Source organism: Anguilla rostrata, chromosome 2 (genome assembly GCF_018555375.3).
Source record: "Anguilla rostrata isolate EN2019 chromosome 2, ASM1855537v3, whole genome shotgun sequence".
In the NCBI taxonomy this organism is placed as follows: Eukaryota; Metazoa; Chordata; class Actinopteri; order Anguilliformes; family Anguillidae; genus Anguilla; species Anguilla rostrata.
The window spans coordinates 15866079-16010257 of NC_057934.1; the positions used below are offsets into that span (position 1 = coordinate 15866079).

The 144179-nt window shown below is 38.4% G+C and overlaps 1 protein-coding gene across 1 annotated transcript; it reads right to left on the reverse strand.

Moving 5' to 3' along the window:
• Nucleotides 1-19792: 19792 nt before the first annotated feature.
• Nucleotides 19793-101560, reverse strand: tcerg1l (transcription elongation regulator 1 like). The gene is made up of 14 exons (XM_064320769.1): nucleotides 100832-101560; nucleotides 99616-99923; nucleotides 97064-97210; nucleotides 96609-96789; nucleotides 86995-87174; nucleotides 45685-45807; nucleotides 43682-43764; nucleotides 41457-41545; nucleotides 37054-37208; nucleotides 35404-35479; nucleotides 26752-26887; nucleotides 24993-25082; nucleotides 23389-23507; nucleotides 19793-21286 (listed from the first exon to the last, which is right to left on the reverse strand). Exons 2-14 carry the CDS (start codon nucleotides 99886-99888, stop codon nucleotides 21130-21132), a joined length of 1809 nt encoding a protein of 602 aa, XP_064176839.1. The 5' UTR covers nucleotides 99889-99923; nucleotides 100832-101560; the 3' UTR covers nucleotides 19793-21129.
• Nucleotides 101561-144179: the final 42619 nt, after the last annotated feature.

Genomic DNA, 144179 nt, shown 5'->3' on the forward strand with positions numbered 1-144179 from the left:
TCAAATGTGCCAATTCCAACAGAGGCCCCACTGGCACACTTTGACATGCCTCATTACCGAGTTTGTGGCTATATCATTAGCTCATCAAAGATGTTTTCTAAAAATGGTAATTCAGCCATCTGGTTGTCGGGGTGACAGCGGCACAACAGCATCATTTCCCAAACGCTAATGATGGAAAACAAAGAGAAAATTTAAATCACCTCCCGTGCGTGACTCCCAGCTTGTTTTATACAAATGACGGTGACTCCATTTTATGAGATAAGCAAATAAAAAATATGAAAACAATTCCTCGGAATCATAAACTGCTAGTCAGAAATTATTCCTTGCAGAAGCTATGTTTAAAATGCCCTAAGAGACATTAAAGCAGAACTAATTTCATTCAATTTCATTCCACACAGCCACAGCATGTTTTTTTGAACTACCTGTATGTACTGTAGAATGGGTGGCAATGAAAAAAATTAATCTTTATTCAATATCGAGCTGCATAAATGGATACTATGCAAAGGTTGTGAAAGTCACAATCGTGGCTGAATGCCAGTAATGTAATGCAGTGACTATACTTATATAACCCATAATGCTTTTTAAAAGTACTGCACAATATGTTCTTCACTTCAGGCAAAATAGCATCGTCACTTCCCAGTTCAGTGAAGTGGACTGTTGTTCTTAAACAGATTGATTTTATTTTATTTTTGTTTTTGTAATAGTTAGCTCTTTATTACATTAAGACCATGCATGCAGTATTACACCTCCTCACTTCTTCCTCCAGGCACAACTAAAATGTACTTAAAATCATTATTCTTTTCTGATTGTGAACTGGGCCATCTGTTGCACAAAAATTCTGAGACTACATTATTGACACAGCAATTAATTTGTTTTCCCTCTTGTGTTTGGACTTGCAATATTAACCTCAAAAACACTGGTCTAAAAACTTCAAGGCAGTGGCTATTCATTGTACATGTTCTGTGAAAATAGAATACTTTTGATCCAAGTTTCATTGTAGCTGTTTCCTTTCAATCAGAGTCAACAACAGCATCAGCAGTACAAAGATATTTCATACAAAAGTCTCTGGCACACTTATTTTGCATATGATAGGCATCTGATTAATTTTATGGGAAAAATGGTCCATTTAAAGGCAAGAAAGCCATTGTTAAAGGAAAGGTTCCAGTGAATGAGTGATGCACTGTCAGCTGGAATAATAAACTTAGTCGGCTGTATGAAGCGTCTTCATTTTAAGGAACATTAAGCGCTGGGGCTTTCATTTATCTTTGTGAAGTGCAACTTTAAGTGCAGTGTTTCCCTTCTTTTCAAGATGGTTTTATTTTTGGGGTTCGACATTCTGCAGTAGCAGGAGATTATTCAAATTGTCATGCCATCATAAAGCAATTCCTTCTCATAAAATATTACGCTGCCATTTTGAATCACGTGGTTTATAGATTCTAGTGGAACTACAGGTTTGCAGACTATTGCAATATCTTGAAAGCTGAAGTTCCTCTAGAATCCATGGACCACATGATTCAATATAGCTAATCACAGTCCACTGTGGCTTAATGACATTCATAATGTGTACCTGTAATAGGAACATGTAATTATGTGTTATTTTAATAGTTAACCATAACTAAGAGTCCGATCCTCACCCCAAAATCCAAACCCAATTCTTATGCTATAAACAAACAACATATACTGGTGAGTTTAGAAAACAGTTAATGATTAATATACTACTACATTGCTACATAATTGTTGTCTATGCCACAAAAACAAACAAAAACTGATAAAATAAATTGCATTGGCCGACAAATTCCATTCTGTGAATACAACTGGCGAAAAAGAAAAAAAAAACTCACAAAAATGAACACAGCACATGGATGAACTGTTTCTTTTCTGAATCCAATCAGATTAACAATTAGCACCTCTCATGTTATTCACCAGAAACATCCCAGTCTACTAATAATAGTATACATTGCAACAGGGCAGGGGCAAAGAAAGGATGTTGATCCTATGTGAACAGTTGAAGCAGGAGAAATCAGAGATCCATCATTAGTCCTAATTATGTCCTAGTGGCTAAATCTTGCCATATAATTTGGGCTCAAATAGATTATAATCTGCATTAATGCACCATTGCTGCTTGTGAAGAAAGGGGCATGTAATTACCATCATTAATAAGTTTAATGACACAGTGCCTTGGATAAAATGTGTTCTATTCAAGTAAATCTGAAACATTTGAATTATTCAATAGGGTAGCACCATAAAGCACATTAAAGTATGTGGTTTTTCATAACATGTTATGCTTGTGGTCCCTGCAATTTGTCGCAATTGCAAATCATTGTGTCAAGCGAGAAAGCAAAACATGTCCATGTTCTGAATGTTCGTAATGTATTATAAATAACACTCTGTACTCTTGTGGTCTGCAGTGATATATTATCGTGCAATGTTGATGTTGTTTGTGACAATAAATCCAATTTGCAACAGGTGGAACGAACATTTTTGCTTTTCTTCATTCAGACATGCATGACAAATGCACTCACTGGAGTGAGTCACTCAGAGGGAGACGATGTCAATTTGTTCAAGAAAAAAAAATCGTCTAAAAAGACACATAAACAGCTCCTGTGGGAATTGATTCAACAGTGACATGAATAATGAGACCTCAGATGCCTGTGTCATTCATATCTAATTAAATTTTAGAATTAAAAAAAAAATTTAAGTAGAGAATAAGTTAGAACAAGCCAAATTCAACTTCTAATTGAATGGGGATAAATCAAAATTCTAATACTATGCATACAAGCACAGTGAGCAGTATAAAGTAACACTTCCTCTGGAGCTTGATACGATATGATAGACATTATTATTATTATTATTATTATTATTATATGGCTTCTGTACTGTGATATTAATGCACACAGTGAGACAGTTTCGTTTGAAATATACAGTAGGCCTACATGAACGCCGCACATTTCCTCTCATTTTCTGGACCACAGGTGGACATAACGTGAGAACATAATTTAACATCACACTGGAGGTTCCCACTTATTTGCATACAACAGTGTCACCTCACCTGTAGATTACATTTAGCCTACTTGATCAAAGCTGGAGTATTTGCAGGCCCACATTGGTTGATAACATTAAGAAAACACTAGGGGCCCATCCTTGAATGAGGAAAATATATAGTGCATGTAACAGCTAAGCTACTGTAAACTATTCTGTATGCTCAATTAATTGGTAGGCTAAGAATCAGCATTATTATTTACAATTATTACCATCTACAAGAACTCTCTCTGCTAAAGTACATTAAGAACAATTGGGATAACAGGTATGCCATCTGCCAAGTTACGGCTTGGTGGGGCATGACCCATACCTATACAGCATAGAGCATAGTTTGACTCTTTTCAGGGTTTCCCACATGAATTACTACACAGATCACAGACTTTCAGCCCTAAAGAACATTTACTTTCTGTACCTTCTGACATTATGTGAACACGCAGAATTCAGATACTGCACACGTCCACACAATAAAGCCCAAAACTTGAGCTATTTTCCATTTTTCTTGCAAACTACTTTTTCTTGACAACTGTTTCTTATTGATTTTCTTAAAGTGACAATCGTAAGATTGACCACTGTGGAATTTATAGTGTTAATTACTTTTAAGTAGGCTACTGCAGGCTATCTTGCAAATGCCACATTTTAAAAGTAATGTTAGCTAGGCATATAGATCGTGTACCGACATACAAACAAGTAGTAGGTTTATCGTGCATACAATAACCCATTTTTAAACACTTACCTTAATCCATTTAAAAATACTGTATGTCAAAGACTTTCATTTATTCATGGTGAAGGAATCTACACTTATGGATTTCTTTGAGGTACAATATATGTGTGTTTGAATGTATGTATGTGTATGCAGGGCTCTATCCAGATTTAATTATCTTATGGTCCATACATTTATATGCATGGTCAGTTACTCATAACAAATACTGTTCAAAAAGAAATGATGTATCAACAAAAAAACATTTTCAAAATACAAAAAATGGCAAGTTACTCACGCATTCAAAGCATTGTCCATAAGTAATTAATTAAAACTGGAAAAATTGTGTTAAAATTATTAAAAGTATTGATATGAACTTTGATATGAGGCCAGGTTACAACAAACAATATTGGCTTAGCTCACACAAATTAAATGAGCTTTATTCCAAAGCAATGCTCCCCGATGTTTCAGAAATTATTTAATGTGACTTTGCCTTGAGTTTTAAATTTTTTATTTATTTTTATTTTACCATCGGAAAACAAATGTGATCATTCAAACTTTGTGTCACATCCATCTGGAATTAATCATGAACAGACAACTATGAACAGATATGGATGTTTTCTGTATAGAAGACCTACAGTATGTGTGAATGGGGAAAACCACTTCCTAACACAAATAATTGAAATTGGCAATTTTGTGGGTTCTATGCGCGAAAGAGTGTTTGGTTTGCAAATTGAATGCTATACTTACAGTAGTTTCTTTATAAAGGTGTTGTGAATGTGTGTTTTGTATAACATTCTGTTAATCAGTATAATTTGCAATACAATGTCTGAATTACAGTATAGCACAGTAAGAAACAGTGCGCAACTATTCTGCCCGAGGAAACCAAAAATAGAATAACCATCCTCAACCCAAACTCCAATTTTTTTCATCTAACTCATTGATTCTGATTCTTGAAAATGGGAAGAAAAAAGGTTTAAACACCCCTTTTTTACCTGCCTGAACTTACACATAGTTCATGTTTTATAATGTGGGGTCTATACTTAAGCAAGGTGTTGTGTAGAAGTTTTTAAAAGCAGTGTTCAGTATTGTTATGATAGCTGAACATTGCTATATAAATATATAAAACTATATAGAGCATTACGGAATTAGACCTATGAGTGCTTGATACGTCCTGCATAACACATATTTCATGCATTTAAAAACTTACATCAGTACTCATATGTGTTCTACGTTACCCTATATGTCATGCACGTAAACATATAACGGCTTCATAAAATGCTGCAGTACCCTAACCAATAATTTAAAGCGTTACCAGCGTTTCAAATCGGGGCATACATAACCTGTGTCTACTGGGAATGTTTGATCTCCAGAGAAGCCCTCCTTAAATACAAAGTACCATTATCTAAAGCACTGGTCAGCAAGTATATGATATGTGTGCTCTTTGTACGTACTGTAGCTGTATCAGGCAGAGGTGGTGCAAGGCGTTCATTGCTCAGACAAAATACAAATCATTGAAGTATCTTTATCTTTGTCACCAGGAAAAGCAAGCATATATAAGGCTTTTCGTAAAATGATTTAACACAGGCCTAAGACTTAGAGCCTGGAGGATGCCCTCCCCCATCCAGGCTTTTGCAAGGTGATCCCCGGGGGGAACATGGTCAATGACCAAGCCATGCCAGACAGAAAAAACTGTGGTTGTCAGCAGTTAAATCTCTGTTTTGGCTCACGTTAGGAATCACGTGGCTGGTACAGTGTGTATATATATATATATATATATAGAGAGAGAGAGAGAGAGAGAGAGAATAATACATATTTGTTGTTTTGGCTCCGCTCCAGCACATTTGAGTTCAAGTGAAACAACAAATACCTGGCCAGGTTAAAGAGCAGACTGTCAGCTTTATGTTCAGAGTATTTATAGCCATACTGGGTGATCTGTGTGGGAATTACAGCCCATTTTATCTATAGTTCCCCATGTCAGTGAACCAAAGTAATTGGACAAATTAGCATAATCTTAAGTAAAGTTTTTTTTTTTTGTTGTTGTTGTTTTATTTTTTGATCCCCAATTTATCACAAACCAAACTGAACTGAAATTGTTGAGGGCAGACATGTGACTCCTTTTGCTCACATAACACCAATTCCTGCCATTTTCCAAACCGCAGATGGTGGTGGTTTAGAATACCGCCCATGTTGTCGAAGGATAACAAGGTCAGCATATTCATGGGTCTTGTGTTCGCAGGTGCCTGGTCCAAATTAACCGCTCGAGAGCGATGAGATCAACGGAACTAGCTGGCCTAATCCTTATCATTCCGCGGAGAGCCTGGGCCAATTGTGGCCTCCCCAACGTGGACCTCCGGACATACCTGGCAATGGTTTGAATGAGACTTGAATACCCTGTCACATGGCTCATACTTTGCTTTAGGAATGTGCATATTTGATCCCTAAACTCTGTACATGCATTTTCATTGTAAGCCACTCTGGATAACAGAATCTGCTTAGTGACATCAATGTAAATGAAAGTGCCAAATGGATATTAGAGACAGCTGTCAGCTGCTATACCTATCAACGACTTGTAATGATTAACACGGGTTACACACCCCTTTATAAATACGTTTGTTTTTCATTTGTCACATTTGTTTTACATTGCATTACAGTGACATTATCTGTGACTTATTTCTATGACTGAACATCAGTGATAGTTTCAGGAAACGAAAAGTGCAATATCTCCTAGAAGGCAAAGAAGGAACATCTACAATGAGCTTCATAATGCTTGGGACATGTTTTTTTCTTGATTTGGTACTGTACTCCACAAATTTTTGATTTTTAATCAAACAATATGCATGTGGTTACAGTGCACATTATCCGCTTTTATTTAAGAGGATTTTTATACACGTTGTGCATACACATGGTTTCAACATGTAGAAACCAACACATAGCATTTTTTTAAATTACTTTAAAAAAATAAAATTTACTTTTTATACATAGCCACCATTTCAGGGGTCCATAATTTTGGAGACATATTCATGTCATGCAAATGAAAGTAGTTATGTTTAGTACTTTGTCACATATTCTTTACATGCAACTACTGCTTGAAGTCTGTGACCCATTGACATCTCCAGGTGCTGAGCATTTTCTCTGGTGATGTTCTGCCAGGCCTGTACTGCAGCCATCTTCTGCTCCGGCTTGTTTTGGAGCCAGTTGCCGTAAGCTTTCTCTACAGCATATGAAATGCATGTTCAATTGAATTCAGATCAGGTGGCTGACTTGGCCAGTTTTTTGGTTTTACATTGTTTGGCTTTGAAAAACTCCTTTGTTGCTTTAGCAGTATGTTGGGATCTTGCCGTTCAATGAGTCTGAAAGCATTTTATTAAGCATGAGTCGATACAAACCTTCCATACTCTTTGTCCCAAACATAATGGAGCTCACTGTATAATCAATAAATGTAAAGTTAACCAAATAAGCCAAAGATTAATGCTGTAAACAAAGTACAATTCATTACACAGCTGTGATTGCAGCAATACTACACCAAAGCAAATCCAAAATAGGATACCTAAAAAGGGTAAGGAAAGCAGTCTGAAGAAGGTCTTCAGTCTGCATTGGATGATGGGTAGAATTTCTGCTGTCCTGACCCCAGTTGGCAGCTCATTCCACCACCGGGGGGCCAGAACAGGTAGACATCATGACAGAAAAGTGTAGGCATACGTTGGGGGACGCCCAGTATTTGCAGAAAGAAGACATCTGACTGGTATGTCTGATGATCTTTAAATGATGTGATGACCTATAACAGAGAAGTCCCTTTTGCTGCCTGATAGATGAGGACCAAGGATTTTAATTTTATCCAAGCCTATATCGGTGGGCAGTAGATGCAGGCGAGAAGTGGAGTGACTTGGATGAGTCTGTAGAGGCTCTAGATCTGGCAAGCAGCTGCATGCTGAATCAGCTGCAGAGGTCTGATGGCGGAGCCGGGGACAGCAGCAAGGAGGGAGTTGTAGTTCAATGAAAAGACCAGGACGAAAACTGGTTGGATTACCTGGTGAGGAAGCAGCAGATTCTTCCCCTTCTGATTCAACACACACACTCGCACACACATACACACACGTACGCACACACATGCATGCAGACACAGATGCCTCAGTTGGCATGATCATATTTAGCATTATGCATTTCTAAAAATATATTATTTAGTAATTGATGCCCTGCGATAGATTGGCGACCTGTCTAGACTGTATTCCTGCCTCTTGCACAATGCCCGCTGGGATAGGCATCAGCACACCCTGCGACCCTGCCTAGGATAAGAGGGCATAGATAATGGATGGAAGGACTTGATTGAATCAGTATACTGTGACTACCCTGTGTCTACTGATGCCCCTCTATTTCCCTGTTGATGAGGTTTTCTGTTCTGTTCGGTGTCCTTTGCAAATGCAGTAGTGGCCGTGGTTAGGAGGAGTGACATTTCAGTAATTACCAGTTTTCTAACACCTGGCTAATTGAAAATAAGAAGACCTCATTTGCCACTAAAATGTGTCGCCACCATGCAAACGGTCATATTTTTATTTTTATTTATTTTTTTGGTGGCATTACTTTTATATATATTTTTTGTAATAAATTGCTGTTAGTGCCTCATACTCATATTGTGGCCAATATGACAGTAGCAATCATTTACAGTAGTCTACATCAAATTAATTCACCGTGATTGTCTCTTGTCTTTTTTTAGATATTTCCTCCATTTCTTATTACCGACTTGACTGGATGTCAATGGCAGACAACAAAAATCAATCTATTATCATTAAGGTAGAACTAAACAAAAGATAGAGGTAAGGTATCACTAAATAAAGTTAATTAAATAAAAGTGTTTAGTGGGTTTTACTTCAAAAGCTGTGTGTATGGTCTCTTCAAATAGTGCACTTTACAGGCATTTAAGGATATGGCCATACCTTGTGTACTGATTACATTATACTGAATTGTTAATTTGAACAGCAGACATAGTTCATACTCTTAAATGACATGCGTTTATACAGCTGATTTTTTCATGTAGTGATACGGGATAGGTACCTTGATGAAGGTTACATCAGCAGTGTCCAAACACAGGAGTGAAACCTGCAATCACTTATTTATGAGTCATGTTTCTTCATCGCTAGTCTAGGTTTAATCACCATCTGTATTTCATTTGAATTACAAATGACTGAATGTGCTATTTTTTCCTTCATGGACACAATTTAGCAAGATAACTTTGGTCATTGATGAACTTGTGTATTATGAAAGAAAAAATTAGAAATTGCAATAAATTTGAGTAAATCCAGGCCTGTCCCACACCACTGTAGAGTAGATTCAAGGGGTCCGAAAATGAAGCATAAACCTGAGTAACATGGGTGTGGCTGGAGGGGGGGCGGGGGGCGGGGGGGGGTTGCTGCTGGCCTCCATGCCTATCCATGTATGTTTGGGCAGGAGGGCTTCCAGAGCAGGGCCAAAGCACCTTGCCTTTTAAGATGAATATAGATTGTAACTTGTAACAGTGTAACAGTGGTCCTGACTGAAACTGTTTTGTGTTGGTAAAATGTGATCTTTTTTCAGTTCCCTCTGGTCTAAACTACCAATGAAAGAAAGACCATTAAAAATCCAATATAAGGAAATGAACCTCTGAATACACTTGCCAGAAGCTCAGTAGCAATTGTTCATGACGTGGCCTGTAATGAAAGCCGTTCGTATTAATTCAGCTAAAATGAACCTGAATCCTAAGTATCCTAATTCATAGTGTGATCACAAATTCCCACTATAAATTAAACATTGGTTTCATCAGTACACAATGATCCAGGCTTTTTGTAACTGATGTGATTTAACTATTCATTCAAGTCAGAAAGATCTCTTCTTCATCAGCAACTTCCTTTTGTGTCTCTTGTCTATGAGGCAGTTTAATTGCAAGATATGCAGAACATTAATCAAACTAAAAACATTGTAATGTGGCCTGTCTTTGGGGCAACCTCCTCCAGATGAATATTCAAGCATTATGTATGCATAATTACTATGCATTTCTACCCCTGCATTGCTAAGACAAGCATTGCATGGATGCATGGCCATTAAGTCCGACAATAGCAGTTAAAGAGGAAGAAAATCCCTTGCAATGGATGTTTCAGTAAATAGTTTATAACAAAGGGTTATATGAAAAATATCACATGTACACAGTGAAATGTCCAGTGTTCATTAAACTCTGACAGTTTTTATACAACTGAACAGATAATATTTGGTCCCACTCTGGGGGGGGGGGGGGGGAGTGGTTAATTAACAATGGATATTTTACTGTGCATGGACTCGATTAATAGTACTTTTTTGTCATGTGCTTCTCAGTAATTCCCCCCACTCATAAAAAAATAAATAAAAAAAAAAAAAACTGAAAACATTTTTGCAAGATAACCTGTTACTCTGAGCAAACATACATACTGTAGGAAAATGAGTTGATTTTCACAATAATTACGACTTGAAGAATTCTAAATCAGATGATCAACAAAACTATCTTAGTTTCAACTGAGTGCAAAACCATTAATAAAAAGAAGAAGGAAGAAGAAAGAAGAAAGACATTAATAGTAGATTGTAACCTCTGGTCAAAATTTTTAAAAAAAGAAAACATTGGTTTTTAATTAATTAGTCATTAATTAGTCTTAGATTTGGATCATTGTATTAGTTCTCTTAGATGCTGCTGATTCCTCACCACAATAATGATCAGATTTTGGAAACATCGAATGGGAAAAAAATAAAATAAATAAAGGAACAATCACTTCACTCCTTTCTGATGTCACAGTAGAAGCCAGGCTGTCACTTTGAAATATCTGAAAGAGGGGACACAACCAGCCCGAATTTCCCAAATCAAATCAGTCTGCTGCAGGCTGGCTAAACCACACGATGTCTGAGTTTGATGGGGAATAATGAGCCACTCTTTTATATTTTGTAGTTGCCTTGGAAACATGTTTGAAGTTGAACTGAGACACCCCACTGCCTGCTATCAAGTCCTGGGGAAAACACCTAATGATTACATTAACAGGACCAGTTCCCACCACACAGCGGTTGTCCATGAATTCAAGCAAGACTGAAGTGTGGGAAGGGGGGGCCTTCATTCATTACTTTGATTGTTTCTTTCATATTCATTCTTTCAATTATATGATGCAATGCTTTTGGTAAGTGCTAAAATGAATAACAGCAACAGCACCAGCAGCAGCAATGACAACAACAATGCTGCAAAAATTGCCTATTACTAAAAATTCTATGAATTCATAACAGTATGCAAAGAGTGCAGACAGGGCTGTAGGGACAGACCTTTCTGGCTATGGAGGAGAAGCACTAGGCCCTGTTTCACATAAGAAGCTAACTGAGTTCCCCTTATTGTAGAGTGGGTGCACACAGTTATCTTAAATGATTCACTGCTAACTAATGAAATTGTAATTCACGTTCATGAAATGGAGTAAGCCCGGATTTAATTAACGGGATACACATCAAACAATACATATCAAATAATCTTGGATTGTTTAAGCAATTTATATGAAACAGGGCCCTGGACAGATATTTGGAACTTTAAGTAGGGTCAGATGTTTACATGTAAGCATCACCAGTGGTAGGGCAATCATTTTGTGGTATATGAACAGCAACATTTGGGTGTAAATAGGAGCAGTGATTGATTGTGATTGAGGCCAAAGTACTGCACCAGCAGTTTGAAACAGCTGTAAGTTATGTCCAGTAGTGAAGGGTAAGGGAGTGAAGGCTACTGAAGAAAGCTGAAGCTCAATAGTGCAGTAAGACAGGATGGAGAGAAAAAAAAATCATGACTGTGTCATGGTTGAGTTCAAAGGGCCGGATTGTACTGGAACATAAACTAGACAGGAAGGAGTCCAAGTAGGAGAGCACCAGGGCCTGGAGCCTTATCTAGGTACAGTAGCTGCTGTGTATGAGGCTGCTTCTTCAGACGGACAGTATGCATGGTGAGTGCAGATAACAGTCACTTAGCAGATTTCTGAGTGGGCTTGGGAGCTCCGTTGAGAAGTCAGGAGTGTTTTTCTTTGGTTTTTGGGAATGTGGTTTGTTTTTTGGTTACCAAGGAGACAGAGAGGCATTGGACCACCGAAGGCCTTTATCAGGAAATAGCAGAGAGTTAAACCATGGACTTTGTTGTGGGATTTGGCAAATTCGACAAAGTGAAAGCGTGGAAAATGTGTCACTTTTGGACACAATTTTGTGCAGCACCCAGATTTTCTGCTTCCCCTGCCACCAGCTATCCAATAATAGAAAATAAATGGACATTGCAATAAGACCATAGTAAAATATCATACCAGAGAGGAGCGTGGTTCTCTTCCAGTCAAACAACAGCAGAGCCTCGCTCAACCTTTATTTAAGAAGAAAAACGAAATGACTCGTTTCAGGTTTACAGTGAAAGGGGCAAACAACACGACACAATGGAATGCTGGGAATGTTATAGCTGTTCACAGATGATTAGGTTTGTATACTGAAAAAGCCTGATAAAGGACTTTGGGTGGGACAGAGGGTCATATCCTCATCCCTTTAGGTTGAGCGTCCTGTTGCCACAGAGAGTTAAGGCCTCAGTGCAATTTTTCATCTGTCTGTTGACACCTCCCAATGGCGCATTGCAGAGCAGGAGCGTTGCTTTCTCCTTGATCCCGTTGTAAGAGTAGCCCCAGTGGCATCCCGGCAAGTTCAACTCGGGGCCTGCGTATCTTGAGTCTTCTGGGTAGATACTTCTACTGAGTAGTAATATGTCTGGCCTGGCTCATTACCGTGATGTCTTCTAATGTTTATGTCTTGAGCTTGCTTATGAAAGGAGAAAAAAACATGATTCTTTGTCCACGCTCTCTCTCCTCTGACGTGATTTTCCACAGTGCCGATGTGTGATAAGAATACTGCTGGTTCTCAGTTCTTCCCTTGCAGGTTCAGGCAATTTGTCCCAGTTCCCTTGTCATGGATTTACAGTTGACACAAGTCCCTAATAGACGGTAAAATGGTGTTGGGAGCCTGGTGGCTGCATAATAGGGCTGAGGCTGGACAATTTTATCCTGAAAAATGAACTTTAGCACCACTGGGAGCAGAATCTATTTAAATACAATTTATTGGGACATTTTGCAAAGAGTAAGTGGGTCACAGGGTGATACCATCACCATTTTCCTCCCAAGATTTCCCTTAGATTGCTTTGCTTCACTTAAAAATATCCAAACAACAACATATAAATGAACCATATTAAGAGAATGATGGATGAACTATAAAAACTGGAATTTTTATATAAAAACAGAATTTCAATGAGACTACATCCATTAATGCCTACAGCCACAGATGTATGGCTGTTCTTTCCTGGTTTATTAATTAACTTTTAAACTTTTGCGGATAATTGATCTTATAACAAGAGAAGTAATTGAGAAAATGAACAAAATGGTAATAAAAACTCTCACCTCCACTGACTCTCAAAGCTGTCCATCAAAAGTTGTCGCATATAGAGGGGCTGGTTCGGTATTACATTACATTGCATTACAGGCATTTGGCAGACAAACTTATCCAGAGCGCCTTACAACAAGAAGACAAGTGCATAAATTGGGGTTAAGAACAACAGTGACCCTAGATGGGAGGTGGGAGGTAAACACTCAGAAACCACAAATGTTGAAAAACCCAGGATTGCCTTAAGCCAGTTCGGGAGAACTCATACACTGTAAATACAATTTAGCAAAATAAGCTTACTATGCAAAATTCTCATTAGCAAGCAATCTAACAACAAAATAAAAGTGCAATCAAAAGTATTTAATCATGGCTGTAGTAGTAAAGCCATTGGCAGAAGTTTGCGGGGGGGGGGGGGGAATCTTGTTGTTTGCTGTCGCTTCAGCCCCTAAACCCCCCGCTCCCTGGTTTTTTGCATATAAGACCACGGACAGTGTCTGCCCCACTCACAGGGGTATGGTAACAGCTGTGGCTCATTGCCTAAATGATGGGCTAAAAAAAGGCCTTATAATTCAGTATTAGGAGAGTCCATTTGTAACACAGCCACTGTGTATTCTCTTTCCCTGTCCTTATGGACCCCTTTTTTGTGTTTATATTGAGGTGCAGCATTTTCTCTTAGAAATCTGGAATTGCAATTTTGTGACATTGCCTTTGTGCTCTTAGCACACAGAGTAAAGAAAAGGCTCAAAGGAGCCACTGTTACCCTCAGTGTGTCTGCTCTGTTCACCACCCCCCCCCCCTCAAAAAAAAGAAAAAAAAGAAGAAAAGACACAATTACTAAAAGAAAACATGGTGTCAATAAGTATGTACCATAGGCACAGGTGCATTCCTAATATGTGGAGATGAAGTTAGATTACATCCTGCTATGTTGACTTCGCTCCTGCTCTGAATGCACTCTGCTATCTTTCCTTCCCTGGGGCCCTGCTGTTTTGCTGCTTTCTGTATTTATTCCTGTGAAGCTTTATTAATCATGTTTTTCATATCCCAGTAAAAAGAACCAGCCTTCATTTTTGTCTCATCAACACTTTCCCTGCTCAGCCCATTCAAATGAAATCGCTTTAATTTCCCCCTTGGTTCACCTTCGAATCGTCTCCAGAATTGGAGCATGACTCATTCTTTGCCCTGTAGACAGCCATGCATTTTTTTACTGTCCTTCCAAACTTACCTAAATTGTGTAGAGATTATAAGTATGATTGGGAGGAATTTGTTTAAATATGATAGATATAATGTAATATCACGTACACATTTGAATGTTCAAAGTACATCCTTATGTGGAATGCTTACATACAGGTTCTGAACGAAGAATTTGAGACACCTTTATAGTAAGTCACTTAATGGGGTTCTGGCCTACCACATATGTCCAGTACAGCCTATACACACCATGACATAGAACCCACAAATGTTTGGAATTTTGCAGAAGGAAAACAACATCACTGTTCTAGAAGAGTCAAAATCAATCATGGTATGAACTCTCAAAAGACATGTTCACCCAAATGATTTCATCCAAACCATCCCGGAACAAGCAGTCCACATTATTACGGAACCACCAGAATTATTTTCTGTTATTTTACATAAGTAATTAAATTAAATTAAAATTAATTATGAAGTAATTATGTACAAATATTTATAAACAAAGACGATAAAATTGTATAAATATACAGACCACTCCACTCCACTCCATCTTCATAATAGCTTTTGTTCATTGGCTGTTGGATATAGTGGTCAGTATATCAACCATAGTCATACTGTTCAGTGAATTCAAGTATCAAAAAATTGTGGTTTTTGATCAATAAGTAAATAAATAAATAAATAAATAAGTAAATATTTATATGAGCTCTGTGTCACCAGTTTTAGCCCAGGACAGCCATAGGTTCTACTGGTTTCACTGGTGTCTAGCATTTAACTGCTGAATTAAAGCAGCTGATCACACGGTTAACTCACTTCACTGGGGACCTAATTTATAAATGAGGCATTTATAAATGATGCTATTGTGATATTGGAATAATGCAGAATAAATCATAAAATTTGCTTGCACGTAGAACTTGATGTGAAAAGGTTCACAGCTCTTGGCAAGCTCAGACTATGCATAAAAACTATTAGTTGTGGCTATGCGTCTGCATTGCAGGCATGAGACAAATGTTGTCCTGACCTCCTCAGAGCTGTGCTATTAGAAGATAATAAGGTGTGTACAAACTGGAAAGTGTAAATGAATCAGTGTGATTGTTTACACAAATAATGTAAAATATGAACACAATAAAGTAAGAAACTATTTTTGAAATCCATGACATGATGGCATTATTACATTAATATGCTAATTGTCTTGCAGGTGTGAGATACAAAATCATTACAACCATTTAAAAAAATGAAAGAAAGCTGTTGTGCATGCAAGGTATTCACATTTGAGGGAACATGGCTCCACTTGTACTGTTGAAAGACCATGTGAACAAAGCATTACACCGTGTTATGAGAGACTGGGCAAACCAAGCATAAAGCTTCTTATTCATTTGCAGACAAATTTTAAAGTCAATTATTTATATGCACAATATATGCGTCTTGACTACTAGAAAAATTTTATACAGTACATGAGACCCTGGCGACTATATAGGACCATGATTGGTGACCTGTTATAAACGCTTGTATGCATTGTACCTAATGGCTTGATAGATGTCCACAGTGTAAACCTTTCTATGCAGTCTGCGTACACTTCTGTCGCAGCTGTGTCGGTGCGGCCCACAAATCGAATGATCGGAGATGCGTGGTGAGAAACAAAATGGATTTATGTTCCGGAGGCCTACAGTAAGGCACACAAACTCTTAATGCACCACGTGTGTGTAAATGCTCCAGCTGGTTCCGTTTATTCATGGACGTGTTTGTGCAACATGGCAGTGATGGAAAAGCCTTGTTTCCTTTTCTTCTTTGAAACAATAGCCATGGCCGACTGCTCACCACCGACAGGCTGCGGGGTACGACGCGAAGATTGCATCGCGCGTTACAATGCCGTCCTTCCTCAGTCTCTCCACACCAGTTATGCACTTATTGTACTTTTCACCAGTACTTTTAATTTGGCTTTTTGTAAAGTGCAGCGTTACATTGCATCAACATCGTGGGCTGAATTCAATCAACGTTTGTCTTTAACGTTCATTTACAAATAAATGCAAGTGTACTTTTTTTCTCTTCTCTTGGGGGTTCATTCAGGTAATTGCTGAACTCGCCAAACTGTGTTTGTGAAGTTACAAACCAGCGTGAAATGAAGTGAGAGAAAACAAATGTTGATTGAATCCTGGCCCATATCAGATTATACAAGATTGCACTGTGTTGTGACTGTAGCAGAACTTGATGGAGCAGCAGAAAAGTCATTGCACCCATTTCCATGCTGTTGATATTGATTGTTCAAAGTATACATTACTTTATTCTCATAGTTATATGTAGCTATAATCCAAATTTAGGTTGTTCTCTTGGAATTCCTGGCCTGCCTACATGCACTACATTCGGAGAACAATGCTGGTGTCCTTTATTGGCCTGAAGGACAATAAAAAGTTATAAAGAGGAGTCCTTTTGTGTTTATTAACTTTATTCAAGCTGAGCTATAAAGTCATTGAAAGGATGTCATTTCTTGTCACCAGAAGCCTAGAGTGGTGGGTCAGAGTGTCATTCTGCTTGGGTTTGTTGGGTTGAAATAGGCACAGGTTCATTGTGTTCTTGTTGTCACCTATCAGTAAGGGATGTGCCTATCCTGTCAGTGATATCGCTGTAGTAGCAGAAGTAGGCTCTGTAATTTGTAGCATGTACTACACAAAATAACAATAAATGTTTTCAATGTAAAATGCAAGCTCGCATACAAAGCATGATATCTTTCAAAAGATATATCTTGTAAAAAAAAAATAATAATGTCTGCATACCAAATCACTGATATTAATATGAAGCCAAGTTACAACTTCCAACAATGTATCATAGACACAAAACAAGCCATAATCCAAAGCAATGTTATGCATGTTTTCTAACATGGCTTTTTTCATTGAATACATTTTTGTCAATATTTTTTTTATTGTGTAGTGTTCATAAGGGGCATAATGTATCACACATGGTATGTGTATCAATTTCAATAATCTATAGACAATTGGGTCACAACAATACTTTATACTATCGTTTATGTGTTCAGGGCATCACACATAACTGTATGTTTCAACAAATGAATAAAGTGCACATCCCAAAGATACAATTCCATGAATAAGTGAGGTTACATGGTTATTTTAAAACCGGTAAGCACATTGAGGCAAGACCAAAAGCAATTATGTTATGAAATCACGTAGCACATTCCTGAGCAAGGACAAGGAGCATTTTCTGTGCACTGCCAGAGCTAACTATCTGAACACATCTGATAAGAGTTACACAGTCATACACTGGTCCAGATCACCGAGCTTAACCGTATTGATTGTGGTATTATTACATAAGGTGACCTTTGCTGATAATGCAGCTGGCGATTCTATCTACATTATCAGATTTGTATTTGTATTCTGTCCTCTTCAAGTAAACATTCAACTTTCAGAGGAGCTGTTTTTTTTTAGGAACAGGATGCTATTCTTCCCATCTGCACATACAATTGTCTGTCACTATCAAACTATTTTGATAGGGCAACTGCTTAGCTAGCTGCACTTAGGTTAACTGACAGAAGATTGCAAGCTAGCTGACTGGTTGTGTGAAAGGCTGTGTAGCATGGTAGTAGCCAGCAATATGAAACAAAATTCAACTAAATCTCAATTAAGTTATCAATGAAATTGTGACTTTTAAAAGATGCTTTTACAATGCTTTAAAGAAAGGATGCTTTTATGATGCTTTCAAAAAAGTATTGTCCAGGTGATGATTTGATGAAGAACACTGGCTAGTGCATGTGTCAATAAACACTTTGGAAGGTCAACATCTGATACGAAATACTGTATCTGAATTGTGCGTGTGTGGGTGTGTGTCTCTGCGCCTACAATATATGCATGTGCAAAATGAGATAAGCAAGACAATAGATAATTCCCAATGTGGACTTTAACAGGAAATATTTTAGCCCCTTTTGTAGTGGCTGGTTTAAGGATAAACTGATTTATTCCCTTTTTTCCATCTTCAGAAACCTCAGTCGTGTGGAAAAATAACCTTTTTTTTTTTTTTTACAGCTAAGCACTTAAATCCTACCTTCTCCTCACTAATTTAAAGTACATGTCCACATGTCTGCAAATTGTTTTTATTTTTTTTTCTTCTCACCCGTTTCAATTTTCTCAGTCCTTCACTTGGCCATTTAGAGACTAAATAAAACCCTTTGCTTTGCTCAGTACTTCAGAAGAATTAAACTGAAGTAAACTCCAGCTTCCTTACTGTATTTTCATAAGAGGTATAGCATTTTGGAATCTGGACTAGTTATGGCCAACGCAGGAAGCATTTGGACAATTAGGAGAGGCCTTTTCTGCAGAAGCAATCATAATTGTGTTTTTTGTTACATTTTCAAAGGCAATACAATTTAATGTGCAAATAAGCGCCACAAATAAATAAATATATCAAAAGGCTAGATATCTGCATTAGTGACAACCCACCTTTTAATAGTCTTTTTTTACACAATGGTATTTTATTGTAATTATTTCACCTTCCCTTCTCTACCAGAAAATCCTTCCTTTGATTTAATTGGATTTAATCTGGATTAATGATGCCTAACATGCTTTTAGATATTTTAAAATGTAGGCAGTTATAGATATAGACTTCCACGAGTTAAACGTTTTGCTGTAGGTCATTGTCTGCAGTTTGAATAAAGCAGATTCAGGCCTTCAATAATGAATGTATTAACTGGTTTACTTATTTTTGTAAATGTAAGGAGTTGGCCATGTAACCTAAATCTTGTAGGTTCAAGTCCCTGCCAGGACAGTGCCGTTGTACCCTTGAGCAATGGATACATTGTAAATGCTATGTAAAAAAAAAAAAAAAAAAAAAATATATTGTGTAAGTCGCTCTGGATAAGAGCGTCTGCTAAATGCCTGTAATGTAATGTATACATCTTATACATGACGGGGTGACAATAGACAGTATCGGTTGTATGAGTATTCATAAATCGCAATGCAATACCATCACATCCTGTTACCTGGTATTGCCTAGAGTACAGAAGGAGAGAGGATAGAGAAAATTTAGGAAACGACCACCTGGTTCCCAAAGAAAATTGAGCATGACATGGCAGAATGATAGAGCTGAAGACTTAAACCATTGAGTTTATCATTGGAAACACTTCCACATGCTCTATGGTTTTTAGAAGATGTTCTGTAGATACAGTAGTTTGGAATCACTGCTGTGAAATTATTAAAGGTCTTGTAATCATTCCACTCAGAGTAGCACATAAGTAAAATCTGGCCACACCTTGATTGACCACCAGTGGATGATCATACTGTACATCCCAAGGTCTGTGTGATGAAACTTCCTTTTTTTTTCTTTGTTGCCACCCATGTTAAGACCAGAGAACTTGGACCTCATTTGTTTGGCTCTGGAGAAAAGGGAGTACTTTACAATTGAATTTTCCTTGATTTAAATATTGATTAAAGCAGGAGGTTAATGTATCAACACAGAATCCACAAAACCTTTAATTGAAAAATAAATGAGAAAACATTACTTAGTAAAAGAATCAATTAGTACCTATCTAGCATTTTAACAAACAAAGCACTGCAAATCCAAAACGAATACTACAGTCCTTAGGATATGTTTTAGAATGTCTTCCTACACAGAATGCACATTTATTATTAGCAATTATCTATTTTTTACATTAATGAAGACTTATGACAGTGTCTGTACTCTCTTAAATAATGTCAAAGGATATCCTTTCTATGAAATACCATTGTCTGGCTTTAACCACAATGCACTTTTAGACAACATCAGAAAATCCATCAATACACAATACCATCAATAAATATTTTTGTTCCTCAATATTTCAAAATGTTAAATGTTTTCCATAGTTTCAGTGCATCATAAATCCAGAATCCCTTGTACATTTACATATGCATGTCAGCATGTGTACTGTGTGCATACACATATCTCAACCTGGTCTCACAACCCATTCGCATCAATTCAACAGATTTCCAGAACCCTAAAATTCGTACCTATCCACCAAATGAGGGACCCTTCACATTGCATGACTTGACGACTTACTTCGAAACAATATGAACCGGAACAAAAATCCGCTATTTTTCTTTCACCAGTGAAACAATTAAGGTGAGTCACCAATGATGGCTTGGCATGTAGCTCACTAAGAGATTGGTAATACAAAACAGGACATGGTACATGGGATATAGATAGCTGCCCACACACATAAAGGAAACAAGAAAAAGCTGCATAATTATACATCATATTACATTAAAATCCATTTATGGAATAATAATGGTCGTCTACAAATGTTGGAAATATTCATGTTGGAATATAATATTGTTGCCGTACCTTTCCTTGTGTCCCTCATTCATCAAAAAAGTATGAATTTTAGGGTTCTAGAAATTCATTGAATAGATACAAATGGGTCGTGAGACCAGGTGGCATATATATGAGACACACACATGCATACTGTATCAAAGATAGTTATACATGTAATTATGCATTGTACTTAACACCATTAATGCTAAATTCACGCTTTTCACTGAGATCTGAGCACGTGAAACACTGAATTTTAAAACAAAGCTTCAATATGAAACATTTAATCTCTGAGCATTGACTTCATATTCCACACAGTCAAGTCAGGCATCACCAGTTTACAGATCTGGGTTCTGGGTGGATGTTTGGCTGCTTTGTCCTTGTGAAGTACTGATTCAGGGATATTGACAGATACTTTACAAAACTGACTATTTCATTTAGTGGTCAGAAATCCCTTCACAGTTTAAAGAATAGTTTATAGCAAAGCTCATGACTTTTCATCTCATCTTCCTCAGTCTTAGTCTGTTTTCTTTGTCTCGTTTCTTGAGTGCATTGACAAACTGATTGAAGAAGTGCTCCTGGTCTTTCTTTTTCTGAACTTGTTTGAATCGCTGGTCTCTGCCATATTTTTCAGAGAATTCCTTGAACGTTGACCTGCACGGCATAAGACAGCCAGACACAGAGAACATTTTTGTTTTATATTCATGAAGTGAAGATCACCACACCTACAATAGGCTCCTATCCAATGTCAGCTCTTCTGCTGACTACGCAGAGGCAATATTAAGAATTGGAAAAGCAGGAACTCTCCATTACCAAACCTTGTCATAAATAACTCATGTCATTTGAAGCACATCGTACTTCTAATGAGTTGCAAGTTGCATGTTTCACAAAACCATTCTTTCAGAAATGAGTATATCCCAATATAGAAATAGTCTAATAGTCTACGAGTCCTTGTGTAGTCTAATGAGTACTGGATCAGCTTTAACATGTTGTTTAATTAAATAATCACTGATGTCACACATACACAAAACGGGGACTCTCAGGAACAATAAAAACTGTTTACCAAAACAAGTAATGCAATGATATCAAGCATTTCCCTGTTTTCAAAAGGGTGCTTTCACTGGTTTCTGACAGTGAAGAAACCTGGCACCATCTAAAAATAAGTCCTTTCTTTGTACCATTTATGTTTGTTTTCATCAGTTCTCAACTCTTTATGTTACTCATGGGGAAATCAAAGTAAACCCCACGCATGCCTGACAAAAATTCATTCTGTTTTTATTTTATTTACAATTCCCATGATGTGTCTTTTTCAATTTAGCTGTTTAATGATTGGATGAAGTGCCTGGGAAGAGCTGCTCAGACAACTCATCCTTGTTCACTTGAACAGAAGATACACGATCAATGAGATACAGAGCCAATGCTTCTGTAAAAAAGACAAAGCAAATCAATGCTCATATTTTCCAACTGTCTCTGAAACCTGGTGCTTAATTCAATTTCCAAACAGATCTCTCGACACAATGGTTTATGCAATAGGAGGTATGTTCTTTGGAACTTCTGCTTAGAAATCTCCTTTTATACTACACCCTCACTTAACCACTGCTGTGTACAGTGGCGTCCTTTCAGCAAAACCCTATTTATGGCACAGTGACATCATATACCGTTGCATTTTTTGAGCAAAAAACTGTTCTGCCTTCTGAAAAGTCAGGTGTACACTATTTATTGAGTACTATTCAATTCACTTTTCAGTTGAGTTGTCTACTGATTTGCAAAACCTGCACATAAATGTAATATACTGCTGGCAAACAAATGTGACTTGCATAACCTTGTCCTAAATGCAAAATATATAAAATAAAATAGATTTTGGTATCTATCTTTTTGGTTTTGACTGCAAGCAGCATGTACACAAAACATGCAGACCGATCAGGTGAAACCTGGAGTGATATTGCCCATTGATTAGTTAGATAACTGGCCAGTACAGTCTTATATTTTTAAAGCACCTCTTGTGAAAACAATAAGGTATAATACAGCTGTGTTCTGTAGCTAGCTAGCTAGCTGCTTAAGTAATGGAGCTGCCCATTAGCAAACTAGCAACGATCTAGCAGCAAGCAGCCAGGACACTTAAGCACTTAAAAGACTATTTTAAAGACACAATATGAATTTTGATTGGGGGAGTAGGTAGACATTGATATCAGCATAATCACAAGTGAATATGGTTTTGTGGTCAATTGCAATGATTTTGTTAAAGTAATTGACCCCAATAAAAGTGCGTAAAAGAAAGTTACATATCTTGACCATGAAGCAAAGCAACTGCGTTTCTATACCCAATGGCTGCATAAAGTTTAAACAGAAAAGGCTATTCATATAAAAGAATACATCACATGCCTGGAGTATTAAGTCTGGCCTCCCTCAATTCACAGTCACAAAGTGCTGCATATCATTATTTACCAAATGCAGTAGCAGTGATTAGATTATATGGCTTGTGCCACTGAAAAATATTAAATACATGCATTGCATTCAAAATAAAAGATAAAACATTTCAGTTGATTTAAAGAGCATATAATTAAAATCACGATGGACATATTTGCCACTCAAACTTATTTTCAGAACAGTGGCTAGCCCCTTATGGAAAAACCACATGTTCATAAACTACGTGTCCAAAAAACCCATGTGAACACCCAAAATGTGAAGAGTAACCATGTGAACTATAATCCCACTTGAAAAGAACGGAATACTTTAAATAACAAAGTAGAAATTACCTGGATGTAATTTTTGACTCCTCAAGAAGCTTTCTAAATTCCTCTTTAGCCTGTTGTAGTTTGCCCTTTTTTTCCTTGTACTCCTCTTTCATTCGAGCCTTTACAAACTGATCAAATATCTGAAAATGAGGAGAGAAAATATCAGAAATGAACTCTTAAGAGGCAATGCAAGACACTCAAAGCTTTGGTCTAAGGTTAAGATTTCATCAGTCCCGGTTACCAACCTGATTCTATTTATCGAATCCAGTTCTTTTCAAATCCTGTTTCTGATTTTTGTCATATTGAGTACGAAAAGAAACCAAAATGTGTTGTATGCAGATTTTATTTTCAGCAGATTTAGGCTGCCGAAAAGAGTTATTTTGGTAAAAAAAAAAAAAAAAGTAAAACTAGGTAAATAAACAACAAGTTCAGTTTCAGCCCCATAGTTCATAGAAACATAGGCTACTCTTTTCTAGCCCATAACAAAGTTCTCAAACTTTGTAGCCTAAACCAAAGACAGAGCAGTGAGCAACACCTAGGCTTCTCCATCTCTTCCGTGCTCAGTAGGCTGCCACGGTCTATATGAATAAACTTTAGAGATAGCCACCAATGTGATGACAAACATAGCCACTTTTCTTACTTTTATTTTTCTTATTGCTTCACCACCAGCTAGCTACCTTTGCATAATCAACACAACAATGCTTGCGGGCTAATGTTGCCAGCTAGCAACTGCCTGTAGCTGTATTGCCAATGGCGCATTTTACAAATAAACCTTGGTTTGATTTAATCACAAGGCTAACTCCAGTTAATAGACTAGACATGTTAGCTATCTAATGTTAATGATAGGCAGAATATAGCTGACCTTTGAGCAAATGTAGCTAGTTGTGTCTGTCTGTGGAATTGACTGCAAGTGTCACAAAGTTTTATTCACAACAGACATTTTTTGTTGTTTGTCTTCCACTTGGGGAATGGATAAAAATAACCCCCAAATGTTCAAGATAATGCACATAGATTTTGCAAGTTCCCCAACAGTAGCTTTTAACCACCTACAGAAGCTTTGTAACTTGTAGTTAGCGAGTCAAAGTTTTTTTTTCTCTTCCCACTATCAGAAGAGACTATACTGTTGCAGATAGTGTTGGACCTGTATGTCAGAGGAAGTAGTACATAGCAACCATTTCTAAGCAGGGATTTGTGGACGGCAGTGTTATTCATTCATTGACAAGGGTCAATTGACTGGCTTCAGGTAGAATACCAAGCGAGGAATAGGCAGAGGAGGCAACAAATGTAAATGATAAGCTGAAAGAGGAAGATAAAAAAACCCACCCGATAGAACAAAAAATCGTACGTATGTAAGTCCCTACATACGTACGTAACCTGGTAGCTGAGCAAAATTCTTTGCATTTCTCTCATTAATAATTCCATTAAAAATACATTTTCAGGATTCGATAAGCGGATTTGCACATTTCTTAACAAATTACCAGTTCTTGGAAATTTGGAACCGGTTCCAATTTGGAATCGGCTCTCAATACCCAACCGCACTTTTGTCTGATTTTCAGTTTTTCAGTGACACCTCCCCATTCATGTTTTTCTGCTACAAGACAAAAAAAGCATGTTTGTTCACATACCTGTTTTCTTTCTTCTGATGTCAGTAAGAGATATCGTGGATCAAACACTATTTTATGCAACTCTTTTTCCCATGTAGAGAATGCTGACACCTATGACAAGAGAAACAACATAATGCAATTAATTTGTATATAGAATAGAATTTTATATCAGTGTGACAACAGGCCTGAACCTTTTATGCTACAAAAAAACAGCTGATCAGTACACTGCTTTTATGCTCTCCATATTATCGGTTCTTTTAAAACTGAACATTCTATGTTGTGTCATTGTTCTTGATTAGAGCTGCTCTCTGGTTTCTATACAAAAGGTGAAATGCCAATGTCTTACCCCTATTTTATTATGTCCGTATTATCAACCATCAACATCCAGAGGCTGGTTTCAAAAAAGTAATAAGCATTTTCATTCTCAGATCTTGACGTGTTGTTAAAATGTCCATCCATTATCTATACCCGCTTATCAAAGGGGTGGGGGGGGGGGCTGGAGATTATCCGAGCGTGCACTGGGCGAGAGGCAGGACAGGTTGCCAGTCTGGTGCACACACACCATTCGCTTACACACTCATAGCTAGAGTCTGCAGTTAGCCAAATTGCATGGCTTTGGACTGCAGACTGCAAAATGTGCCTTCATTTGTGGCATCCAGCAATATGTGCATTATGGCACAGTAGTAAAGGTTGCAGTAAGCTTATGCTTTAGCATGTGCTGCATTTGTCTTCAGTGTTAAAGCCAATTTAAGTTGATTTCAAGAATTCATCACTTGCATCTTTTTTCCAGTACATTTCCCCTTTTAATATTAAATTCTGTGACCAGGATTTGTGTCATGCCAAATGGAAAAAAAAGATATGATGGTAATTTCTTATACACATATATATATATATATATATATATATATTCATCGACATTGTTCTGTTTTCACTGTAAAACTGGCAATTTTCACCTACTGGGACCTCTTCTGTGCAAATGGAATTTATTGCATGTGTAAATGTACTCAAGGCCATGCATTGCCACTGAAGCAAGGGGATGACAATGATTGCTGAGCAGCTGGTCTCCCAGACAGGCTCCGTGTAAGCACTTTGCGAAATGTGTTAGAGGAGCAAAATTATGGTTTGCACATTTCTTTTAAAAAAGAGAGTCAAAATTATATCTCACAGATATTAGCTTGCACATGACTTGTTTGTGAAACAAGCCCCCAGCTATCATCAACACAATCACACTGTGTTTAAGAAGTGTAACAAGTGTAAGTGTAAGGCAGCTATTTTATTTGCAAAAACACAGTTTAGCAAGTTGTTAATGATTGTTAAACTGTATTTGTTCAGAAAAACGCTACACTGCATCAAAATACGAATCAACATTTTGGACAAATCTAAGCCAGAAAAAAATCATTATACCACTGTGTGTTTTGCCTCATATGCAGATACCAATGTTAAGTGTATTTATTTCCAACTATGTGTTGTTCTGAGTAAATGAAAGAAGGGAAATTCCAGGAAAAAATGAATACATTTTCATTCTCATGTTAAGAATAATTTACCTCATTTCTAATGTCATAATGAAGAAATTGTCAAGACTACAAACCTTCAGTCTTGTCTTAAATATTGTGATTGTGACATATGAAGACATAGAAAACTATAGATTTGTTACCATAACACACTATTTCATACACTAATTAAACAGAGGCCTTTGTAAATAATATACAAGGATGTCACCATGCTTAATTTCATTCAGAACCTTCCTTGCAGACTATTACGCAACCAAAATCGATGTTACCCCTCTTTCAAGAAGCATGTCCCTGAAGTGGGCGATCCTCAGTTCCAAGGGCAGAATTGTCCGATGAGGAAACGTCTTGGCACATTTTTCTCCCTCTCCCATGTTCTCTTCATCTGCTTCAATGGGATCCTCCATTCTTTTAAACAAGGTAAACAATAATAAAAAATAAAATAAAAACAATTGCTGTCATGACATTCAGTCAAATCACATTCAAATGTTTATGTTGCTGTTCAAGGTTAAGATGTTTTTTTTCTCAAATGCACAACGTTTTCCCCATTTTCTCTCTAATTGTGGAATCATCAATTCAAATGTATATATTTTATTTATTTATTTTTGTATATTGCATCTGTATGCATCAAACCTTGTATACCCTTGGGGAATAAATGTGTGTGTTGTCGCAGCAACCAGATGTTTTTTGTTATTAATTAGCATAGCTCTGTTCATAAATCTTGTTTTTAGGAAGTGGTTGGGTTGGGGGGGGGAGCATCAAATCAAGCTGAGGTTACAGATGGTTAGTAATACTGTAACTGAGAGTTCCTGAGTGCTGGAGGATCACATGCCAATTACGCATGTTTATGAGAGTGTTAAAGGTGGATTAAACAGATATGGATTAAGTGGCTAAGATTCATACCATGACAAACCACACGGCTTCACAGATGTTTATCAGGCCTTTTGCTGACAATCGTGTATAAACATGGTTTTGAATTGTTCTTCCAGTATCTCTTATGCTATCGTCACCGCTATGGAGTCAAGATTAGACATGAATGAAATCGAGATTCAATATTGAGGAGAGGAAATGAAGTAGTCAAGCTTAAAAATCACAAGCACTTTAACAATTACAATGGTTATCAACCTAACAGGGGTTATTCAACAGATAATGGCCTGATAGTCCAACATGTCATTTACACTGCGGGGGGAAATCAGTATTGTTAAAATGATGATACGACCCAAAAATAAATTACACTCTGAACATGCTGCTAGCAATAATAGCAAAACAAAGGTTGGACACCCTTCACCAACACCTGTCCAAGTTCATCTAGGGGAATAACAAGGCACACAGCACATTAAGCAGGCTAAGCAGTTCAACCAAAAAGTGAGGGTTACATTTCCCAAATTTCCACCATTACTATTTGGAAATGGGATTACTACAGATATGAAAATGAATTACTTCATCATCAATCAAAGATGGGACTCAAATTGAAGAAAAAGTGTTGCAGACATTGCAGGTATTAATCTAAGGAGCATCTACCACAGTAATGCATTTCCACACAGCTACAAGAAACTCTTGTTGTAACAACAGAAATATCGCTGAAAATAATTAAATACTTAATTTGATTCAACCGTATTATCAATCAATCAAAATGGAGAAATCCCAATTTTACAATAAAATAAATCACTCAGTAAGCCCATGGGAGGCTCATAGCATCTACAATGTACTACAGTAACTAAATGAGTAACTGATTATTTGAAAGCCCTTCACAACCCGTGTCTTAGTGCGCAGTGCTAGTACATAGTGATGGGTGGCTGGCTGTTGTAGCAGCCAAAATTTCAAGCGATGAGTCTTACATTGCACAGGTAATGCAATTATATACAGCACATTTGCATTCGGGGCTAACTAATATATTACAAGCTTTTTTTTAATAGGCATAGCTGTCAGTACAGGGGCATTGTTAGCATACCCTGGGCAGTGTTACAGTAGCATAGTGGTTCACAGTGGCCTGCTATGTTAAAATTGATTTTAATCACAATGAAATTAAGTGTCTTTCAAGGGGCAAGCGCTATTCCCTAAAGTGGGCATTTCACCTACAATAGTGTAAACATTCATAGGTGACTCAGTCATGTGTTATGCCTAATGTACCGGTTTACCATAAAGCTAGAACATCACCAATGTTTTTCTGATGGTGGAATATTATTTTATTGTAATTATTGTATTTTAACTGTGCATAATGTAGGGAATTGGCTCTACTTGTCCCTTAGGGCGTGGAAAATACTCATTCAAAATTACTGTGTGCTGATATGTGACTGTAAAAGTTTCCTTGGATTGAAGAAAAAAAAAAAAACATTTGTAAAATGGCATCCCATCCGCAGGCAACAAAATATTACATATTGTAGAATACAGAAAAACATGCACGTGTGAATGATTACATATTTAGGTATATTTGTCACAATGTTTTTGCATTATCTTTCAATGTGATATGTTAGGATTTACAGCAATGCTCAATTTAGACATGTTGGATAGATTTGGAGACACCAAGGGACACTTTTTGAACAACATTTTTGCTTTTTTTGCCAACATAATTGAATTTGTGGCAATTTATTTCTACATAAATTATGAATATAAACTAATATATGTTAGAAGACATCTAGTTGGACTCAACTGTTCAATAAATAACTAAATAAATAAATTAATAAATAAATAGAGCTTTGGGCCAATGTAGTAATGACTAGCAATGAATAAGAATCCTCACTAGTAGAATGTGCAGTTTTTTAAGAGTAATTTTAATCTTTTTTTTATATGCATATGTTGCGTATAATTTTCTTTTATTGTCTGGGTACTGAAATTGATCTTTATTTACAAGTGATATAATTCAATTCCATTACTTTCTGAAAATGGATTTTCCGATAATATACTTCTGTACTTTTCAGCCACTCAGAATCCAATATTAAGCAAACTAGTAAATTGTATGGTTAATTAAATAACCATTGGTATATTTCATCTGACCAATAATGAAGATTAATTCAGAAAGAAGAGCACATAATACAGAACTCTAATCTCTTCACCATTCTGCTTTCTCATTATAAAAGACTCTGTCTTCCACTACAATGTCATTGAAATGGATATTTTACTAAGAATGGCTTTGTAAAATGTCAGGGATGCACATGGAATATGAAAAAGCACACAACAATGCACGCCAGATTTTTTCAGGCATGAGTTCACCATTTCAGAAGCCATGCGTGTTATCACAATTAGTTTTGCAGGACCTTCTGCATGAGGAAACTGGCTGCAAGGGCCTGTGCCTACCCCTTTGATCCATACTTGGGCTATACTTTAATTATTCTTCATGTCTTTTGCTATTTTTTTAATTTTTATGTTTTTATTAGAAAGTGTACAGAATACTCCAAATATGGCCCCATTGCTGTATTATAGGTGGATCTGAGAGGCGGCCACCCCCGCCATTCTCCTAAGGGAACTGATTTGATGGTATATGTTCACAGATGGGGTCTGGAGGCATGCGTGTATGTGTATTTAAATTGTATTTACTGTGTCCTTGTTTCGCGAAAAAATTGAAAATGGAAGAAAAAAGAGCCATATGAGAAATGACATCATCATGTCCATGAAAGAGGATGCCCATCTCTGTTTCACTCTCTTCTTTTCTTTTCTTTACCAACAGGAGAGATGTGTGCAAGGCACTGTCTCTAAGGGCACAGGCCTAAAGAAAGCAAAGGGCAGCCTATAAAGGAACACACATAGAGCCACACTGCTTCTATCTCGGGTTATAGCCATAGCCAGTGGTTTATAACTCCAAGTAAACATGTTTGCTATACTGCAAGTAAGCTAAAGGAACTGCACCCACATGGGATCAGTTTAGTTACTAACTTTACATGTTGCTGCAACACAGCAACAAGTAAAGGCATACAGCTTCCGTACGGTATTGTCCTGTAACAGCGTACCAGCACAGCTCCCAGCTCCAGCAACAATGAAAGGATGGAATAATCAGAAAGAAAAACCAGGATGACTGACAAACATCCAGGCATTAACTAGTAGTTTGTTCTTTGTTTTCAAAGTGTTATCGACTGTATGTAATGTTGTTAACAGTATATCACATTGCTTGTTAGTTAGCTACAGCCGCCTAGCCCATGTAGCGAACATATATACTCTATTACTAACATTAGCTTACAACGGAGATCTGTGTATGCAATTTCTCCTGCACTAATATATACTCATTCAATATGTGGCCTTGCATATTTAGAATGCCAAGGTGCACTGAGATTAGTTAGACGTAGCTAACTTCAGAAGCCCTTTGTACATGCCATTCCAGGCCATATTCAGCACCACACACGGAAAGCTGATTCATAATTCATAATCCAACAAAGGAGCTTTTGTCCTGTCCTGCACCATAGGCGCTGGTGAACACATGTGACTAGACACACACACGCAACACTCTAGTCCCCTTTCCATATGCTCTCTTATTTAGCCTTTTAGGATTTTTGTTTAGTTTAGATGTTTTCAATTAATTCTGTTTTATTAAACCTAGTCATTGGATTGATTGTTATTAGCCTATTAACTCAAAGACCATACGTATGTTGTAACATCATTGTTTATTATTTCAATATTTAATATTGAAATTTGTAATCATGATTTAATAATTAATTTCATGAGACTGATTAATTATGAGACTGATTATAATTTTGCACCATTTAATCACCACACAAGGTAATATATATTTATATCCCCTCCATTCCTTGGTCCTTGGTGCCTACGTGTGAGGATTGTTAAGACTGATACATTTTAATTATTCATCCTCATTATTCTATAATTGGTAGAGGCATTTTCCCCATACTACCTTTGTTGTATTGTTGATAAAAATCGGTCTGAAGAAAGTATGGCACAGAAAGTGTGCATCAAAATTAACAACAGGATTCGCTTCTTGTGTAGGCTTCTAGGTTTTTGGACACAGAGACCTTACAAACACTGACTTGAGCTCTATGCATCAGTTACTTTGATTATGCATGTTGTTCATGGTTTACCAGTGCCCCAAGGTCCTTAAAAGATAGACTTCAAACTTCCAAAAATAAGTTGGTCAGAATTGTTTTAAAACTTTCTGCCTGCTCTCACTCAGATTCCTCTCAGTTTGAGAAGGAAAATTGGCTAAGGGTTCAGAAAAGAGTAAGCCAGACAAAAATGTGTCTTGTGCACAAGATCATCTATGGTGCTGTTCCCATGGATTTCTCTATTTTGAGCTTGTCAGAGATGACCATGCTCATAACACAAAAGGGAGCACAACTGATATTGTCCCTTTCAGATGTAAGTCCTGTACGGGCAAGGAGACCTTTGTCTACTCTGCTGCTTTTCTGTGGAATAAACCTCCAAAGAACTTAAAATAACTGTGTTAGTTCAAGTTCTTTTTTTTTTTTAATGGCTCAGTAGAGGTATGTTTCACTGAAAGCAATTGCTGATTTATTTTATGCTACTGCTGAATTTCTGTATAGTCTTTTAGTTTCTTACTGAGTTGTATTCTGTTGATTTATATTATATAGTGATGTTGTGGTTGGTTCCACTGAATTATGGCAATGAGCATATTGAGATTATTAATGATGTAGGATACTGATATTATTGTTGAACTATGGATTCAGCTTTCTTGTGTTATCCTTGATAGTCTTTAAGATTATCCAATTAATTCAATCAATCAATTAATACTTTTCTCCAAATGTACAGTCCTGACTGGGTTAATACACAACATCAACAAAAAAAAAAAAGTTTACAATAGGTTATGCCTGATGAGATGTGTGATGGAGTCCATAAGGTAGCTGACTCTCAAACAATATATGAATAGCCTTACATGACGAGGGGTTCAATCCCTGGACATAGCACTTTCTGCACTTCAATCTCTTTTAGTTACCCTCTGTCCTTTCCCAGCCATAATAACTAAATACATAAGTAAGTATATAAATAAATAAATAAATACATAAATAGTATACTTATATACTTATGCCATTATGCTTTATTTAGTCAGCTATGTAGAGCATTCTTGGCCCTGAAAAACTCTTTAATTGCTTTAACAGTATGTTCAGGGTCATTGTTGCATTGTTGCTGCTGCAAGGTGAAGCACCCTCTATTGAGTTCTGAGTCATTTGCTTGGATATCAGCAGATGCAATGTTTCTGTCCACTTCAGAATGAATCTTGTTGCTTCTGTCAACAGTCACATCATCAATACAGACAAGGGAGCTAGTTCCAGTCGCAGCCATACATGGTTAAGCCATAACCATACCTCCACCATGATTCAAATATGGGGGTGGGGGGGTGTCCTTGTGAATGGATTGTGAGTATACTTTTATTTCTCCATACTATTCTCTTTCCATGCATTTGGTACAGGTTGTCCACAAGATTTCCAGAGTTTTTTTGCAAACTCTAACCTGGCCGTTCTGTTCGTGAGGCTCACTAGTGGTTTGTACCTTGCAGTGAGGCCCCTGAGTTTCAGCAGGTGCAGTCTTCTCTTTATTTCAGCCTTTTACACATCTATGTTATCTATCCTGGAGAATGTTCTTGATCTGATTGACAGCTAAAAAAATCTTTACAATTAAAACTATTGTACGGTCCTCCACTACAGTGGTATTCTTTGGTTTACCATGTTGTTGCTATTGCTGAGCTTAACAGTGTGTTCTTGATTTTTAACAATGTACCGAGTAGTTGATTTTGACACATCCACTGTTTTGGCTTTGAATAATTTTTGCTGATTTTTTCCAGTCCACAACTGCCTGCTTTACTGGCATTGACACTTCAGGTTCGGAGACAACCGCAGCAGACTCTAAATGAAAATTCCACACCTAGAATCAACTCTAGACATTTTGTTAGCTTTCTTGTGCATAAACTAATGATGCAAGAACTGGGCAAGAAAGAGCCGCGCAGTCAATTGTCCATTCACGTTTGGTCCTCCACAGAGGAAATACGTTTAAAAAGGCATGCAATTTATACATGGTTCACCCAGTATGCATATAAATACACACAAATTGAAGATGACAGTCATTGTTTCCTTTCAAACCCTATATGCTAGAGTGCAAAGCCAGTGTAATGTTGTCCTCTGTCATTACAGCTGGCAAACACTGTAGGAATTTATACTGAGCATTCTGCTATGAAACCCATTGCATGGAGTACATTGTGCATTTTTGTGTTAACCTTCTACTGAAATCTAAATCGCTCCACCGTACCGGTGTGAAGAGGTTTGTGGCACCATTGCAGAACCTGCTGTGATTCATACAGTGCCTAAAATCACAATGTACTCTGTAAGCACTGTTCTATTTTATGTGCAACAATTTTAGACAGAACCCATACCATGCATTTTAATGCCTCGTTTTATGTTTTGAAACAAAAACACAGAGAGAGGGCTGTATAACAACCTTACCACGAAGGAGAACATTATTGAAGACACGGGCTATGAGAAAAGCATTTAAAAAAGGAAAAAATAAATAATCTGATTTGCTCTAACTCGCAGCCAAAAAGGCAATCAAGATGTCTTTCCTTCGAGTGCCACCCGCACACACTCCCACATATATTTTTCTCTATTGCACCGAGCCTCAATAACATATGAGCTAAAAGTGAATTCCGTTTGAGAAAATAACTACAATGTTGCCAAATTCTTGTAGTCTGAATTCCCCCTTCTCTCTTGGCAAAAGAAATTGTGAAATGGTTGGAAAAGATCTAAAGCTGTGTTTTATCCGTACAAGTCACAAGCTCCCTTGGGAGACCATTCAATCTAACTGCTACGTCCATTGCTTTGAGTCACCGTGTAAGTGGGAATTATTCTCACAGCATTTTTTTTTTTCCTAAACGCAATTTATTCCCAGATTGAGTTCTGCCCAATTTACAACAGCCAATTTAATGTGCTTCCTTAGTCACCAGTCTGCCATCCAGTAACTCAAGGAGCACTGCATCTGAAGTGTGGGTCAAACACAAGGCCACACAGTACTGCTGGGTCAAGGAGAGAAAGGTGTTCACTCACTGACAGCAACCGGTACCTTCTAGAAAATTTAATGTGAGGAACTAATGCCGCAATAACCCCACGAACACTGGTAATAGACCATCCCTCCTTCCGGGGGAACAAAGCCAATTGTGTTCTGCTGCTCCGTGGACTCTTGGTCTGGTCAGCTAATGACATAGCGGAGGCTAATACTCAGACCTGTAGCTACTGTGCCTAGCCTACAGCTCTGGAGAGCACCTTTATGGACTGATTCATTTGCGAACACTTCAACGGTCCGTGACTCAAAGCTAAGGACAAATTATCACAGCAGTTTGACTGCATGTATTCCCTGATTTGATTAAACCTTCTATAATACACAAAAGTACACTATCTGACCAAAGGTACCTGGACAACCCTTGGTCTGGGGCTGTTTTTCGTGGTTTGGGCTAAGCCCTTTACTGTAGTTCCAGCGAAGGCATATCTTAATACTACAGCATACAATGACGCTCTAGACAATTCTGTGCTTCCTCAACAGTTTGGGGCAGGCCCTTTCCTGTTTCAGCATGACAATACCCCCAGGCACACAGTGAGGTCCATATAGATATGGTTTTGTCAAGAATGGTGTGGAAGAACGTGACATGCCCTGACCTCATTACCACCCAACACCTCTGGGATTAATTGGAAAGCCATCTGCGAGTCAGGCCTAATTGCCCAATCAGTGCCCTCACTGACTGACGCTCCTCTGGCTGAATGGAAGCAAATCCCTGCAGCAATGCTCCAACATCTAGTATAAAACCTTCCCAGAAGAGTAGAGGTTGTTATATCAGCAAAGGGTGGACCAACTCCATACCAATGTCCATAATTTTGGATGTGATGTTGAATGGCACATACTTTTGGACATGTAGTGTACAAAGCTCTGTTCAACAGCAAACAGATTATCCAGGCACAGGAGACCATCAAAAGGTGTGCACGTACTTGTTCCTTTTAGTTTTTGCAGTATGCTCTTCGCCATCCTCATCATTGCCAGAGGAGGAGTTGGACCCTTCTTCAGCTGAAAGAATGAAACATGCTAATATCATTACTGTTCTATCACTCATCTTTGCTCAGCAGAATTTTTATGTGCCAACAGACTGCCATGAGCTTTCTGCAGTGCAGAATTTGACGATGCATTTTTGTGACTAATGTATTGTAAAGTAGGTTACAACACTTAAATGAACTTATGATGTGCAATACTACTTTAGAGTCTTTTACTTTCCATTTTTTTAAATCTTCGGTTTATTTTTATTCTTTTCTTTTTTATTATTTTGGGTGATTATAGCATAACCTCACCAGAACACAGTAGGTATACAAAAATAAATAAATACAAAATACAAAAAAAACATATTACTAAAATAAACGGCCATAGCCTTTGCAAAATGGTGAAGAATGATATCTGCCTCAACCATGCTTCAATAGGCACTAATGCTAAAAGTGTTATTGCATTATATATCACTGATTTTGTATTCATTTTCAGTTCCCTGTGTAGTCCTGGTGCACACATACGTATAAATTTCACTTGGTCCCTTCAACAATGAAACCTAGTTTATTTAGCTTAAACATCAATGATTTTGTGGAGCTCAAGGCACTTTTCTGCTCAATTGAATAGTGGGTTTTTTTTTTTTTTTGTAACTTTTTTATTGTGCCTTTTCGTTGCAGAAATAAATAAATAAATAATGATAATTAGCAAATAAGGCCTTTTTTCCAGGTTACAAATAATATTGTTGATGCATGCAGCTCTAAATAATTGTGCTTTCCAATAATGCCTACTGATTTATTTTTAGAACATTTATCAAAACTAATATACCTATTTTATCCAATAAATTCAATACAAAAGACCTCTTGATATTACAAAATGACTCTCTCTCTCTCTCTTTTGTTCTCTCTCTCTTTTGTTCTCTCTCTCTCTCTCTCACTCTCTTTTGTTCTCTCTCTCTCTCTCCCTCTTAACTTGCTATTGTGTGTATATTATTTTTTATTGCTATCCTGCTGTCACTTATCAAGCCAGACATCAGCAATATTAAACTATTAAATCATGAAGCTTCAAAATAGACTATGCTATCAAGAAGAAAAAAAACAATGTTGTCTGAACAGTGGTGTTGAAATGGTTTAGGTCATCTGTATATTTTTCCAGACAGGGATTGTTAATAAAGGGCACATTTGGCAAAGAATCTTTGGGGAAATCTATCAAAGCAGAGAACTTGCCAACAAGATCAAGAGTAATTTGGTATTTACACAGTTGGTCACTCATGATAAGGCTTTATGATCTCATCTGTCCAGACACATATTAAGTAGCTTAAATGGTGTTTCATTTAGAGCAGTAGCCTTGCTATCCTTTTAATGCATGCAGGTCATCAAATAATCACAATTTTAAGTAAACATTCTATGAACAATCAATTGACGATGGACATAATTAACTGGTGTGTGTGTGTGTGCATGTATGTGTGTGTGTCTTCATAGATAACTGCATAAATCAGCACTGTGCACAGACTCTTCAATTACGAACAAATTTAAACATTCCACTGGAGAGGCAGTGGCTGCACTACATGGTAAACAGCAGGCCTGAGAATAAGAGTGCAGGTCACATACTGGATAATGAGTCCTTTTTGCGTTTGTGTGGAGGATCTTCGAGAATCCTGTTCAGATCCCCCCGGCCTTTTAAATCTACAGGTTTTTCCCAAACCGACAGCTGCATCGTGGGATTGAAGAAGAACACCCGGTCATCCCCTGTCCACACCACACACCTGTCAACACAGGGTAAATTAACTTAAAAATGTAAAGCATCAAAGATATTTAGGTTAAATTATCTGTCAACAGAATATGTCAACACACACAAAACACGTGTGCAAGCACGCACGCACGCACACACACACACACACACACACACACACACCAGTGTTTTATGAATTAGTATAAACCACAAGGGTATATGTTGACATGCCCAATGAATTCTTCTGATATGTAAAGTGCATTTTGCATGTCCCATTCAGTGACTAATGTCATACTTTCATTGCCTGGGAATATTTCACAGCTTGAATACCTTCCAGATGGACATTTTATTGAAGTCATTTCAGCCGAGGAGCACGTTGTTCAAGGGTAGAGCAGCAGCACCGTACTCAAGACTCAGATCTCCCAGCCATCACACCCACATCAGCCCCACATTGGCTAATAACAGGCTGGCACCTGGGACCCATTTGGATGATCCCAGCAGGCTCCACCTGAGCCCCATGTGTGGCTGGCCATGTGGCCTGCTGATGGTCGGTTGCAAAAGGGGGTCCTTGTCCTCTTAGGATAGCTCAAATGGTAGATCTGTTTGAACTAACCTACTTTAAGTCCAGACATCCTGTCCTGGGTAGCCCAAACTGAGGCCCAATGACAACCCATCATAGCCCATTCGGAGCTCATGCTCAGATGAAAACCCAGATGTGGCCATGTTTGCTGGGCTGTAACCTCTGTTTGCTGTGTTCCACCACAGTACCCCACTGCTTTCACTACCAACACAATATAAAAAAGCCAGGCATCTATAAAAGAGCATACTTGTGTCCCTGCAATATTCTTATATAACTGAGGGTATAATTGCATTTTAAGTCTGGCAAAAGTGTCAGTGGGACACATTGCTTTCATGTCTCAGGTTTATCATTGTGTCTTTGTTGACACATATCTCATCTTCTTTCCTCAATACGGTATTGATCTCCTTTTGAATGCTAATAATTTGGTTTTATCCTCTGGAAAAAAAAGCTTTTCTTTTTCTTGTCTAAACTTATTGATTCAATGCCAGCCATAATGGAAAACAAAGCACCCTGGAAATGGCTGCCTCTCGGAAGCACACCCTCTGTGCCTTCACGGGTTTTGTAACCGAGCTAATAGAAAATGTCAGACTCATTTGCTCAGGTTTCTGGGTGACAGGAAGGCAAGGTTTCTGTGTGGCATCTGTACCAAGGCAAAAGATTAAAAAGGAGAATTCGCCAAATAAACGGTTAAATTATATAAAGGTTTTGTAGGAACAAAGTTGGCTTATCTGTGAGATGCTACACAGTGCTAAGAAGCAAGGAACAAGCTGGTAGGCATAAATGTGCAATGAGTAGTATACATCATCGGATGTGAACATGAAATCAGATATAGGTTACCTGTGACTCAAATCATAAACCAAGCTCATTGTAAATGCAAATAATGCTTATGGCAATAATAGACTATATGTGTCACTGTGACAAGTTTTAAAGTGTCATTTGATATTTGATAGATTAATAATTACAACATGTCAAGACAGTAAACTATACAGAGGGCTATATAATGTTTGGGACAAAGACATTTTTTTTAATGAAACTATGTAGTTTGTGCACATTCTCAGCTTTCATTTAAGGGTATTTTTTATACATATTGGTTTCACCATGTAGAAATGACACCACTTTTTTATACACCCCCCCCATTTCACGGCTTCATAATGTTGGGGACATTAATAATATGTAAATGAAAGTAGTCATGTTTACCTTTGGTATGCACTTATTGTACATCACTTTGGATACAAGTGTCTGCCAAATAAATGTAATGTTAAGTACTTTGTCACCTATCCTTCGTATGATTGCTTGAAGTGACCCATAGACATCACCAGGTGCTGAGTATCTTCTTTATAGATCCTCTGCTTGCCATCTTCAGTTCATACTTGTTCTGGGGGCTAGTTTGCTTAAGTTTTCGCTTCAGCATATGAACCGCATTTTCAATTGAATTCAGATCAGTTGAATAACTTTTTAAAAATTTCTTTTTTTATTTTTATTTTTTTTAAACTTGTTGCTTCGGGTAATTGTCTTGCTGTAGGATGAAGCACTATCCAAACAGTTAGGAGTACCCGGGAAGTTACTTTTGGCCTCTACACTTTGCTCTTGCCATCACTCTGATACAAGTGAAGCTTAGTATCATCTGTCCACAAGATCTTTTTCCAGAACTCTGCTGGCAGCTAATTAGACCTATATTGTAAAGTCTTCACATCCATGACTCCCTCCTGAAGAGTGTTCCTGATCTGTTGGACAGGTGTTTGGGGTTTTTTCTTCATTATGGAGAGATTTTTTTCTGTTGTAAAATGTAGAGGTCTTCTTTAGCCTACCAGGCCCTTTGCAATTACTCAGCTGAGTGCTCTCTTTCTACTTAATGATATTATAAAGTTTGATTTTGGTAAGCCAAAATGGATTAAAAGTACCCTTAAATAAAAGCTGAGAATCACTTTTAGTGTCCTCCTGGTGGAGGTAGAGATATAGCTAGAGAGAGTGCTTCTGATCAGCAATCATAGCTGATTGGCCACACCCACATGGGCACACCTGAAACCTAAAACTAAGCAGATGGAGTAAACCTGTCAAGGACATAACAGTTTAAAGTATACAGTCACATTTATTTCTGTTTTGGCTTCTAATCTACCTTTAAATATTTTGAAACGCTCAATTGTATTTGTAAGCCTGTTCCATCTTTGCAAACTGCCTCTGTCAATTCAGTAGGGCACGGACAATCACATGCATCCTCTAGAGTATTTTTACTCTGCATTCAACCAGTTAAGCTGTGCAGTCATTGTGCCAGAAGAGTGCATTATTTGCACGGCTGGTGCAGACAGACTTTAAGTTCTTTGCCGACCAAAGGGGTCACTCTTGTGTATTCAGGCTGCAAGTACACTACTGAATGAAAGAATCCGGATAAATACCAATACATTGCCATCCTTTGGCATTGTTTTATCAAGATTCATATTATTTTTCCAGGCATCACTGCAGAGAGATTGTTCCCTGAATGGTGAGGTTGCTGCATCAACAAAAGTTTGCAACTAGCTAACATTTAAATGACAGTGTGGTCAAATGGCTGCATCACTAAGACTTACACTACCCAAAAGAGCAAAAATACAATATTTTTTATTAGGAGGATGGCATGGAACAACCAACCATCTGTTTTGTTCCTCTGAACATGAGGCAAGAATGAAAGTCAGGCATTAATTATAACAAGACATTACACTTTTATTTTGGGTAATGCTAGCTTTTCAATTTGAATGCCTCATTTATCACTTCACTGGGAACAAGCCAATGTAATTTTAAAAATTGTAATATATACCACAATTTAAAATGTAATCAAACAATTTGCAATTAGTACATTTTGCAATTCAATGACACAGATTGTGTCATGTCGTGGTGACTTGCAAACAGCTTCAAAATGACCCTGAAACAGCAGGATAAGAACAACAATTTGTGGCTTTTCAGAAAGGCTAATTTATTTTAGGTTTTCCTCTGAAGTATTATTTTTACCCAATCTATCACAAAGCAGCTTCCACACCTGCCACACGAAAGTCACTAATTGTTCACTGTGACTTCTCTCCATGCCAAATCAATTTTGACATTCCATTTAGAATTAGTTACTCCAAATAAATCATTTCCAGACTGGCTTGGTGTTGGATACCATATGTTTCTGAGGGAAAAAAAGTGTTTCAGATAATTTTGTATGCACAACAAGATGAGGAGTCAATGGAAAAGTTTTTCAAATTGAAATGAATGTACAACTCTTCCAGCTCTCTTCTTTCCTAATGTCTTGCACAAAATTGTGGGCACTATCAAGTATCAAAAGGGTAACTGCAAGTTACTGTAACCTATAGAACATGGTCACAGATGGAGAGCGAGAAAGTTGGCTATACAAGGTTTTGCTTAGTGTCTGTCTTTCAAAAAGTCTCCTAGATTTGAAAAATAGCCAAGAAGTAATGGCTGTAATTTGTGCGGCAGAACAAAGGAAGTCCAAGGTAAAAAAAAAAAAAAAACAGATTACGCTACCCTGCTAGCAAGTATGGGAAGCTCATAAAAAAAAAAAATAGATTCTCCTAGCAGAGCGGTTTGATTCTGAGCAATAAAATGCTTGTTACTTCAAGATGGGTTTTGCTGTGTGTGTGTATTTCACAGTCATTCATTTTCTGGCAGCGGAACCAGACCTGATCATCTGGACAACCTGTATGGGACGGCAACGTAATAGACTTTTACCAGGGTGATCCAGGGACAGGCGTGGAGGCCACCGGCCGCTTGTCTTTAGGGGCATTGTCTTCTTCAATGGAGATCTTGAGTGGTTCAATCTTCAAGCATGCAGGGGAAGGCACAATGCAGACAAGTGAACACCACAGTGAGCATCATCCATGGAATGTGAACATTATGAGTCGACGCTTAGCGCCTGAGCAGAACATAATGTCACAGCACACGTGAACCAATCACCACCATACGCAGAAGAACAAGAATAACAGCTCTGGAAAACAAACAAGGGTCAGACTAAGAAGTCATGCTTCCGTTTCAGTTAACGGTGCGTGCTAATGCTGGCTCACTGACGAGAGTGCAAAAAAAACTAGAGTGAATTAAATATTCGTCACGGGATAAAGCACAATAACAGAGTGCTCTCAAGAGTCATGTCATATGAATTGCATATGGATGGCAATTCGGAGTGTGGCGCAGTGGGTAAGGAACTGCGCTTGTAACCGAAAGGTCGCAGGTTCGAATCCCGGGTAAGGACACTGCCGTTGTACCCTTGAGCAAGGTACTTAACCTGCATTGCTTCAGTATATATCCAGCTGTATAAATGGATACAATGTAAAGTGCTAACTAAAAGTTGTGTAAGTCGCTCTGGATAAGAGCGTCTGCTAAATGCCTATAATGTAATGTAATGTAATGGCATTTTTATTTATTCATGTCACCTGTGGCTGTAACTGCATCTGCAAGTTTGTCGGCCTAAAAATATTTTCAGCCATCAAGTAAATAATAATGTAAACATGCCGTGTGCTATGCCTTGGTTGTACTGAGCTATGAGATACATTTTAGTGCTCATGCTTTCCATATAAACTACTGAAGTGTGCTGAAAATTTAATTAAAAAGAAAAGATTACAAGCTTCTGTGAGAAGGTGATGCCTAAAATTGTATAAAGGGGACAAAAATTAAAAAGTGAAACACAGCTGGGAAATTAATTTTTGTTAGATGACTTCAGTACAAATAAAACTAGGTGATGAATAACAGTACTACGAGTTAATTTCTATTGATATCTGTTTTATTTTTAGCATGTTTATGGTTTTATTTTTTCTACTGATCTATTGGAGGAATACAAAATTCCAATTAATTTCACTTTTTACATGGCGTCCAAGGGTAATGAGGAAAAAAGTACAGGAGATAATTGTGCAATAAACAGTTTGCCCCTGCAAAGCACATGGCAAACTCCTAAAGAACAGTCAATTATGCGAGCGATGCATGGCCAGCCATGCAGATTACTGATTGGTCATTTCTACAGAAAACCTGATGGGAAAACAGCTACAGAGGGCACTCAGCTGTTATCTCCTAATGAATTAAAATACCTGGGAGTTTCTTGCTAATTAAACTTCTTGGACGGGGGGGTTTCAAATAATCACTGGAACGGGGGCCACATCACATCAGAAGGCAGACAAAGCACCCGGTACATGACCTCAAGTCGAACGTTCTTTTCTCCTCTGTACTTTCAGTCTGGGCATCGTTACACAAAAATAGATTTTACATAATAAATATTGCATAAAATAGACGAAAATCCAGTCCAATGCACAAAAAAATACTTTACGGTTAATTAATTATAGAGCAATGTGATATTTACATCAATCACGTTTGGATAACATTATGCACCACCAGTCTGTGTCAGATGGGTTGTTTGGAAGTTTGCCATTTCATTTAGCTGGAAGGATGGAAATTATTTCATGTAGCTACTGAAGGATACTTTGCATTCAGGTAATGCTGTAAACTAGTCACACTACCCTTAAACAGAAAGCTCTATTTAATGCAGACTGTTATGTTGTAGTCAGGTGTCCCTGAATGCAACAATCTGTATGTTTCAGATGATGACCCAAGATTATTAATTTCTTAAAATGAGTACTGTCATTGTTACTTCCTGAATATTAGACAAAAACTAAAATTTGAAAAGAAAGGGCTGTGAAGCAACACTTCTGGTCTTATGTTCCCTTTTCCTGCGGGATGAAGGAATTAAAAAAAAAAAAAAAAGATTTAGCGGAGCAGCACGTGGTCTTCTCTGTTTAGTTTGGGTGAGGCTAGTTGTGTACAAATGTGCATTATGCAAAAATGATTTCCCATTAATAATGTGTGCATGATGAGCCTCCAAACATTTAGATAGATAGATAGATAGTTACACACAAACATACACATGCATTTTACATAGCAGTAAATAAAAGCATATGTAAGATCATACCAACCTCATTTTTGTCTTCAGGCTTCTGATCATCGTGCAGCACCAAGGTCCCAGCACATGCTGCTTTCTTCATATCTAAGCTTTTATCTGCCAGACGACAGACAGTTTAATGCATTTAGCACCGATCCTGTGCTTCAGTTTCTATTGAACCTAGGGCAATTTTTTCTAATCAATCTCTCTGAACACAAAAGAATTCTACAATTTCAGAACTCCAACTGTGCATGTTTTATATGGACAGGGATTTGGAACATGTATTTTTTTTTTTTTAAATAAAGAAATGAATAATAAAAAATATAAAAAATCTGCTGTATTTCAGGTTATAATTACAAATAACAGGTAGAGAACTGCTAAAACATGCTTGTTAAGCAACTTTTCCCAACATTACCTTATTTTCCAAGGTCCAATATATGCTCAGCTAATCTAAAACTAAAAATAAACCGAAAATATTTTCCGAAATGCTCAGGTAGTGACGTACATTAATAACCCTGAATTGTGTTGAAGCTGATAACACACATTCCCACAATCATTTGCACAATCATTTTCATTATCATCTCATTCTCAGTAAAAGTTAAAAAGTAAAATCTTCCTGCAACTGCTTGTTTACAGTGACAAAGACATATAATATGACAGATGAAAAACAGCAAGGTAACTTGATGTACCAAAGAAACAGGTTTTGTTTGTGTCTGTTTTGCATTTTGCTTGCACAAGAGTTCAAAAGTTGCTCCACGAATCACTAGACGCGAAGAGAACTTGATCTGTGCCAAGGTGGTGAGCAGACAATGTGCATGCCCTGCATATCAAATCAGTCTGATTCCTACTGCCTGAGAAACAAAGGATGAGACCAAGCTGTGTTCTATTTTAAGACCCTGAGAAACCCAAGAGTATTTAACTGATCTCAACAGGGTGGTTGTGGAGCTTAAGCAATGAGGAAGAAACCTGCCTAGTAAAAGAATGGACTGAATCAGAAACTACTGAGATATTGGTAGAGGGACACTGAAGTTTGTACAGTACATCATCTTCATTTTACTGGATGAAATATCAAAGACTGAAAGGAAATTGGAAATAAATGGCTCTATGAGTGTGCACTAAAAATCCAGTTTTATTCTTAAAAGACAGTGGAGCAACTAGTAGAGCATTCTGTAAACTGTCCTCTTTCCATTCAGGCTAGGACTGCTATAGTTATAGCTCATTAAAATAGAGGCACTCAAACTTAGACAACCTGTATCCATAGTTCTGTGGAATCAAAAAGATATAATCATACCAGATCATATCTAGGTTACAGTCCGCCCCAGAAAACTTAATACTAAAAGGACACCTGCACTTCTGGGTTTCTGGGTACACCAAAATACCTCATTGCAAAAATACCTCACCTGTATTTTCTGTTCTCATGCTCCAAAGGAGGACACCAATTTTGTACAACAGGAGGGAGAATATATAATATAATTCAACAAATTGCTGTTGGCAATATTCCGTCTGGCTGGGCAAATACTAAAACCTCATGATTAACTAATTACTTTTTTATGGAGTTCTGCATGTTTATAGCCATTATAAAACGAAATTGGGGTAACTCAACTTGAATTCACCGCACACCATTCACACTTAATCAAAATGACCTATACGGTGACACCGTATGCCAGTTTTAACACACTCTTTTTAATAATATATTTATTTTTTGCAGTGCCATGAGCCAGTGAGCATGCTGCATACTTCAGCAAGCCAACAAGACGATATTTACCATCTCTGGGCTGAAACGTCTGCCATCACTGCACACAATAGCTTCTCATCTTGCATGTCTTAAGCAATGTGAATTTCTAGTTTCTTATTGTGTTTGCCTGGTTTTCAGTATAGTTGTTTTTGTCTACAAATAGTGTTATTGACTAATAACTGGGTAGTATACCAATTTTCCTTCAAACTCCTGATTTAAAAAAAAAAAGTACATTATTATGTGTGTGTGTGCTCGTGTGTATGATTTCAACATGATTCTGAGGCAGGAGCCATTAGTCTCACCTGTCACTGGCTGCTCTGTCCAGTCGCCAGCTACAAAAGTCACCCCCGGCGCGGACAGTGACGCCACCCTGGTGATCTGCGCTGGCAGCACTGGGCCAAGCCGTCCATCACGGAAACTGACACCTGCAGGTGGAAGAGCACAGTACCCTGGGTAAGAGAATGAAAATGATGCTGCTACAGTAAGTGAAACACAGCATGTAAAACATTCTATGTGAGACAAGGGCCTAGGCTCTAACTCTTTATTTACAGTTACATTACAGTTAGTGTTACATTACAGAAGTGCGTTTCTTTCACAAGAATGTTTATTAATTCAAGGCCAGGATATTGAAGTTTTTTTTTGTAACTTTGGTCTGAAATATTGTTGTCTAAGGTGATTTATGTGGACATTGTCTATTGTTTTTGTTTTCAAATGTTGGCACCTCTGCCAAAGCCAACTAAACAGACTCCACCAGAAAACAGCTCATACAAACTAGTGCCAATGGTATATCAATTTTAAAGGGGCAGTTCACCCAAAAATGAAATTAACATATGTTTCCACATACTCAGAAATTATTTTATTAAAGCACATAATTTCAAAATTCATAATTGTGTTATTAAGGGTGTAATTTACATTGTAGAACACAACGAGAAACTCACTTAGGCTTATGTTAACTACATACCTTATTTTCTGCATACATCGAAAACTCTACGGACAGAAAACATCTGTGGGAATCTAGGAAATATGTGGAGTGAATCCATGGCACAAAAAATGCCTCACTTCCAAAAATAACTCAATTCCAGGTTTTAGGACAACAAACTGTAACACTCAATGACCTGCTCTGGTTGAGTATGCACATAAATACACAGCTGGCATACTTTGGGTGAAGTAGTTCTTGATGAAACAATGCACAAAGCTCTATGGACATATGTGAGCAACTGACATTTTACAAAGGAACATTGCACTTGAGTTTTTTTAATGTACATTTTTGGTGCATTGAGCACCACAAAATATGGGTCTGTTGAGGTCTGTTGTATTAAGATGAGCTGCAGCAGACATCTAGAAAATTTGTCAAATCTCAGCAAAATTACCTGGATGATTGATAGCAGTGGAAAGATACCTTTTATTTTTGGGTATAATATATATTAAATATTGATGGTGACTAATTTAGTAGTCATTGGACATACAGCTACCATACCGAGATGACGCTGGATTTTTTCCAGTAATCGTCCATTACACAGTTAATGTCAAGTGTAATGCCTGTGATTACAGTAAATATGAATGATCATCACATGATTGATTAAAAGAGTATATATAGGCTTGAATAATCATTAATTTATCAAATGACCTGTGCAAAGCACCTTTATGACATAAGCACATTATACTGGGACGCCATCAGTTAAGTGACAGACTAGTGCTGGGCGATATGGCCTAAACTTGATATCACAATGTTTTAGTAAGGTGTTGAGCCATCAGAACAGCTTCAATGCGCCTTGGCATACTGTAAGTTGTACAAGTCTCTGGACCTCTACTGGAGCGATGGAACCCCATTCTTTTAAAAGATACTCTCTCATTTGGTGTTTTGATGATGGTGGTAGAGAGCACTGTCTAAGACAACCTCCCATAGGTGTCCAATTGGGTTGAGATGTGGTAACTGCAAAGGCCTTAGCATAATCACATGATTTTTATACTCATCCCTTTGTATTGATTTGGAGTGACCCTTCCCTCTAAGGCAGTGGTGTCAAACTCGTGCCATGGAGGGCCGTGTGTATGAAGGTTTTCATTCCAGCCTCAGATCTTGATTATATAATTAGTTAAATTATTTGCTGAATTAGGGATGCAGGTTTGTGCACAATGGTGACCCGACGTCTATGGTGACCCGCATTGTCTAAATAAAAATGTTCTTATATTCTGTGCTTCAATGCAGTTAAACGCATATGGCTGAATGAGTAATTGGACTCAATTAAGGCAGCATTAATTGGTTGGAATGAAAACCTGCATACACACGGCCCTCCATGGCACGAGTTTGACACCACTGCTCTAAGGGGACAAGTGGACCCAAACCACACCAGGCAAATTCCCCCCACAGCATATCAAAGCAACCAGACCCCTCACTGTAAGCATTCAGGCCTGTACCATTCTCTTGGTGTACATCACACATGCACGCGCCCACTTGTCAAGAATATGGGGAAGGCTAACTGATCTGACCATATCACTTTTTCCACATCTCTGTAGACCAGTGCCTATGGTTTTTGCACTACTAAAGTCTATTGTGCATTTGTCTTTGTAATTATGGATTTATGCACTACAACCCTACTACAATATCCCTCTCTGTGTAGTTGTCAATAGACCGTTCTTGTGGACACTGTCTGATCACATCCTGCATTGACATTCTCAGTCACCTGAAGAGTTGCTCTTCAGTTTCTTATGCATTGCACTGATGCACGAGCATCATGGTCATCCAACATAAGCTTTCGACCACAATTTCTGACCCTATTTATTGTGTCTTTTCCCATGGATCTGAATGCCTATGTCACTTTAGTCACTGTTCCTATTGAAACACTAGCCAGTTGAGCGAGCGAGCGAGCGAGCCAGCCGCACTCTTTTCCTCTTTCCATCTTGATCCAAAATCATGGTCAGCTGGGCCTGCTCAGCATTTTAATACCTGTCACAGTGCAAGATTGGATGCCAATTGCTTAATTGTATCATGCAGTACACCTGTATGGAAGCATCTGCATTCGTTATGTCTCTCCACTCATTTATTCTGGTTTTTCCTTTAATTTGTCACCCGTCTATGTGTGTGTGTATGCAGCACCAAATAATAATAATAATAATAATAATAATAATAATAACAATAATAATAACAATAATAATAATATAGAACTAATTTCAGAAGAGCTGCCAGCGTAAGCAGCAGGCAGCAGCCCTTCATGAATTTGAATCTGCCGTTAATGAAGCGGCACACTGAAAAGGGCACGGCTCTTCAGCGCAGATGCACATTCCACTTTTCAGGAGTGTCGTCAGAGCTAATTAATAAATGGCCGTAATTAATTGGTAATGATCATTCGCAAGTTAACGCTTCAAACTGTCAAGTCAATCGTGCTGGATGAGGTGATTTCATTAACAGGCGCGGCCACTTCATCTTCATCACCCACCTCCACACGTCCGTGAAGGCATTTCTTTTTTCAAACGCATTATTCAAAAAAAGAGAAATGTCAACACAGCTAAGCTCATTTCGTTCAACATGACACTGAGCAGCAATCATTTTCATATAGCCTGTCTGAATCCTTTTAGATAAGTGCAGTCTGTTTGGAAAGGTTAATTATGTTTGAAATTAGCAGAGGGTGAGAGAGGACTACTCCAGTTATCCTTCAAAAAGGAAAACATTTGTTCTACTTTGCCACTCTGTTGGGAAGGAAATCCAAAATTTCTTATACAGACTGATATATTAGGAAGTGTGCATTGTTTAGAATATTATAGCAATTAGGTTCATCATGTAAAATGTGTTATTATTTACTATTTATTGTGCAAATTCTAATACAAATAACATTAAGGTTGACCACATTAAGGCTCTCCCAGATTTTGCAGGATATGCAGTGGTATGCACTGCCACTATCCGTGTGGGGGATCCTTACTTCAACGCACATACCATCCATAGATTTAAAAAGAGAATTGTAGTAAATAAATAAAGTCAAATATGCCTTTGTACAATACGAAAATTTTTCCCAATGATAAATCTAATCAGTGGTGTCCAGTTGCTTGCTAAGAGAAAGCAATTGATTATTGCTATTATGTTACTTTATTAGCAGTTGAACTCATAATGATGGACACTTTGTAGACTGAACAATTTAATGCTTTTAACCCAGCCCATACAAGATTGATATATTAACAGGCTGAATTTCTTTAATAATAACACAACTGTTAAAATACACTGCAGATGTTTTTTAAGGAGAATCATGAGTGACAAGAGTGCTGTGGATGGATTTGAATCTGATTAACCCAATTTTACAGGAGAGCTACCACATCTGGCAATGTAATATAAAATTGTGTGCAGGACTGCTACTGAAATAAATAAATAGAATAGAACAAGCACTCCCTCAGAACCAGAGAGATCATTTTCAGAAAGACAAAGACAATAATAATAAAAAATGGCTGGACCTTTTAGAGAAAAGGGTCTGAAATCCAGGGGGCCACAGCACAGTAAATTATATCACAAATCTAGCAGTTGGTGGACAAAAATAAACCAGACACAGATGGAATGAACACAAATGAGCAGAGAAGGTAAGTAGAAAATGGCAGTCAGAGAAGGGTAAGCTGGGCTCTTCCGTATTGCCTTCAATTTATTTAGTTATTTGCACCTGTATTATTAATTATGTAACTTATGGCTTCTGAATGTTGCTACTTTTCAATAATTCTGATTATATTGCATGTTAAAAGGCAATATTCTCTCTCTCTCTCTCTCTCCCTCACTCACATATACGTGCACACACACACACACACACATACACACACACACATTCTATTTTAATGACATTTCAGCTTAAAGTTTGTGATGGTTTTGTTTTTGAAAAGGACATATGCTATTTTTATATAGCAGAACAGTCACCTGCAGTCAGGTTATTACACAAATTATATCATTAAAATAGATGGATTTTGTTTGGACTTCAATATACAATATATATTAAAACTATACAATATATATTAAAACTATTTCCCCATCAATTTAACCCATAGTCCTGTGCTGACTGTGCATTGTTCTAAAACAGTGTTTCTCAACCCTGGTCCTGGGGACCCACTGCCCTGCATGTTTTAGACGTCTCCCTCCTCCAGCACACCTGATTCAAATGAATGGGTTGTTATCAGGCTTCTGCAAAGTTTGATGACGACCCATTCATTTGAATCAGGTGTGTTGGAGCAGGGAAACGTCTAAAACAGTGGGTCCCCAGGACCAGGGTTGAGAAGCACTGTTCTAAAAGCCTGCCACACCATTCACCACAGCAATACTTAGCATGACAACATTATACAAAACTTATTGTATTATTCCCTTTGTGCTTCATGTTTTCACAAGGTTAGTCAAGGTTAGCCAAACACCAACTGTATTGTCTAAATGTTATTATCATAATTTTCAACATCTCATTGATGTTAAGAAGAAGAATCATTGACAAAAAATGTGCTTTCACTTGGTTTCTGATATTCCACATTTGATATTCAACATAAAACATGTATCAAATGTACATTTTTAGAAATCTAATTTTGGCCAAATCAGCTTCTGGTGGTTGTAGCTCAGATTAAATACATGACATTAATTTAGTCAAAACTGATCATGCTCTCTGAAGTATTTTTGTGTGACAATGATGTGTGATCCAGAATGAAATATCCAGTTATTAATTTAGATGACTACATTTGTTGTAGTAGATTCAGATTAGGCTGCATCTCAGGCTAATTAAACAAACTGAAACATTTCCTTTCCTGTGATACTTTACACCTCACTTTTTGCCAGGCTAAAATGCTATTTTAATCTGCATTTAATCAAGGTCTCATTTAAGTTCAGGTTTCATGGAAAAATTTACTTCACACATCCCTTTTGGAAGTAAACTCAGATCGATAGAATTTCAAGTGTGCAAATCACATACTGTAACAACTACATCTGTCTACTTCAGAGAAAGGATATACAAACAGTTCCATTAAAGGGTTTCTGGAAGTGCAAATATTTGTGTATGGCTTAAGAACATTTCCAATACATTACATGTTTTACACTATAGAATCCTCACAAGAGTCATCCTCGTAAGAGTAGTCTACTTGGTTCATACGTGCTCCATCCACACAGTTTCCCTGAGATTGTGTTTATTGTATTTTTCATTATTATCCCCCGCACCCCCCCCCCCCCAATAAGCATCGCAAATTGATGTTTTTTCTCACCAAATGCGATGGGGCAAATACACACACAACGATTATAGCGTTTAATGGGGCAGTGCTGAGTGGTTAATGCACTGGGCATGTGCAAAGTTGTTGGGAATCATGAGGAGTGTTTAAAAGACAAGGCACTTATGTAAAACAGCCTTTTCCTCTCTCGCCGCTCTCATATTGAGATTCATTTGATCACATGAGTGAAGGACCTGATGGCTGCCTGCACTTCACCGATGCACAATCTGCGAGATGGAATGGGAGTTCTCTCTTGATGCAAATACAGCACGGTATGCTAAACAAGCACAAATTACAGGCAGCTCATTTGGGTGTTCAAGAGTGACAGCGTGTGTTTTCCGTTCAGTCTAGAACATACTGTATGCACAACAAAGCAATTTGAGGTAAAGACAAGGTGATGGCCCCTACTAACAGAGGTGCAAGGTAAAGACAAAGAAAATGACTGGGAATAATACACCTGCATAGTGATGTTCTTCACATATCTTAAATGTTATTATGAAATAACAAGTTTTGACCACATAGGTCTTCATACGTAGCAACAGGGGAGGAGTCTGAGCTGACCATGAAAACAGCCACTTGGAGGGTAACAATAAGAGTACAGTGCAATGGACCCATGCGAACGCCTAACTTTTGTAACTTTAATATTTACATTACATTACATTTATTTAGCAGACGCTTTTATCCAAAGTGACATACAAAAGTGCATATCAAGGGTGGGTACGGTGGCATAGTGGTTAGCACTGTTGCCTCGCAAGAAGGAGGTTCCGGGTTCGAATCCGGGTCTGACCGGATCCTCTCTGCGTGGAGTTTGCATGTTCTCCCCGTGTTCGCGTGGGTTTACTCCGGGTCCCCCGGTTTCCTCCCACACTCAAAGACATGCATGTTAGGTGCGCTCCTGCATTTGCCCTTGACCAAGGCACTGACCAAGGCACTGGCCTCAGAACTGGAGTTGGTCCTTGGGCACTGCACTGTGGCTGCCCACTGCTCCGAAGTAACTAGGATCGGTCAAATGCAGAGGACAAATTACCCCACGGGGTTCAATAAAAGTATATCTATATATATGGAGGTACATGTACCATGAGTGCCATGAAAGAGGGGAATTTAAGTGAAATGATTCGCAGAGTGGTGGCAGTTAGTCCATATATAGTCTGAAGAGATGGGTAGTGAGGAAGAGGTTATAATAACATTATAATATTTTATTTTATTTTTTTAATTTTTTTTAAAAAAGCTTGTTTTACACATTTTAGAGTTTGAGGAAGCCTAAGACCAAATCAATGATATAATATCAATAGCAGCAGAGCAGTAATAGTAGAAAATACATTAGTGGGAATAAATTCACAAGTGATCTGATAATGGCAGGCACATTTTAGTCAATATCCAGTCACAGGATGTAATTATTAAAATTGAGGCAAAAAACAGGATATCATAAAGTCTGACTGTGAGTTGATGAATTTGCACAGTACTGACAAACCAATAAAGACAAAGGAGAAAGAATAGATCAGAATCAGGAAGGAAATTGGCTCTGAGTGCAGATCTTAGCTGCTTTCTTCCCAAGTTCGTTTTCCAAGTCGACAGAACTCCTACTCACCTCCTCCTGCTTAAATGTGGTGCGGTAGTTTCTCCTTAAATTGATTGAGCGGAAAAAGAAAAGAAAAAAAAAAGTTCCATTACTGGTTCCGGGCTATAATTTTCAACCTGTCTCAGCCCATGAGGCCAGAACCCTGTGGCCAGACGGAGAGAAGGTAGGACGGTCGATAAACAGCAGATATTACTTAGGGAAAGGGTTTAAGGGGCATTTGATGTTTGAAGTGACTTGATGGAAGATGACAAGAGAACATTATCTGTAATCTATTGTTATAGAGGCATCAAAAGAGACAGAGAGCCACTTAGAGTGTCTTTTGACCACAGTAATTCAAGTAGCGTAAACCAGGGCAGGGGAAGAAATGCACCTGTAAGAGCCGCTTAAGATGATACAAAGACGCAGGCATGATGACCGTGATAACACGAATGCATTCCATTTATCGACGTAGATTGCCTGTCAAGAACTTGAATATGGTCTTTCTTAATTACAGTACAAAGGATCCACCTTTTACACTTGAGTGCATATTTAACACAACAACAAACAACGTAATGATTTCTCATTTGTTGCACTTCAGACATATTTGACATGTTTGGCTAAGTCCTTCATCAGACATTTTCCTACCCTGGCAGCAGTCGACCCCCATGTGCCGACAGTGCGTTACCCTACGAACTGCGGCATACATCTTGACTAGTACCAACACTTTTGAGCCTAACTGAGGCTTATGTGAATTATTTTGTCTGTGTGGCAAGATGGACTTTCTGGCCCTTAGGGTTAGGAGGATCAGGCTGGGTTGGGATGGATGGGGTGGACCCTACCCTCTAATTACTTTCCAAATTTCATCTTCAAGTCTAAGTTACAAACCAAAGACATGCAGAGATTGATAGCTGAGAGCACAACATACAGTACCACAAGGCTCCCGAGTAGTTCAGTCAGCCGTGCAACTTTGCCCTCGCAACTAGCATGGCTAGGCCCTAATCATCACAATCATTGGGGTACGAAAGCATAAAAGCAAAGCTGCAGGCATGGAAACACAAGAAACAAAAGCGCAGACATGCTATATGAAAAGAATGCAGACACATCAGTCTAAAATAGCCTGTGCATAATTGCTTGGACTGGGTTGAGTCACGTTGACAAGTTCACAAAAAAAAAGCACTTAATTACATTCCTTATTATGCGCCGGGAGACAATGGTCATAGCTGTAGGTCTTTATGACTACATATTAATTTGAGTCAGGGCTTTCAATTCCTTGTCCAAGTTCTCGGTGCTGAAGTATTAAATCAAATTTAATGTGGGCTGGGATGCAACATTAGCGCTACTTAGCAGAGGAGTTGTATCTTTTTCTATGCATCACTGCCTTCAAGTTAATTTCTTGTCCTCAGATGGTCCATCACAAATAAAAAAATACATGGATTAAAAAATACATTTAAAAAGCACATCGTATTTTGAAATGAATTCTGTCACTTTCTAATCAGAAGCATTAACATTTAAAATTGTTTTAGGAAACAACTGAGTCTGGTAGCCTAAGGAAAGTTTCAATTTATCATAAATGACTAAAGAAAATGAGGGTAATGTCGTAAAATAAATCTCAATCATACTTAGCAAGAAAATGCATTCCAGCAGGATCCAGTTGTAATTATTATTTTTTGACATAGCATGCTTGCAGACATTATATTTTCATCAATGCATCACAGGTTTCTCAGTTTTTAAATACTGCAAGCAGCATGCTTGTGTTTCATTACTCACAGCTCATATTTCAGATGTCGGTTTCTTGGAATGAGAGATTGCGTTTGTGAGCCCAGAAGAGCACAGATCAGCGCGCGCGCGCGTTCCTCCCAAACACGTGAAGCCACCTGCTGCTTTGTTTAGACCGCGGCCCACCTGTTGAGTCGTATAGTCGTGCCATCTGAGGATGCGGCTAAGCAGCTTGCGCAGACACACTTCAGGGGATAGAAATCAATCAGCGGAGTCCCTCTCGCAGAGTGAGGGAGGACGTACCCTGCTGACTGAAGCCCTTTCTCCCTGGGTGATGCCATGGCAAATTATGAACCTTCCCTGCATGGCTGCCCGCCACAGTCAGTAACCGTGCAGTCAGGATTCAATTCAAGACATTAAGGTGCACCACTGGACCGGGAAAAAAGGGTCTTAGCTTGTTGCACCAATTGGAAGTGCCCGTTTACCAATAGGAAGTGTCCGTTTATTCTATCACGTTTTTGCTATAGATACATTGTGTTTTACATTTCAAATTTTAGGAAAGAGGAAAACATTCGGAGAACTCGTTGCACACTGATTGCGCTTGGAAGAAGGAACTCATACAAAATTTACAGTGATTTTGAACGAACCTAACACACTCAATACCCCCAAATATTCAGCTCAGGAATTTCAAACTCCTGTTAAAAGGGTGCTGTAGACACAGGATGTAATTACTGTGTTTCCAGTTTAGTAACTTCATCAGAGGTACAAAAGCCAGTGTTCGCCCCTGTATCGATAGCAATTTTCCACATGAAAAACATGCCAGTTACAGGCAACTGCACTTGCCTTTCTTATCATAGCATCTATTTTGCAGGCATTGCATGTACTCGTACAGGTGGATGTGTTTGGAAAGCCAGTATGTGTATAAGAGTGTATACCATGATTCTACACCATAAACAGAGGGATGCTTATAATTTATTTACGGATTTCCTTTCTAAAATACATAAATACATACATAAACAAGCTTATAAAATTCACAGTTTAATATTTGGAAAGATCCAGGGAAATTCCAATGCAGCATAATGCTGTCCTCTTGATATAAAAAGCCAGTTAGTATAACTGATGTTTAACCAATTCACTTAGCATCCTTAACAAGTCAGAATGCATTACCATGCAACACCATCCTGCTACAGAGTATAGAAACAAAGAGTAAGCAATCCATCTATACATTTATTCATAATAAAATGCATATAAATTCATGTTTCAGTTTTTTCGGTATGAATAATTGATGGTAGATATAATATTTTATTGCACTTGAATACTGCAGAATTCCTTCTGATTCAAATTAAGCTGTAACAAAATTTCAAGTCTCATTTTACACAATTGGTTGTTTTCATAAATTTTGAACGATGGCATCATTTCAGCAAAATGTATGCCTATCACAATGTCCGAACAAAGAAAAGTCAAGAAATTATGTGGATTGTTAATTATAGATTTCCATTATGATCCACATAAATAAATAACATTTTTTTTAACTTAGATTTTTCATATCTCTTCTTTTCTAAAGAATAAAATGCAGGCCCTTGCTCACCTAGCTCAAAGAACCATGACACAAATATCACTTTACCCTGTGCTTTCCCCTGGCTTCAGTGTGAGATGTCATGTGACCCTACATGGTTCTTCTTCATTACTAGACCAGAAAAGCGCCTGAGACATACTGTACAACCATGCCTGCTAAACCCACTGTGCATTCATGAAGTGTGAGGCTTGTTATGCTGACGGCTCTTCGTGATTTCTGAGCTCACCAAGGCTCTCTTTCTTTTTACTAATGCTTTTTACTAAAAAGTATATTTTGGTTAGCCCAAGGTTTGGCCTATATCTCTGTTTATGTCTTATTTCTCAGCCTCATAATGGTTTCATTGACTTCCACTGACACAACTGTGGTCCTCATGTTGACAAATGCCAATAGCAGACTTCAAAGGCAATCAAAAGGCTCAAATCAATACTAGATACTGAAAGCTATTTATATCTTCTCAAAGGAAGGAATTGAGCACACTTGACTCATCAGAAATGCCTGCGATGGCCTTTTCAAGGCACCATAATGTTTGGGACAATGACTTCACACATGCTTCTGATAAGTCAAGTGTGTCCAATTGCTTCCTTAGTGCACGCATGAGAGAGCTTTCACTCGGCATCTAGTCTTCAGTCCAGGCTTTTTATTGCCTTTGGAGTTTGTTATTGGTGTTTGTCAACATGAGGACCAGAGCTGTACGAATGAAAGTCAAGGAAGCCATTATGAGTCTGAGAAATAAGAAATAATTTAAATGAAAAATAAACAATCAGAGACATATGTTGGCCAGAAACACCTGCAAAGTCAGTTGTTGCAAACATTATGGTGTCCTGAAATAGAGGGACCCTGTATAAAAAGTGCATTTTGTATGCGGTGAAACCAACATATATAAAATAGCTTTTAATAAATGCTGTGAATGTGTATCTCTGTTCAGGCTTCCCATGTGAAACATGCCAAACCTACAGGTAAGAAAGAGCATTATGGAAAATGAATATAATGTCTGCATTGATACCTGCAAAAGGCTGATCTTTTATTCAAGACTTGTTTAAAATTCTACACTATAAATAATGTTTCACAAAAGTGACGTTAAAAGTGTGGGTAGAACTGAACTAGAAATATAATTAATCTATAGGTAGGACATAATAAGTGCTCTCACTGCCAAAGAAAGGTTCTTCTTTCTGGTTACTAATCAAGCGTCTATTCTGGATCTTTGCAATACAGTACTCTTGAATAATCAGAGTTCTTTTTTCGCTTGGCAAGCTAAGCACAGATCCGCATGCCATTCCCACCATCTTTTTTTGAGTAAAAGTTGTTCTCCCAAAACTCTGTATATGAAAGGAACAAAGGAGCAAAGTGTGACTTATTTTAGTCTCGAGGTGGAACGGATTTACGACGCGCTGCTTGTCAGACCCAATCGGGTCGTGATGGCGACGGCGCTGCCAGACGTTCAGCTCCACGTGCGGGTTCCAGGTTCGGGAGGGATGGGGAAATCGCATCTTCCTGCTTCAGAGCAAAGAAAACTATTTCTCTGTTTTGCAAAAGTGACATTAACTCTCTTGTGAAAATCTATCTGTGTGGCCTAGGGGCAGGAGCTGCTTTTTTATTGCTTTTGCTTTTCTTCAGAGTGAAATTGAATGTTTGTAGGAATTATTGGAATCATAATACCATTCGGATGGCTAGCCTAATTAACATGAAAGCCTCATGTGGTATGGCATTTAACTGTCAAACATCTGTTTAAATCTCTGTGCAACTCATCCACTGAAAGTTCAAATTCCTTGTGAGGTCCTATCCACGCAGGTGCATGTCATTACCTCCAGGGGTCTTTATTCTCTGTCTGATATATCCTCTCTGCATGTACACGTTGCATCAAATACATTGTACATGTTCAACAAATACATTGAAAAAATCAATAATCAAGTCTAAAGTAACAAATTACATTTACTCAAGTTGTAGTACTTAATTCTTTTCAGTGACTTTTTTGAGTATATTTTAATGCTTCTACTTTCACTTTTACTTGAGAACATTTTTGATAAAGTATCCAACTTCACTACTTTTATTTTGGGAAATAACTTTTGGGTAAGAAGCCTGGAAAAAAAAAAAAAACTGAGGAAAAATGGTGGCAGGACAGAGCAACGTTAAGACGGAGCCACTGGCAAATTCTGCTGCCCTTAGCAGGACAAGTGTTGCGTATGCGTTAATAAAAACCTTAAAGGTAGACCCTGAGATATGACATAAAAGCAAGTCAAGCGTGGTGACACCAGCGATTATTAAAAACTCAGGGGCTGCATCAGAGTTGCCAAGTCTGCTTATAATACACGACTTTGGGATTTGTTTTTTTCCCAAAGCAGCTTCAAAAAAATAAAAAGGGAAGTCTTGGTGCACGGTTTTCTGGGCTTGTTTTAAAACATCTGGGTGCCTTTTTTGAAATGTAACAATCTGTGTGTATTTTCACATGTATGATTAATGTCCTTCACATTCATGCCCTTGAACATTACCATTGTTCATTACCATTGTTCAAGGACACCTACAAGCGCCCACCCCACCCACCCACCCACCCACGACATTCACTGTACTTCCTGCTTGTTTGGTCTTGTTTTTTATGGTGAGGTTGCTTATTTGTCCCCTGAGAGTTCACACTGAGAACACTGAGCTGCGCTGACAGGAAACTGATTTTGACACATTCTTGTCAGTACAGACTCACGATTTTTAACAATCTCTGCCACTGCCTGTCTCATTTTGCTTCTACGTCATATCCCAGTGTCTGTCTTTAACCCTATGTGCACCCGATTTTCACATTTAAACAAGACAAAGGGTAAGAGCAAATAAGCTTTTCATTTAAAAGTTACTTAAGCAAGTTACTTTCATGGTGCATTGGAAAATACAAAAAAGAGAACGATCTAATGGAACAGTTCAATTTACAATCAAATGTCTGTCACTTTCTACTCACCCCCACATCAGCTGAATATCAATGAATTGTGATTTGTGTGGCAGTATCTTCCTCAGAGTTTGCTACCTCTGAGGAATCTCCCAATAATAGTGGATGGGATCCAGTATAATGCTGGACCCCATCTACTGTTATTGTTCCAGGATTTTGCTGTGGTATGTATAAATCAGTGGGTGTGAGATACTGCTACAAAAACCACAGCAGATATTCAACTGGCATAAGGATGAGTAAAACATGACAGGGAATTAATTTTAAAAATAAATTTCTCTAAATTTTTCTCTTTTCTTTTATCTTCCTTCGTAGCATGAAAGTAGCTTTTACTAAAATATTTAAGTAACTTTTAAATGAACAACTTATTTAGTATTATCCGTAAGGTATCTCTAAAGTAGCAGGACTTTTACTTAAATATTTTCAGTACTCTTTCCACCCCTGAAACAGAATGAATGTACATGCACCAAAATATTCTTCTGAAGATATTAATGCAAGCAACGTATGTAAAGACATTTTATGGTGATGACTAAGCCTATTTTCCCATGAGGAAAAAGCAAGGCTGACAGGGTCATTACGCACAAGCATCACTTCAAAGAGAGAGGACGCAGACACTGGCAGGGGCAGAAACACTGGTGGAAACACTGACAGTCATGGTACCAAAATGGCTGCCATTTTCTGTCGTTAACATCTTGACAGGTGGTGATGGCACTCTGCAGGCGCAAGATATGGATTGCTGGTTAGCAATTTGGTGGCATCACAAGAACATGACAGGGCGCAAGCAATTTTGTTATAGTTACCATCAATCCTTTTTCTTTACTCAGATGGCACTTAGATGGAAGAGGTGACACACATCATTGACACAGGACAGTCTGCTGAAAGGTTTCAAAATAATTGCATGCTACCTTGGCGAAGACAAGATGCTTTTATTAAAATACCATTCAAATTGGTTGCTGTTTAAAACACACACACACAGTGAGTAATAGAGTGAGAGGGGGGGGGGAGGGGGCAGATACTCACTAGTTTTGCCCCTTAAAACCACTGTGTGCAAATCCAATGACTGACATACCAACGCCTGACTGCTGACATATCCAATTTCAGTCCCCACCCCTCCTCCCCGCCATCTAATATGGCCATGAGAAAAAGATAACACAGATACCCAGCTGAGCAATCACAGACAATTACCAATGAAATGAATTGGTTTATGGGCCCTATACGTTGACCTGTCTTATGTAAATGGAATATCAATTGGGAGGAAGCTTTTTGCTAGGTTTCAATGAGGGAGCTTAAAGGCGTCTCCCTTATTTGGAGAGGGAACCCACTTTCTGAACAATTTATTTTATACAAGCTTAGTTATTCTGACTATTTATGCATGAACTGTGAAGAACACCACACGATAAAATCAATAGTAGGAATGTAATGAAATGTATGCTCAATGCAGCATGTGAAAAACAGGAAAGAGAAGCACAGAAAGGGGAAACAGTGTGATCGGGTTTTGAGTCACAGGCGTATCGGGAGCTGGAGTGAGTCGGCAAACTACCGCTAAACGCCTGGGGCGTTCAGAGCTGACGGTTTTAAGCGAGGGGGACATTATGTCCAAATGCAGTCTGGCAGCGATGAGGTCATGATCTGTGAGCCCTGCAGTCGCAACACACCGCCTGGATTGAGACGGCATCGGGCTCCATCTTTGCCCTGCTGGCCTGACTGCATCAGAAGAACGGGTCACTGTGACCCCTCGCATCAGCAGCACTGCCGTTAAAAGGCCACTGCGCCACCACAGCTGGTATAGATGGTATGATTATCAAGCAAGGGACGGACACACATCCAATGCCAGTCAATAAGTCATTAACACCCAAAACAATAAGTAATCCTCATAATGCTCAATTTCATCTCTATCTTGCCAGCCAAATAAAAGGATTGCATGCACACCTAAAGGTATTTACAACAAACCTTTCATCTGTTGGATTCAAATAATTATCTTAACCTAAAAGTACAGTGAAATGTTATTTATTTATTTATTTATTTATTTATTTATTTATTTATTTATTTATTTATTTATTTACTTATTTACTTAATTATTTATGTATTTAATGTATGTAAATATATTCGATTTGCACAGTTGAGGCTGGGACGATTCAAAAGTAGTTCTATGCAACAGATGACCATGCATTCTGGTCTGTGTTAACGCTATGCTACACAACAGTGCCTCCACATCACATTTATGAGTGGATTTGGACTTCATTCAGAAATACATAGAGCGGGATAATGCCAAATGTCCCAAGTAAACCAGTAAATGCACTTCCAATACATTACTACAGATTTGAGCAAGTAAGTGGGAAAACAAAAAAGGCTCTGTAACGGCTTTTGGTTATGACGGTTTTTGTGAGGGCACAGAAAACAGTTGATGAAGCATAATTCAAATACACACAGTTTAATTTTTCAATGTTGGGGCAAAAATCACAATCCAGTAATGATTATATCTGACTTTTGTAACTGAGGTTAATTGAAACAGTTTTTCTTTCTTAGAGTTAATGGCACATGCAAATCCTTGATCCTTAACATCAACTTGGAAAAATGCCTTAACTTGGAAAAGCGCCAATATATCTTAATTAGTATTTTAACAGATAATTTGGATCAACATTTGGAACTGCATTGAAAAGACTTACTAGCAAATATAATTTATTTATATTACAGTTTAGGTTCTATTTAGGTTTTACTTTCAGTCTGTAAATAAATAAATAAATAAATAAATAAATAAATAAATAAATAAATAAAAGTTTCCAAGGCATGCACTTTTGATTCATTCAGAGGGGAAGTGGGTCCAAATGAAGGAAGACTTTGAACTAATGCTTAATGCTAACTTCATTTATATATATAAATGAAGTTAAAACAAAACATTAATTGCATCCCCATGTAGATGAAGCGAGGGTTGTTTTTTTTTTTTTTACAAACACATTGTTTTTTGCTCACATTTGTTTTCAATTATCCAATTTGTTATCCCAAAGCCCTGTGGTAAGCTGCAGAGCTGTAAGCTCATTACTGTAACATCCTCCATAAATTTGGGAGAGCACAGGCGAGCACATTCCCCCTAAGAAATAGCATACAGCAGTCGATAATGCTCAGTGCTAAATCTGAATGATTACATTGTACCCTGCTGGAATACATTTGATCTCTCTTTACAGCAGATCGGCACTTTCAGAGTTCAGTTAATACTGAGCATTTTGTTGTTTGCCAACCCATTACTTCTTTTCATCCAGGAATACAGGATAAGTAGCCTTACACTTATATGCAGCTACTCAACAGGTGCTCGATCATCTTCCATTCTCAATGAGCTGAGGACAGTCCCACCAACAAAAACCCTCTTCACCCTTCCTGCAACATTAGGGCCAATTATGCATTGCTCTGCGTGGTTGCCAGCCACAGCTGATAATGGCACAGCCAGGATAGGATACCAGACACACATCACACACTGAAAGCCATTACTTAAAAAGCAGCAACCTGGCAGCCCCAGGACAATTTTTCTTTGAACATTCTAATTCAAAAGCAGAATGCTCTACTGTCAGTTTGTCCAGAAAACAATCCATCAGGCCATATTTCATGCAAGAAAACATATTGTGTGTTTATATGATTTATATTTATCGATGTATATAAAATAAAGGGCATGTTGGCAGCATGGAGCTCATGTCCGCTGTGATTTGCTATCATAAAATGCTATCCATAAGCTGAGACCTTAGATATAACTGGATTACAAATTAAATGCAAAACTCAGTTTGACTTGCTGGAAGGCAGTTCATTTAGATTCGATTATTGTGGCATGCCTGCAGATAATTATGCAGAGGCGTTACCTCTGAGGAATCAATTAAAGCAGTAACATTCCTAACATCAAAAAGGCTAATTGTTATGTAAACAGCAAACCACATTTTTTTTAATGTTTTATTTTATGACATAAAGTATGAGTTTGTCCCCTGAAAAGAACCTTGTGATCTACAGGCTCTGTAGCTTCGGGGGGCACGTCAGATCGGTGTCAGTTTGATCTGAACTCGAAGGAAGGGCTTGAAATAATTTAGTACCGCTTTTCACCTCATGGGCGGCCCTCCTTGACACTAAAATTTAATAAGTAATTTACTCTGAGGGTATTAACGTCAATGACCTGGTCAAATCTGAATGTTACACAGTAAATTTCCTTCGCGCTCCTTAATTACCTTAAGTCGCCCTCCCGGCTCTCCTCGTGGAGTTCACATGCACGCGTGCGCACACACACACACACACACCCGGGTAACAGGCTGCAAACATAAAACGGACCGACCTGTCGGACATCGGCCAGCGTACTCCTTCCAATCAAAACGCTCAGTGACAGCGACCAGTTCGTACAGTCATAGCTCTATCGACAGTCTAGCTGGTGCCACAGATTATTCCTCTCGTAGTTGCATTTCCACTCCCTGAAATGAATGAGAGCTAGACACATGACATGAAACACAGTGATGAAATATAAAATATTGCCCTAAAGAAATAGAAAATGATACTTAATTAATACAGGCAATTCAGTAACGAAAAAAAAAAAAAAAGCTTATTTAGATGCAAACATTATGGGTAAATTTCATTTGCATACATGCCAGTGTTTCAAAAATGTGCATCAACAGATAAATCAAATCAAACCAATTAGGTGTTTGAAATATTTTTCCTTCTGTAAACGATTTATATGTATGCCAGCATGAAAAGGTTCAAAGAGCGAGCAAGTCACTATTAAACCTTTGGGTTAATTCAAAACGACCATATAAATAAGTCTATAATAGTTGCAGTCAGTGAAGTGGAAATTGTCTCAGGCACATCCATGAAACCAGCAATATCATTGTTTATATCAAATTCCTCACTGGCAAATTGCTAATTGAATATTGTTTATTGCTGGCAAATGTCACCGATCCCATCTGCCGCGACTGTAAAGCAGTGAGCGCCGCTGAACACGTCATGAATCAAATCCCTCAGGATGCATATCTTTCTGAGCAAGGAAGAAATTGGCCTGGTTTAAATCAATATTTTTTCCTTTATTTAACCATAAAAAATACAAACGTGTTTTTTTTTTTTTTCTTTTTTTCCCCCATGAATACATTATACATACTATCCCAGTTTGTGTGGCAACACACAGTATGGGCATTCCCTGTTTGCAATGGCCTGAAGTCTAGTGATCAGGATGGCTTTTCATAAGATGCAGTATGTCCATTAATTGTGCCCTAGTTAATCAAATGCTCAGACATGGAATATGTGAGGAGAACAATTCCCTTGATGGATTACAAAACTTTAAAACATTAAACTTGAATATCTTCCTGGTGGCAAAGTAAACAGAACATTTTGAACCTACTGAAGTGCAGTGGAGCATTCACTATGGAAACAAACTTAAATATCTGGATGTCAAAGCTGTGACCCTGCAGCCTTTCCCTCCAATATAACGCATGGGTTTTACTACAGATAAAACAGCTTTGTTCTGGCTGTGACGTTACTTTGGGATTTTAACGGCAGATCGCAGCCAAGGGCAAGTGAGTTGCAAGTTCTTTATTATTTTTAATATAGCCGTGCGAGCGCAGGCATAGTTTATAGGGTGGTGGGGAGGAGTTATATGCCCTCCTCACCTTTTGTGAGGCCATTACTCATTCTTTCCACAAAACCAGCAAATGTTAGACCTTGCACAACCACCCATAAACAAAGCCGTTCTTAAAAGCGATGTGCACCGCTCTGCGTGGTGAACTTTAATATCAGGCCCGCCGCTAGAGGGGTCGGGGGTGGAGGGGGGAAGTGGTGAAATGGTGCAGTCTCACAGGGCCTTGTGCCTGGAAGGGCCTCTTGCCAGTCAGGGATTTTTTTTTTTTTTTTTTGCCTTTAATGCATTTTTAATGTTCACTCATAAAATCATATTTATTGTTAGTCAATCCTACGGGCTTAGAAAATCCTGCATATTGGACAGTGACAATGAATGCTAAGCTGAAAATGTATGGGGAGAACGAGAGAACGAGTTCCCCTTTAACTGATTACTGGTCACTATAACTTTTTAAATCATTATCTCAACAATTATGCTATTAGACAAGTACAATCATTTTCATTTGCATCACAAAATTGTGCACATGTACTTTTCATTCTCCGCACTCACACTTGGAGAATATTCATGGCCAGGGTCTGCATATTTTCTGGTGTGCAGATTTTGTCATTTAAACAATCTTGAAGTGCATGCTTTGTTAGCTAGCATTTAATGCAGGCTGTGCTGAAAGCTAACTGTCAGAATGATGGTGCATCTTTTTTTGTGAAGCATACATACAGTACTGATTAAAACTGACATGACTAAATTGAATTAATTATTTACTCTCCCTAACATGAAGTGAGGAAGCAGCCATGGTTTTCCTGCCAATTGAGCATTCAGATCATTGGCACACTTGTTAATCAAGGGAAACGAATCAAAACCGGTTGAGACCAATGATCAGTTTGATCAGTTTAAAGAGAAACTTTTTGCCCCATCTATTTTCAGCTCACCACCTGCCAATTATGTTAATAGCAGTGTGCTTATTCTATGTGCGGTATGACTGCTTGATAAATCCTAAATCCTAGTAAATATAGCTAATCTAAATGCTAGGAACTATTAGTATTATATTATTGTGTGTTATCTACCAGCAGTGCAGCATAGGGTGGGCCATGTTGTTGGAGGGCGCATGACAAGTGCATTTGTTACAATGTATCACGCCTGAGAAAAACAGACCTGCATGAAGGCCTCACACTAACGATTTTCTCAGGGCCTCACATACCTCCCAGATGTCCCTGTTTAACATCATCTGTTTTCTAATGGTTCATCGGTGCTCTAACAATTTTTACAGATTTAAAATGAGGTTTTAGGTTGTTTTTAAAAGTAAATACAAACTATATGTGTGAATTCATGTGAATAAGTTTGCATCTATTGCCCTGAAGGTGCTTAAACTCATCGTCATCACCAGCTGTTCCAAACATCTATGAGCCAGTTACGCACGCAGTGGAAGCAATGACAAAAGGGGAAATGTTGCTTTGGAATAGACAAAAATAGATGGTGAGGCTTCTGTATCTTCCAGAATACTTGTCAGACTCGTGAGAGGGAAAACTCAAACTCAAACTCCGCCAAAAGACCTCACTTGCCATCATTTCTCTCATCTCTGTGTATACCGTTTCAGCTCCGAATGCAATTGTGTAGAGCAGCAAAGACTTTCACCTCATCACCACAAAATCTAGACAGACGGTTTTACAAAAAGGAGGCCTCCCACCTGCACCCACCAACTCCCTCTTGAGTCTGGCGCTGAGATCTCCCTAAATCTTGACGTGTGGGAACACAAGATAGACTTCCTAAAAGAGGTTCCCTTGATGTCAGCTAACGGAAGCTCTTCATATGTCTCCCATCAAGGAAATGCATAGCTACATAATATGACTATTGTGCTGTGTGTCAAAACATAAAGGCAAAGTAAAAAAATCAGCATTACGGTACCCCCGTACAGATGTGCATTTGAAAACAGAGTGATCACAAGGTAGCCAGGGCTTTTTGAAAGCTTTACCCGGGCACAGACTGGCCTTGCAATCAATGAGCTGGCACTGAAATCAGAACAGAGATTCATTAAATAGTAAAGAGGCGCTGCTTTCTGGTGTTCACCTCGGGGGGAAAAGAGCGAGACACGTTCAAGTCAAATGTAATGGAGGGATGGTGAGAACAAGCGAGCCAATCTGTGCCGGCCTGACAGCTGGCCTGTCCCACGACGACACAATCAATGTCGGCAACCACCCCGGAAGCCTTAGTGAGATCACAGTATAAATTCCCCGCTCTAAACATCAAGGACATTATTGCTGTAATATTTCACATTGCTCTGTGTGTAGTAATACTGACCCAGGAAAGTATGTTATATATCCCTTATCTGTCTGAAAGATACCACAAATCCAATTGGCACTGAGCATTAAATATATGGATTTAATATTAGCGGCAGGTGATGCTTCAGTGGAACTAATCCTTTAACAGCAGAGATTTTCCAAAAACTTCACTTGGACTGCTGCTGCTGTAATAGAGTTTACACAGTGAGAACTGTTTTGAAGCATGTGACTGTAGGCAGTCCTCTTTCATTCCCCAGTGGTCGATTTCTTTTCTCATTCTTCTAAGTATAATGATTGATTTGAGGAGGAGACACGATTATCCAGGGAGACTAACATGGCGTCAGATTATTATTCTTTTTTTTCACATTATTTTACAGCTGAATATTTATCTCAGCAACTCAGTGGTAGCCGAGCAGTTCTTCAAAGGTGGCTAAGTGGCTTCCCTTTATCCACGAACTGAACTCACAGCCATGCCTGTGGGAAGTGGGGGTGCTGGCAGTGGAGCTTAATGATTGAATTTCTTTGGGGGGAAATGAATGGTAGGAGAGGGATAACAGACCTTTGGCATTTAGGCGGTAGGAAAGCGATAGCAGACTGAGTATGGGTCGGGGGGCACACTCCTCACCCGACTGATGCTGCCCATCCAGATGGAATCACCCTAAGTGACCACCCTTGTCACCTATGCCTAATTCCATCCATCAATCATTTTACAGAACTCCTGAAAGTGTGTGAGCAGTAATTAAAAACGTTTTCATACTGTAGCTTCCCTCCGGTTATCATGTACATTATTTTCACATGCTATCCACTTATAAAACCAGATACAGAACAGTAGTTATTCAGATAGGTACAGTTACTGGTTCACAGACTCTGTAGCATCCCCCTCCCCCATTTGGTATTCAATCCCATAGTTGCAAGCCTGTTTCCCTAACTGAAACACCATGCTGCCTCAGTTTATTATGCCTCAGTGAACTGTGACAGTCAAGTAAACAAGACACCTTGTCATATTCATCATGTTTAGCCCAGTACACCTTTTTTAGATTCTGCAGAACTGTTTCTTCTCAAAACTCTCAAAGCAATTTCTTCTCTCAGAATAAAAAACTTACATAAACACATCCTCACTTGACCTACACAAACGCTTAACTTTGAAATGGCTGTATTGCATAAGTTGTATTGAATATAATTAAATTAGTTCATCCCAACCTTTGCCTACAGTTATAAAAACATGTGAATTTGCCTGGAGTGCCCAGTCTATTGCCAGTACCTTTTTAAAAACCAATTATTCAATGCTACAAGGCATAGGCAACTTTAATTATAAAAATAGATGGCAGTATATACATTTAAAGGGATTTCATTTTCGTATCTTAATTGCCCAAATCCCTAAATGAAAATGTGGCTTGCATGAAACAACAGACCTAGGCACACACTTAAATATATTCACACTTGCACTGCATTTCCATTTCAGAATTTAAAATATGGAAACAAAACCATCATAAATTGGAATATTTTAACGATTGCATTTATTTTATTCCATTCAGGCAGTTAAATTGTTGACTTGAACAAAGAGAATATTATTGCGTTGACAAAAATGAACTACAGGGTGGCACACAGCACCTCATGGCCTCAAAGCATTAAGGCCCAGGTTTGAATCCTGGCCAGAGCCTTTTGTTTGCATGTTCTCCCAAGTTCACTTGGGTTTCCTTCCAGAGTTTAAAGACTTGCAGGTTAGGGTAATTGAACAGTCTCTAAATTGCCCTATGTGTGACTGGATGAGTGTGCCCTGTGATGGATTGGCGACCTGTCCAGGGTGTATTCCTGTCTCATGCCTGCGATGACTTGGCAACCTGTCTAGGGTATATTCCTGCCTCTCGCTCAAAGATTGCAGGAATAAGCGAAATAGACAATAAATGGATGGATGGATAAATTAATGGAAAAATGATTTATGTCCTAATAGCCACTGATCAGATACTTTAAAAGCTTTGGGCTAAGCAGCATGCACATTTGACACTGATATAATCAAATGATAAGCCCTGCCCTTCTTCAGTTGGTATATGTCCATATAAAAACTTCAAGTGCAGTTAATTCTGTTTTAAAGCAAAGTGATGGTGACAAAGAGGAAGGTGATGCAAGTGGCAGTGAAGAGCTGTAAGTTCTAACGGCACTTTACACTGCACTCTTTTGTGGCTAGCTTTTGTGGTTTATGTCTAAAAAAGGGAAAGTATATTTTGATTGGATTCTATTTTAATGACAGAGGTACAAAAGTATTTACAATTCATTTGCAATATGCTACCAGATGTGATTTAAATATATTTATTTAAACATGTTTGTCAGTTAATCTTGTCTTCATATTTTTCATTTGAACATAAATAAAGCTCTGCATTACCATAAAATGAAATTGATGGAGTACGTTATGTCAGTCTCGCATGCAAAACCATTATTATCCACTTGGAAAAATTGAATGAGCTGTAATTCAACATGCTGGACTAAAGGTTTGCCCAATCTATTCCACCTTTTTGTGGAAGCAAAGGCTGCGTAGATAAAACTAGGTAAAGAGTGCATAAGTCTCAGACCGGATTCACATAATTCAGAATTTAATGGAGCACACCTTCTCAGTAAGACTACATCCCAAGCATGCATCTATCCCATCCATAATTAGGTCACTCATACCAGGATGAGCGTAGGGAAAAAAACACTCAACTTGCACAGAAATTCAAGTTAAGAACGCATATCTCAAATCAGCATAAGGCCCTGTAAGAATGACAGTTTATTTATTTATGGATTATTTTATTTAATTTTATTTGTTTTTCAAAACCAAGTGTCAGAGACCTGAGCTGAGCTTTGTTCCATAACTCCAAGAGTAAAGATGAGTTAGCCTTTTTAATGTAGACCAGTACTTATGATCAATAGCACTTTATTAAAACCTCCAAATGTTTGCATTGTATGTTTACATTCATTCTGCAAGGTATCGTCAAGAACCAACAATAAAGTAACTTCATGGACTGCTCAGTTATGCAAATGATTAAAAATGGACGAGGAAACACAAGTGGGCTGTTATAGAAAGCAGTGATCCTCATCACAATCAAAAACAGGACAAAAAAAGAAAAGATAGCGTATTATTCTGGTACCGATTGCCAAAAAAAAAAGTCTAACTGTGGTTCACCACATTGCAAAACATTTTTACATTATGGTAAATTATTGAACAATGCCAGTCTCTCTTGGCCCAAAATAAACAGTGCAGTTTCCTTGTTTATAAACTTAGAAATATACAGCCAATATCATTTGCGTTATTAAAAAAGCTATGGAAATATATTCATGGAAATTAATAAATTATGCATTTGGATCTTTGCATGTATATGTATAATTGTCCATTGCAAGAACAACATGCCTCCCATCCCTGATTTGCGTTTAGAGATGATTAAAGCACTACATCTCAGTTCATAAATATGATCTGATGGTAGGAATTCTATCAAATCAAAAATATGAAATAGTGGGCACAGCAGTCTGTGAGGAGTAATTAAATTCCAAAGTGTATGTTAAAATATTATGGCAAGCGTGCATATGCATGCAAATGTATATTTCATTATCTGTAGGCTGACCAAATATGTCAGTTACTTTGACTTTTGGGCTCCTGAGCAGCATATCTACATAGCTGAGGCACATGGACAGATGGTTAAAGCTGATTTAATTTCCTGCAAATCCTGGCTGTGGAGGAGGGGTATTGTTCATTTTTATCATGGGGTTGAATATTTTTGGAGGGAATTGTACATACATAAAGCTACATGCAAGAATTGTAATAACTGAGACATGTCTTAATGTGCATGGCCATAGTTGAATGTAAATAAACAAAAAGAGGGATGTGCATCTGCCTTTTCCCAATCTTTTTGGTCCCATGTTGATGGTGCTTGACCCACTGGAGTCATTTTCCTTGTTAATAGCACATAGCAAGGGCCTGTTCACAGATACACATCCTTTTAGACCAGCAGATCATAACTGCTGTTTTACTATAGTCAGGGGAACTGGTTTCTCTCTAGTTGCATTGAGCTCTTCCTGTAGTTGTGGCGGAGTTTTATGATTGTTTCTCTTGCTAGACAACACAAGATATTTTGCCTTCTGAGTGTGTACTGAATACTGCGCCTGGAAATCTTAAGCTTCTTTGCAATTTCTCACTGGGAATAACGTTCTTGCCACAATGTTTACCTGGACCTGCACATCAAAGCCTATCTCCTTCTTATTTGCCATATTCCTTGCAACGTTTGTGCCTATATTACTTGCACTACAGTCTAAACATATTAGGCTACCTAGGGTTTAAAAAAAATCTTAAGGTAGAAAATATTCCAATCAAATGAATTATATTAAAGTTTTATTTGATTTGCTCTCTCCTGAGAAATGTCCTATTCCACTGAAAGAGGCTATTAACATTTTTTATTATTTGCTTTGTCTTCTCTACCCTAGCTACCCAGTGGTGGAACAAACTCCCTGTCCCTCGTCGAACCTCTCCCTCACTACCCATCTTCTGCCGTGGTCTGAAGATGCATCTCTTCAGACTATACCTGGAATAACTGCCACCACTCTGTGAATCATTTCACTTTAAATCCCCCCTTGCATGGCACTCATATTACATGTACCCCCATTCCAGAACTTTTTGTAAGATATATTTGTCCTAATATTGTAGCTTGTTTTTCTCCCTAGTTTAGCTTGGCATAAGTCAGACCAATGTTCACTGCATGAACTGAACTGTGTTATTGGCTATGAAAAGCTGTACAAACTGAGTATTGTACCTTATTGAACCTGTGTTTTGTAGTTGTCCAATGACCATGGTATGCACTTTTGTACGTTGCTTTGGATTAAAGCGTCTGCTAAATAAATGTAATGTAATGTCTAGTTTCATCCAAGCATTTTCATAGCATTTGGATGTAGTTACTGCATGTGATTTGTAAACAAAGGAAACCATATTTTCTCACTGCAGAATTACATTTGGATACAAAACAATTGTAAACAGAACAGTTAATCCACCACACAAGACTTTTTATATATCTGTTAATATGGTTTACATTGTGCCTGTTGGTATTGTGCTTTGCTTTTTTATAATGTCTCCATGTGTTCTTTGCTGGCTTCAAGTTAATTTGTTCTAAATATCAAATGAATCAGAGATTGTCTAAAATAAATGTTGCTTTCAGCATCAATTTCTGCTTAATCTCTTTTTTTCCAACATCTCCCGCGCCCCATCCACTGGTTTGCACTTTTTGATTACAATGATTCTGAACAAACACAGATGTTTGGATGTAATGCACTATTACTTTGATGATTCTGGTTACTGGGAATCAACCTGTTACTCAGATGTCCATTGTACAACGTCCCACAACATTAACATGAATCACAAGCTTGTGCATTGTGATTATACAATGAATAAATTCCAATTAATTAGAAAAAACAGGATTGTTATCCTACATTTGGATAAATATCCATGCAGCCCTGAGGCCAGAGTACACTGCATCTGCATTCATGCATCTCTTTTCATAATTATGTAACATCTGAAAAGGTATATGAAAATGAATGCATTGCTTTGAACATTCAACATTTAAGTATGAAATAATAACACATTCAAAATAACACATTTTGAAGTTAATATTAAAACAGGCAAACTGTTGGCAATAAAACAAAGGTATAATCTCTGTTAGCTCCATCAACACAAAAGAGATAAACGGCAGGCACTGACACACGATTTGTCAAAGGCCAGTGCCAAAGAGGCACAGTCTGCAAGTTGTGTTTTTTACAGTAAAGCAATACTGCGTTTTAATCACATCCCTTGATAATCCTGAACAATTTGCCTAAATTATGCATTAAACATTAAATGGTCTCAGTAAAAGCACCAGTACAAGGAAAATAAATACTATTAGTTTTTAACGCAAAAAGCAATTGGAGAACACTGGACAGAACATCCCAAATGGTGTGTTTTACTCCCGTTTTAAATAATTCATAGTCAATTATCTCCAGTGAAAGGCAAACGGGATGATTTAAGAAATTTCCCCGAACCCAAACAATTACACAAAGCAGATACACACACAGGCCTGTTTCATGGTAGCCCTTCTCATTCAACAGCATGAACACACATGCTTTGTGCAAGTTCCTCCACCCAAAGACCTACCATTGGAATTCAGCGTGCATTGAGCCCTCAAAGTAGACCAAAGATTGAGCCCAAATGAACTCACTCTCTGCAAAATTGTAAGACATAGACCTAAATTTACATGCATCTCTGGATGCCTTGAATTAGTCTCTTGAACAAAAAATAATGGTAATATAATTTTAAAAAGTGATGCCGACTATAAACACAACAGCGAGTGTAAGCAGTGAGCAAATTTATTTATATGCAAACGTTCAGGTTTCTTCCTGAACTGCTCTGTGCCGGGCTGAGATGCAATGTGTGCTGATGTGTTGAATAATAGCCATAATGAGATATCTGGAACACGTTTTGTGCCTAAATGCAATTTGTGAAGGTCTGCATTGGAGTGAAACGCACTATATATCATTGAAAGGTATTTTCTGGCTCATGAATTGCAAAATCAATACAACATATGAGTTTGGGTCTCCCCTGAATCTGTCTCCTGAGCAGATGTAATCTCTGCCACCATTTTCTTCTCTCTCATACCACAATACGTTCCTCCAGAAGACAATATATAAACTTTCTAGGCATTTATACCAGAATAACTCAAATATGCAGATATATCAAGCTCATTTTTAGGTCTATTTGACTTCATCAAATTTTGACAAGGTAAAAATGGCCTGTTTACAGCAGGCAAAAAATAACACTAGAGCAATATCCTTTCATTTGCAACATTGAGTCATGGAAGCGGAAGTGGGCAGCTGCCTTGAAATTGAATGTCTTGTAAGCTTTAGAGCATCTTGTGAGTCGCATTAGGCATGTAAATTCCTCCTGGACAAGGTTTCTTGGTGCAGAGATTTCCGATTATGATCCCATTGAAATTGTTGCTTCAAATTGCAGGGAGATGTGGGGCAATAACAATGATATTATTATATATTGCTGTGCTTTTGGGATAAAAGTGTAAATGCATGTTTTAAACTGTCTAGCAATTATTTATTTATTTATTTATTTATTTCATTATGCTGGCCAGAATTACTGGACGAGTTTAAATTCCCAAGAGTTTGATAATTGTTACTGGCCAAAAGCAGTCGATTTACCAGAATAGAATTTGTACTAACACACTCTTTCTTTAACCAATGGGTCTCATTCACAAAACGTCTGTGAAATGATTTTTACTTTTGTTCTTAAAAAAATGTTCCTACAATAAAAAAACAATATGGAATTCATGACACATGTGCAGACCTTTGTGTTTGTATATATCCCAGTTGTATGAAATAATGCATCCTGACTGTCTGTCAATCCCATTCATGTGATTAGCATAAGGAAATGGCCATGAACAAATACAAATAAGAAAAAAAATGTTGAAATGTTCTTGCGCACAGTTTTATGGTCAAATGTGATCATACTCATGTTTCGTGAATGAGGCTCAAAGCTGAAAAGCAAAATGGTGAAAGGAAAGATTTGATTTTATGTTGACCATTTTCCAACACATACCAAGGGCCGGTGAAAACCCAATCATAATCTGCAGCTGTGGCATGTGGAAAAATTTCACACTTGAAACACTGTCTGTGACACACGGCACCATTTTAATTCACATGGAGTGTGACAGCAGTGGTTTGTGTCTTTCATTTCGTTGAAGCAAGCAGAGTTGTTCGGCCGCAGTTATTTTTGACCGATCAAGGTGCAGGAGTTATGAAAGTGCCACACACAAAGTACCTGGCCCCTAGGAATGCTGGGATGGCTCCGCAGTGTGCCCGGGGGACACTGTAACAAAGCCAGCAGAGCCATTCAGAACCAACGACTTGAGAAGGCAGACCGGCCTTTCTTTCAGCTCAGCAACTGTGGGGAAAATTACACTGCGTTGATAAAGAAAAGCCCCTCAGTCCTTTTTAAACCCGTGAATGGCTGTGAAAGGTCAAGGGTAAGTAAGCGCCCCCCGTAATAAACCTTATTGTGCTGCGTGTTACAACAGCAGAATTATAACCAAAGGCTGTCGATCAATATCTTCAAATATCAGCCCTGACTGATATCCATGACACTGAAAAGGCTAAAGGAAATTCCTATCATCACTGCAATGTCTATCATTACTGAAACGGAATAGCCGTTATTAATAAATAAATTATGTATGATTTGTGCCAAATACTTGCAGTCAAAACATTGCGAATGAAATAAATGACAATCCAATGAAATCAATGTACTAGGCAGTTTCATGAGACATTTCTATTAAGTTAACCACATACCAGCTTACAACTGCTGTAATGATTTTAGGCGTGAGTTGTAAACAACACTTTTATAACGACCACATACTGACTAAAGAGTACATTGATGTGCAATTATCCAAACTAGCAATACTGCTATTTTTACGTGTGTACCAACAGATTGCTACTGAAGTACTTACAGTATAGTAAAACTTGCTATAATAAAAATTCATATAAAGTGCTAAGAGTAAATTCTTTAGTTGGGAACTAACTGCAACTGAAAAATAGGCCTAGGTACTATTCCAGATCCAATTATGCAAAAACAAACAAGTTTTATCTTTAAAAACAATTTGAAATTGAAATGTATTGTTTGAAATAAAACATGAGCACATTCTGTGAGCATACTATGCGATAATTGGGAGATTTGCTTTCTATTAAAGCAAAAAATCATTTGGGCCTTTACCTTTCTTTAGTCTGGAGAAAAAACACTGAAAGATAGAATTAGCTTTTTTTGGAATCCAACGTAATTTATACAATTCCCAAAGCTCATTGAGCATTGGTAGCTCCCCTCCTTCAACATGAACACACTTTTGCTCATTATCAAGCACAGAGGATTATGAAGTGCTAATCAGTTGACAGTGTGTAAGCTAAAGACAGCTGGTTGCAGGTTCTATGTGTTATAAACTCCCGCAATCCTGCACAATCCTCTGAAAATTGTATTTGCACAGCCATCGTTTTGGACATTTTGCATTTGAGCCACATAATGTATGCCGGGACACAGGCACCCACAGCTCAACAAGCCATATGTAAACAAGTGATTTGCCATTACATTCAATCTTATCAATATGCTGCACGAAATGCCACAATGAAATGTACTTCACGGGTACAGGGCCCTATTTCTGTGACAACACAAGTGCAACTGCACCAAGCAGAGTGGAAGCAGGAAGTGGAATTGCTGGCTTGGTTTCCTGCAAATTGAATATTTGTCATCTGCTCCAAGTTTGGTAGTTTCTTGGTCTGCAGAAAACCGCCACAGTCTAAAAAACTCTGTGTCAATGTTGGGCACCACAATAGGGGGAGTGTCAATAGAGACATTTGGTGCTGTGCAGGTTTGGTGGTCAATAATGTATTTTAATGCATTTTAATCCAACCCAGACCAGGTTTAAACTCACACAGTGTGGTATTGTGCTATTTTGGTGGTATTATGAATGTAAAAAAAATATAAAAGCTGTCTATAAATAAATGCAAAAAATGTGTGAGAGAGCAGGGACTGGTTGGCTGCAGAGTTGTTTCTCTAGTGAGAATACATTCATCTTGTCTAGTGCATGCCTTATATGAATGTAACCTAGTTGAAGTTTTTTTTTTTTTTCTTTTGTTTCATATTATAGTGGTAGTTCATTTTTTTTTTAATTGGTGGCAAAGAAACAAAGAAATATGCACTGGCATATAAATGAAAAATATACTTTGTTTGAGGGGAAAATAAAAATAAAAATGAAAACCATTAAGTCTCACCTTTGTTTTGATATCATGGTTAGTAGTTCATAGAGAGGCTCTCTTAATGTGCTTGCTCTTTAGCCATGACAAAACTAGCAGTTGGCTGTAGCGCTAACTCATTGTTTTTAAAGGGAAAGAAATGGGGCGATCTGGTTGGCAATAACGAGACCAAACCTCCATCACACCCACTGTTAATTTATTCCTAGAGAACCAGCCTCTTCTACAACTGTGCTGTAGTTCCACTAAAGTCCGGTAGCACAGAATTACGGAAATTGAGTCGGACGTTCCCTAATTCGCCAGCTTCTTGTGTTGGGGCTAGGCCCATTACCTGCATAAGTATAACGCTTTAACAACAATTCTTTTTTTATTTATTTATGTTTTAACGGTGCAATTTTGAAATAAATGAAGTTTTATATGCTCTGGACAGACGATTAGGGAACAAGCAGAAGGGAAGAGGCTTTTATAATTTCTCCTGATTAAAATTTGCAAGAGAATTTTTAATGTGAACCTGAATGAGAAAAAACATATCAGTAGAGAGAGTTCAGCTAAGTGACCTTCACAAGATGTCTTAACGGAACACCCGGTGACTCTTCTTACTGCTTTTAACTTTCAACAGCGTGGCGCAAGTGACCGTTCAGCAAGCCTTCAATATGCGGAGATAAAACGAAGGCCTGTCAAGGCCTGTCATGAACCAAGGTTCAGCAGGGAGGGTCATGTGGCCTCGATAAACTATTAAATGACTTCATTGGGATCATGAAATCGTCTCACGCTTTGTGGGAGGATAAATCAAATCTCTGCATCTAAGCTGATGGTGTCCCACTACAGTAGATGCCTGCCATGTGGTTTGCACATTAGGACAGGTTATTCCTTACAATGTTTCTGCATCGTGCTTTATTGGTCACATAATTCAGGCAGAGGTCTTAGGTGCCATTGCATCCCCACGAATAACTGTCTTCCTATTTCATTAAGTTATTTATTTATTAGTTTCACCCAAAAGAAATAACAATTTGATGTTTAAGAAAATATGCTCTTAGAATATGCATCAGTGACTCAACTCAACAAACTAAACGTTTTTAAAATGCATGTGGTGCTAGTATCTCTGGCTAGAGTGGCCGAGTGGTAGGCCTACCCACTGTCACGTCAACAGAGCCTGTCAGGGGTTACTCTCTCCTTTATAATAGCGAGGCACTAGTCCTGTGGATTGTCCTCTGCATGTCGTTCACTGTTATTGTAGCTAGGCATCTTGCAGACATCTAGTGAAAACACGGTCGAAGCAGCAGATATTGCTGCTAGCCTTAAGTAGTCTGACTGGCCCGGCTGGCTAATAGACCCACTTCCTGCTTGTAAACAAAATAGGATGCTCCCACAACCCTGGGGCAAAAAGGGTGTTACATTGGCAGGCTATCACAACGTGCTGGACGTCATCATCAACAGTTTAATGTACTACATGTAAGTGCATCTCGCGTTTCTAAGACCAAGTAATCTTTGAGCTCATATGTACAGTGCTCTGTCCTCTACCCACATGTTCAACATCTTTTATTGTCTCAGTTCATCTTTCTAAGTAACAATCCTTCAAAACATGAATTGTATGGAGTTTTCTATACCTTTCCAACCTAGCCAGAGCTTGCTATTTTTTTATATATCACACCACCTGTTAGGTAAGAGAGAGAATTACTTTATTGGTAACGCTTTACAATAAGGTTACATGAATTGGCATTAATTAATGAAGTTGTTAACTACTAACTAGTGAAAAGTTAATCTGTGCAGCCTTGTTAATGTACATCATTGATTCATGTTAACAATTAGATAATACCAAATAATATTTCTCCTATGTTTTGCTAATGTATAAATTATCATGTAACTAATTAATGTAGTTAGTTGTTTATTACTGACTAGATTTATTGCTTAATTAATGTATTTGTACATCATTAATTCACGTTAGCAACGACATTAGCTAAAGCCAGTTCATGTGACCTCATTGTAAAGTGCTACCGCTTTATCTGTAATATGCAGTAAGTTAACCAGTGCACCTGATGGTGTACTGATGAGACTGGTTTAGAATATCAAAGGAGCTATGACATATTTCTAATGATGGTTTCTTGAAAATCTGATCACATCATAAAAGATCAAAAGATGGCAGTTAATCAAAAATTCCAACAACAATATATTCAATTCATATATGTATGGTTTCTCTAATTAAGTTTCTTAGCAATCGTGATTGCAGTCATGAAATAATTTCCTCTTTTGATGGGCGAATCCGTACATATTTCCACTGCAAGGGGTAATACTTTGAACACACACCCTGCTCCCTTTGGAGATTAGTCTACCTAAGAAGCCACCATTTTTACAAGACACATTTAAAAGGGAATTCAAGAAACAGCAGGTTTGCTCCTCTACTCAGATAAACTGACAAAACAATGTGTTTATTAAACGCATGTGATATTTGTTAAAGTAAAGTGCAGTTGATACTTTAAGAAGCACGCTTTTTTGGCAGGGTGGTAGTGCTGTGTGATTTTGTCTTTACATAACTGTATCTAGCCTCATTTATGTGCATTTATAAAATGGGATGTTTCTGTTGGTCACCAGTCAGCACCCTGAGGCGACCAGAGGAGGATGGGTTTCCCCCTTGAGCCTGGTCCCGGTTTCTTCCCATCTGCCACAAGCAGTTTTTCATTGCCGGTGTTGCCTTAGGCTTGCTCCTGTGGGGGTTTAGGCCAGGGTTGTCTGTAAAGTGTATTGTGACAACTGCTGTAAAATACACTATACAAATAAAATTTGATTGATTGATTGATTGGTTGGTTGATTGATTGATTGATTCTGCAAAAATAATTTGTAATGGATGAAAAATAATCACATGAACAAGTTTCAATTAAAATTTTAACCGAAACATGGCAGCATTACCAACCAGACACTGATGGTCTGGCATTGAAATGAACCCAACAGGTTGTAAAATGAACCTGAAGCACAAAGAAAAGTATTCCAGAACATACTCAAGCATACTGCTAATATCAGGTTGGTACTACAGTATGCCACTCACACATCCACATCACACCAGCCTGCACTCAGGGCTTTGTCCCATACACCCATGGGTAATCTGCTTGAAAGTTGTACAGATGAAAGGAACGAACTGTGCTCTGGCCTTAATCAATCTGTCTCCATAATGTTACTTATTATTAGATAGAGGTGTTTTTTTTTTTTTTGTTTCCGTAATATATATATGGTTAGGTGACTTCAAAATAACCAAAGTTGTCTAGCCGAACTGTCTGTGTATGAATAAAATAAACTAATGCCTGCTTTCATTTCAGTCAGGATTTAGATAAATTCCAGGCCTCACAGTTTTCAACACTGCTTGACAATGCATTAGCCTGAGGTCTGTTTCATTTAGATAAATGTCCTTGTCCATATGAAGAGATGCACCTTTCTGTATCGACAGAGTTGGTCACTATTGCTTAGCTTTCTGCAAGATATTTGGCAAGACTGTTTCACCTTGTTGTAGTGCTGTTTTCTTGTGTAAATTATTTCAAATTGAATCTGAAGAACATTTCTCACCAAATTCTGGAATCAAGTCAAATGTACAGACCCAGTAGGGATCAAAAAACCTAACAGCATAAAGGAACTTGTATTGCAGTTGAAGGAAAAGCAGTTGTAATAAGTTATCAGTCTCTCTGTAACATCTCTGAATGTCTTTCTTTCACCAGCACAGCAGTCATCTCCAGGTCCGCAGCTCTGGAATAGAAACTGAGGTATTCAAATTGAACGGTACAACACAGCAGAATACCAATAGTCCCATCTTGTTTTTTTTATGGCTCTGGTGGGAGTTTTTTGGTTTGGTCTGAACCTATTGTAAATGTTAATATATTGTTGTGTTGCGTACGCGTGTGGTTAAATTGCCAACTGCTGAATAAATTGATTCTGTCTTTGAATACTGGTGTATACCATGGTGATACTGGAGTGCTTCACTCACTTTTGTGACATTCTGTCCAATTTTACTTTCTCTCCGCTGTATGTGTTAGGGGTGGCACGGTGGTGGGGCCACATATCTGCATCAAGTTTCCTCCAAGTACTCCGGTTTCCTCCCACAGTCCAAAGGCATGCAGGTAGGCTTATGGGAGTAGGTATGAGTGTATGAGTGAATGGTGCGTGTGCACTGCGATATATAGGGGATCTGCCCAGGGCGTATTCCTGCCTCTTGCCCAATGCATGCTCGGATAAGTTCCAGCACCCCCTGTGACCCTGACCAGGAGCAAATGGGTATACAATGGATGGATGAATGTGTGTGTTAGGAAAACAAATTGATTTTTTAATGGAGGGTCAGAATTAAACACAAATTGTATTATTAGTCAGTTAATTGTAATCCAGTGAATATGGAGGCCCAGTGAGAATAGAGATTGCAATGCAAGTTTAAATCCCTGTGGTTCATGGACTTCAGAAAACAAGCGCGAATCCGCAATAGCTGCGACCGCACATGCGTATGCCCTCACACAAACATGTGACCTCTTCTTTGGCTCATGACCAACCTTTCCACAAAATCTTGTGCAAATCTGTGAATCCATTCGGGAGTTATGCGTCTTTTTGTGATAGGCTATGCCCATCGCCATGCCCCCTCTTGGTCAATCGGCCTGAAAGTTGCTCAACTGTACCTTCCAGTCATGACCAATGTCCATGCCAAATTTCAGCCTCCTGGGGCGAAAACTGTGGCCGATACGGGGTGGGACACTTTTGTGGAATAACCGACTAACCAACCGACTGACCGACAGACAGAGCTATAGAGCTGCGATCGCAGCTAAAAATGGTGGCCCTGAACATAAGTACAATGGCAATTCATATTTGAGGTAATGGATCTCAGCAATTCTTAGTCTGTCAAAGAGGCAGTTCTGATGTATCATTTTTTCATGGCATGAAAATACTAACACTTGCATTTACTGTGTGAGTAAGTCAGATATTCATTATCTACTTTTGACCTTAATAAACATGTACAGTAAACTATATGTGGCACGCATGCTGCCAAATGTTGCATGCAATGTTTTTCCAGTGATTTATGCTCTTATTTCTGGACCAGATGCAGCTGAAAAAAATGGGTCAGAGTATGTGTTTAAATTACAACAGCGTGTTCTGCCCCGTTTAAAGATTCCCACTAACGTAATAAATAATGCAACGATATTGTAATCTGTCCCAAATAAATGTCAAACTGTTAAGAGCACATTAACCGAATACAGGAATAGGCTCCAAAAGAGACAAATGTATTGCAAAGAAGGGTTAATAATGAAGCTGATGAAGTTCCAAAGGTGAAGGGATGTTCATTTTTACCTTCCCACTCCTGCACCCGGATAAGTCGCTAAAAAACATTCGGGACATTATTAGCTCAACAGCAGCTCCCTTTCTCCAGAGTACGGACATCTTTTAACAGAACCTGTCACCTTAAGTGTGTGGGAGGATTAATTAAGATTTTTTGCCAGCTCCTGGTGCGATACATAAATGTATTTTAACAGAATATGTGCAGTTTTGCATGCATTGATTAGTGGAGTTTTTTTTTTTTTTTTTTTTGTTCAAGCAAGATGCTGGTTTTGGTGCTAAGGTGGTATGGAATGAGAACCTGGTTTACATCATGAATATCCAAGCATATCCAACAAATATCAGCAGAGATAGGATTACCACAAAGGAAAATGAAGTGTAGGCAACAAACGTTCTCACACACAGGTTCTCTTTACATGTGGCTTTTACAAAATTAATCCACCTACAGATATCCATATAGTCACAGAAAAGCACAAGAAGACCTTTCAAATAAAACACTTCAATGGGATATAACATGTTTCCTTCTACAATCTGAAGTTATTTGGTTACTAAGCAGAAAGGGTTACATTTCACAACATCACAGCAAGGGAGGTTAGATGACCAATTAGAATCCAGGACTGTAAATATCTGGTTTGTTGCATATGCCATTATTTTAAGTACATTATAAGCAGTCTAACTCAAAATAACTCAAAATGCAACATGTACACACAGCCACATGATGGCAAAGTGGACGGAGTGTAGCACAGCGGGTAAGGAACTGGGCTTGTAACCGAAAGGTCGCAGGTTCGATTTCCAGGTAGGACACTGCCGTTGTACCCTTGAGCAAGGTACTTAACCGGAATTGCTTCAGTATATATCCAGCTGTATAAATGGATACAATGTAAAATGCTATGTGAAAGTTGTGTAAGTCGCTCTGGATAAGAGCGTCTGCTAAATGCCTGTAATGTAATGTAAAGCCACTGGGTAAATGTGGTAATAATTAAAGGCTTGAGGAACATCCTTTTAAAAGGGCACATTTAATCACATAATACTATCATAGCAGTCTTGAACCTGGCATCACAGTCTAAAGTAATCTTTATTAAATATGATGCTCTATTGAAATCACTCTACATTTGGGAATGTTACACAATGGAGGGATTACTTTGAGCCCATCTCTCTGAAACCGAAATCCTGACTGAAGTCATATCTCAGCCACATTCTTGCAGCATTATACTGACACTTTCTGGGAAAAAGTGGAAAGTGATCAAATTTTATATTAATTCAGGCTCTCCCTGAACTTGTATTAAAACATTTGAAAAATAACATTATAATAAATATAGACTGTATTTAAACATAGCTGCACCATCCGCCAGCACCATTTAATATTTTAATTTAAGGGAATCTGGAGAGGTTTCAGGTTGCTCTTACAGTATAATTATCATAATTACGTCCATCAACAGTGAGTGGAGCAGAGACAATGTGATCATCCCCGAGATGCCAGTATGTCTTTTGGGTTTTCTTCTATGCAATTTAGTCTGGTCGCCTGTCAATGAACAGGAAAGCGTACAAAAGCATGGATGCATTTAATTAAAATTTGCTTAAATGATTAACATTTGAACACAAAGAAAAGGAAATCAATTAGGACCCGAGCCTACTTAAACTACTAATTATTTAATATCCTCTCCCTTGTCAATCATTTTGCCTGATGGCCACAGACAGGCAGCTGGGCAGCTAAGAATAGCCTCTTTTTTCTGCTTATCACATGATCTGTGCACGTCTCCGACCAGGGTGCCTTGAAAAGGTGTTTCAGACTACCAAGACAATGAGCTAACGTCACTCAGTACAACAATCCCAACTCACATCATGTAACCAGGGTGGAAAAAAAGAAGCTCTGGTGTGGCGTGTTCTGCATTACATTACATTACATTCATTTAGCAGACGCTTCTATCCAAAGCGACGTACAAAAGTGAATATCGTGGTCAATGGAACAACATCCAAAACGTAGGTTTGATATGGTTCTGCTACCCACGGAGCAAAACAGATGGAGTTCCTCGGAGAGACAGACACAAGCCAAGCGGTCCCATGGGCCCTGCTGTCTGTGCGCTCCACAAACAGTCTCATCAACCCCACGGACCAGTCAGGGACAACAGGCTGGGGGATCATGGCGGGTTAATGCGCTGCACTCAGACAATGGCAGGCCCTTAATTATGAAAGATGACAACTGTCGCTCCAGGACTCAAACCTGCCAGGACCATCAGCCAGCTCCTGTCCAATGCACTAGCAGAAGGCTGCCGCTCTATTTTTGGAAAATACCATTTAAATAATGTTGCTTACACAAAAAAACTGCAGTCTCGAAAACTTTCAAGAAATATCCATAGAAATGTGCTGTGTAGAGATAAGAATACACTAAAGAGGAATGCTTGTTTGTATAATGACAGGTGCCATTAAATACACATTATTGCCACTTCTAATTATGTAATTTGTTTAACGTTTGTCATTAGTCAACGTCTCACCATTTCCTAATTTACTTTGGTCTGTGCAATGAATATAACACTATAGGGTTGATGTATTAATAGGTCAAACATTTTCCCCTTTATAATTGAGACATTAGCCAGTTTCTCAAATTTCAAGACTCAAGAAGTGAATTTTTAAAGACAATTTGTACCAGTTTTTTTTCTTTGTCTTTCAATTATAAAATGTCAAATTGTATTTGTCATTTGTCATTTCTCGCAATCATCACTGTAACTTTGGGAGAGTACAGCCAGTCATTGCATCAGAAAAGCAAACTTCATGTTCAGGTTGTGGACATGTGTAGGTTGTTAGGTACTTGATGAAACTCAGTCATCCCTCGAACACTAGGGAATGCTATGACGGATCAGGTGGGGGCAGCTAGCCACAGATAGTATTGTCACATTCTGGATTCAATACCAACGGGGTCGATGCACACACTGGGAATGTGTACTAACAGAGTAAGCCTCCTTGCACTGCCAATCATGTTTTAAAACATAACCAGTCGGCAACTGTACAAAAACATGAAATGAATGAGGAGTGATCTGAAATATATATAAATAAGTACACTGCATAGAACACAATGACATTAAGTAAGATCGCATAACTCAAAACTTCACAATAACTTTCCTGTAAATACATAACTAGGTAAAAAAAAAAAAAAGATTACAAAGGACTTGAGAGAAAAACTGAAGCTGAGATGTTTTATTTTTTCTCCTTGAGCGGCACTTGCTTTTAGAAAATCATTTGAAACCTACAATAGATTAGGATGCCAATTAGAGAATATTGGATTCTACAGGCACTTTAAGAGAAAGACTGATAAGTGTGGAGGGGTGTATTGCAGCCAAGAAGCCAATGCTTTTAACTTGATTCCTTTGACTGATTATTGTGCCTTCTAATATCTGTGCTTTCATCATAAATATCTAAATCCTTTTATGATTATCAAGCATGTCACCTCATCTTGATGTATTACACATTTTGCATAGCTTTATTGTTGTAGTTAAAGGTTGTCATAGATTCTTTATCAGCTGAGAGCATTGGAGAAAGATTATAATGCAGCTCTATCATCTGCAAACATGCTGCAAATTTGATTTAATGTTTGTAATTTAAAACCGTTATTAGTTCTCCATCAACCACCACAATAAGTTACAGATTCAAATATTCTCCATGAAGTCACAGAAGCATGAACGAAGGGCCCCTTCAAAAAAAAAACAAAAAAACCCCAGATAAATACATACAGGATATGAAAAGGGGATTTAAAACACCCTACCCAAGATAAAAAATATATCACACACACACACACACACACACACACACACACACAGACGCATGACACCCACCCAAGTTCATGCCCGCACTGACCGGGGGAGGCATGTTAATGCACCCCAACTCTAGCTCTCATTTCAGGAACTACCTGTTAATTATCTGTGGGTAACAAAAGCTGACCTACATGTCCAGGAACCAGGCCTTCACCAGCAAGCAGTGAAGAAATAATCCATATGTGCAGTGTGAACCTGACTCCTTCAGTAAATCATCCACAAGAATCGGTCCATTTTTGGAATACGATCGTTAGCCTCTGACCCCACCTTGATTTAAAGAACTCCCCAGCAGACTAAAACTCCCACTCCGTATCTTCCACAATTAAAATAAAATACAACAAACAAAACGAATTAATAAATAAATAATAACAAGTACAGGGCTCAGAATCGGGCAAAGCGATACCACTGCACCCACTGAAGAGGGATTTTCATTTGCTGTTTCAGTCATTCGTTTTCACCAAGTGTGAAACGACAACGGCAAAGTTTCCTCACTGGGTGCGCCTTTCTGGGTTTTCTCCGTTTTCAGTTTAAAAGAAACTCCAAAAATAACCCTTACGTGACAGAATATTATCTCCGAATATTATTAGACACCGAGTAACAGAAACTGACAACATGAAATTAGCACACGCACGAGACCTTCCAATTATAATATGAAAATGAAAACGTAATGAATACCTGTATGCTGCTTTGGGAAAGAGCTTTTCAGCAACATATTAATTAAGGAACAGCAGTTGAAGGGATCAGAAGAACACACCTTTTATCCAATTTAAAATGCATTAATCATGGGTACCAGCTGTTCTCCGTGGATCAGCTCAGTCAGGTTCCTCAGGGAGTATGTTTCTCACACTGTAAAAAGGCAAATTGCCGTCCATCCGCTGCTCACTCTACCTGAAACTGGCGCAGAGAGGATGGGGATCCTGATCGGGGAGAGGGAGAACAGGTGGATGGGCTGGCTGGGCGAGGGGGCCGCAGGTCCCTGGGAGCCCTCCGACTCCATGGCCATCATGGCCGCGGCCGCCAACGCGATCCTCTTGTGGCTTCCCACCCTCTTGATGGCCACAGGGCACCCTGGCGCGAGGAGAAAATTAAGATAAAATTAATCATCAACTCCGTGTAATAAATATGCCTTGATTCAGTTTGGCTAAATTGTACATTGCTTCTCATTTTAACACAAAATGTTGATACATTAGATTATTTGTTAATACTCTTGGTTTACATTCATAAAATAAATTAGTACCTTTGGAAAGGGCAATATGCCATGTGCAGCATCTAGGATATAACATGTTTATCCACCTGCATTTTTATTTTTATTTCTTGGCAGCAAACCCGGTTCAAGATACATTACAATTGACTCTGCCCCAATGGCCATCACGGAAAGATAAAAGCTCAAGTGAAAAAAAAAAAAAAGCTCAAAGCTCTGTGAAGTGCAATCACAATACAACAGTGGATTCAGAGTTCAGTTGTAATTTGTTGAAATAAAGGGCAAGGCCATCTCCACCAAGATGAAACCCAAACACAATGCGTGCTAGCAAACGAGAGATGTTAGCCGTTTACCCACGCGGTCCATTGTCTGTGAATTAAAGGGGATTGTTTTTTCTATTATTAAAATGCTAATTTTATAAAGTATAAAGGATCTGAGGAGAGCTTGCTAAAGGGGACCGCATCAACGACACACTACACTCCCCTTCCGTTTCATGGTGTTAGCCTTGAGCAGGTTGTTCTTACTCCTGGATGAGGGATGCTCCTTTCTTGTGCTCTGATTTCACTAGCTGCCAGCAAATGGTTCCTGTGCCTTTTCAGCTTTCATCTTTGGCTCATCCTCTATGCAACTTCCATCGGGTCATAATCATTCGAGAGATGGCTCATAACAGCAACCAGTGGGGGATTTATCAAGCCTACACACAGGATTCTATGTCAGGAAGGATGCCAGGCGAAGCACATTCTTTCCCATAAGCCAAATGCAGGGCTGCTTATTTGGATTATGCTTTCTTTTACATTCAATGGATCTCCTTTCCCAAGAACGATAGCTTGAACCAGATTTCCACGGCCCACTTTGCCGCACAGACTATAAGATCATGAAAACAAACCATGCATTTGATCTTGATAAAACTGTGATTTAGGGGGAACAAAATAAAAAATAAATAAATAAAAACAGAACTTATTGCACAAACCCAAAAACTGGGGAGGAGACACAGGGGAATCACTCATGTTGGCAGGCACCTTGGTAGAAGTAATTGAGCCCACAACTCTTTCGATCCGCGACTCGCTAACGTGACTTGCTAATAACCTCGCACCGCAAAACCAGCCCATCTCTAAACGTTCATTCATCACGTTCGCTATTCACTCCGAAACAGAAACTGCCGTTTGCGTGCTCGACCCGAGGTTATTGCACAGCGATTGCATTGGAATTTCCTTTGAGTTAAGCAATTCCGGGGGCCTCTAAAACAACTTGCACTGTATTTAATGGGTCTGAGTGAAAAGATCTGAGCTGGGGCCTTCAGCGTGCAAGAACACACCTCAGAAAAAAAAAACCCCGGGGACTCTCACGTGGAATAATTCCACAGCCCCTCGCTCCCAAGTTGTACAGATGCGTAAAAGAAAACATCTTGTCATCTGTCAAAAGTACCAAAAGAAGAGGGACCTGGGATTTGGATCACACTTCGGCGACTGCTTTGCTCCGCATTGATGAAAAATTAAAGCGGAGAAACTTTGTTTTTAAACAGCCAGTCAGTGCAGATGTACGACAAGCCGCTAAAAATGCATAAACAGCGGACCGCCCTTTTATATTTGGTATGCCCTCCATGGATATCTCCACATGTGGATGGTGTGAATAATGCATGGTGCCAGAGTCTTCATGAAAGCAGGTGAGAGCGAAACCCGAAAACGAAGACGTCTCAAAAACACAACCTTCACACCATTTCATCTCCACCTACTGCATCTTTTAAAATGTACATCCGGTAATTGCTGAATTGTTTGATCAAACTGGTCTCACTCTTCACCCTTCACTTCACTATGATCAGATGTCAATCTATTGAAGCAAAGAACATGGGTCCGGGTTAATAACACAAGACTGTTAAACTTCAAAACAGCAATGTTATGTCAAACCTACACAGTAAAACGTCCAGTGACAATTCAACTCTTACAGACTACATATGAGTCCAATCTGGACCATATGTACTCTGTAAGGGTTGATTTAAGACTGAACATTTTACTGTGTATGAGGCATAACTTTTTGAGTTTGATCTATCATTTTAAGGGATACATGAATAACCTTATCTTTGAAACTGGAGAATGTAACCTCGTCAATAGGCTGACATCCGACCACTGCCGCAGTAAATCTATGACACCAGGCTGTGTCAATAATGCAGACTTAACGGAGAAATGAAATGAAACTTCAGCACAGCCAATCTTGGAGATTTAAGCCCACTGGAGCTGTCCGTTTCAGAGTGGTGCCGAAATACCAGAGCCAACTGAGCATGAAATATAAAATAATTAACTCATCGTCATACATTTTGCATACAACTAATGAATGTTTCCTTTATCACTTAACACTCTTAAACATGCTATGCATGTATCACCATTATTTACATACAGTTGCAAGCAAGCTACTTCCGCCCATTTTTGCAAGGTTTTCTTTCCTTTCTTTTTTTTTTGAATGATTATTTTTTTATGATCTTCATGCTCTCGGTGTAACGGAATATATTTACTAAACAAAGCCAGGATAATAATGCCAAGGGCCTTTGTTTGCACAGAAAAATGGATCAATGCAACCTACTTGGGAGATGTGCTTTCCCACACTAATCTATGAGGCAGCTGAGACCCTGCCCTGGGGGGGGGGGGCAATTTCAGAGGCGCTGAGGGAACAGATTATGCTCCGCACTTCTTGGCTTGTCATACCAAGGCGCCTGCCCAGCTTCACCCACAGCTGGTGTTGTGGAAGCTGTGCGCCGATAAGATGTGTTTTGACAGGGGGTAAATATACCAGCTCGGATCAATGAGTACACAAAGCATCCTTCAGAAAGGACTGCGGTTATTATTAACTCTTCGGCTGGTGCTTAAAATGCATTCGGCTTGTGCCTGCGTGACTGCGCGAGAACAACGCGCTTGCTTCTGATGCTAGAACAGCTTAGAAAAATCGCAACCAGTTCCCATCACAGATGAACTAAAACAAATATAAAATGTTCACGAATCGGTTGGGAAGACAGCGGGACACTCCACGCAACATAGCATATTCTGTGACATAGCAACAGGAAGTTTTCCCCCGAGTGACTTTCGCGTTTATTCAGGAAGACAGAGCGCAGATCTTCATTGGCTGCAGTAGACCACACATATTAATGTCCGTTCCCTCATCGATTCGGGTCCTTGAGCGGTGATTTAATCAATCCTTTTTAATATTGACATTTTTTCCCGGAAAAAAGAAGCACGGATATAAAAAGGCTGCGCGCGAGAGCAATTAGCTTGTCTCGCTCACAGATCACCCACTCGATGGCCGCGCAAACCGGGATTTTCACGAGATTGGTTTCTGTGGCGGCGTAGCCGTTCCGTAGTTCATTTGAAGTGACCGATCGCTTCAGATTCCATTTGTTGAGCGCACTGAAAGCCTCAACTAGGATCTCATCAGAGAGGCCGCGGAGATATCCCGAACGACATCACATTTCATTAAATCCCCTTGATGGCCTCTCTTTGAAATTCAGGACAAGAGAATGCAGGAGCTGATAGCCGGCCTTTCAGCAAGTGTAAGTCAAGGGAAGAATGCCTCAATCTCGCATTCCTCTCCCATCGTTTCACGGTGGACTGAAGACCAACCATTCAGACATAATTTACAAAGCCCGTAATAAATTAAGCAATGAGTACCTGGGTGACACTACTAGTTTAGTCACAAAAAAGGCTTCCTGCATCCCAGGTTGCCATTCTCTGTCACCCCAAAATAGAAAGTGCAAATAAAATTGGACATGTATACTACTGAGAGGAGTTATGTAGGTGTGGTTGCCTCATTGCCTTTTTAATATGAAACAAACCACATGTTTTTATTGAGTCATTTGTTTCCCATACATTTTTTTTACATTACATTTTTTTTTAGATTATTCTCATTTTTAGATAATCACAAAGTCCAGAATAATGAAGATTGCATTGTTGAAGCCTTTCACAATCACTAACCTTGAAGAGCAGTCAAGGAGAGAGAAAATTCCAGCTAAAACTCAAGTTTATGGTCACAAATACTTCATGGCATTACACAGCTATTCCTAATTTTGGTTTTAGTCAAGCCAGTCAATACAAATTTTACAGTAAGACCACATTGTTTCTTTTCATTTGTTGTTTGTTATTCTTTTATTTGTTATCTTTGTTTTTGCATATATTATCGTTATGCTGTATGGCTGTTCTTCATAAAGTTGTGCATGCTCTGCATAGTTGCATAGAATTCATATAAAACATTGCCAATAAAAAAGTTTGTGGTTTAGCACAGAAAACTACATATCCCTATGCCACTCAACACATGTGTACATGATAAGCAGTTTAAGAAAGGAATAAAGCAAAAAACACTTTAAATATTGCAACAGGCTGCAGTAAATGGCACAGTTATTTAAACACATGATGCAAACTAATTAAGAGGGAACTGTCTGATCCTGATGTTGATCAAAGGGATGTGTAAAACCAACAGGTGCTGTATGTAGCAGTGAAAAATTACCCATAGCGTGAGCCATTTTCTCTGTGGCGGCTTTATTGATTATTATTGTCGTACCATACGCTCACCAAAGCACAGAGTGGCAGCGATGTGCAAACAGATCAATATGTATTCCCTAAGAGAGCATATGGAGGTCAGTTTTCAAAGGAACTTCTGATGACCCTTTTTAAGATTTAAGCAACTCTATACAGTAGTACTGTAGAAGCTGGTTATAGTACATAATTGTTTAACAAAACCAGAAATGGTATGACTATTTACAATTATCTGGGACATTAAAAAGTATTTATGAAAACTGTGTAGATATTTTCAGTATTTGTATGTCTGTGAGTAAAGGAAAATGTGTGATGACTGATATTTCATATGCTTACATAGGTTTCTGATGACTAGCCAGCTTTACGGTGGCTGGTATGGACATTTGTGTATTGTTAGCTGTATTTTATACATCTTATGGCATTTTATATTTGCACCAACCATGTTGCTTTTATAACTTAATTGCCCCATGTGGGATTAACAAAGTGTTACTGAATTGGACTGAATTGAATTGAATTAGGGGGTCCGTGGTCTAGAGTAAGGAAATGCACTTCAAGTAATTTGAAAGCAGTTTGTATAGCGATGTTATGTTTCCAAAGGCTTTACGTATTATTATATTATTATGTTATGCCAGTACTCATTTCCTTGATCACAGTAGTTTCAGGTTGAATCCACCATAAGAAATAGTTGCAAAATAAGATTAAATCAAATTTGGATAATTGAGTCATATACATACACCGATCAGCCACAACATTAAAACCACCTGCCTAATATTGTGTAGGTCCCCCTCATGCCTTCAAAACAGCTCTGACCCATCGATAGTTTTTTAAATCATGTGGAAATAATTCACCCTTTAACAATATTTTAGCTTTTTATAGCCCTGTAGCAACTAATAATGTAATAAACTACCAATAGTGTAATAACTCCCAATAATGTAATCCATTTCAATTTTTTTATGTAATAAAAACCAGTAATGTAATAAGTAGTAGTAGTGTACTTTATTGATCCCCGGGGGGAATTTGCACTGTTGCAGCATCAAAGACAACAAAGTAACACAATCAGATACAAATGTACAGTAGATACAAAATATCAGATACAAATATACAGTAGATACAAATATATACAGAAATCCAAATATACCAGAGGACATCTTCAGAGGTGGAATGCCAAGACGGGTCAGAGCTGTTTTGGCGGCACAAGGGGGACCTACACAATATTAGGTAGGTGGTTTTAATGTTGTGGCTGATCGGTGTACATGCAAACTTTGGAGTCTTAATTTCACTACGCAAGCTTATTTGGAGTTGCTTTAAGTGTATTGTATTGTTTTAGGCCATGGACATCAGAATGTAATCCATTGTACAGCCATCAGGTCACAAGAAACTTCTGAAATATCCCTTTTTCACAAAAACTGTCTGGGCCAGTCAGGAAAATATACCAAAATCAAAAGAACATAAAAAAAAAAACAAAAAAAAAAACATGAAAGTGAACTATCCCTTTAAATACCCTGACCTGGCAGTAGGTGCCTACTACAGTTGATCATTTTGCTTTAATGACTAGTTAACCTGGGACATTAATTATACTCATAATAGTACTAATAGCACTTCAGTCTCAATATCCTTCAATATACATACAATATAATCTACAAATTTCAGATTTAAAACTCTCTTCAACCATTTTAATTAGAAGAAGAAAAAGAAAAAGAAGAAGGAGCAGAAGAAAAACATATTTTATATTGTTATGTTATTACCATCACAGCACCAGCTAATTAAACATGTATTAAATCATAATTCTTCCTTGACCTCCATGGCATTCCACTAGGCCTTGCTTAATAATGTAGCACAATGGCTCACAATGCTGCATGTTTAAAAATGCATGCTCGCTCAACCCGCCCTTGCTTAGCCATTAGACCACACTTTGAGATGATTTGATTTAAACGGGAGACTCGGTCCAAAGTGCCACGTCTCCTGCTCCTCTACACTCGTTCATTAATCAGCCAACCAAAGTGAAAAGGGGTTGGGATGTTGGAAAGCTCCAGGGTGGAATGGAGGAATGAAGTGGAATTAATGATGTACAGAGACCCCCCACTGTTCCGTTACTTTGATACCTGTTAAGAACCCAATAGGTACTAAGGGGCATTAAAAATGCAACAGTTGATTATGGCTCCAGTTTTTTTTTCCAAAACAAGACAAAAAGATACAGAGTTTTATATCCTGGGCATACAATAATAAAGCTAGCATACTTATGACATATTAATATTTTAATCCAGTGTCGGATCAAAGGAGGTAAAATACTATTGGGGTTAATTTTCCTGTATAAACACATTTCTACGTGTACAACATCTTTTGTTTCCTAAAATCACTATGATTTGAATCTTCTCAAACACACAGTGAGGGATCAACACTATGAGAACATTTTGTTTAGTTATTTATCTCTGAGGAATATTTTGGTTACATATCTATGGTCATTGTGCTTACACGAAACTGGTAATATTATAGAATTGTTTGTTTATGTATCACCATATTTAGAAAATACCTCAGAATTCTATGTATTGCCTGTATATTACTACTGAACACAGGTGAATGACCAGTCAATGAGCAATCACAATTAAATATCTCAAGAAACAAGATACAACTGACAACAATAATTCCCCTATTTGAAGTCATATGACGAAAAACATACATATACTGATATCCCTATGATTTCTATCTAACATGGCAAGTGCAGTGACCCCCCAACATAAAGAACATGTTTCCATCAGTACCAAACAAGATCAAGCATGTTTGAACATGGAAAGGGTGGGATGGGAGGATAATCATCCTAAGAACCTATCTAAGTCTAAAGAAAAAGTTTCAATGACACAAAATCAGTGTTAAGTATTGGCTATTGCAATGTCCAGAGAACATCTCACAATCTAAGTCAGGAAAACAGTTCAGACAGAGACAAAGGTATCTGAAAGACCTTGACGAAGCTTTCCTGAAGAGGTGGTCATATTTGATACCAGTATAAATATCTATGAGACATATTCTTGTTCGCTTAAAATATTTTAATATTAGACTTGGCATATTTTATTTTTTTCCACGAGAAAGCATGTTTTTAGACTGTTAAATCATCTGTGTGTGTGAGAGTGCGTGTGTGAGCATGCGTGTGTCTGCTTGTGCTTTGAAGGAAATATGCATTTGAACTTCACACATGGTTCCTATGGCATCTGGCCGTTTAAAAAGGCTTCCATCAAAAACCTTTGAAATACAAATAAGTATTGCATCCTCTGACCAGCTCATCATATGACTGACATATATCACTTCCATGCCAGAAAGCATGGAGGAAACATCACTGGGACAGAGAAACCAGCCTGTGGCAGACAAACCAATCAAGGCGTGCTGGTCCACAAGCAATCGATACTTAACAACATCTATACTGCATATTCGCTGCAGCTAAATGCCAAAGATAGCAATCGGGTAGGGGTGAGGGACTCTGGCCCTTCAGCATCTGTGCATGAGCCACACGTGTTCATTTAGACTCAACTCGACCGCTCAACACCTGCAGCCTCTAAACTGCATCACACAGCAAGCGTGACCACAAACAGGTAATCAATTGCTAAGACAAGAAATTGATCGTTTAATTACAGCAGAATACTACGATACATGGCGAGTCATTCTGATTTGCAGCCAGGTTTCCCGTGGAAAAGCTTTCGCGTGAGGTACGGGTGGTCTCTCATCGAGGAACAGGTACGCGGTGAAAAACAAGTTTCCCTCAAAAACCATTATTTAATAATGAGAACTACTGAAGTGCCGCACGCTGCAATGAAATGTGCCTGCATCTTCCCGTACTCGACGCACATTCTTAATATGCGGCAAGGCTTTCAAACACACAATGCTCAGACCATTCGGTTTCACATAAGACTCATGAATTTCAGCTGAGATCATGGCTTTATGCTTCATTTGATCTGTAGCCATTTTCAAAATGAATCACTTTAATCGTTACTTATTTTATTTTTCCAGTCATTTTACAAATTACCAGGACTATTACAATGATTGATTTTCTTTCTAGCTACTTGCTCTCTAAAGACTGGCCGGTGCTGCACTAGGGACTTGGATATGCTATCTCATGTGGTTGATCACGTGGCTGAGATGATAAAAATTTATTCTTGATACTTTTTGAGCAGGCAGGAAAACACAGGATATCAGCTGTTTTAGAGTTGGGAAGTCAGACAACAACAACAAAGTCTTGACATGCATGTGCATGCAACATAATAGAATTCCGGCAGAACTGTTGATGGCATCACTAACCCTCTCAACATCACTTTATATAACCCTCAACCTCCAATCCAATCCAATTGGCATGAGAGTCAGAAATATTCCTGTGGCAGTCTTCTGTTAGAGTGGACGTATGTGCACATTGGGATCTACAGGGGAACACGGCTGGCAAAATATTCCAGCTCACGTGAGGTTTTTCTAGTCTTGGTCTAATAGCCTCTCAGCAGATTCATAATAAATCAGGTAATGTCCTACCTCCCACACATAGTAAAAGAGAGGGAGGGGGGGCAGGGAGAGAGCGAGAGTATAGCAACCGTTATGGTTTTTACGAGAGCTATAAAATACAAACTGACATCCTCCGTTCTCTTTTAATCCGGTTAACGGCGAGGATTAAACTCTGAGAACAGGCACCTATTAAATGGAGAGAGGGAGGGAAACCGATGGAAAGGAAAAAGAAGAAAAAGCCCTTGATAAATTGAGACTCTGCAATGGCCGAGCTTGTAAAGCAGGTACAGGTAATAAATTCCAGCACTAACCTGATATACGCTGAGGTGACACAAACAGAGTGCGAAAATTCCTGGAGGCAGCGGTTGGCCTAGATATGCTCATTGCCATTTGATTTGTCATCAGCAGAGGTTTCTCATGCCTCTGGAAGATTCCTATATCCTCAGAACCCGGCCAGGTGGTGTCCAAGGCTAGGGCATTGTTTACATAAACCTGAAATCAATGAAGACACTGTCGTTAGTACCTGGAAAGCACAAACTCATGCTCATATTCAGCTTCACTGCTGAGGCTAATCTTCACAGAGGACGTATACTGAGACTGTGCAGCACATGGGCCCAGACTGCCCAAGTTAGCCTGCTTACACATGTTTGTAAACCAACTGGCTAATGACAGCAGTTGAAATATTTTTTAAAATGTCGATTTAAACAGCCACAGCCTAATTTTCCTTTCTTTATAGGAGTTTATTCATTGATGTAGTTGTTCTTACCTTGTATTCTGGGAACCTCTTTTCAACCCATCTCTTGCCAAAAGGAGGGGGCAGGACCGAGTGGTAAACATGGGGGAACACAGGGACCAAATCCACGGTTGTGGAAGGCTGGAACCCCAGGACCGGGGGTTGAGATGGTAGCTCCCACTGGAAAGCAAGGGGGAAGAGGGCATAAGGAATTCACAGATACAAGAAAAGGGATAAAAAAGGATCTAGTGCTCCTGTTTACCTCATGAACAACAGACTCTGACAGGTTCAGAGGAGTATCACATTACAGTGAAGTGCGATGGAAGCTTGAGAGAAAACGTTAAGGGATGAAGGGGAATCAATGCTGGCGACTGCCTGTGGATGAAGATTCACACCTTTCCAAGGCAACACGACTTGGGGAAGCAACACTTTTAACCTTAGAAGTAAGCCTCCATGTAACAAAACTGCTGTGTTACATGTTAGGACACCAGAATTCTGGTGGATGGCCTGTTTATTTAATAGTCACAATTTAATATTTAATCAATACACCAGGAGCAAGCCTGATCGAGGAATTATGCACATTTCAATGATAGCTCAGAATGAAATTAATTCAGGAGTTATGTTTTCGTTTTATGGTGTAACAAGCAAAATACTTTATGTTACTTCAATTATGATGCTTTCTCCATGAAGTATAGCTGGAAGTTATTTACATGTAAATATGCATGCATTATGAACATTTTCATACACTGATGTGAACAAACAACTTACCTCCTTCAACATATGTGATAAATGCAATGTAACTATAAATGTTGTTAACATAAAGAATCTGCTAATACGACCCATTTAGGATCATGTCATTTTTGTCAAACCTTGTGTGGCTTGTTTTTGGTAACAGGTGGAAATTACATGGGTCTACGTTGGTTTGTGTATAGAAAACTAAGACTGGATAAACATGATGCTGCTGAGTAGAGCAGGTTTACTAGCTTGGATATTGGCTATTAGTCATGATAATTAATCTTTTACCATTTAAATTATTAATGGTGCATTCATGGTGACTTCTCCAGAATTATGCTATATAGAAAATATATTGATCATTCCAAAACCTTCTAAATACATTTATAAACATTAAACAGATTTTGAGTCATGCATTTACTTATTTGTCCGTCTGTCCGTCTGTCTGTCTCTTCGTTCAGTTTTGTACTACACAAAATATCAACCAGTAAGCCCTCTAAGAAATAACAAAAATTTGTGTATTAGGAAAGCCAAACAATTTTTGACAGATGGTTTTGAGATCACAAAATAGGAATGCAACAGAAACATGCAATGGTGGTGAAATTCTTCTAGAGAAAACACATAACAATGCAGTCCTGTGAGGCTTTGCCTTCAGGCAGTACCTCTGTGCTATTCAATTACAATCCCCTGTGCTATTGTGAAAGTATTCTATATGAGAGTTTAAAAGCATGGCTACCATGTACAGAAACACTGCTCAGTCATTTCTGTGTTACATTAAAAAGGAATAAAAATCAATAAAGGTATTGAAAAAAGCTTTGTTTGGTAAGTCTTCTTTGCACAATGTGTTGCACACTCTCACCAGCTCCCCAGAAAACACACACATGTAGAGCCCCCCAACCTCCCCCCCCACCCCCATCTGAATATAGTGTATGTGTACATACTCACAGTGCTTTTGATACTGTCATGAATACTTCTCTTCACTCTGATCTCAGATTAAAATGTCATGCTGCGTTTGGGAGCTGCAAGGATTTTGGACAAAATTCACTCTGAGATTTGGTGCACACAGCACCTCTAGTGGTGCCAGGGAACAGCTGCAGGCAGACCACATGTAGTTCTTACTCTGTCAATGGTCTTATCAGAAACACATATAGCCTACTACAGTCGGCAGGTTGGATGTAGCCGTTGCTTATAGCTTTAATGCTCTGATTTATTTTTCAAATTATAGACATAGCGACTAAAAAATAATAAAAAGCATATAAATATTAGCATGCAATTCTGAGAGCTGTGTGGCTTTATGTTTTTGTTCATGTGGTTACAAGAGTATAATTGACATTATGACCATGCTAATATGTGCACCTGTATTGCATAACAGTGACATCCTGACCTTATAACTCTCCCAAAGAGAGCTGATATTGTGAAATATTTTGGAAAAGTATGAAACAACATGTATGTGTTAAAACCAGAGAAAACAAAAACTAGTTTGTTTACTGTTATTTTTGAAGTTGAAATGCCTACCACCCATGTGTGCATTTGAAAGAGAGAAACAAGTATGTGTGTGTGTGTGTGTGTGTGTGTGTGCGTTTGACAGAGGGAGGGGGGGGGGGGGTTGTACCGTGTATGCATGAGTCCATCTATAGATCCATCTATAGACATGCGTATTTATCTTTGTGTATGGGTGCATTTGTATGTGTGTACATATGCATGTGTGCGTATCAGTGTTTGTTTGTGTTTACATGTGTGCAGGCCTTGCATTCATGTGTGTGCTTGCTAGTGTACATGAAAGAGCAATATACCAGAATACCCCATTGTGCATTCATAACATCAGCATTTTGAAACCAAGAAGACACCGATACCTGAACACTCGGCAGGGGAAACTGATGAATAGTTGGTTCTGGTGCTGACGGTATTCGCATCAAAGGCAGGAACGGATCACAGGACAGTTGCCAGCTCGTGGAAACCGCTTGCAGCAGCGGAGGTGGGTGAGAGGCGATTAGCAACGGAGGGGGTGCCGATGCACCCATCCTGCAGAGCCCGGAGGTTGCCGGGAGGACCCAGACCCAAGGAGGAGGCTCGGCACTCATCGGCCACAGCTGCGGCTGACCCTTTAATCTCCGAATGGGAAGCATTCTACATCCTACACCCAACAGACTCGGCTGGTATCCTTAAGGGGACATTATCAAATAAGACGTAAAAGCATGGACATATGCTTTCGCAGGACAAACAATACAATTTGGACCACCGTGCGCTCCGGTTGAACAAAAACGCAAGTAATCATTATGTGAGCGACGTTCCAGTGAAGGAACAGTGCTTATCTCACAACGTGTGTCATCACATACTAAAGTAAGAAAATAAATAAGCAGACTGGCAACCGATTAAGAGCGATGGAACTTATTATTTAAAATCAATGACACATGCGATGTTATTTATACTGTTAAAATATTAATTACTTTCCTGAAGGCATACCGCATCTCTTCGTGCGCATGTAGCCTATTGCGTGTGACAAAATAGAAAATAGTCATGGAACATATGTGATGAGGTTAATCAGGCGCTTGCAGTTGCAGATCGCATAGCGTTAAAATGTCAATATAATAAATTTGCATTCTACAATAAATAATATGTAAGATGAACAGTATTTCAGTATAATATTTTATGATATTTTACTTTATGTAATCTTATATCTGCTACCAACTCTCAGTCCTAATGTCGGAAATCAAGCGTCTCTCCGCAATACACATTATTTGATACATGTTGCCAAAAATATTATTTGTCATCGTTGAAACGTCCATTTAAATATTAATAAATAAATAAGGTTCGGTTCTCCCTCCCTGCACTCTGCAGTATGCGCCCGTTGTCAGGGACCAGAAGCGCATACATTTTACAAGAGCAATTGTTTGAAAATTGAACACATTGCCTTAAGTTACAGAAAAATAAAATAAAATAAAATAATAATAATATATAAAAAGAAAGGTTAACTGATATTCCTTCGGCGATGTTGCCTACGTGTAAAACTTCGCAAAAAGTTATTCATGAACATTGCATATTGCAAATGATCAAATATATATAACTCACCTTAAATGTGTCTTATGATCAGCTTCAGTTATCTACTAGTATCATCACTAGCATCACCGTTTATCCATCATATTCGTTTATTATTTCCCCAAGTAAGAAAAAAATTGCAATTCCTTCCGGTATCCAAGGATATTATTTAGATTCTGACACAATATGATTCCGATTGTCAGAACAGTCAATAATGGAAGGAATCTGAGGTGATCTCACAGTCAAACAGAAGACGCACGTTTTCCAAAAACATCCTGAAACCGTCAGTCCTAAGTAGATGCGAGCGTGTCTCGAGAGCTCTATGGCAATCCAGCTGAGACGTTCACTGTCACTGAGTATCTCTCAGGCGGTCCACCCTCCTCCCTGCTGGAGTACACCACCCCTTACACTGGACTCGTTCATTAGGGGAAAAGAAACACCTCAAAGCTTTTCTTTCTTTCTTTTTTTCCTGAATGCGTGCTCTGCACTATTTTTCTCAGCAAAGAAAGTTGTTCAGCGTTAAACGGATAATGAGATGTTTACAGCGCAAGCCCTCCTTTTGAATGTTCGAATAGTAAGCTAATAGAACGCGGTTATCCCAGCAGTTCCACTCGAAACGTTCGTCAGTTCCCTCCTCAGAATTGAACGGCAACGACCATCAGCCTACCACAGCATAGGAGGGATGCTCGGTTTGGGTCTTGCAAAGCGCATAAAATTAATTTCTTAAAATAGGCTGCAACAATAATGGTAATCCAGATTTCTCCAAAAAGTACATATTTGTAATTACTTTTGCTTCCTCTTTTATACGAGAGGATGGTTCAACTGTGCCCTAAAGGCATTGTACTTAAATTCTGGAACCCCTTCAAACTTTGATTGAATATGTAGTCCTCATTCACAGACCATAGCAAATGTAATCAGTATATACACTGTCGGTGAGAAATATGTCCATTAATTATCTGACTTCATGAGACATTTCAGTAAGGCTATTCGTCAGATATTAGTGCATGTCTGCATCAAATCCGACGCTGTATCAATGTGAAAGTGTTTTTTCGCTCACCACTAGGGGGAATATTCGAACTATTCCAGAAACAATGATGCTCGCATTTTACAGACGAAGGGAGAATCCTTAATGTACTCTACACGGACGTAGTTCCCAGGATTGGTTTATTTCGTGATGAATGCAACAGAATTCATTTACGAATAGACTCTCTTTTAATATGCAATTAACTTCGACCAGCATTTTTAATAGAACAATATATAATACAGAGAACGCACAATGATCATGTAAATTTAGGCTGAGAGATGTTTTACATTTTATATGATTCCGCGTCTAGCTAGGCTATACAAATGAGCTTTCCAAAAAGCAAGCTTCCGAGCTAGTGCCTTCACGTTACACAATGCTGAAGCTTCCCGATCTCTGGGGGTCGCATGAATTAATTATTGCATTTTCTTTTAAACTCATTGTCGGACATAGGCTACAAAACGAATACGAAGTTAGAATTGAGATCTTTGTTCTAGTGTATTAGATTGAGAGGCACCAACCGAAAATGTCGACTCATGGCATTTCAATAACATAACATTTTATAAACGAAAAATGATTTTGCTAAGTTTCGGGCGAGTAAGTTGAAACACAGGTGACATCCCCGGGGCTGGCAAGTTAAATATAACATCGGGTCTATAAGAGAAATGAAACGAGATGCACCTAAGTAAAGCTGACTCATATAGGGATTAGTAAATCAGAGGAGCACTTGAAAGACAACGATTTACTCATTACTTTAAACCAAAGGCCTTTTCGAGTGCGTTTTAATTTCCCCGGTGTCCTGCAGAGCATCTGTTTGTGATTGTATGTGTCCGTTATGCTACTGGAAAGTGTTCAAAAACAAAATAAAACAGCGTTAACAAGTTCTAGAACGATTAGACATGAATTACACTGATTAATAGATACCCCGTAAATATAGTGTCGACATACTGTAAAAGTGAAATTATGTTGCTTTCACCTGCTAGAATGCATATCCTTTGACCAAAGAACCATCGATTGCATTGCCATACTACATGTAGTCGAACACGTTTCTGCTTGTTTAGGGCATGCTAATCAGCAGCAACACAGTGTTAATTTAACTCTTGAATGAGTGCAAGAGGGATCAAAAGCAGAGGTGGAAAATCCAGGTTCAGAAAGTAAAAGTTCTCCCCAGTATTATGTTCCAATCACCTGGATTTTACTAATTAGCACAATTCTTCAGCCAGGGGGAGAACTAATTAGTGAAGTTCATGGGTGGAAGAAACTCATGGCAGGACTTTTACTTTCTGACCCCTGGACTTTCCACCTCTGATCAAATGTACTCTAGTGAGGTAAAATGTACTTTATCAGAGCCGATTTAATGCTGGACGCTTTACAGAGAGAGGAATTCTTAGAGAAAAATGTGGCATGCATTTTGAGATTGAGCAGACCTGTGTGATAGGTTTTTTTAATTTTTGTATTTTATTTTGTATGACAAGCCCACACAGCTTACAATGTCATCTCAAAATCAAGAGCAAGAAAGGTTATATTCACAATTACAATTTGGCCGACAGTAGCTGAGAAACAGCTGGATGACCAGACTGCCATTGCTGTATATAACCTTGACTCTGTGAATAGCTAATCAAATGCATTGCACCTTTGCATAGCACATAACCCATCATCACTCAGTCAGGGGACAGAGACTAAGTACTTTGTTCGTTTGATCAATATGCCAATAGCAGCTTTTATGGAACATTTATGTTGTCTTCAATCATGTTAAGTATCAGAGGAGGTGACTAGACCGACTATAGTTCAAAATAAGACACAGATTTTTGTAATAAAAAAAAAAAAGAGCATGACAAATTGCTGTAGCCGCAAATAATATTTCATTTTTGAGTCAATGAGTCTGCTTTCTTTTATGAGATGCATCAACATTATATATTCTTATCCATGAGTTATGGTGCCTGGGAAAAATGCCCATTTCAACAGATTCAGCATGCAGTTCCTCAATTCATCCACAGATGATATGGTGTATTAGAGCTATACTGTAGGTGCATGAGATGGAAGCTTTTTATTTTAAATAAAACACATAAAGCACTAACAAAGATTGCATGATCTATTTTGCTTCTCTTCCATAGTATGTGGAATGATTTCTGTTCTTTTTGAAAGCATTTGCAATTAGCGAGAACCACCTTTCCCTTCAGCTGCCAGAATCAGTCAGAGATGAGTACTGAACACCTGAGGCTCTCGTATGTATTGTGATTTGCAACAACTGCCCAGCCATAATGGGGCTAGGTCCCCAGTACATGACTTTAGCATAGCCCATTCTCAAGCTATTGGACGGGACATCTGGCTAAAACGATGAATGGGATTGTAGTGGTGTGCCTTCGTAGTCTAATATTGATCCTGACCACCCCAGGGCTGACTCTGGCAAACAGGTCTACAGGTGGCGCAAAATTAGCAGTGTAATTGCACAGAGAGAGGATTGAGATGGTAGTGTTGTCCTTGTCTTGTAATGAAACGGTCGTTTATTTGGGTATCTGCAATCTGCCAGCACCAGCTGCATGAGGTACAGTCCTCTGAAAAATTAACCTACAAATACAATTGGACATTTATATCAGGAAACAAGGGGGAAAAAGAATGAAAAATGGGCATACATAACACTGTATTCTAGCAAATATGCCCTCTACACTACTGGAGGAAAAGCCATCCTGCATGATTTAGAATAATCATTGAGATAAGACCTTTTATTTTAATTGTTGCAAGTTAAGATTTGAAAACTATCTTACATAGTGACCTCCATGGGATGAAGCACAGATGGGGAATCACAAACTGACTCTGGCTTGGAGAGCCACTGTAGGAGAATAGCCAAGAGCCATAGCGATGGCAACATCTCTATGGGATGTGTGCCTGTGAAGATGCCATCAGGGAAATGTGGTAGAAGCAGCAACACAGCTGGTGACAATATCCACTGTGCCAGCATTCCCAGGATGCAACAGCAGCTCAACCATTTCTCATCTACCGACCCCACAACACACAAACACACACACACACACACCTGCCTAGCCAATCAAGGTTTGGTCACAATGAGCCAAATGTAGAACTGACCAGTGATAAGTGAGACAAACGAGGGGCAGCAGGAACTTTTAACTTCCAACTAAAAAGTAGACTCATATCGGAAAACACATACCGTTATTGAGATTTTGTCCTGTGTCTATTTTATTACATGAATGACTCTCTTGACTATGAATTAATTAAATAAATCTTTATTCAGTATTTATTTGATGAATACACAGTCAGGAGACTCATTTGATTACATGAATGAGTCTCCTGCTTCTGAATTAATCAAATAAATAATGAATGAATATACAATTGTGACCCATATGCGCTACAGTGATGAGCCCCTTTGAGAATAAACACAACAGCACCTGCCTATATCAAGGACAGAGACGTTCATTGCACAGAAAGGTAAAATTACTCTTTACAGTGGGAATGTGACTGTATGCCTCCTAGCTGAAGTATGGTTATTGGTGTCTGTATTGCCATGTAATCATATTGTTGACTGTAATTCTACTCAAGATTATTTCCCAAAAGTAGCAAAATGGTTTCTCTGGAAAACATGTCGCCAGTTTGTAACATAAAGGTACCCCTATAGTCACATCATGGGGAATTGCCTTCAGACTAGCAGATACATTGGCATCAATTGGAATAAGTTTTTTTTTTGTTGTTGTTTTGCACAATGAACACCATTGTCATTGCTGTGTAGACAATAAGCCTCCCCGCCTCTAAAAGTCTTGAACTAAACTCTTTAGTCGCTGCTTACACAGCTACGTATATTTTGAATTGTGTAGACAAATACAGGCTTTTATCCCTGCAGTGGTTTCATTGTAGAACACCTGTAGGATATTCAATTCCTAGGCTCTCCTGAAATATACGTGCGGTGTCCTCCAAAAGTATGGGAACAGATTACCACACATTACTTGTATAAAATGTGCACCAACACATTTAAGGCACTCTCAAGCTCCAAGTGATCCAAAATGTGAGGTGTTTTCTATATGAGACCTCAGGAGCACCCAATATGTTAGGTGGCTGGTTAGGGCACCATAACCCTTAAATGTTTGCGTTCAAAGTTGTGTTGAATCTTAAAAGAAGCCTATATGTTTTGGCCAGTGCTTTATTACTAGGATGCAAGCCATTGTAGAGAAATGAGAGGAAAACTTCAAAAAGAAAATCCAAGGCATTCCAAAACTGGCATTTCAGGTATGTCAACAGAAGACCTTCTGAAAATCAGTAGTTCTCTAATAAACATTACAGTCTTGTCTCATTTCATTGCATCTTTTATCTCAGCTGAGCTTAGAACTACAATGATATAATGGCAAAAGATCACTTCTCCTACAGTAAGTACACAGAAATATGTAAAAGGCATATAGTTTGTCACTTTAATAATGGTGCCTGCTGTAGGAACAGAAATACACATTAAAGTGACTCATTGGGACAAGGCCATTCATAATGTAGTTTCTAACATGTCTGCTAGTTAAATTAATAAACAGAGCAGTCAATAATTAATAATAAAACATTTGGCAACACTTGACTGTACATTACATTAGCTAGGTAGCTAGATACTTATCGAAAAGCCAGCTGGTACGCAAACTAGAAAGACTGAAATGCAGTGAAGTTGTGGTTAGCTAGTTAACTAAATAACTGTTATGTTTCACAAGCTAGCTATCAAGCTGTATTACTGACTAGCCCCAGCCAGCTAGCCAGACATTAGGACATCTGAGAAAAACAACAATTTTGTGGCTCTCGACTGTAACATAAGTAATCTAGCAAGCAGGCTAGCCACAACTTCTGACTGGTTGAAGTCTTACAGTTGAGAAGTGTGTACTCTTGGCCATTCTATGTAACGGTAGTTAGCTACTGCTAGCTACTGTTGTTTAAAGGAGATTAGTGACTGCTGTTGAAAACTCAATAGCACTGTCTGAAAAATAATTTCAGAGCAAATTAAATATAGCTATTATCTTTATTTGTGTTAGCCTATTTAATTTATATGTGATTAACCTTAGTCATCATCAGCATCATCATTATGCAAAGATAGAAATACTACAACTAATAACATTTTTAATGATAGTAGACTATTAGTAACAATATCAAAATGGCAATGTAGTCCTAATAATATGGTGGAATCAGCATAATAGCATTTTAATTTGAGAGCCACATAGGCCAGCTTTATTACTTATTTATTATTTATTTATTTCTCACGATTCATCACCATGAACAATGGGCACAAGAAAGGTATGGAAGGTAACATTATTATTAGTAATATTAATAGTTATAATATCAACATAACAATAATGATGGTGGATACTTCATTACATCACAAATGTGCTTTGAATGTGCTAAAGCTGGCATCACACCCTAGTCTGAGGCACTGTATCTCATTCTGAGACATGGAGTCAATAGTTCTTTAATATGTGAGTCTCAGGTCTGATGAGAACAATTGGACTCTTCAGTTAGAATAGTGAGTCCTCTCAGAATTCCAAACATTTGTGCCGTGAAACCAATGATATATTGTACACATTGTGAGACCTGTATAGTTGTGTATACGCCCTTCACATGATTGTCTGTATTCTGTGCGCGTGTATGTGTGTGTGTGTGTGTGTGCGTGTGTGTGCGTGTGTGTGTGTTTGTATGTGTGTGCTGACTTTCTTTTAGGGAGAATGGATAGTCCACCCTCTTTTATGTATTTCTCACTTTATTCAGATGGGGGAAGCATAGAGGGTTACAGACAGAGAAAGAATCAAAGTACCGAAAGTACTATGGCCAGGCATCAAAGCCCTGGCAACACAGGGGGATTTTTATATGGGCTGAGTCACCCACCCAACAGACAGCAGCACAGGAGTTGTATTTTTCTCACTTTGTTTTCTATTATTGTTTTGATTTAAGAACATTTGTCGAGACCAGGTTTGTACTGGGTGTCCATAATCTGTATCCTGTTCACAGCATTCATTCAGTGTGAAACTACAATGCTGCTAAATGGATTTAGCTATTAGTGCTGTGTCAGGCTATTCAGAGACCTTTTGAGGGACAGGTACTCAAAGTGAGAACAGGTCACGCCAACCTAGAAAAAATGTTTTATGACACCCAGTTACTGTACAGAGTTTTACCAAAACAAATGAAAAATGTAATAATAATAATAATAATAATAATAATAATAATAATTATTATTATTAAATCAAATGGGCACATCAGGAACTTGGGGCAAAAGAGGCAGGTGCTTGGGCACCCAGAGCACCCCAAACCCCCTTTCTGAATGTGCCTGGTGTAGGGGGTACCGCAGTTCAACAGAAGCTCACTATGACATACAGATTGGGCTTCAACAGCTTTCTTCTGGGAGCTGCTGTTTAACACATTCTGTCTGTTCCTGACAACTTGCCTCACACCAAATGTACTTGAATAACAAATTAAACTGGTGGTCCTAATCCATTACAAATGAGCTACAAAAACAGTTGCAGAAATGTCAGATAATCGCATTTGCCTGTAAAGGTTTGGTTCAGTTTTGATTACAGGTTTGCCAAGAACAGATATATTAATGCCTGGACAATGGCAGCACAAATGAAGTTTGATAGAACACTTGGAGACAGGACGAAGTGCTTCGAGTTAAAGGAGCCCAGGATATAGGATGAAGTTTTTGAGGATGGTATTTCAATGTCCTTATGATATTTATTTATTTATTTATTTATTTATTTATTTATTTATTTATTTATTTAATTGAAATGCCAGCATCCACTCTCTGCCATGAAGTATGATACAGCACATTCAATGTTTAACTCAGTGGTTAGGTTTTAAAATAACTAGATTTCTTCCACATTGATTTCTTCCGCCTGAGGGATATCCAGAGCTGGATGGATAACCACCATCTTAAGCTGAACCCAGGTAAGACAGAGATGATCTTCATCCCTGCTCCATCCTCTAACCTCCTTGACTTTTCCATTTCCCTAGGGGACACTGTGGTGTCATCATCACCCACTGCAAAAATCCTTGGAGTGGTGATGGACAACAGACTGTCCCTCACCCAGAACATCACGGCGGTGAGTCGAACGTGCAGGTTCTTCCTGTACAACATCCGGAGAATCCGCCCCTTCCTCACCACCTACGCAACCCAGCTCCTGGTTCAAGCGATGGTCCTGTCCCGCCTGGACTACTGCAACTCGCTGCTGGCTGGTCTGCCAGCATCCGCCATCAGACCCCTGCAGCTCATCCAGAATGCTGCAGCGCATCTGGTCTACAACCTCCCCAGACATTCCCATGTCACCCCCCTGTTCACTGACCTCCACTGGCTGCCTGTTATGGCTCGCATCAAATTTAAGACCTTGGTGCTCGCATACCAGGCAGCTAAGGGGTCAGCACCAGGATACATCCAGAGGATCATCAGACCCTACACACCAGCCAGACCTCTCCGTTCTGCCACCTCTGGACGCTTGGCACCTCCCCCTCTTCGTGTCTGTACTTCCCGCTCCCGTCTGCTGTCTGTCCTGGCCCCTCGCTGGTGGAATGACCTCCCCGTGGCGGTCAGAACAGCAGAGAATCTGACTACCTTCAAACGCAGACTAAAGACTCATCTCTTCAGGCTGCACCTCCCCCCACCCCTCCCTAGCCTACAGTTTAGCTCAATGTACCTAGTTAGGCTAATACGATCACGTTAGTTTTTATTTGGCAGGATTGTTTTTGTCTGATTCTGATTAGGCGAATGTGATTTCAGTGCTATTTTGTACTTGGCAGGATTGTTTGTTTGTTTGCTGAACAGGTTACTCTACAGGGTTGGAGTCCTGATCTATGTGGTCACTTCTGGCACTACGATCTTTACTTCACTCTAGTGTGTTTCTTTTGCACCTCTGCACCTTGAACTAATGCATTTGTTGTACGTCGCTCTGGATAAGAGCGTCTGCTAAATGCCTGTAATGTAATGTAATGTAACATTGTAAATTATAGGTCTGTTTTAAATGTCCGGCAAAGAAAGTATATTCATTTTTTTAAAATTGCATTTTGAAATATTCCAAAAATAAACACCAAGGGAAGAGTTTGGATTCTGAATTATTTAGTTCCTTGAGTCTGATATGCAGCCTTTACGGCAAAGGTTAAATCCTGTTATCTAAAAAATTTAAATGTTCGGCTGTCACGATCTGACTTCACAACATGTTCCTGCTTGGGAGTGAATCCTGGACTGATGCAATCTAAGGTTATACTGATGTGAATCATGTGCTGCATGAAGACAGGCAGTCCAGAATATTGTAGAACAATGTCAGAGAGCCCTTACAAAAATAAAAATGAGAAAAAAAACCTACAATCCGTAAATGCAGCCAAATGCATTGGGTTGGAGATGTATTTGGTGCTTATGCGCAACATTTACACATACATTTGCCTACAAACTCATAAAAGTCTCATTGGAAAATTGCTTACACCTACACAGACTCATATGTTGGGCAGATATGATCTCTGTGAATTGCAATAAAATCTCTTCTGTTGCATCCCACTGGTAATAGTCAATTCCCACAACTGTAACATTTAGTTTTCTCTCCAGTAAGTCCTCCCTCTCTTAGAAGATTCTTTAACTGTGCATGTCAGTCTGTGCGTTCAATGCAAATGGAAGGTGCTACAGACTAATCAAAGACAATTGATTTTTTTCTGTAAAATGGCTAGTATGTGTTTTTGCCATTCTTGTTATAACTGAATTTTGCTCTATAGTATCGAGTTATATTCAGAGGTGGGTAACCTGGCTTCAAAGAGTAAAAAGACTGACCATGTATTTGCTCCACCACCATGCACTAAACCAGCTGACTCAAATTAGCATAGCTCTTCAGCATGATAGGAGAACTAATTATTATGATCAGCTGGTTTAGTGCATGGTGGTGAAGCAAATACATGGTCAGTCTTTTTACTCTTTGAAGCCGGGTTACCCACCTCTGGTTATATTTAGATAACTGCAGACCAACCGAGGACAATTGTAATAATTGTAATAATATTTATAAAACTAAAGTTCCTTTGTCCAGTATTCATACAGGCCACTAAAATTTACTTTGATATGGTACATACAGTGCTTCATAAAGTATGGAGATGGAGTGTAGCACAGTGGGTAAGGAACTGGACTTGTAACCGAAAGGTCGGAGGTTCGATTCCCGGGTAGGACACTGCCGTTGTACCCTTGAGCAAGGTACTTAACCAAAATTCCTTCAGTATATATCCAGCTGTCTAAATGGATGCAATGTAAAATGCTAAGTAGAAAAGTTGTGTAAGTCGCTCTGGCCTGTAATGTAAAGTATTATTGTTATTTTTTATTTTGTCCTTTTGCACCTTAAAATGTTAATGCATTGAATTATTTTACCCTTCACTAACACAATTTAAACAGCATATTTATTATGCTTATTCAAAAACTCTCAAATGTATCATTTAAGTTATGATATATTCAATATGTTGTAGATATGTATGTCTGAACACATGTTGCCCATTCCTCTAAATCTGCCAAAATACTTGGAGAACATTTTCAGGTCATACCTCAGATTTTCAATGAGGTTTTAGTCTGGGCAATTCTGAATTACTAAACCACCATATTCTGGTAGTTTTTATGGTATACTTTGAGTCACTGTCCTGTTGGAACATGAATGTTCACTGTAAGCACACAGTTATTACCGTCTGTTTCAGGTTCTCCTGAAGGATTTGCAGTGTTTGGCTCTATTTCATCATTCTTGATGGCAATAACCTTCAGAGTCCCACTTAAAAGCAACCACATAACACGATTCTGCCACTACCATGCCTGAGGGTAGGAAAGGTGTGCTTGGTTTTGGCTTTCAAGCAAAATAGCTCAACTTCAGTCTCGCTGCACAGCAAAATCTTCTTCTAGAAGGTCACAGGACACTAGCACCGCCAGGATTTCAATTTCAGATGGGCCAAAGTAATTCTGGCTGGGCCCTTTAATTGCAGAAATTAGGCCAACTGTTTGCACACCCCATGCCCTTTATTTCATTAATTCATGGTCGGGTTTATAGCTATGCCTTGCCAAATTTGTTTTGTTTGCCAGTACTTTGCTGCCTATGTCATAAACAGCTGATCAGCATTCTAAACTGTTATTGACACCTACATTTTACACAGCTGGAAGCTGACTATAGCAATTTCACAGATGAGGTACACACATAATCCTGAGGCAGTATATTGCCAAATGTAAAATAATAATAATAATAATAATAATAATAACAATACTAATAATAATTTCAACCTATGAAGCTGAAATAGGTGATAATGACATTGAATATCTTAGTAACATCAACACTGAGCTAGCTAAATAGTTTGGTGTAAATATGTGCAATATTCAATTTGAAATAGCTATGTTATGCTATGTTGCTAGTTACGCTATGTTCTCATCACATAGGTATCGAAAACCATGATGCCAAAACAAAATTAACTGCAATGAGATTACTTTTTATAGATGTTTTGGCATCAATGGCTTTCCATAGGAGTACACTGGTAAAGAAAAAAATTATAATAACTGTTCATTTGAACAGCTCCACTATGACTTTGCCATGGCTGTAGATATAACTGCAGTTTTGAAGCAAATGGAGTAGGCGGCTTGTTAGCTATCCATGACATAAAACATGCTATGAGACCAAAGATTTAAAAGAATTGTAATACTAGCTAAGTTACACAACTTGCAGCGGACCTAGCTGGCCTGCTCTTAAGAATGAATATGTCTTATTGTGGGATACACAACTGGCTAGCTAGCTGTATATTGTAGAATGCGCTATATTGTTAAATCACCATGTAGTCCACAGTATTATACAATGCATTCATTAAACAACATACACTACATGGCCAGAGGTATGTGAACACCTGACATCCAACATCTCATCCAAAATTATGGCCATTAATATGGAGTTGGTCCACCCTTTGCTGCTATAACAACCTCCACTCTTCTGGGAAGGCTTCATACTATATCTTGAGCATTGCTACAGCCAGATGAGAATTAGTGAGGTTGAGCACTGATTGGGCGATTAGGTCTGGCTTGTTGTTAGCTTTCCAATTGATCCCAAAGGTGTTGGATGGGGTTGAGGTCAGGGCTCTGTGCAGGCCACCCAAGTTCTTCCACACCGTTCTATATGGACCTCACTGTGTGCCCTGGCAAATTGGCATGCTGAAATAGGAAAGGGCCTTCCCCAAACTGTTGGTGAAGCACAGAATAGTCTAGAGTGTGATTGCATGCGGTAGCATTAAGATTTGCCTTCACTGGAACTAAGGGGCCTAGCCCAAACCATGAAAAACACCCTCAGACCAAGAGGTGTCCAGATACTTTTGGTCATATACTGTAGTGTATGTTTTAGGGTGGAATGATTGTCATATGGTTGTACAAATATTGAAAATGCACTTTCATTACATTTCCTTTTACACAGGCATCCAGTAATCCATTCTCCTCTCCCATCTGTACAGTAATTTCTGAAATTGTTCTATGAATAACTACATATGCCATTACACGTGAAGATTCCGAAGCAGCCCTGTGGACTTCATTACCCAGGCGACTAGGGGAAAAAGAGACTATTGAAATTGGAAAGAGGTCCTATGCCTCTGAATGTCACAGTGTATTCACATTCAATCAGCCATCAGCTTCCTCTTAGAGTCTGTCAAGTCCAATTCTAAAGAACACCGGTCTGATTAATCTTAGTTTCACTGGGAACAGACATTCTCGAGCAGCCCGAAAATAGACAGTTATGTTTAAATATTTGAAAGAAAAAAAATAGCATATGTGCTGAATTCCACAACTGAAGTTGTTTCAGGAAAAATAAAGTTTTACTACCTGTCTGTAAAAAATAGAAAAATAGGAATTTTAGGCAATATATTAATGTGCTCAGTCCTAAAGACAGTTCAATCTGATGGGGTGATCAAGTTGTTGACAGTGCCCCTCTGGACTTTCAAAGTAGAATGAACTAGCCCCGGCTGCCTGGCACTTTACCCTGAATCTATAAAAACCTGATTAGCAAGTCCACAGGCAAGGTGCCGAGAAGGATTTCTGCTGTTTTAGCAGAGTAGGACACGAGAGGAGAAGGCTGGGAGTAGATGGTGCTATACAGAAACAGAAGAAAAGGAATAGGAGAATATTTTGCGTGAATGTCATAGCTTAATATCATAACTGGATGTCCTGCTTTGAGAATCTCTCTCCTTCCCCTTCAGCTTTCATTAAAAGGGACTTTTTTCCTGCCTGCCCATGAGAAAATAATAATGCCAATACATTCTCTCTATGAGTGGCTGCATCCTGCTCAACCGAAACCACTTACTGGAGCAAAATTCAATTTCTGCGCCATTAAAATTCATCTCAAACAAAGCAGCCCCATTCAGTCTCATCGCTTAGCCATCTTCATCCTTTTAGGCAAAATACCGCCATTCTCCAGTCCCTGATCCCCTTTTTTTCCCAGTAGCAAGCACCCTATCGATTTTCATCAGGCTGCCGGTTCAGCGCGCCACCAGTAATCAATAATGATCCTTATTTGCAACCTTGTATCAGCTCCTATGATTATCTTACTCATTCCGGTCCCATGATGCATCTAGCGCATCGCCCTGTCCCATACGGTATACACACGTGGACTTCTCTGGTGACCCCTGGTTTTGAGGCCCTCAGCTCTTAGTCACATCTTTGTGAGTGAGCGCGAGGGCATGATGGGAAAAATTCAAGCAGACCTTTCATAACCTGCCACCCCTTTGACTTTGAACATGGAAGCAACTTTTACTTTTTTTGAAGTATTGAAGAACGTGTTTTTGTTATTCTCTTTGCTGTCAGGCTCACAGGTCACCGTGCTCTGTGAGAAAGTGGAAAAGGGTGACGAGTCCTTCATTTTGCCTATTTTGAACACAATGCTGAAAAGCATGAGGACTGATTAGATCCTTCTGGAAGCTTTCGGAAGGTGTCCGTAGAGCTGTAACATAAGCCTTGTCATCTGTATTAAAAATGTGATTGATAATCAAAATCGTTATTGCCCTACATGAAAAGGTGTCTAGTGAAAAATAACATAAGATTAAGTGAAACTGTTTTAAAAAGAAATGTTGTTTATTCTTCCATCTGTTTTGATGAATGCAGCTTGATTTTTAATATTGAAATCCGAACTGCAATACCTAAAATGATAAAATGCCAATTTTTTTATATTTACTATCTTGAGGGGCTGAGGAAATTGAATGTAGGCAGTGTAAACTGTTAAAAAACACAAAGTACACACACACAAAATAATAATAACAATAATAATAATGCTGATTGTTATTCATTTCTAAGATATGCTGAACCACTGGAAACAAGCCAACATGAATTCATATGGAAGTATGTCCCTTGTGTAGAAGAACTGTTCTTTATAAGGAATTATTTTGAGGGACTCTTCACAATCTCACCCATTGTAGAGACACTGCCTCTGGTCATGAATGCAAACATGGCAAGGGTTAGCACTCAGCAGGAATGTATTCTTTGACATCAAATAGGGTCAAGCCATGTTGAATTTTGACCTATCGCCTATGAGACACATAGGAAGCCCCTCCTAGACAGCAGTGAAATGTAGGGACCTGAATCCTAGGTGGGAGACTCTTAGCCTTATTTTATTATTATTATTTTTTTTTTTTTTTCCCAAGCTCAGCCATGTTTCCCAGTCTTACAGTGCATATATGAATCTAACGGCACCTAGGGGCTGTGTGCTCCATGCATTCTGAAAAATTCTATGTGGGATTACCTTGTGATTACTATTTAATAAAAAAACATAGTCTAAATGGAACTTGAAATTGATTTGCCTTCATTCTGCAAGAGCTATTTGTACCTCAGGGAGGACTTGTTTGTCATGCTGAACACACACAAAGTCAATGGTCCAAATCAAAGACTGATTTAAAAGTGCTTTTCATATGCACAGACCATATACCTGACTACCTTACACATTATCTAATCCCTGTTATTTGTTATAAGAAAAGGAATGTGGGAGGCCCTGAACTTTGATGTGATAAATATTTTTAAATCTATCCAAAGTCACGCAATGGGTACATATTTAAAATAGTAACCATGTGGAGTGCCCACTTGCATAAGAAGATTGCTGCCATTGTTTTAAATAAATCTCACAGGAACACATATTTTTTTCCCCCATTTTTTCCCCAATTTGGATTAGACAAGGACAAACCTTCCTCCAAAGCCCATGATGTTGCCAGCTGCTGCTTTCCACTTTCCACAGAGCCCACAAGCCAAGCTTGCTTGTACATGAGTCGGAGGAAAGACACGTGCAGCTTTAGCAAGCAGACTGCAGGTTCCCTATTGAACAGCAGGGGGATGCTAGAGAGTGACGATAGATAGATCCCAACCAACCCTGCTGGGCCACCAGTCACAGTCGTTGAAGCTGCTGATTGGTATGTGCTGCACCTTCTAACATGTACTGCCCTGTCTTTTTGATTTGGCATCCATCTTCTTTTGGGGATTACCACAGTTCAGTTCACTGAGTTATTTAAAGTACAAAGTTGTACCAAAAAAAAAAAAACAAAACATACCAATTGGCCAAGGGTGCTTTTTTTAAGAGGTTGAATCATTGTTCAAAGAGGAAACAGATTCTCAATAGCTGGGTGGTCCCTGGACAATGTCTAAGTGATTGAGAACAAAAGAATAGCATTACACATCTAAAACCCTAAATACAGTCAGATTTTACCGTTCAGGCAGCAACATCTTGCATAGAAAACACCATCAACCATGAATCACTGCTGTTTTTTCAAACTAATTTTATATCTCCCTGCTGTCACAAAGGGTTTGTGGCTCTTCCTTTATTTCCACCAGATACCTCTATTGACATCAGGTGTGGACTGTGGGCATGTCCGTGTAAACAGTGTTTTGCTGTTGTGTAAACAGTGTGGCTTTGGTGAATCGTGCCATTAACAGAAACATTTGAATGATGATGAGACATACAATCCTCCGTGTTCATTTATTACTAAATCGGCACTCATTTCACCTCATACTTCTCTAAAAGTACAAATAAACCTTTAAACTGAATCGTAATTAATCCAGTGTTCTTCCCTTTGATCATGTCCTCTAACACAAAGCCAATACAGCAAAGAAAGGTGTGTGTGTGTGTGTGTGTGTCAGCAAATGTTCCTGAGCAGAGAGTCCTGCATTGTTTAATCTTATGCCGTCTTTGTTCAGGGATCATAGGAAGAAGGCTTCACCGCACTTTGTCAATTAATCGTATAATGAAAAACCTTCATTATAATTCATCTTCAAACATTGGCAGGATGTGTTCTATTTTTGCAAATATTTGCAGGGAAGATTAAAACATTGCTTGAATATTAAAATCAGAATTGACACAGGGATTCAAATGAGTAAAGCCGCCATGTAATTTGAACACTTTGATTCAATTCATTCTTAGTCAGCTCCCTAGTAACCTCCGCCTTAAATAAAGATTCAGTATTTGTGTTTAAACCCTTTTCTGTGGATCGGCAGTCTTGGCTGACAATGGTTAACGAACTTGGCTTGTAGCTCAAAGGATGTGAGTTTGATTCCCAGCTGGTATGCTGCTGCTATACCCTTCAGCAAGGTATTTCACCTGAATTGCTTCAGTAAAATATCCAGCTCTATAAATGGATTAAAAAAGGTCCATGTGTCTGCCCAACTGGCTTGTCAAAAAGGGACATTTTAATCTGATGGTATGCTATAATTAATTAACACTAAGCACCAATGTCTGGTGATGCTATGTCACATTACTGAATTGATAGCTCACTTGTCTTCCTCATTACAAAGTTGTCATGCAAGATAATGTTGTTAAAATAGGCTTTAACTGAAAATAATTTAATATACACAGCAAGTAAAGGGTCAGTTTGTCAGTAAGTTTTTGCTTAAATGTGAGTGTGGATTCTGTTTTAAAGATGCACTGTTAAAGTGGCCTCCTGCAAGGATTTTTTAGCAAAGGTGTTTGACATGAACTCATTTTGGTTGGGTTACTAGCCAAGTACAGTATGAATGGTGAGAAACCCACAGAGATGGGAAACAAATTAGGATGGGTCTGTCAGATTTTAACCTATAAGATTGCCACGGCATATGGTAGGCCATTATTTTTTACTTTTTGTTTAAACATTGATTAATCTATTTAGATTTACCATCTATTCTTTAAATAATGGCCGCTCTGTACTCTTCCAGCTCTTGAGGACCAGCGTCAGCATTGCTTTCATAACCATACATAACATCCTAACCTGTGTCTGGTTCAGCTCTGGTACCTGAAATATATTTATCACATAACAAACATTATTTGGAGTTCTTTGGTATAAAGAGCCCCACGTCCTCCTCCAAACACTGCAAAGCCTGCTTCCACCGAGGCTGTATAATTGGACATTCCCACAGAGCATGGAGGAGAGTACCCAGCACTCTACACCTGCAACACAAACTATCTTGGCTTAGAGTCTTTTGTATCTCTTTGTATCCTCACTGGTGTAATGTAATCTATTAAGCACCTATGCAAAATACCTTTACCCCTAATTTTTCCAATGTATTTTCGCTTGTTAGACATCTATCCCCAAGGTTTTTGTCCATCTCACTTTTAAAATCCTTCTGCCATGTCACTCAAATTTACACACTGGTCTTTTGACATTTTACACAACATTTTATAGCCATTGTCTCGTTGACAATGGCAATAATGACGATGCTCATGATCATGATTAGAAGAATCACAAGATCTCACACAGTACTTTCAGTACTAGTAATTTTTTTAATGCTAATAAATTAGACATTTTGCTTCATAAGTGTTCAGTTTCTTTAGTTTTTGCCGCAAAATGTATTCATGCATAGAAAATAATGAAAATAACATGTTCGTTGCATTCAGTCACACAGAGCAGGGTAAGGAAAGAGAACATACTTGAATTTAAAATACAGCTTTTGTTAGGCCCACTGCCCATAATAGGCTACAACTGTCAGAAAGAAATTTAACTATAACACCACAAATAATTAACTGCAGTTATGAAGGTAACCAGGTCAGCACACCCACCTGTCTACTGCTAAAGTCTTCTCATTTACTGTAAAACGTAAACAGTTCAAAGGAAAATAATTATATCTTGTAAACAAGCTAGGAGTAAATGGAGGAAAAAATGATGCTCTCCCTGCGTAAGTAAATTAGGATGAGATATAGCTGACCATGCCAGATGTAGTGCTGTAGTCAATATATTTGTAAACAAAGCCAGCAAGCAGCAGATTGTTTCACTAAAACCTACATTAGCTTAAAGATACAGCTTTCTGCTTTCTTTAATAATACGGTGAATAAAAATAAAAAACCTACCCAGTTTTGTAGATTTGAGTGAAAACACAGAGACAATCTCCCTCTCAACAATCTCACCAGGCAAACCTGGCAGAAAGCAATATGCCTATGACTGGCAGACACCCAAAATAACACGCCGTGGCACCAGGAAGGCATAGCGGGGAACTCATCCACAAAAGCACTGCTGTCAAGCCACCTCCAACCGACACCGCCTTCTTCTTGATATCTTCTGCAGACTCAAGAACAAAGTCTCCGAAGAAGAAGGTGTGAAGACTCAAAGATTCAGACCTTGGATGAGCTGAAGACCTTTTCTTTAAATACTGAACCGGAACTGAGGCAGACCTCTTTCCTGTGTACTGATATAGCCTGGCAGCCTGACACTGAAACAACAACAAAAAAGCATACACTGCTACCCTCCGTAACTAGAGTGTGACACTCCAGCTTTAGTCATGGCTAGCTTGCTAGGGGTGTTGCTAAGGGTCTTAGCCAAAGCAGTGATATGCCCCATGGTGAGGAACTGAATATCATTGACTATGAGAGAAGAGATGAATTAACAAGAGATTAATTACATACTGTATCCACATTCACACAAATGTCACAAACTAACCTTAATCCATTTTCAGTAGTAATACCAGCCTTTATAGTAGTTTTTCACAGAGTAATTAACATTTATTCTGATAGCATCAATTCACTTTTTTTAAGAATTTCTTTTGCAATCAATATATTATTCTGTAATGTATTCACATTTCATGACTTTAAAAAATAATTTCTATTTTTGTTTTGTTTATAGTTTTATTAAATGAATTGTTTTATCACAATGTCAATTATTGTCATTCTATGCTATTTTGAAGCTGGGTTGTACTGTCAATAAAATAAAAAAAAATGTATATGTATATATATATATATATATATATATATATATATATATATATATATATATATACACACACTTATCGGCCACTTCATTAGGTGACAGGAGTGGCACCCGGTGTGGTCTTCTGCTACTGTAGCCCAACTGCTTCAAGGTTTGATGTGGTGTGTGTTCAGAGATGCTCTTCTGCAATACCTTGGTTGTAACGAGTGGTTATTTGAGTTACTGTTGCCTTTCTATCAGCTCGAACCAGTCTGGCCATTCTCCTATGACCTCTGCCATCAACAAGGAATTTTCGCCCAGAGAACTGCCGCTCACTGGATATTTTCTCTTTTTCGGACCATTCTCTGTAAACCCTAGAGATGGTTGTGCGTGAAAATCCCCGTAGATCAGCAGTTTCTGAAATACTCAAACCAGCCCGTCTGGCACCAACAACCATGCCACGTTCAAAGTCACTTAAATAATCTTTCTTCCCCATTCTGATGCTTCGTTTGAACTTCAGCAGATCGTCTTGACCATGTCTACATGGCTAAATGCATTGAGTTGCTGCCACGTGATTGGCTGATCAGATATTTGCGTTAACGAGTGCAGTTTGCAGTTGAACAGGTGTACCTAATGAAGTGGCCGGTGAGTGTATATATATATATATATATATATATATATACATATAATGATCAAATTTAAATGTTTTTAGATCAATTTAACCAAACCTCACTTCATTTTCATACAACTATAATTTGAGCATGTATATGTCAAAAATGATACAGGTGTCCAACGTAACATATTAAATCAAACCTACAGAGTAAATGTTCTGTGCCCGATACTGTAGAATGTGCACAAGCAATTTCAGGCAATTGGATCTGTGAACTGCTGAGAAATAACACACCTCAAAATTGACTTTACTGTAGAAATAGACTGAAACCCATACTAAACAGCACTACCATTTACAGTCTCCCAGACTGTGAAAAGGTAAGTTTATTTTTTGCTGCCATTAAATCTTTTCACAGTAGGGAGTCATATCGGGTTTTTTTTTTATTTCCTGTGTCTTTAGCATACCTGGCTGAAGTGTTGCCGGAAGGTACATCAATATTCATAAACGTGTCAGTCAAGTGCTTCTCTCCTGTCACTTGCCACACTTTCAGTGATAAGCAATTTTCATCAAGTTCTAGCACCCAGGTCATGCAGGTTTAAATCCTAAGGAGAGCTATGGACTTTTAAGACTTAGTCAGATGCATTTTTTTATAAAGACTCTTTATAAAAAGGAAAATATTAATGTTAATACAATGTCAAATTTGTTTTTACATGTGTGTATGTATGCCTAATTGACCACCCACCGGATTCACTCCTACCCTATATTTCCCCAAAACATTAAGCCAGGGAACCAGTTGTGTGCACTCTTCCAATACAGTTTCTCACCATGGCAACAGAAATTTTCTTCTAACAGCCACCTCTATACTACCATGGAAGATAGGACGTAGTGATGATTGCACAGGCTATGCTTCTTTCTCACGCAATCAACGACCTGTAGCTACCTGGTGAGTCAATTGGAGGTGATAATGCAGGGGTTACCTGAGGAATCCTGGCTGATTAAAGCACACCTTTAAGGCAGGCCCTTACGCAGGAAGGAGGAAGCCAATTGCGTTCTGTGAGCCAATACTCTCAGCTGCAATCCGCAAGTTGCTAACGATGTCCTTGCAGCCCAAATTCAAACATGTGACACCTGAGATAATGGCTATGCCAGCACTTGTAGGAAACACTTATCAGTTCCATTTGCTAATCCCAAATTTTTCCTTTTTTGCAATCTGAGAGCCAGCTTTCGCACTACAGTTAGTTTCATTTGCAGATCTTCGTATAAATTATTGAATTATTTGAAATGGAACACTGCATTCGCTTTGATGTCTGGCTCTGATGTGCACAGTACTTGATTAGTGCCACAGTTATTGTAGAGCAGACAAAAGCATTATCTCTTTGGCAGCAGTAGAAATAATGGCAGCTGTATGTTTTCAGTTGGCTTTGAACATATCTTATTTGTTAAAAACAGTTGGGGAAGTGAAACAACTGTAAGAATGTCACATTGCTGCAACATCCTTTGTCAATGCAAGTGAGTGCATGCTAGCATGTGCATTTTTGAGACACTTGCAACCAGCCACTGTTTCTTTTCACCCCGCAGTTCACCAGCTAAGCTGCACGGTTGCGGCATTGGAGGACTGTGCAGCTGTCATTGGCAAACGCAGGTATCCATGGAGTTACAACTGAAAAATATAACGGGTCAACAGGATGCCTTGTTGATCGAAACTGTCCATCCCCAATAAATGCTATGGCTAATTATTCTCACTCGCATGGGGCTGCTTTGGCATGGTCAATAATATTCAGTTCCACACCATGGGGCATATCACTGCTCGTCTTTGGCTTAGACCCTTAGCAATACCATTAGCAAGCTAGCTATGACTGAAGTCACACTCTAGTTCTGGGGGACTGCAGTGTATGCTGTTGTTTGTTTCAGCAAGAGCCCGCCAGGCTATATCACTGCACCAGCATGGTTTTAGCTGAACATTTTCCCTGCTGAATACATTCACTTTAACAAAATGCACCTTTTAGAGTGAAAATGTGCAAAGGTAGTTTTGAAAACAGAGTTATTTGAAAAGTTCTTATGAATGTCCGCTGGCATTCAATGCTTAGGGTTTTCTTTTTCAGAGACTCTGAAATGTAGTTTTGTTAATCTCTTTTCCTCGCCTTTTTTGAATGATCACAGTGCCCATCAATCATATTGGTGGGGGAAAATGTATTTAAGTCTTACTAGGTGTCATAGCTTACATCAGCTGACCAATCTCTGTTATGGGAGTCTACTGTGTGTGGTGGATTTCGATCTGACCTGAAAATCCTAATTCTTGTGTAAATTGGCCAATTGACCTCTATGATGTATTTATAATGAATTTCCCCTTAACGGCCTCATTATATGTATGCAAGTGCAACATTTATTTAAAGATTTTCTGATCAATGTGATTCTTTCTCAGGTAAGTAATGGAATCTGCCCTGTGAATGCTACCATATACTGTAAATAGGTTACATTTACCTGGTTGATTGATTAACCTATGGGACCTGCTGCATCTGAGATCATGCAGTTTTGGATAGATTTTTACTGAATCTGCCAACAGTCTAATGGAAATGAAGACAATGCTAATGGTGACCAGCAAAACATGCATTTGGTTCAAATGAATTTAGTGTTGAAATGCATTTCAATAATTTATTTTTATTTATTAAGAAACTGTTTTGTACAGTCTTGCACATCAACAACACTCAATATGGGGAACTCTTCTTGACACAGTAAAACAATGAGAAAAAGTTTTGACAATGCGTAGGACTATGTATGAATATTTTAGGTTAAAAATTGTTTATCTGCCAAAACCGTCCCACCTTACCATAGCCAGAGGCAGTTTCTGTGTTCCAAACAAAACAGTCAGAACTGCTCTTACAAAATACTGCAAGCATATACATTTTTTTGATTCCAGTTTATTTTTTTATTTTTTAGACTTAATTGAACTTTTATTTTGAGGTAAAACCTAACTTGAACTCTTGAACTATTCAGTTTGTATTGAACATATCTTTCTAACGTATTTGTTATGCAAAATTGGGAATGAAACATGGAGACTCTGGCACATTTGTGCAGGAAAAAAAAAATGCACGTCTGATTATATTTGACTGCTAAAACCAATGTTTCATTTAATTTAGGTCATCTGTATAAGCTGTTGCATTATAAACCAAAAATATGGAAATTACATTGCTAAAAATCTAATTCAATGAAGGTGAATACCAAATTTTGTTCCTAATTGGTTTATGGCAGGACTAATTCATAGTAATAAATTAGAAGAAATAACATGTATTTTGTTTTAGCACAAATTCCTATGCTAGGAGATTTCCACAGGTTGAGAATTAATTTGTGTGTGGCCGTCTTCGCGTTCAGGCGGGACCATGCAACAAAAATCCACTTCTGAGGATTGTTTGCCCTGTTTATTAAATGATATTGTATCTATTAAGGGGTTTTAAAATTTTGCTGCACAGACATAGTTCATATTTTTATGATCTGGCACTTTATAAAATATATTTATTTACTTCAGTCGAGTCTCCAGATGAAACTGAAATCGGTACAGCACTTTTCATGTCAAGTTGTCCCGGCAACACAAGAGAATGAACAATGACAAAGGAACCCAGAGGTCACAATCATTTTTGCAGTAATGGTTTCAGTTACAGACAATACTTTATGCTATCAGAATGATTTGGGGGATAATATAATCACATACAAATTCTAAACATAAATTAAGGGCTTCAAAGTCATTGTTGCCTGATATCCAAAATACCCTAATTTCTAGACAACACAGTCATTTTCATCAATTTCACTTACAGTCAGTAATTGTTAACTGTTACCATCCTATTCATCCTATCTGGAAAAAGACCCCCTTAATTACCCAATCAACCAATTAACCAGATTTAATTGATAATTAGATGCAGCTGGTTGGACGCAGCCAGGAATGATTGCAGCCAGCCCTTTTGAATCCAAACCTCACATATATTAATCCATATTACCGTTAGAGTGAAGTAGTCACCGCAAAGTTTCTACAAGCATACTACCCCACGATCAAAGGAAATTTTGTGTTTACTTAGGTTCTCTTTGTCAAATATTATATTTTGTCTAAATATCTGAAAGCAGTCAGTATCACAAATATGCAATAATAGAGGAAATCAGGCAAATACTATGTCATGGTACTGTATCAGGTAATTTCAAACCCATATCAGTATTAAATAAAAAAAAACTGAATTAAGGAATTAGGAATATTGCAGATTCATGATGGCAACTGGCTGCTTTTTGGTTTTTATATGGATGTTAGCGATATGAAATGGAATTGTTTTATGCTTCTTGGTCAACATAACGTTTATTTAGTGCTTTATTGATGGTGCACCTAGACACACTGGTCTGGGAATGCTTTTAACCAGGTCTGGCACTGTTGTTCACATAGCTCTGATGGATGCACTTACATTCTTTTTCATTGTGAGACACTCCAGATAAGAGCTTTGGCTAAATGTAATGTAATGTGTTTCTGATTTGGAGCTCAAACTGACTAAGAAGCCTACATGCTAGGACCAAGGCTATGAAACATTTGTCTATGGAGCTTTACATTCTAAAACCATCAATAGCCAGTTAAAAGAAAAAAGAAGAAAAAAAAGTTACACTGGAGGGAGAATAGCATGTTTGATGTCAGCTCATCCAACCTCAAAGACTCACATGTTCATAAATAATATATAACCTATATTCATGATATGTTGGTAATATAATCATTAACAAGACCCCTGTGCATACAGCTATAGCCACGGGAACCACATGTACCGTGATGGGTATGTGTCATTATTTTTTGGGCTACAGTATGATCATATACTGTACATCGTACGTCCACTCTCATCACTGTTCCCAGTGTATCCCAGCACCACTGTATTGTATGTAGTGTTTGTGTGTGTGAGAGCATAGTCCATTTCTGTTTCAAATGAAAAAGCATTTTCATAAGAATTATTTAAGTAGCCTATACTGATTCAAAAGCTGATTAGAAATCAAATTATTGTTTTGAAATGGTTTGTTTTTCAATCACAGTTCTGTTTTCAAATGTACAATTTTAGCATGGCTAATGGCTTTGTATTTATTTATTATTTATTATTTATTTATTTATTTATTTTAATTCAAGTGATTACTGATTGATGCAGATGTATAAAACGTTTTTGAAAACACTTATTATTATTTTGTTACTTTGTCCATCCAAATATCTATAATGTGCAGAGATTAAAAATTCAAGCCATTACACTCTTTGCATTGAGCACTTTGCTTGCTAAACCATACTGGATTGAATATATATGTTCCTGAGACCTGTCAGTTATTAGGATGATATAATGCAAATGTTTCAGATGACAAAAATGTGTTACAGTGAAAATGTTTGTCAAAAATATCATTTATTTTATTTTTTAATGAACATGCCTTGAAATCTAGGTCTCAGCATAGTAGAATGTATGGTTCTTGAGATTAAGACCGGAGGCTCATGTCCCCTACAGGGGACAAAAATTAATTGGTTAAACTGAATGAATGGATGTTTTCCTCTCTCAAATGCATTGTATTCCTAAACCCAGGAAGGAAAGCATATTCCGCGGGTGGTCAGCACTTGCCCTGTGGTGAAAAGGAAGGTTCCCATTAGGATGAGAAATCCTTCTTTGGCCCAGAACTGCGGCTGTTTTGTACACCTGGATGACTCATGGTCCCAGGGTGGGTGTGTCCCATCTGTCACTGAGAGATTTTTCTCCCATCCTTAACACTCCTGCAGATATAGAGTACTACCAAACCAGTTATTTCATTTCTACTCATTACTGATGAAAAACAGACACTGGCTCGGAATGTGCCTCATCCTTATAATAATGAGAGACAGACCACAGCAGCTAAACGAAATGTGTACGACAATGTGAGTGCAAACAATTTTATTGCAATTGTTACATTTTTTTTTTTTTTTTACTGAAACTTGTTGAGGGTTTTGTTTTTGTGAATAAAATTAACAAAGCAAAATTTGTTAATGAATGAAATGAGGACCTTGAAAAAATCTGCTTGTGACAATTGCCCATCTCCCATTTCTCCTGTGCTTGAAATATATTTTGACTCATTTACTGCTGAGAAGAGGTCTTGGGGACCTATGTCGATCGCTTCACTAAACAGATATTCCTGAAGGTACCCAAGAGGTTGAATGTATGCAAATGTTCACATAGTGAATGAAAAACTTGGTTGATGTGTGTCATGAATTATTAGAGATTTAATGAGGACTACATAATGTTTAAAATTATGAGCATTTTATTATCCTGCTATATTATTTGGCCCAGTGAAAGACTGTTTCAGCTCTTTGTTTGCTATGTCAACTGAGTATTTAAACATCCATTATTAGCAACTTTCACCTTGGATTTCAAACGCCATCAATCACAGTGATTGGTGGGAAAGTGATGGAGGATTCAGAAGCTGAATTTTAAAGCACTCATTTAAAGCACTTCCAAAGCAATGATGGCTGGCTTACTTTTCAGGTAATTTGGGCATAGCAAAACAAATCATCAATGTGACAGTTGATTAATGGGGAAATGCAAATTATAGTCATTTCAAATATTTCCATATCAAACACAACATATTTCTTAATTATTGCTTTGGCCTAGTGACAGATTTCATTTTATTTTATTTGTTTGTTTTAAACCTGGAAATCATCAAATAAAGACTCAAAGAACCTTCCATTTGATGGGAAAATTTCTTTATATCAATCAGGAGACAGAACCATTAAAAATGTGTCCTTCTTTTTGGTTGTGACCATATTTGGCAGTTCAAAATCCAGCGACAAGTTTATTTATTTACTTATTATTATTATTATTATTATTATTATTATTATTATTATTATTATTATTGTTGTTATCACTATTATTTTTATTTATTTTGGGGGGATGGTGGGGGGGGGTTGTCGGGAGCCTATCCGAGCATGCAGTGGGCAAGAGGCAGGAATACACCCCGGATAGGTTGCCATCCACTCCCGCATTCATACCTAGGGGCAATTTCTAGTCCTTCTGCATGTCTTCAGACTGGAATCCCACACGGATATGAGGAGAACATGAAAACTCCACACAGAAGTACCTTCTGAGTGTGAGTTGACAGTACAATCAACTGCACCACTGTGCCACCCTCTCATATGGTTTAAACAGTTAAATTGAGACCAATTTCCTCTAGGCGGCTATTCTATCAATGATTCCAGTTAAGCTTGCAAAGGACCTACCCCTGTACTTATATTTCAATGCCTAACCAACCAATTCACAGAACTTATGAAATAATGTTTTTTTAAGGTTTTGATACTTTTTATCGCATTCATTCATTCATTCATGTTGTCCTTACAGGCCCCAAAATGTAAGGACATCTGCTTTAAACTAGAACAATTGTTTAAGTAGAATGTCTAAACAGCTCACAAATGGCCGTGCTGTGTCCCTTGGTCCCTTGACATGAGTTTGCAGTTACTGTGTAGACTTCATTAGGATGATTTATAGTATATGTGGCATTCAAAAATTAAGTAAATAGGTGGCAAGGATTTATATATTTTTAATGAATTATGTGTTTGGTTGGAAATGTGGTCTTATCCAGGGTGACTTTCAAAGGTTTCATTTTTACCCATAATGAGTGTATGCATGCAGTTCAGTATTTCTCCGAAGCAATTTAGGTTAAATACTTCACTCAAGGGTACAACGGCCAACTTGGGAATAAAACCTGCACTCATAAAAGATGCAGGCTTGGTTCTTTAATCATGGCACCACTCTGCTTTTCCAACTTGTAACAACTGGATTCAGCATTCACACACACACACACACACACAGACACACGCACACACACACACACACATACACATGCACTCACACACGCATACACGCACGCACACACAAAGACACACACAAGCTCATGCACTCACACACACACACCATTAAGCCTACCATAAAAAGGACATTATGCTGGCTTGGATCTATACCTATGTCTCACTAAGAAAGAATGAAATAGCAAAAGCCATTAGTAAAACATGCAAATGTAACTTTATAAGACATTCACAACTTTGTGCAAAAATAAGCCTTTGGTGTAGAAAATACAGAGAACACATTAAAGTAACAAGAGCTCACATTGGCATCTTGTTTAATGACCATGTGGTTACTCAAAATAATAATCCATTTTCAGTTGCTAACTATCACACCTCTGAAGCCAATGGCCTCAGTGAAAAAGTCATCTGTTTCTCTGGCACTGCATAATGTGTTAATATATGAAATAAGCAGTCATTCAAGTTCACTTTCCAGCAGTACTCAAGGACTGTCACATTTTCACACACGCACGCACGCACGCACGCACACACACACACACACACACATATATATATATATATATATATATATATACATATATATATATTTCTGACATATGTCTGCGGTGTAGCCAAGATAGCATCAGTGTCCATTTGAAGTCTTCTTTATTTATTCACTTATTTGCTGACAATTAAGCACTGAACACTGGTGTCTCATCCAGAAGCACTTTATTTATGATGTGGCACAGTGTTTTTCAGTCTTACCTGAATTGCCTGCTGAATTATTGCGTCCTAGCTACCTACAGGTAGATTTATTTATCTACTATCATATAAATAATTATTTATGACAAAACAAATTGCTTAGGTGTTTCATTTCATTTGGCATAATGATTGATGCCATTTTTAGAATTTGTGTTGGGTACATCACTTATTGAGGACAATTATGAACAATACTAGAAAGATGTGGAATGTTTGAAAAGTGAATAATTATCACATTTAGTTTGATCCATTGTTTTATTTATTGAAAACTGATTTTTTTTTTTTTTTTCCAAAAAGCATTATCATTTAATTATTTTTTCTCATGTGGACAATTTCAAAATGTCCACGTACAAAATAGCTTCACAATGGCATCTGCATGGCTCCAAGGCTGAACAAAAGACTCTTAGGGGTTTATGGAAAGAATTGTGAAAACATAATAGTTCAAACCCTTGTATGTAATTTTCAGTTCTATTTTTGTCATATAGCATTTCATCACATACCAGCCAGATGTTGATTGTGCCTCCTGCACCTAGGTTTCCTTGACAGAGAGTTACTTTAAATATGCCTCCCTAGACTGGGAAATCCACAGCGTGCACATCTGTGACTGCCCATCAAAATGCATCCATTTCAAAAATGTCTCTCACCGAGGAGCTGATCCAATTTACCAGAAAGTGCTTAGTCATGCCAAAAATCAATAACAATTCGAAGCGGCAAAGAGTTTTATCATTGCTTAATAGTCACTTTGATAGTCATACTGTGAAAATGTGACGGACCATTGAGTAAATTGTGCTGAACAGTGAACCTGATTGAGTGTTTATTTCACACCGATATTGATATTCCTCAGAAATATCAATCAAAACATGTAAATATGTACTTCTGAATGTCGGTGTGTGTGGGTAGCCCACCCGCACAAGTTAACGACAGCGTTCAGCAAAGGCGACCGCACGAAATATTGACTAATCAGCCAGGCTAACGCCATGCAGACTGTTTTATGTCTTACCGTAACTGACTAACCATAATAAACTGGCCACTGATGCCTCAGAACCCTGTCACGCTGACAGGCATACACAGAGACTGACAGTCGAACAGATGCTAAGTTAGGGAAGAAATCAATAAAAAAAAAAAACATATGGGCTAAAAAATGATCTTTCATTACTTTGGCTTTTTATGCTGATAATGTAAATTTGATTCCAGTCCATATTTTAACATATTAAATACATCCACAATGCAAATTAGCGTGCAACCTTACAAAGTATATCTTTACTTAGGAGTCTGTGGAGGTACAAACATTTTTTGATGTATGATATCATTTATAAGAATTTACCATAAAATCCTAAATGTAGAATAAAATGAAGTAAATTTCAATGCTTTGCTTTGGGTACAGAACAGAGTGTGTTGTCCTATTAGCCCTTAATGCTGTAGACCTCCTGCAGCCTGCTATATTAGCTTGCAACATTTATGTAGCTCTTAACCAGATGCTTTGAAGCAAGAATGGACTCTATTTACATGCAAAGGAAATCTGCACAGTTGTTAGGCAAGAGTGACAACATTGCCTTGACAGACTCTGCTAGTTGAGTTTGATCCAAGGACCTTCCAATTTGACAGATCATTTTGAAACATTACAGTTGCTAGCTCAATCCATGGACTGTCACACTCCACCAAGGGCTGGGTCAGCGTGAGCACAATAAGGCTCATTATGAAGATGTATAATTTTAAATGTGCAGTAGCTCATTGTGGTTAAGGGTGTTTACTGTGGTAACTGCAATCCACAAATCCAGTGCAGTTAATGGGCAAAACTGGTGCAAACACATGTGGAGGGATCATATACAAAGGGTAACAACATCAAATACATTGACATTGAAATCCCTAAAAACATGATCTAGCTGGGCCAAAGCTATTGATTGATATATTGGTACATCTGGGTTGCGACAGTGACCACTGAGCCAACTCTACCACAGTGCTGTAATGAACTATTACTGATTTATTAGCAATTGACATGGGCCAGTAGTGCCACATTACATTTTCACAACAGGACTTAGCAAGCAACAGCCAGTGCTGCCATTCTGAAGGTTCAAATAAAGTTCCCCTAACAGATGCATCCCATAATCATACAACCTGTGTCTAAGTCAAACCAATGATTTACCAATTGGGTACACCAAACGTGAAATGATCAGTGTGTGTGATGTGCATTTTTAAAAAGCACAATGATATGTCTGGATTTATTCAGCATTATCAAATTGACTTGCAATTAACTGAGTGGAAATGTGACTTTGTTACAAGACAGTTTGACAGATCAATTTAGGCTGATGTAAAACTAGTGAAAATATGAATGAAGAAAAACAGCTCAAACTGTAATCCCATTTTAAGAACATATGCTGTTGAGTCCAATAATTAGCCCCACATTTGTTTTCTAAAAAAACACAAATCAAATAAGTGTTAACCTGAGTAATTCATTGCTAGTAGATGATGCGGTAGAAATTTTGAAAAATTGAGTTGTTTTGGTAATGTTTGGTTGATATTCAATCACCAGTCACAAAATACCACCAAATTCCACCAAGATACAGTGGTTTATATTTTTGTTATAATTTACCACGAGGGAGGTGTGTTGCACGTGTTCAGAATTACTGAGCCGCCCTGATTTTATGTGTTCGACTTGTGTTCGACTTGAGTCCTCCCATGAACATGGGAAAACATAAAAGTGGCAACAGATATAAGGTATCACAAAACCTGACCGAAATGAATTAAACAAATATGCACTGTAAAGTGTCCATACGATGGGTAATTCTTGAATTTATGTGTTACCTGTGTTTTAGGTGTACTTGTATGCATTTCACAAGCTACGCTTAAAGAAACTTTTTTTTTTTTTTTTAATTCATCCCCTGGTGATTTTACCAAAACTAACAAACAATACTAGACTCCACATTGTCTTGGATGAGTTCAGTTTTACCATCATTATGACAAATATTTTTTTAAATGTCATAAAATGTTTCAAATTACATTATTAATTTTTTATTGAAATTGAACAAGAGAAAGGAGAAGGGAAAGCACATTACTTAAAGCCACGTATGGCAAGACAATTAGTGCACCTCCAGATGCAATGATAAACAGGGATGAGAATACACTACAACAAAACAAGAACAGTTTTACGTGTCCATTGCAGCTCTCTAAGAGTATACTTAGGATGAAGTCGAGGAGTGCATCCAACAAGCCATGAAACGGGTGAAGCAAAGGGAAGAATTCTGACATCGCCTACAGAGACGAGGTGAGATGGTTGCCATGGAGACACACTAAATGGCCGAATTTCTCCCGGAAAAAAAAATTCACTTTCCCAAATCCAAAGACTCATTGAAATTCCATGTTTGTGGGGCAATTTCAAGCCATGACCCTGAATTCTTTGCAATTTCATCCCCAATTAAGAATTGCCGGTTGTGCTTCTCAAGCCATCACTATGACATATGCACCTGTACAAGAAGCTCTAAAGCTTCTGTGCTTTCTCTGATCCACTTGCCTGTGAACCTGTGACTTTTTCTACAGCATAGGCATCACATTAATTCAGATGAGCCAGTACCAATTGGAGGAGAGGTTTATACCTCAGTAGCTATGTTTGCATTTGTATGCATTTATATAGCTTTAACATGTCAAATCCTAATTGCGACTTTCCAAATGGATATATAAAAGTTCATCATTAATAATAGTTAACCAACAAATGATTACTTTTGCATAGGTATATTGTAATTGGCATGTTAAAATATTTGCAGTCTTCAAAAATAAAAAAAAGAAAGAATACATGCACAATGTTAGAACTGGGAAAAAAAAAAAAAAAGTTTTCTGGCCAACTGGGTTGGTACGTAGCGGTGAGAGCATTGAGTGTGCAAATTTGATTTTGTACCTTCAGTTATCAAGTGGGAATGCCATTGTAACGTGGGCAAGGCTCTTTGAATTGCTTCTGTGAGTATCCAGCTGTATTAATTTGTTGTATGTACACAAATGTACAGTGTGCTGTGTAAGTACTATCCAGTCTCACAACACACTTATATCTATTCTATCAATTGCCAGCCCCCTAAAATGTTTACTAATTCTACGAATGAGGGAGTTCTCACATCACATGACTTGAAGAGTTTCTCTGAATCAATACAACTCAAAAGGAAAATCAGACATTTTTTCTTTCACTGCACTATGAAGGTAAGCCAGCAATACTGTATTCAGTGGCGCCACCAGGTATTCTGGGTCCCTTGAAAAGATCTCACATTGGGCCCCATCACCGCATAAAATCCTCTGTTGTAATATTTTTTGAAGGCCCCAGTCGGTCAGCCCCCCTTGCCGCCCTTGTGGTGTCTCTGACTGTATTCCTAAAATATATTTTAGAAAACGTTTTTTTTTAAATATATATATAAATGTTTCTTGCAATCTGATGCAGTATGACATATTATTATCAAACTTTTTCATATCTCCTTTACAGTACCTGTGTGAATGGCTTCTCTTCACTGCCAAGTAGGCCAGCACCAGCATCTTGAAGTAGTTTCAGGCTAATTCCAGTGGAAGGATATAGGCTGATGTGATGTAGTTTTAGACTAGCAGAATTCTGAAAGAGTTGATAGTACAGGTATGGAGACCAGCAAGCAGACAGCTGCAGTAGTGCAGGTGGGTGAGCAACCAACATACTAGTTTAGCACAAAACCTGAAGACAGGAAAAAATCTATCTTATTAATATGGTAAAATGACAGCAAATGTTATAAATGTCAACAGTACTAATCCTGTAGTCCAATATTTTTTCAGTTGACTGAATTTGGAAACAGAATCAAAGTAGACTACAAATGTATAGAATGTGACAATGGAACTCCACGAAGCAGGGTTAGTACCACTTATCTGAAATGAAATGTTCACTACATGAAAGTCAGTTTTAAATAAAGTTTTAGGTTTTAATTATCAATCTATATATAAGGACTGAAGAGATGGTGAGGCACTGCGGGATAGTCATTCAAAATAAACATTGATTGACAGGTTGATTTAAGAGCACTAACGCTCTAATTATGCCAATTATGCGAAAGAAAAGTCTGAGAGCAAATCTTGGACAGCAAACTGATGGTGATGGATCTTGGGATGGTCACGTATAATATATCTTTCTATCAAATTATAGTAATTATGGAGAATTAGGGCCTGGAAGATAATCTAAGAGAACATGATTGGAATATTGTGCTGGTCTGTGTGTGTGACAAAAAAAAAAAACATGGAAAACATGAGGTAAGTTTCCACTGTCAGACTTTGACCATGAAATTTGATCATGTTTTGTCACTCAAAATAATGATGGGATAAGTCCAATTAAATAGTCTGGTAGTGCTTAGAGATTCAGAAAAAATTATGAATACTCTTAGTAATCTGTTATCCTGTTTTGCAGTATGTTTTTTTTTTTTTTTTTTTTTCAAATGCCAGTTAAGCTGAAGGGGAAGATTATGATATTTTTCTTAGCTAAACTATGTTTATTTGATTTCTGTACTAAATTATGGCATTTCATTTAATTTAAAAAATATTATAAACCTTAGTCTAAATCAACAAGTTTTGGGGAGTACTATATACGTATATCGAAACCATGGTTGGGAGTAATCTATTTATTTATTTATTTTTCAGGCGGACAATTAAGGCTAATGTTTATAGATCCTGTGATGTATTCAGAGCCCACATGTTACCTTAGATGTCAAAAAAATGAAGTGCCATACATGCGTGCAGTTAAAGTTGATTGTCTCTTCTTCCTCTGCATAATCAAAAAGGCAAAACATCACAATGGATCACAATGAGCTTTGCATATAGAGAGGACAACATGCAGTGCATATGTTATCATTTCAGTTACTGCTGCGTTATGTCAAATTGACCATATGAACATATTTAGGACAAAGGAGTGTGTCAGGATTGCCTCCTTCATTCAAGTCTCATTTATTTATTTATTTATCTGTACCTAAATTTAAGAAATGATTACTGGCCTAACATTAGCCGTACTAAGGAAAGACATCCACCAAGATATTTCTTTTGAGAGATATCCACTGTGAGGATTTTCTGATACTGCCAATAGACAAATGGATGATGGAAACTCCCCTCCATGGTCGTTCATCAATTATTTACGATCATTCCACCTGAATAAATCTTTCCATGTATTCTTTCTTTTATGGAGTAATTTCTCATGCGTTGTTCTTCCTTCCATCCACGCAGGTAATAACGTATAGTGGTCGTATATATGTCCTGTTTAAACGCACGTCGAGGGTCATAAAAGGCCATCATTCAGACGCCTCTGAGTGAGACGGAAACATCCTTGTCAAGCGATGTACCTACGCATACGCGGGGACATATGCGTCCTGTCAGTGGTGGACCACAGTCATGGTGTTGTGGTGTGAATAGACAACAGACAGACAGGTGTACTGGTTTGAACAGACACGTTCTAATGGGTCCCTGGTCACCACGTACCCTATATTGAGAGGAGGGTACATTTTTATCCCTGATGTCTATGAGCATTTTTTTTTTTTTTCAGTCATCCCTCAGGCTCCAGCTTGTCACATTGTTTTCTTGCATGCGCTTCAGTCCTCTGTCAACAAGAGGTTGTTAGTCTTTTTCATCACATGTCAAACAATTATCTTGATTGCACCACCCAAACATCTCAGCTGAAGTAATTAGCTTTAATTAGGCAAAGCAAACAACAGCAAAGTTTGCAAGTGTCACTCATGCCGAATACTGACCGGATTCCTAGAACATGCAGTGGTATTTTTAATGTTGCAGAGGGAATGCTAGTTTTTGAAAATGCTTTAAAAATGAGAGCAGTTATATAACACGTAACTAGTTTAATATTAATAGCAATGGTATTAACAATAAAATTATTACAACACTGGTATATGAAATACGATCAGTGAAATTAAACTAAAAAATAATATTATGTGTATGCTTCAAATTAAAATTCCTGATACTCAAACAAAGGTATTAATGGTGATTAAATTTGATTATTGGTCAGTTGTTATATTTTTTTTGTCATTAATGGTGCTTATCCTTATGAATAGAAGCATCTTCTTGCATTAACAGTATTGTTTTTTTTCAAGTAACATTTGGAAATATTTCCTTAGTTTTCAATATTTCAATATTAGTATCCAAGAATTCACCCGGTGATACTGCAATGTTGTTTTCTTGTGCAAATAATTTATAACTGTCCAACTCTGAGCAACATGTTTGGTTCTTGTCTGAACCTGGAATGGAGTTTAATGTGAAGGTTGTCATATCAAGTCTTGTCTGGAACTCCTGACTGCCAAAATAAATCTAAGAGATGGTTGACAGAAATGCAGCTTATTTTTGAGTTTATCTGGGTTGGAATACATCGCATTAGAATGTTTTGGCTTTGTCTCTGATCGATTTATTCAGATTGTTCAGTCGTACAATGGCCTGCTTTACTGGTGTTGACACCTCATGGTCCTCATGTTGAGAGACATCAACAACAGACTCCAAATGCAGTTGTCTTGCCACAAATCAACTGTAGACTTTTTTGCTAGCTTTGTTTTGAATGAACCAATAATGCAACGACACACATCTAGCCAAGAAACAGCTGATCAAGCATTGTCCAATTACCTTTGGTCCCTTAACATGGGGGAACTATGTATAAATAGGGCCAAAATTCCTACAAGCATCACCCGATATGTATGTAAACACGTTCAAATTAAATTGACAGCCTACACTTTAAGCTCATTTGCATTGTTTATTTTCAAATCCAATGTGCTGGAGTACAGAGCCATAACAACAAAAATGATATCCCTGTCCAAACAATTAGGCATTGCACTACATGTCTGAGACTCTTTTCTTTGTATGTGGGTTTATTCAATCTTAAGGTCTGGGAATCATGCATGGGGGGTCATCACTGTATGCTGCCCACAGGTGTCCGGTCATGTCCGGCCATTTTGCTTATCAGTGAGATTTGCCCAATGAGGTCAATCCTTCTCTCTCTTCCTCAGGTTGATTGCACAATATCTGGTCATTTGCTGTGCTTCTCGACAGCACAGGCCTCAGCGTCATCAGCAACCAAATGCTTTCTCAAGAAAAGGTGAAGGGAACAATGATCTGTTCCAAATGAACTTCACAGCTCTTTCCCCCACCTGTTTTTAAACCTCTGTTGTGCAACTAAAGTATGATTTAATCAAATTTAGGGGGTTAGACCTCTCAATCTAGTTGTGACTGTAAGGGGGCGGCATGGTTGTGGGGTCAGCTGCAGGCGGAGGGATGGGGGAGTGGTTTAGCAGTCGGCAGTCGCAGGTGTGGGCAGGTACGTGATTAGTCCTAACCTTTATCTGTGCTGCCTGCAGTGAGACTGGGGAGTTAACGACAGGTGCACACTGTCATGGATAGCATCAACAGCAACAACAGAAACAGCAGCAAGTGTGACAGCGTTGTGCTGCGAACAGATCCATAAACCGTGTGCATCTTACAGCTCCGAGCCTGTGTGGTTCTGTGGGACTTATTACAATGGCCTACTATGAATTGACTTCTTATAATAGATTGCCAATGGAACAAGGAAGGAGACTCCAAACTGCCTCACAAAAATGTTGTAGAAATATAAATTATTTAAATAATAAGTTTAGATTATTAAAAAATATATATATTAATAAGAACACTGTAAAATTGTGATATACCAGTCACTGAAAATAGTATGTTAAGAGATACATGCAAAAAATTAAAACTAAACTAAAAATCATCTCATGTGCTTATTTTATTTTATTTTCCATATTTTATGTTCTTGGGTTTATTTGACAAGCAGCTGTTCCATTCTCTTCAGAGTGTCACCTTCCAAGCCACAGATGTTTCCATAACATCAATGGGTGAGTCTGTATTCTGTGACATACCATAGAAAGGCTGTGAGCTGGCTTTGAAATAGCACTGAACAAACGGTAGGAAAATCTCACCATAACTCAATTAGCACCATGAGAACTCACCTAAAGGCACATGTGCCACAGTTACTCTGTGCCATGTAAGTGGCTTCCTGGAAGAAGGCTTCAGACTTTATCAGTACCATCCCCAGGCAATCCAACACTGGGAAAAAGCAAATAGAGAAAAAAACGTTATGTTCACTCTGTGATAGACTGCTGCTCTTTGGTGTAAACAGTATAGAAAACATCTTTGCAGAGACCCATAACTCTGCGCCTGAGATCAGAACTGACCTTGTTTCTAACTGCCAACCTGCTAATGGTTTTGTCCTGGTCCTACAAGTCCCATAATGCCTTTGATAGTTTTTGAATGCCATGTAAGTATCCAAAGGTTCTCTGCATTCATGTGTTTTTTCTATCAAATTGCATTGCAATGCATTATTAAATAACTTGTATAAAATAATTTTTCATACATTTAATTATTTAGCAAAGGAATTAAATTAATATTAAATAAAAATCATAAATGTTAAATAATTCATAGTAATGCTACCTTTGCATTGCTTTTAAGATACTGAAATGAGAAATGGTGTGGTGCTTGAGGATGTAGTCCAAATAAAACTAAAACAGTAATGTTAAATAATCAATTTTCTCTCCATACAATTAAATCATCAAGGCTGCAGATGTAATCTTTTTATGAAAATGTAAGTCTTTTTTTTCTTCGACATGTGATCTACTGTATACATGCATTGCTGAAATACCATCAATCAAATCAATCAATCAAATTTTATTTGTATAGCGTATTTTACAACAGTTGTCACAATACGCTTTACAGACAACCCTAGCCTAAACCCCCACAGGAGCAAGCCTAAGGCAACAGTGGCAAGGGAAAACTCCCTGTGGAAGATGGGGAGAAACCTTGGAAGGAACCAGGCTCAAGGGGGAAACCCATCCTCCTCTGGTCGGCTCAGGGTGCCGACTGGTGACCAGCATGTCAGCCAGTTTATGCACAAGATATGATATGTGATGTGGCTCAGATGATGGGTGGGGCCGGGTGGCGGTGATGGGGAACAGCAGGTGGCGGCAGATGTGGGCAGGGTGGAGGCAATGACGAAGGAGGGGCTGGACCGCAGAGGTGCGGGAGACCAGAAGACTCTCAAAGCACTCTCGAGGGTTGGGGCAAGAGCCCGGCCGGCAGCGTGGGGAAGAGGGTGGAAATGGCAGTTAGGGAATTTGCAATATAGCAGACAGTGAGTAAAGTGGCAGTGGTATGTATTGGGGTACCCCGCCAGGAGTAGAATATGGCTGCATATCTACTAGGACAGGGATGGAGAGCCCATGCAGTCATGAGGGGTAGACAACCATACCCGCCTATCAAGAGCCAGCCCATGTAAAGTCGGGTCACAGCTAATTGACAGGTGACAGTAAGAAAAGGATTGCCACCTACAAAGCTCTATGACTACAGGCTTCTCGCACCCTGTCTCCAGACTACAACTGATTGTAAGCCTGAGCATAAAGGTGCGTTTTTAATCTAGATTTAAATATTGAGACTGTGTCTGTGTCTACCACAGCAATCAATGTTTTATTAATTAATTAATTTATCTATTATAATTTTTTCATAGTATTATTGAGTACAGAAATTTTATTGAACTGCAATCCTGTGGTTTTGATTGTGGTTGCCAAATGCCACATTGATGTTTCTATGTAATGCTTTTTTGTCTCAGTGATGCTTTGACTTTCTAATGTCCTATCTCATGCAGAGACAGCACTGGCTTTGAGCTTGGTATTTCTTCTGTTTTGCGCTTCAAGCTGTGTGTGCACTCTTGAGCACACTGCTGGTTCACATTACGAAAGGCCCTCTTCTCAACTCTGCATTGATATTAGTCAAAAAAGCGATACCTTATCCGTAGTGCATTTCTGAAATAAAACAGATTACTCTAAACATTATAGCCTGTAGTACATAAGTTTAATTAAATTCGTTTTCAGGGAGTCATATTTATAGTCTATGACATGTACATAATTTGATAAATGTGATAATTTACATTTCTACCAGCAGAGTTTCTGGGAAGCCTGAGAACACTGATGATGGTTCAGCTTGCTAGAACTGAACATAAATGTGCATGTGTCCTTGCTTTCCGGATTTTGTGTAGCCAACTCTGTGCGTGTGTGTGTGTGTGTACGTGTGTCTGTGTTTGTGCATATCACACCTTTAGCAGAATCGCAAACTGCAGTGGAAGGAATTTGTTGCATCAACCAATCACCTTTCTCCTTTTCATCTGGCCTGGCAAAACACGCTGATTTGCATCTCGACCGACGGCTGGATCCAAATTTTTCCGTCCCCTCGCCCTGGTTCAGTCGAGCGCTTCAGAAGACTGCCGGAGGGAAGCGGAGGCAGATTACAAACGGCTCGCTTCTCCGGGACCCGCGGCGCGGCGACCTCCCGGCGGCTGGAGGTCGGCACCTCGGCGGACTCCCGTGATGTTCTGCCTTTTCGGGGACGCACGGCAATATGTGATTAAGGGAGAGAGAGAGAGAGAGAGAGAGAGAGAGAGGGGAGAAAAAAGCGATTCTGTGGCCCTCCATCGCATTCTTGTTAGTGTGTTAAGTGGGCAGCCGCCCGGCGGACCACAGTGGAGGCAGCTAGCGCTGGGCCTGCTTTAGAATGAGGCCTGTGGCAGGTCCTGATGGATTTACCCTGTGGCAGGTGTTACACATGCAGGGTGATTAGGATCCGTGAGGCCGCATTCAGAGCTTGCGCCTTCAATTACACCTCAGGTTGCATTTAGAAGGATTTTTTTTTCTTTTTTTTTGCGTGTGATGTCTTTTCTTTCTGAGTTAGACCTCAGTGCTACAGAAATTAGAATTTGATTGTCCTGGAAGCCTTCCTCAATCAGCGCTCACCTCTCTCCTAAACCACTTAGCAATGGAAATGAAGGAAAGGCTGCGAAGCACGATGCAGCCAGACCCGGAGCCCTGAGACACATTATTGATAAATGGCTAAAAGGCATTTCCAATGAGGGACAATTCACGTGGAGTGCCACCCTCTTGCGGGGCCTAATCAATATTTGTCAATGATTTGTCAGGATTTATATGATGAGGTGAAGCGGTGTTATGGACTAAATTACAATGTCATTAACAAAATAGGTTTTTTGTTGCCGTCTTAACTTGATGGTAATGAAAAATAGATAAAACATGTCCCTTCTGCATAAGCATATTGTTCTAGAGCAAATGCTGCCTGTTCTGTTTAATCTCTCATGATAAAGTAGTAAAGCTGTTGCCTTTCTCTGTTCCAAGGCTATATTACTGCCAGGCAGTGGGTGAAGCTAAAAATTTTAACTCCTCTGGAACCACATAGATCACTGGACTCACATTATGTATGTTGTGAAATGTATCACATATCATTTTTTTTTTTTTTTTCTGGACAGAATAGTAGAGCCATTTTAAAGTACAGCTGATGTGAAAATGATTGTTTGGCCCATTGAAGATTGTGATGGAACACCCTTATGAAAATGGATGTAATGCTTATGAAGACTAACCTACCTTTGTGAAAGCTATAGTTGTGCTTTATTTGCTCGGGGATCAGATTTATTCTCACAATCAACAATAAAGCACATACTGTGGCACATTGGAAAACTGATTTTTTTCTGGGCTTCTGCTGATGTACTGGAAAGCAGAAGGGGACTGCTGGCTTCAGAGCCCCTAGCGACACAAAATGGGCATAGTGACTCCAGGAAGGGTGGTGCAGGAGCAAAGCGGCCTGTTTCTGTGTCCTGGAGATGCTGTCCTTTACAGAACCTCGGGGGTTTCGGTTTCCAGAGAGACCATGAACAGTGTCAATCCCACTCCCCGGCAGGATAGCAGCTGTGTCTTGTTGCAAATCAAGGCAGTTGCTACCCGATGCCTAAATTGATGGACCACATAAAGGCTTAGAGAGAGACGATTGGAAATCCAGAAACTGTTTGGTTCTCCTCATGTACCCTCTGGACCTGTTTTGTAGGCATCATTTTGAAAATGGTTCCTTTATTGTAGTTTGCACATGTAGTTTTGTCCCTTTTTTTTTGGTTTTGCTTCTTGCATCCCTAGAAGGGAAGAAATGGCCATAAGTCACAACCATTATTGTGTGCGTATCGCTCGTTCACTACCTGGCATGGTGACCACCCCCAGTGCAGTGTGTCTGCATTCAACTTTGTGAGTAAATGAAAACTAGGAGGATGACAAAGTCATCAGATGACTAAAAAAAACGTTCTTTAGTTCAACATTCAACATATTGACTAAAATGGTGTAGATTTGTTGAAAAAACAATACAAATTTAAATATCTGTTTTATATCTAGCTGTCATTTTGATTTCTTGAAGGCTTTATTTCTTGTACTTGAAAACAGTAATCAAAAGCTGAATGCCGAAAACTCTGAACAAAGAACATTTTCAAGGCAAGATAAGGAGCGTTGCATAAATCATATTAACAAGCAGGGCCCTTGTACGTCACCGACAAACTGTGGAGGGCATGCATGACAGATTTCGGGATTGTGTTTGAAAAATAGTTTGATTTATTACGGTTATGGAAGATGATCTCAAAAATCAAACAGCCAGTAAGATTTCATTTGATAGATTGTTTTTTATAGCTTCCTTACATTGACAGTAGATGTCCCAGTGATGGGATTTACATATAAAATTCATTACATTCATAAAATATGTGGAAAATATAAATTGGAACTTTATTCATAGCTAAAGGGGGAAAAAAAAAAAAAAAAAAACTAATACGAATCAAACTTCAAAAGTGAGTTTGGTTTTTAAAGAAGTAATAAAATAATTTAAACAAGTAATAAAATAATGTAAACCCAGAAGGTAGGCTTAATAGTTTTGTCCTTTATACATTCTTTATACTTTCTTTATTAACTACTTCCGAACATTTATTTGTTTTACTGTTTCTGTTATTCGCTGAGAAGTATTAAAGCCCTTTCTTTTTCTCAAATAAGTACAGATGAAATAGAGGCACCGGATATAAAATCTCTGTAATGCGAAGAGGGAAATAAGCCACCTGATTTACCAACAGGTATAAAAACTAGTTTTATTTATGAGCCGCCTGTTACGACCCTTCTGCCAAATACTGTAAACCGGCAGCATTGCACATAAATATTATCCTCAGACAGACTGTTCGAGGCTTGGTGTTAACTGAAAAAATTTGCATTCAACCAGACAGTCCTTGTATCTTGATTTGTATGTCTGGTTTATCAAACAGAATGTGTTAATTACAGGACTCTTAACATTGTCCGTTTGTGTTAAGCATCGATAAGCACCATACCCTGAGCTTCTGCAGACCTCATGTGCAGGTAATACCACAAAAACAGCAGGATATATATATAATTATATATATATGTATATATATATATATAATATCACCCTTAGCCATCGCTACACAAAATGCACTTCGTTTGACCCAGTCAGTTATATGTGGCCTTCTTTTAGAGTGGGATTGTTCTGAACGTGAATGTGATTGTTTGCAGGCCCGTAAATTAGCAGTGGAAATCCAATGAGAGTGGCTTTTTTTCCCCAGGATGGTCTTGAAGGGGAAACAAAGCTGCACTAGGGTAATACAAGGCAATAATGAGTCAAAGGTAACTATCTTCCCAGAGCTGTGTGTTGGGAATCAATGACAAACATTGATTGAATGTCCATTGTTAAAAGTTTTCTGGAGGAATATATTCACAGTCAGTATTGTGTACATACTGTAAGATATTTTACTATCTGCGGCTAGTATATACTCTCGAGAACAAGATGAGACCTTCTATCAGTATAGCCAATGGGATCTGCGGTGTCCAAGCAATGGCTCAACACTTAAACCACAATTTTTTCATTACATATGCTGAGAACGTTACTCAGTGGCAAAAATGCTCTTGAGACTTTATACCAAAAAGGTTGTTGTTTTCCAATAAAAAAACATTTTGCAATGCCAAATTTTAAACAGAAGATTTGGCGATTGGAGACCTTGGAATAAATCACTTGTCTGAGTGAATATTTCTGAGGAGGACAGTGAAAACAACTTACTCCACAGCAGAGGGCATGTTCGTGTTCATTTTATATTGTAGAGCATACAAATACATTGTAAAAAAAATTAGAATAATTATTTGATACACTCATACTGAATAATAAATGTGGCATGTGATTGATATATTGATGGGGTAGGGTATTTGACTAAAACTTCAATCAGTGG

Coding starts and splice junctions, on each gene's coding strand:
- tcerg1l (XM_064320769.1), bottom strand. CDS start 99,888: ATGCTTCCCATTCGGAGATTAAAGGGTCAGCCGCAGCTGTGGCCGATG. Junction 97,211..99,615: donor TTCCCCTGCCGAGTGTTCAG/GTATCGGTGTCT, acceptor CTTGCTTTCCAG/TGGGAGCTACCATCTCAACC. Junction 23,508..24,992: donor CATCAGAAGAAAGAAAACAG/GTATGTGAACAA, acceptor CCTCATTTTCAG/ATATTTGATCAGTTTGTAAA.